Source organism: Acomys russatus, chromosome 31, assembly GCF_903995435.1.
Source record: "Acomys russatus chromosome 31, mAcoRus1.1, whole genome shotgun sequence".
NCBI lineage: Eukaryota > Metazoa > Chordata > Mammalia > Rodentia > Muridae > Acomys > Acomys russatus.
This window is the reverse complement of record NC_067167.1, coordinates 35,751,884-35,896,062: the sequence shown is the minus strand read 5'-3', so window position 1 is coordinate 35,896,062 and position 144,179 is coordinate 35,751,884. Positions and strand designations below refer to the sequence as shown.

General features: G+C 42.4%; 1 protein-coding gene and 1 long non-coding RNA gene across 2 annotated transcripts; one reads left to right on the top strand and one right to left on the bottom strand.

Annotated features, from left to right (window-relative positions):
- Window positions 1–26,655: 26,655 nt before the first annotated feature.
- On the top strand, window positions 26,656–142,360 carry Lgr5 (leucine rich repeat containing G protein-coupled receptor 5). The gene is made up of 18 exons (XM_051172996.1): window positions 26,656–27,164; window positions 80,386–80,457; window positions 96,377–96,448; window positions 102,393–102,464; window positions 116,556–116,771; window positions 118,574–118,645; window positions 121,663–121,731; window positions 123,251–123,322; window positions 127,208–127,279; window positions 127,426–127,494; window positions 127,622–127,693; window positions 131,959–132,024; window positions 133,285–133,356; window positions 135,577–135,648; window positions 136,225–136,350; window positions 137,522–137,667; window positions 139,912–139,995; window positions 141,208–142,360. The coding sequence occupies exons 1-18, from the start codon at window positions 26,953–26,955 to the stop codon at window positions 142,278–142,280; spliced, it is 2,709 nt and encodes a 902-aa protein (XP_051028953.1). The 5' UTR covers window positions 26,656–26,952; the 3' UTR covers window positions 142,281–142,360.
- LOC127212814 (uncharacterized) lies at window positions 105,470–120,126 on the bottom strand. The gene is made up of 3 exons (XR_007833601.1): window positions 119,783–120,126; window positions 108,678–108,792; window positions 105,470–105,547 (listed from the first exon to the last, which is right to left on the bottom strand). It is a non-coding gene; the product is annotated as an uncharacterized LOC127212814 (long non-coding RNA).
- Window positions 142,361–144,179: the final 1,819 nt, after the last annotated feature.

Here is a 144,179-nt window from a genome sequence, read left to right as displayed (position 1 = left end):
GAGGCTTGGGAGGAAAATATTTGTAAACTGGACACTGGACAAGCGGTGTCCTAGTTTGGTCTCTGTTGCTGCGATATAAACTATGACCAGAAACCCGAGGTAGGACAGAGTTTATTTGGTGTACAAGTTACAGTCCATCACCAAAGAAAGCTAAAATAGGAATTGAAGGCTGGAAGCTAGAGACCGGAAATGAAGCCGACAGACTGATCTGGACGTGGGAGCCAAATAAACTCTTTCCTCTGTCAGGTTGCTTTGGGTCGTGACGTTTGTCACAGCAACAAAGTGAAACTAGAACGCATACTATCAAAAAGGTGGGGTTTTTTTTAATTGTTGAGAACATGGGAAAAAGGAAATCATCCATCATTATCAGGAGTGAGATTTTTTTTTTTTTTTTTTTGTAGACATTATGAAAAACACTACACAAAGGAAGCTGGGCATAGAAAAGCACACTTGATATAAAAGCAGAGGAGAGAACAACTAGGCGTGGAAAGGTTTAGACAGACATGGGGTAGGTAGATGGGGGAGGAATAGTAAGAGTGGGGGTAACCAAATCTAAGGATAGGAAAAGGCTACATGGAAACCTACAGCCTTACAGGCTGTACAAAATATAGCTTTTCTCAAAATGTAATTTTTAAACCATTTGGACAGGCGTAACTGCATAGTTCAGTGATGCTCTTCCCAGATGCCATATTTTTTTTTTTTAAACAAAAATTCCAGAGCCAAGGGTGAGCTCTCTCCCTGTGAGTTATTGCCCCGGGAGACTGACGAGGCTCCCAAAATAGCACAAGCTATTGCCGTTGCTCTCGGTTGACCACTAGAGCTACATGGTAAGGACCTGTTGATGAAAACAGGATACATTTTGTAAACAGGACACAGAGAAATCAAGCTGGGACTAAGCTAGAAGGTTCCTCTGTGCTGCTAGCTTTCATGGTGGCAGAAGGTGCTCTGTGGCTTGAGGGGATGGGGCGTAAACTGTCCTCTCAGGCTTCGGACACTGCACGCCACAATTCTGACCTTGTAAACCAGATGTGCTCATTGTTGTCATAGTGGCACGACTGGTTAGGAATAACCAGCTGCTTTCTGCTGGGACTTGAAACCAGCTTCCCAGGAAGGAGTACACGCCTGGTACTGTGAACTTGGTCGGAAGCCTATGGGGAAGGCCGATTCTGTTGTTTTACTGGATGTGCATTTAGCCAAATTGCCTTCTATGTCCATTCCCATAGCCTGGTGCTGTTCTCAGCCTTGGACAAGAGAGCATCTTCGCACAGTGGGTGGCAGATGAGGCATATATTGCATAACTCATCATGGTGCTGAGGATAAGTGACTGTTGTGTGCTCAGCCCTAAGTGCAACATTTACCACATCCGCTGCAAGGTGCAGGGAAACCAAGGAGAAGAAGGCAGAAAGATCACAGAAGCTGGAAGATTGAGGGAAGTGCTGTGAAACACAGTCTTCTAGACATGACAATCCTCTGTCATCACGATTATACCGCAGCTGTGACTACGTGCACAAGACCTGCTCCAAAAACAAAAAAGGAAAACAGGGGGGAAAATATGTATGAACGTAGGAGGGAGAGCAGATGAAAGGGTAGACAAGCAAGCAGGAGAAATTCAGGCATAAGAAGGGGGATACAGAGTTAAAATGATCACAATGCATCTGTGTATATATATGAAATGGTCAAAAATAAAAAGAAAGAAAGATTCTCCACTTAGTAACAAGTAAATAAATTAAATGAATGAATAAGTAAATGTCTCTTTTAAAACCAGGAAAGATCAGTAACTTTCAGGAGCTGGTGTCGGGAGAAAAATAAAAGATGACGGTGATGCTTCGCACTCTGCTAACACACTACGGACAAGACTGAACGCTCGAAGTGAGTGAACTTCATGGTGTGTTCATTGTATCTCAATCAAGTTGTTTAAAACACTGTAAAGTAGACCATATACTGGCCTCCCCTGAACCCAGAGGAGTTCAGGAATAAAAGGGGGAAAAAAAGCAGAAGAAATCCATCCTTATCAGCCCAGCCTCCTGAAAACACATCCTCTCCGACCAGCAGAGGGAGCTAAAATGATAGCTTTAGCCCCTGTCTGGCACTGAAAGGGCAGCGGAAGAATGTCACGTTTAGAGAGAACTGGGTTGGCTGAGCTTTACCCTTACTTATCTTATCAAAAGGGTTGAAAGTTGATATTCATCCTTTTTGGAACCCCACAGGGTTACACATTTCAGTTTCTTTTTTTTTTTTTTTTGTATCATTATTAAAAATAGATGAGCTTCCTTTCCCTGTGCTCTTCCGAGTTCCTCCCCATCTCCTAAGAAAACAGGCTTTGAAGGGATAATATTAAAACAAGATAAAAACAAAAACCTAACCTTCACCCTAACCCTAACTCCAACATATCAAAATAGGACAAAACAAACAGAAGGGACGGAGCCCAAGAATAGCACAAGAAACACACATAGAAACAGAGACCCACAACTTCACACACTCAGGAATCCCATTAAAAACACAAAACTGGAAGCTATAATATATAATATGTAAAGGACCTGTAAGGGGTAAGGAGGGAGATAGAGAATAAATAAAAATTTATAAATTAAAAGTTAAATTTAAAAAGAAAAAGAAAAGGCCTTGGCATGGCACTATGACACAAGGAACCTCCAAAAACATCACTGAGTTCGTTTTCTGTTGGCCAGCCACAGCTGAGCATGCAGTGTGCCCTTCAGAGTGGTTGTTTCCCAGTGAGACTCCCTTGGAGAAAACTAAATTTTCATTTGCAAGTGGCTATCAATTGGAGACTGCTTCTGGGGCAGGGATGGGGGCGGGCACCTACCTCTCGTTTCAGCTCTAAGACCCATCGTCTGCAGACCGGCGCAGGCCTTGTGCATGCCGCCAGGCTGTGTGAGTTCATATGTGGGCCAGCCTTCTGTTTAGCAGGCCTGGTTTCTCCTTGGTGTCCTCCATCCCCTCTGGCTCTTACATTCTTTCTACCTCCTCATCTGCAGAGGTCCCTGAGCCCCGAAGTGATGGCTTTGATGAAGGCATTCTGCTTAGGGTTGAATGTTGCAAGATTTCTCACTCTCTGCACATTGTCTGGCTCTGGGTCTTGGTATTTGTTCCACTCTTCTGCAAGTGGAAGTTTGTCTGATGATGGCTGAGCGAGGCGCTGATCCATAAAGTAGAGTGGTGTGACTTCTATGGAAGCCATGTCATTGCTACACTCCTTTAGCACAACTGTAGCATTTGGTTTTCCCCTAGGTCCATGGACTACCTAGTCTCAGGTTCTTCATCACCCAAGCAGCGGTATGTGTGTGTTCCGTCTCATGGAGTGGGCCTTAAGTCAAATCAGACAGTGGCTGGTTACTCCCACAAGCTTTGTGCCACCATTGCATTAGCGTATCTTTCAGGAAAGCAGTTGTGGATGAAAGAGTTTGTAGTTTGGCTGGTGTTTCCATTTCTCCTTTAGTAGCAGGCAGAGTACCTTCCTCTACCAAGAACACTAGCCCACAGGGGTGAAGGCTCCAGGTAAGCCCCAGCTCAGCTTCTCCGTGTGTAATGAGCTGCATAGGTGTGGCCTTCAGCAATAGGGCTTTGCCTTCAGGTTGTAGAAAGCAATCTGTAGCCAGCCTGTGCTGTTTGCCGATTCCTGTGGGACCCCTTTGGCCAACAGTTCGTTCCGATGTAACCTATTCCTGCTAGTAGAAGCTTCGTTTGATGACGAGAGATTCTGGCTGGGTCTCTGTCTCCATTGTTATTTGGTGATTTCATTTAGATCATCTTCATACATGTGTTTATTTGAGGAAACTTATACTGTATTGGGTTTCCATAGTACCCCTCAAATGGCCCTCTATTTTAGCTGTCCCTCCCCCCCCCCAATTCTTCACTTTGTCCTCTCTTCCTGCTGCTTAATTCTTGCATTCCAGCCTTCTTCTTCTTCCTCCTCCTCTTCTTCTTCCTCCTCCTCTTCTTCTTCTTCCTCCTCCTCCTCTTCCTCCTCCTCCTTTCTCCTCCTCTTCTTCTTCTTCATCCTCTTCTTCTTTGTCTTCTTCCTCCTCCTCCTCCTCTTCTTCTTCTTCCTCCTCCTCCTCTTCTTCTTCTTTTTCTTCTCCATTCATCACTGTCTTTTCTACTCCCCTTTCCTAGGGAGATCTGTCTACCCACTCTGTACCTAACCTTTATACTGCCTTTCTAGTTCAGGTGTACCTCATTCAGGATGACTTTTCCACCTCCCATTCCATTCATTTACCAATGAATTTCATGGTTTCATTTTTAACAGCTGAGTAATATTCTATTGTGTAAATGTATCACATTCTCTTTATCCACTCATTTGTTGATTGACATCTGAGTTGTTTCCAATTTTTGGCTATTATTAATAGCACAGTAGTGAACATAATAACACAGCAAGTGCCTTTGTGGTAGGATGACGCTTTGGTATATGCCCAAGAGTGATGTAGCTAGGTCTTGAGGTAGATCATTTCTCATTTTCCTGAGGAGCCACCACAGTGAATTCCATAGTGGCTGTGCAGGTTTGCACTCCCACTAGCAATGGATGAGGATTTCCCTTACTCCTTGCCAGCATAAGCTGTCACTTGTTTTATTGATCTTAGCTATTCTGACAAGTATAAGATGAAATCTCACTGAATGTGTTGGCACATGCCTTTAATCCCAGAACTCAGGAAGCAGAGGCAGGTGTACCACTGTGAGTTCAAGGCCAGCCTGGTCTACAAAGAGAATCCAGAGCAGCCAAGGCTACACAGGGAAACCCTGTCTTAAAAAGAGCCAAAAAAAAAAAAAAAAGATGAAACATCAAAATAGGTTTGACTTGCGTACCCCTGATGACTAAGGATGTTTAACATTTCCTTAAGTGTTTCTCAGACATTTGAGTCTACTTTATTTAGAATTCTCTGTTTAGATTTGTACCCCATTTTTAACTGGGTTACTTGTCTTGATATAGTTTCTTTATATATTTTTGTATTAACCCTTTATCAGTTGTGTAAAATATCTTTTCCCATCTACAGGCTGTCACCTTGTCAGAATAATAGTGTCCTTTGCCATGCAGCTTTTCAGTTTTACAAGGTCCCGTTTATTAATTGTTGATCTTAGTGTCTGTGTTAATGGTGGTTGTTTGGGGTTTTTTTTTTTTTCCCAGAAAGTCTTCTGTCCCCATGAGTTCAAGGCTATTTTCCACTTTCTTTTCTATCAAATTCATTGTGTTTTGTCTTAAGTTGAGTTTTTGTTCAGAGTCATAAGTGTAGATTTATTTGGACTTCTTCACTCAACCATCCAGTTTGATCAACACCATTTGTTGAAGATGCTAGTTTTTTTCCCCAATGTGTATTTCTGACTTCTTTATCAAAAAAACTCAGGCATCCATAGGTGTGTAGATTTATTACAGACCCTTCTATTAGATTCCATTGATCAATATGTCTGTTTTTGTGTCAGTGTCATGCTAATTTTTATTACTATTACTACATTCAGTTCCTAAATTTTTCATTTCCAGATTTCCCTTGGTTTGGGGTTTCTTTGTTGAGTTTGTTCCATCTTCAAGTCTGGAGCTGTTTTATTCATTTCCTTCCACTTGTTGTTTGTGTTTCCATAGGTTTCTTTAAGCAATTTCTTTATTTCCTCTTTAAGGATCTCTATCATAATTGTAACAGCTATTTTAAGGCTTTGACTATGTTCCATTTCTCAAAGCCTACTGTAGTAGGGTTGCGGGGCTCTAGTAGAGACATACTGCCTTGGCCCTTACTGACTGTTTTTGTGCTGGCATCTAGGCATCTGAGTTTGGGATAATTGTTAATTCTAGGTGCTGATATCTGGTCTTGTCCTTGTTGGATGGATGTTTTGTCAGTTGGTTTTTGTTGCCCTCTCTGGTTCTTAGGAAATGTGCATTAGCTCTTTGCTAGCTGTTAGAAAATTCTTCTGGGATTCTTTCAGGTATGACCACTGGGGATTCTGGGTAGAATGTGTTTCTGGTTATGGGGAGCTGATAGGGATGGGGATGGGCCACAAGGCTGAGGAGGCCCACAATAGAGAAGAAAACAGGGTGCTTCACAGCATCTGCTTAGTCCCCTAGTAATGGGGTCAGAGAATAAAGAGAGGCCATAGCAGACCCTGTGCTACACAGCTGAGGAAGAGACTAGCAGATTACATTTGAAGGAGAGCAAGCTGGGAGAGGTGAAGATCTTCAGTTAGCCTACCTGCTGCCCTGGCTGGCTTGGCGGGGATGCCTGCTGGAGTTGAGACTGGAATAAATGGATGAGTTGAGGGTGGTGGAGGAAGATTGGAGGAGCTCAGTATGATTCGCTGGATGGCAGGATGGGAATGGTAGGCCAGAACAGGTGGTCTGATACAGAGGAATATGGCGTTTAATCTACTCTTTCCCTGTAGATTAGCTGCCTTTAAGGTAGTCAGTGAACGAAAAGACCAGAGAGTTGGCATCCGTTCCTCAAACATCCTGATGTGCCCATGCTAAGTATGAACACCTACTCTCTGCCACGGAATGGTTTCTGACGTCATCATAGTGCTAATGCTGATGGCCCAAAGTAAATGTTGTTAGACAGTTTTGACATACCTCAAGCTGAGAACACAGTTTTCAAAAAGGCACTCACTTATTCTGGATGAATATATTAGCTATCAAAACTGAAATTGTACCAATGTGTCTTACATTTGTGCTGACTGACGTAGGTGATATAAAATAAGCCAATAAACAAAATGTAACTCTAATTTGTAATGAATACTTTTGAATAAAATGTGCACAATAATAGAGGAGTCGCCTTCAGACTGGATGGTCAGCGAAGGTCTCCGCAGAGGTAACACTTGCGCCAAGATACAGAAAAAAGTGTTCTAGAAAAGGAACTAGGATTGTGGAAGCAGAAGACTTTGAAGGACTTCAAGAAGCCATGGAGGTTGTAATGTCTTAACTGGGTTTCTATTGCTGTGAAGAGACACCATGACCATAGCAACTCCTATAAAGGAAAACATTTATTGGGGCTGGCTTCCAGTTCAAAGGTTTAGTACATTATCATCATGCCAGGAAGCATGGTGGCATGCAGGCAGGCATGGTGCTGAAGAGGTATCTGAGAGTTCTAGATCTGGATCAGCAGGCAGCAGGACAAGAGAGCAACACTGGGCCTAGCTTGAGCATTTGAAACCTCAAAGTCCGAACCCAGTGACATACTTCCTCTAACAAGGCCACACCTACTCCAACAAGACCACACCTCCTGACAGTGCCACTCCAGCCTGAGGGGCCAATTTCACTCAAACCACCACATAACAAAATGAAAAATGGTGCTGTTATATAGGCTCAATTTTTTTCTTTATGTATTTTACTTACTTACTCCTGGCATAGTGAGCAGGATTTCTTCTGCTGGAACCTGGAGCAACTGGAACCTGGAGCCTCAACTGGAGCCCAGAGCCCAGAGCTCCAAAGCCTTCCCTCAAACGGTTCTCTCTAGTAGAGCGATGAAGAGCCAAACAATCCCAAGTCTCCAAAGGCCCCGCCTCTTGTTTTTGACTCGCATTTATATCTCCTCTCAGAATCTGTTCAAAGATATTTTTCAGCTGGTAACAATAAAGCTCCCCCCACAAGGTGGTTTGACTTCTAAGGGGATAAACATCACCTGCTCTCTCACAAATCTGTTCCTCATCCCACACTTGGGATCTAAACAAAAACATGTTTACTGATGGCAGTAGGAAAGTGGGGAGGGAGCTAAGTCATTCTGAGTCCTCTAAATAGTGTTGCAGGATTGGCATTGTACTTTTCATGGACTGGCTGAGCTATTAGAGAATTTAGACTCCGGTGGGCAGTTGGTGGCACATGCCTTTAATCCCAGCATTCAGAAGGCAGAGGCAGGCAGATCTCCAAGTTCATACAAAGCCAGCCTGGTCTACAGAGTGAGTTGCAGGACAGCCAAGGCTACAGAAAGAAACCCTGTCTCAAAAAGCAAAAAAAGAATTTTAGACTCATAATTGTATTCTCTGGGTGTGTATGTGTGAGCATGTGCATGCGCGTGTTTGTGGGGGTGCAGGAGTATGTGCTGATGCAGATGTGCATGTCTGTGTGTACGTAAGCACATGGAAGCCAGGTGACATTCCTTGGCAGCCACTCTCCTTATTTTCCTTAAAACTAGAACTCACCAAGTAGGCTAAGTTAGCTGCACAGAGACCCCCTCAGGGATCCACCTGTCTCCACCCCACCCCCCAGTGCTAGGATTATAAATGTGTGTCATCACACCCAGCTTTTAAAAATTATTATCTGAGGATTTCTCATAATGTAGATCATATCCATGTCTGTCCTGAGCCCCTGTCAGGTCCTCCCCCACCGCCCTACCCTTCCCAAATTCATGTTCTACATCCCGCTGCCTGAGGACCAAACTCATGTCTGATGTTTGTGAGGCAAATGCTTTACAAATTGAACTTTCTCCCCAGCCTCTGTATTCGCATTTTGAATCTGCCATAAGGCTTGCCCTGAAGCAGAAGCAGCAAGTGCATACTAATATAAAGAAATCGACAAATGTGCTGTGTAAAGAATCTGAGTTCAAGGTGCAATTAAAAAAAATAAAAATAAATAAAACAAGGTCTTGCAAAGCAATGACTTATTCCTGAGCCCAACTCACCGCAAACTCCAAAATTCCGCATCCCAATCTGTGTTCACTCCATTTCTCCACCGACAGCGCCGCTCCCAGCCACGTCCCCCCAAGGAGCCGGCAACTGTGAAAAGCACAACTAAGCACACACCAAATCTGCTTTTTCTTCTGTTGTGTTATGTAAAAATTTTAATAGTGGAAAAAATCAAGTGATGTGCTTCACAGAGAAACCAAGTGTAATGGAAGCATGCATACGTGCTTCCTAAACTCACGGCCCCACGGCCCCAGCTGTCAGGGTTATTATGGTGCATCAAATAAGAGTAATCAATTTTACACAGATGAGTAAAGAGATAATATTTCAAGCTGAGCCTGGAAATTAACTAAATTTACATGCATGTTGTAGTGGAAAGAGCATGGAATGCAATTTCAGAGGACATGGGGTCAATTCTTAGAAGCTCTGTGACTTTAGGCAGTTTGTTCAACTTCTCTAAACCCAGCTGGAGCATCCCTATGCAAAATTTGGATAAAAAATAATATCTGCCTTACGGGACGTTATGGACATGGACATGTTGAAGCCAATGGCTTTTCAGTGTCATCACTCTAAGAATAGACTTCAAACGAACGTACATGAGTTTCTCCAAATGAACTCCTGTTGCAACCGGAAATGAGAGGCTGAGGAGGTGGCTCGCTTGTCAGAATACTTGCTGTGCAAACATAAGGACCTGAGTTTTCCAGCATGGGGCTGAGTGTTTGTGATTCCTGTACTGGGGAGGTGGGCACAGCCTGATCCCTGGCCTTCTTGACCTCCTGGTCTAGCTGAGTCAGCAAAGCCCAGGTCATCCAGAGATCCTGCCTCAAGAAACAAAGAGGCAGCGATGGCCAAGGTTGACCTCTGGCCTCCACATGCAATGCACCTGCATGTGCAAGCATGCACAAGTGTGTACGCATGGACTCCAAAAACAAAAATCATTCTAGAAAATTACTTTCTACTGAATAACAGTGTTTCCAAAAAAACAACTAATATAGCTTGGAAACAAAATGATTAGCCAGATTAGAAGTTTAGGAAATGCTCCCAACTCCTCATTTTTTTTAAAGCTGGTAAAATCTATACTCCTGAATTTTCTCATAGAAAATTGAGATCATATTGTACTAATTCATATGTATAGTGTGGAAAGTCAAATAAAATTATACACATAAAGTACTTTAACACATGTCTGACTCATAGGTGATGCTGTTTCTGTCTCAATATGCAAAATATTTTTTAGGTCTTTTGCTTAGAGAATATGTGGACTGTCTATCTCACACGTTTTCTTTTTTGTTGTTGTTTATTTGGTTTTGTTGTTTCATCAAGACAGAGTTTCTCTGTTTTGCAGCCCTAACTGTCCTGGAGTTCACTTTGTAGATCAGGCTGACCTCGATCTCACAGAGATCTGCCTGCCTCTGCCTCCCAATGCTGGAATTAAAGGTGTGTGCCACCTTGCCTAGCTTATCTCACACATTTTCAAACTGACTATCTGAGCCCAACCCTAGTACTCACATTTGAGATCACAAATGACCAGCCCAATGCTAGACTCCATAGTGAAATTATAAGAAAAATGTGTCATTGCTGATCATTCTTTTCCACTTAGAAAAGGTTTCTTCCCATGGAATCCAGACAAGGATTTCTCCCATCTTCCTCCTCCCTCATAGTCCACTGCCTCCCAGTTTCCTTCTCTGAGCCTCAGAGAACCATTCTAAACGTTGGTCTCTCTCACAGGCTAGCCTTCAGGTTTGCCAGGGTCTCTTCTTCCATCTCCTGTCTCTGCTTATTACTTGAATGACCTCAAAAACCCTTTGTTTTTAAAACCATCCTACATGTACTGCCTGGGTTTGTGTGTTAACGTGACACAAGCTAGAGTCATCAGAGAGGAAGGCCCCTCGGTTGAGGAAATGCCTCCATGAGATCCAGCTGTAAGGCATTTTCTCTGTTAGTGATCAGTGTGGGGAGGGCCAAGGCCACTGTGAGCGGTGCCATCCCTGGACTGGTGGCCCTGGGTTCTATAATGAAGCTGGCTGAGCAAGACAAGCTGTGGGGAGCAAGTAAGCAGTAAGCCCCACCCCTTTATGGCCTCTGCCTCCTGCCTCCAGGATCTTTCCCTGTCTGCGTTCCTTCAATAACAAACAGAAACATGGAAGTGTAAGCTGAGTAAACCCTTGCCTCCCTAATTTGCTTTTGGGTCCTGGTTTTTCATTGCAGAAGTAGAAATCCTAACTAAGACATTATATTCGACCTTTATCAAATCTTCATTTTCAGCCCAGGGTTCTCAGAAGGCAAGCTGCCTATACCCAAGGACGTATCTGGTGTTTCCAATTGGAAATATAATACGCTTTCAAAATCAACACGTCTAGTTTCAACCTTGTTTTCTCCCAAACCCCTTTCTTTCTTCCCACGGCCGGCTGCATCTCAGTTCAAGTCAATGTTATCCTTCCAGTTGCTCAGGTTAAAACCCTCTAATTCTTCTTTCTTGATTCCTCTCTTCCTCTCAAAAGCCCACATATAATCCATCATCAGAATCCGCCAGCTCCGTTTTCAGAATATCCAGAATTTAATCCCTACTACAGCCACTTGCCGCTTCCGCTGAGAATGCCTCAGCACAAGCTGTGGTCTCATCGTAAGAACTTTGCTTTTCTCCTGCCTCCCATCACTCACTGGCTCCTCCCTAGTCGACAATGTCATCCACCTATGCGTAATTCAGACAAGGCACTCCCATTCAGACCCTCTCCTGGTTCCCCAACTGACTGAAAGTAAAACTTGGTGCCATCTTGGAGCCTTTTTCCTCTTGTCTGCACACTCCTGTCACTTGCCCTTCTCTCTTCTTCAGACAGTGCACCCGCCTGCCTTGGGGCTTGTGTTCACTGTTGCTTCTTCCTGGGAATTGCCTCCTCTTGAAGGCTGTAAAGCCCTGTATTGGTCAATTTTACCATTGCTGTGGGAAAACACCTGACAAAATGAATTTTAAACAGGAAAGGTTGGGCAAAATGTCCTCATGTCTACCACAGACAGAATTCTGCCTTAAAAAGGGCAAGCTTGAATGCAGGCAGAGTTGGCGGCCAAACTCTGCCAAGACAGGGTAAGCAAGTCCTCAATAGCTCCTGACTCACAAATACGTCTGTCAGAGATATTGGGCCAGAAGGCTGAAGATGATGCTCCAATGTTATAGGGAGTTTTGGGTGACTGATCAGGCAACAAACTGCCTCTGTCATCTTCTCATTTGGGAAGCTGCTAACCTGCACTCCCTGCATACTCAGGGAGTTAATTTTATTTCTTCTCAAGTCTCTGATGAGACTGAAGACCAGATAGTTTGGTTTTACAGATAAGCTTGGTTGTTTAGGGGTTAAGATGTTTTTAGGTCTAGATGTGTGTTTTATGTGGATAATGATGAAATATGATAGACTCTGATTTACATTCAGAATTTTAGACTCACCAAGATAGTAAAGATGTTTTCTTTAAGATGGCCAAATACAAATAACCAAAACACTATGAATGTAACATATATATATAATTCCTTGTTGTTTCATGGTTCTTCTTGCTATAGGTAGTTTATTGTATATATGTGTAATAATATAAATGCATATGTAAAAAATATTTAATAAGAAACATTTTTAAAGGAAGGAAGGGGTTGTTTTGGGTCCAGGCTGTGCTGTTGCTTATGGAGTGAAGGCATGGTGGCAGAAGATTAGGAGACCTGGTCACATTGCATCCCCAGTCTGGAAGCAGAGGGAAATGAATTGCTGGGATATGCTCAGCTCACTTTCTCCTCTTCATTCAGTCTAGACCCGGCCCAAGGAAATGCTTCCCACATTGAGGATGAGCATTTAGACCTCAACGAATCTAACGTACATAATCCCTCTCACACACGGCCAGATGCTTGCCTCTCCCCTGAGTCTCTGTTCCCGTCAACTTGACTATCCCTATTTGACAACATTTGCCCCTCTCCTGTGTCCCTCAGGGAATTCTTTACTCTGGTGTCACCTACACCACTTCTTGAGCTTTGCCCGGCCGTTCCACTTAAAGCTGCAGCCCACCCTCCCTACCTGGGTCTGTTCACTTGTTTGTTTTAGTTGATTGCCATCTACTTTGTATAGTTTAGTTATCTACGTTGGTTTTTTTTTTGTTTTGTTTTGTTTTTTGTTTTTGTTTTTTTAGTTATCAGCCTCTAGAATAGACTGTAAAGATCACAGAGTCTTTGCCTGTTGCATTTGGTTGCTAGGGCTCCAGGACCAAGAGGACAATCCCACCACCACAGTAGGCACCCAATAAATATTTGTCAAGTAAGTGGAAATGATGAAAGAATAGTTTTCCTATGCTTTGAATAGATGTTAACTGGCTTCCTAACCACAAGGAAAGCAGTGAGAATTGTGGTAAGTGGCGGGCGTGGTGGCGCACACCTTTAATCCCAGCACTCGCGAGGCAGAGGCAGGCGATCGATGTGAGTTCGAGGCCAGCCTGGTCTACAAAGCGAGTCCAGGACAGCCAAGGCCACACAGAGGAAAAAAAGAAAAAGACAGAATTATATCAAAAGGAAAGTAAATCTGAACTTGAAATATGTGCTTATGAAACAAGATCTCTTAAAATATATGCAATGGCTAGTCCTTTAATATACACTATTCTGTATGCATGGACATGTACACACAAGCACACATAACCCACCGGCAAATGCATCTGTTCTTGTAACACCTCATTAGCTTTCATCACATGAACTTAAGTTCCAGCAACATCCCTTCCCATTCTACATACACTGACTGCCTGAGGAACTGTTCACTTTTGGTACTCTGTCACTATATTATTATTATTATTATTATTATTATTATTATTATTATTATTATTATTATTATTATTATTATTATCTTATTATTTTCCTCAATCAAGGTACCAACCAGGCCTGGCCCTACTTTACTTCTGAAGTCAGAATATTATTATTACCATTTTTTTTTTTTTTTGTCTTGTTCATATCATGTAAAATAAACTTTTTACCTCTTAAGTAGCTTTAGCTGACTATCTCTTTAATTTCTAAGGATTGATACCAATTTCAGTTGTTGTGTTATGTGTATTTTCCATTTATACCTGAGAGTGAACTAAGTTCTTGCCCTTTCTTTCTAAAATGGTATCTTTCTTAGGGTTCTTTTCTTTCCTCCATATCCAAAAATTTTACAATTGACATTTTCTTTTCTTATCACTCAGACACCTGTTTGTTCCTCCTTAAGGAGTCTGGCTCCATGTTCAGTGCTGACCCGCAAGCACAGCTCTCAGTGTGAACACTGAAAGTATTTGCATTTTGGAAATAAAATAAAAACCACATTGTCAAACATTTTGATTTTCATGGAAAAAATACAATCTCTTCAAACATTTCATATATAAGTAAATCAGCAGTAACAAGTCAATGTTAGTTTATTATTAACAAATGTCCACAGTGGCCTAGTGGGTTCTGGTTTTGTTTGGTTTGAATTTTTTGTTTGTTTGTTTGTTTGATTACTAGTCAGTAGAAGACACTGATATAGTTCTTAAAAGATTATAACAGTATCTAAAAATTAAATCAGATATCTGCTATGCACTGCTTTTCTCTGCAGGAACAACCCACACCTGAAGTACTCAAAGCTGTGCTAAAACTGCAGTGCTAAAACTCTGTGTGGTGGTTTGGATGGGAATGGTCCCCAGAGGCTTATATATTTGAACGCTTGTTTCCCAAGTGGGTGAACTGTTTGGGAAGGATTAGAAGGTGTGGCCTTGCTGGAGGAGGTGTGGCCTTGCTGGAGGAGGTGTGTCACTGAGGATGAGCACTGAGGTTTCAAAGACCTTCTCTCTCTCTCTCTCTCTCCCTCTCTCTCTCTCTCTCTCTCTCTCTCTCTCTCTCTCTCTCTCTCTCTCTCTCTCTCTCTCTCTCTGTCCTCTGCCTCTGATGTTCAGATAAGATATGAGCTTTCAGCTTCTGTTCTAGCACCATGCCTGCCTATCTGATGCCATGCTTCCTGCCATGATGGTCATAGGCTCTAACTCTGAAACTGTACGCAAGCCTCTGATAAACTCTTCCTTCTATCATTTGTCTTGGTCAAGGTGTTTTATCACAGCAACAGAAAAATAGCTACAACATGTTGTTTTGGGCAGCTGTCATTTACTAAAAGACCCCTGGATTCCTTTCTTTTATCTGTTTATCACTAGAATGAATCTATACCTAGCAAGCTACCCCCACAGTCAGAGAGACTCACACACAAAGGAAAGTCATAGAAATCCCTAAAGAAAAGAAAAGTAAAACCGCATCTCACTAACTGGCAAGGATAACTGTCTGGACTATTGCTTCATCTTCTCTGAAATGAGGGATGACTGGACAAACTGATCTGATGCCAGCCCTCTTAAGAAATGTAGCACACTCTCACATCTCATGTCATGTTATTTCCTGACTGGTAAGAGTTAGAGGCCTGCAGTTTGTAACCGTGTATCTCTCACGTATGCACATGTGTTCAATGCTCAGTGTGGTCGCTAGACCATGCACTTTAAGAAGTCCAGGGCCTATCATATCCTGGAGGAGGAGGTCCCCTTCTGTCACAGACCTAGGGGAAGGGAATAGAGTGAAAGATGGATGGAGGGAGGAACAGGAAGATACAAGTGAAGGGGTAACAGTTGAGATGTGATCTGAATAAATTACTTGAATAAAAATAATAATAATGAAAGAAAAAAAGAAGTCCACGGCCTTCTGTCTTATTATTCATTGGTGTGTTGTTAGTGAAAAATGCAGTGTGTAGCCCAAAATAAGAGCTCAAGAAACACCAGTGACATGGGGGTTACTAACAATGAGCAGCTGCTAGCGGTTTTCCAAGTTAGCTCCTGTGCGTATTCCTGGTCAACTCTGCAGAGATCTAATAAATGAGAAAGTATGCATGAATATACTTTAGGCATACAAAACTATTATTTAAATGTGTAAATAAGAAATGTCCAATGGATGAATAAATAATCACTATAGTCACTGAGTCTAGCATAATTCCTCTCAATATAGTAGTTGCTATCAAATCCTTCTTGAACTGTTTAAGGTGATGTGTTGAGGAAGATGGTTAGAAATTAACTATTTATTAAGCATACTATTAAAATAATAGTTAAAGTCATTTTAATTAGCCCTCCAAATATGACTAGCTTTAAACTGTTTTAATAAACACCTCATCCAAATAATAGTAATGTGCCTTTTATTTTAAAAAAATGACTATAGTTTTTTACCCTGAGGCTACCCATCCTTTTGTATCTTTCTAACTGTTCCTCTTGAGCCATACTAACTTCTCATCCGCCACCAAATTTTGATATTGCTATCATTTGTCTCTCAACCCTAGAAGCTGCATAAAGCTATGTGTGGTGTTTGAAGGTAGGGCTAACAGCAGGAGTATGAAATTAACCTGTTAACAGACAAATCCCAGAAGTAAAATATTCTGGGTATATGATGTTCGGTCTTAATTTCTTACTGTATACAATGTGTTATCTATAAACTGGGGACGATGGTAGGATTTACCTCACAGGGTCTTTTGTGAAGACTAAATAAATTGATGACTATGAATTTCCTTGGATAGTAACTAGGGTGTAATCGGTGCTCAAGAACTGGTACAGGGTGAGGGAGTTGACTTGGTGTGCAAAGGGACTGCCACACACACATGGGGAGATCATGTAAAAACTGGGCATGCTGATGTATGCCTGTAGCCCCAGAGTTGTAGAGTGAGGACTGGAGGATAGCTACTGTAGGTAAAACAGTAAGCTTGGGACGCAGTGAGAGAGTCCATCTTATTGTCATCACCATCCTCATCACCACCACCACCACCATGGTCATCATCATCATCACTATCACCATCATCATCATCATCACCACCACCATGGTCATCATCATCATCACTATCACCATCACCACCACCATGGTCATTATCATCATCATCACTATCACCATCATCATCACCATCACCACCACCATGGTCATCATCATCATCATCACTACCACCATCATCATCACCACTGCCACCATGATCATCATCACTACCACCATCATCATCATCACCATCACCACTACCACAACCATCACCACCACCATCACCATCATCATCTGGCCTCTACAAGCACTTACACATGCAAGTGTGTGTGCACATATACACACATAAGCACATAGGCATGCACATGTATCCAAAGGGAGAGTAAAAAGAAACATTAGATATCTATCTACAACCAATTCTGTGTATTCTCACACTACATTCATCACATCTGAATACCCATCCCAACGATGACCATTTCATCTGTCCTAATTAGCAAAGTCTTTCAAGTTCCCTGAGCCCCAAGGTCCTGGACTCTCCTTGGGGGGAATAAATGCTCATGAAGACAGAGATGTCCATGTTTAGGAAGATGTTTAATGACAGAGAAATTTGTTTCCCAATTTGAGTAGAGCATCATCACAGTTAGATAGAAATCTGTGACCAACAATGAGACTGAAAGGAAACAGATGAAATCTTACCCACAATTAATGCCCACTGGTAGAACAGCATATGATTCTTATTTTGCTCTACATTTGTTTATTTTTCCAGTGTTTCTATAATAAGCATGTACTCATTCATCAGGTTGCTGACTCACCAAACAAGCATTGGTAGCATGTCTTCAGAAACTAGACTGTGGTCTGATGACACAAAAAGATTAACACAAGGACAGTGCATAAAAAGGGGTTTTTTTTTTTGAAATCAGTGGGGTAATATGTGTCATTAGCAAACAGAAAGAAGACAGAAGGGGAAAGATGCTGCTGCCTTTGAAATGTACCAAACTTCAAGCCACGATGTGATGAGAAAGGCTTAGGTAGAACAAGGAAACTTAAAACTCACCTGCTTCTGGGTACATGGCACATGCCTGTAATCCCAGCACTTGGGGAAGCAGAGGCAGGTGGATCTCTGTAAATTCTAGGACAGCCTGGTCTACAAAGCAAGTCCAGGACAGCCAAGTGTACCCAGAGAAACCATGTTGAAAAACAAAAACAAAGAAACAAAACAAAACAAAAAATCACCTGCCAAGAATATTTGCCATAAAAGTGGTTAGGACCATAGGATACCATAGATACCAGACACCAGATTTTGTAGCCATATATCATGTTGAATACAAGTGAGCAGCGCAGGTTTTAATGACACTGCAGCAAGTCCATGAACAGGAATCTGTGTTTGGCTCAAACGGAGTAATCTGCTTCGAAAGATGTTTGAAGATGCAGAGGTTATTGTCAGCACCATTTTGGAAATTTTTCTGGTGTGTGAGTTTGACATGCTGAAAGCTATGTTTATTGCCTTTTTTCCTTCCAATCCTGTACCCCTTCCAGGACTTAAAAGTTGGGCATTAGGATGAGTTAGACAGCAAATTAATGTAGATTACATCATCTGTTGATAGAATGCCTTTGGAAAGTTGCTTAATAACTGAGCCTTATTATTTCTTATTTCTAAAATAAAAGCTATAATTTTTCCTTGAGTGTTCTGGAGAAGAAGAAAAAATGAAAAAAGAACGTGTGTAATGCATTTACAATAGCACCCAGCATAAATAGAGACACACGTCAAAATGGTACTGGCCACAGTGGGTAGTAACTGTGTGCTCAATCTCCCAGGCTAGGGCAACAGAGATCTTATGTCCACCCTGCCCCATAGATACCTCAGTCAGCAAGGTCAGGATTCTGATCCTGAAGTATCGTAAGACCCTAACACGCGCCTTCTCCACATGGCTTCTGCTCCAGACCCTCACTGCTTGCAGGTCTCAGGAACACTCCCTGCCCCTCCTACCTCTCCCAGCCATCTCCAGCATCTCCACCAATTCAGGATTTTCTCCTCAAGGAGATAAAATACAGCTATGCTACTGCCTTGCTTAGAGATCCAGTGGCTTCCTGCACCCAGGACAAAATAATGTCTTAACAAAGGTTAGGGCATCCTTTTAGAAATCTCTCTTTCCTGCTTTACATTAGGCCAGTCTACCGAACTGCACCACTGTTCCCCTATTCCAAAGCCTACATAATGTCGAAGGATGACAATTTGTTTCCATCCAGCTCACTCTATTCCTCCTCTTCGTGTAGCAAATTCTACTTGAGATTTTAGGAACCTGCTCCAAACACGTCTTTTCCTATGAAGCTGTTGGATTTCTCTTCCTTTTTTATGCCAACAGAAGGCTTTTCAGCCCTTGACATCATGCTGTGTTTTAATTTTCTGTTTTCCATGTTTCTTCTCAACTCAGTGGCAAAGTACTTGAAAGGGAGCTCTGTTTATATTGGTCCCCACACCCCAGTACCTGGCATCTAGTAGATGGACAGCTTTTCATTCCTAGAGTCTCCTGTTGCAGGTGAAGAAATCACTCATGGCTGCTGAGGTCACCCACACAAGACCCAGGTTAGGCCAGTTAAAGATACCAATCCCGTCCCTACTTGAGGAGCTGTTGGCAGCTTATGGCTGAGCAGAGACAGAGCATAACCACTCAGGCTCTCCATTTCCCAGTAGATGATCACATGCATATCTGTGTGTGGGAAGCACTAATTGGACTCAAGGAGATAAGTAAATGATAAAATAACCCTGAAAATTAACCAACGGGACCATGTGAAACTGAAAAGGTTTCTACACAACAAAAGAAACCTACCAGTAGAGCGAACAATTACAGACAATTAGCCTAACATTAGAGTGGACAATTGGCCAACCATATTTAAGATATAGGGTAATAGCTAAAACATCTTGTAATTGTAAACATTAAACACACACACAACTACAACTACAACAGATGAATTAGTGCAACGAACACAAAGTTCTCATAAAAAGAAATACAAATGGCTGCTTAATGTTGTAGTGTTCAACACTGTTAGCCATTTGAAAGAAAAATGTAAATTAAAACCGCTTTGAGATACCACCTCTCCCCAATCAGAAAATAAACAACAACAAATGATGGAGAGGCCTGGGGAAAGAAGAGGAGCCCTTGTTCACTAACCTAGAAACATAAATGCAGTCGCTACGGATATCAGTCTGGAGGTTTCACAAAGTTAAACCTAGAAATGCCATGTGACCCCGATGTACCACTTCCTGGTGTACATAGACTAAGGCCTCTATGTCCTACCACAACAATACTCACACATCTGTGGTTATTCCTACATCATTTGCAATGGCAAGGAAATGCAATAGTATAGATGTCCGTAAGCTGATGAGTGGTGGAAAATGCATATATATACAATGGGCTCCATTCGGCTCTAAAGAAAAATGAAAATGTAAGAATTTCAGGAATATGAGTGGATCTGGAAAGTATTGTAGTAGGTAAAGTGAGTCAGACTAAGATGAAAGTCGCATGTTCTCTCTCATGCCTAGACTAGCTTCCTGTTATGTATATGTTTATAGGTGGGGTGAGTTTAGAAACTAGGAATGACATCACAAAAGTTGGGGGAAAGGTTTTTGATGAAGGGAGAATGGCAACAGCCACATGAATATAAAAGTAGAAAGGAGACTGTAAGGGCACCATGGGAGAGGGATGGGGGGAGGGGGGCAGGGTGGAGACTCCACAAAACCAAATTTCTTTTTAAAGAGGACAGTAAGATCTAACACTGTGTGTGCTTATTGAAAATTTCAGATTAACAAATGCAATCCTTTAATTTGGGTCTCCAAAGGACTGTTTCAATTCACACAGCCTGTCTATGACTAACCAGAGTTCTGGCCTCTGGTCCTTGGGCAGTTGTACTGGGTTCTTACGATGGCGAGTTCTCATTATCATTAGTGACTGAGCCAGTGACCCTCTGGCCACATACATACCCATGCTCAGTACGCCTGGTAGAAAGGCTGGGATAAACAAAGATGGCGGACAAAAGGAAGGAAGGAAAGTTAAGGAAACAGGGGCGGGGCGGGCAGGGACATCTTAAAATATGAATTAAGAAGGTTTTTGAGATGTCAATGAGATTTCTTTCGGCAAAACCCCAATCTAAAAATCTACGCAGAAAAAATAATAATAATCAAGGAAACTTAAAAAGCAAACTGTTGTCTCTCGTTAAAGACCAATGAAAACAAACAGGCTGGTTTTATTAATCCACAAACCTAATAACACTCAACAAAAAGTTTCTGTAAATTTTAATAGCTGTAATCTGGACAATGTTTCACGCTGACTCACAGACTTGAGCTACGATGTTTGTGCAATATGTTTTGCCAAGATTCATGAGATTGTAGTCGCAGCAAAAAAAAAAAAAAAATGCTACTATGCATGCTCAATTGAAGTGCACAGGGCTCATCAAAATATGGCACTTGGAGAAACAGGGCTCTCAGTGCTGTTTGGTTTACTTTATGAATTGTGCACATCCAAGGTATCAAATCTCCAGGCAGACACTTTCACAATCTCAGACCCATAGCTGTCTTTGCCTTGGTGTGAGTCCATTTGCTAACTAATATTTATTTTTCTAGTGTTCAAGATAGCTGAGTCCTAACATACAGAACGTGTCTGCCACCTTTTCATATAGACTTGTCAAGAACCTGGGTCCCAGGGGAAATTCCAGTGCATTCTCTGTAAAGAAGACCTTGGCCATCAATGGCCATACATCACCTAACCCAACCACCTGTCTCTTTTCCCTGTTCTCCAGGGTGTGTGTGTGTGTGTGTGTGTGTGTGTGTGTGTACATGTACATTTGTCTATGTCCATGTGTGTGGAGGCATGAAGTTGATCCCTGGTATTTTCCTCTGTCACTCTCCTACCTTACCGCTTTTGAGACAGAGTCACTCACAACTTTTGGTTGGCTGATTGACCACTGAGGTTCCCCGGCCCGGAAGTTACAGGAGTGTGCCTAAGTGGGTGTCGGGGAGCCAATCGGGTCCTCCTGTATAAGCAGCTATCTCCCCAGCTCCCAGCTTTGATCTCGAGTAGATCTCCCACTCTTTCCTCATCCGAAAAAATATTTTTTCCTGCCTTGATCTTTTTCTTCTGAAAAAAAGGTATTCTTTGGTGTGCTGATGTTGATATGTTCACAATCTTTTATCAAAAAAAAAAAAAAAAAAAGTCAAAATCATAGATGTTGCAGAAGGCAGAAGGCAGAATTTTGGAGATTTTTTAAAAATACAATTCATTTAGAATGCTGTGTCTTTATACTTTACAAAATCCTCAGTGAGACCTAGGGAGGACTACATTGTATGCAGTCAGCCATATCTGTCTTCCTGCAGAAGTTCAATGTTTATACGGGCTTTCAAAGGCTACAAGGAGACTTACTGTAGCTCAGTTCACAATTTGCTATTACATGTTTCTCACAAAAGCTTTCTCCACCTGGTGTGGAGATTTGCTATTTTCAGGTTTGCAGGTGAAGGACTAGGACACAGCATAGACTGGAGCTCCGGTCATGTCAGGGAAGCAGAGGACATGTCCAGGGAAGCTTAGTGCATCGTCATTTTTGGAGCATGGACTGCTTTGCCCAAGTCCTGCCATTTCAGAACAAGCATGTGAACTGGGACATAGGAAAAGTTTGTCTGGATACTCGGACACTACATGGAAGAATTAAATAAATCACATCAATGGGCAGGAAGATCCTTTCAAACATTTGCTATTTTTTTCTCTCTCATTAGTGTTATTCTAAGTTTGAAAAAAAAAGTCTCTCTCTCTGGTTTCCATGTGAGTTTGATTGGACACATACTCTCAGGAAGCGGGCAGCATGGCAGGAGCGGTGCATTCTTCATCAGACACAAGCTCTACAAGAGGGTCCAAATGAGGTAGAGAACTGATGGCATCGCACTCCATTGTCCTGTGCTCTAGAGCATATGGATCCAGTTAAAGGTCGCCTTTATGTTTGATACAATCAAAGACAGATCCGATTGATTTTACATAATGGGCTATTTCAAAGTAATGAATTAGCTGAACTAATGCTTTCTCACAAAATAAATAATCCCCAAAGAAAATACATCTTTATTCTTAAATCTTCCCCCTCCCTTCTCAATTAATTAGACGTTGTTGGTGAAAGGAAGTTAAGAAATTCAGCATTAGCCTGATTATATCATGAATGTGAAATGAGGTGGGCAAATAATGGACTCTATGCTTTCTCAGACAAGTTAAATAAGTCCATAATAGCCCACCAGTTGTGTAAACACTATTTCACTATTCTTGTAAAAGAAATATTGACTTACCTGCTAGCTAAAATTATCCCAGCATGCTTCAACTAAGCTTGTTAGTAATTCTCGTGAAGCACATGAATGTTTTGAGTTGTGGACTTCCACTAAAGATTAAAGAAGTGGGGAAACTTTTTTTTTTTTTTTTTTTTTTTTTTTTTTTTAGCAAAACCCATGTTCCAGACTACAGCTCATTGGCATCAAGGAACTTGAAGCAAAGGATCTAGAGGGTAGAATGACTTGCATTCCAGCACGAGATATTCCATTACTTGGTAGTTCATTAATACTAACAGGTTTTCCAAAATCATAAAGAAAAACACTAAAGAATATTAAGAGTGTAGCTGCACTCTGTTCACATTATTATCACATGAAAGGGGGAGGTGCCTTTCTCTGACTGCAATATGTATTTCTGGCTTCAATGTGTAAATAGTTGTAGAGAGGAACTAGGAAAACATATATGAAAATAAATAGTGATATACCAGGTTCTCTCCAGGTCCTAAAGTTACAAGGAAAAGGGTACAGGACAGAGACTCAGGTTAAACTTTTGGCTCTAAACTTCAACATACTGGCCACCACTGGGGAAAACACTGACATTTCCCATCCTTAAATGTCAGCTGAAAATCACAACATCTCTGAGTCCCACAGCTAGTAAGTGACTGTCACTATTAGGGTTGAGTTAATGTTGCTGCTCATTATCAGCCAATTTGAAAACCTTATAAGTTATATGGTATTATTTAGAAAAATAGAAATCACAAGTCCTTTTGATATTTTCTTTTTGGGTGCAAGCTATTTGGTTTGCTATATTTTTATCTTTCTTGGTAACGCTTAAGCAATTAATGTACATCTATTCCAGAAGCAAATTCCCCATCAGCTGTAGCATTCTTATTGTCAGGTCACATGACCCTCTCTTACAGGGTCTTCGAGAGCTTGAAGAACCATCAGACCCTCTGTGGTCCCTGGGCTTTCAAGGTTTTTACTGAACTGCATTGTAAATTGGTCCTGGATGAATTCTCACTTGCTGGGTTAAGTGCTTGGGAGCACATGGATGTAGATTCAAGTGTCTAGGTGACCTTGGGAACTTACTTTCCCCTTGTTCACCCTAAGGACCTGTTTATTCCCAATGAGACTTCCCCACAATGGAGAGGCAGCACTCTCCCTGAACTCAGTTTGTTTGTTTGGTTGGTTGGTTTTGTTTTGGTTTTTGTCTTAGAGATTATGAAGTCCAAGTCCAGGATCTGTAACATCCTCCAAACAAACCCAGATCATTCTCCTGGGCTCACATTCCCACCCCAGGACAGGAAGGTGGAGCCATAAGACTGAGCAACTCAAGGTTTGGGGGGGGGGGCGTGACAGCTCACAAAGGAGAATTATGGAGTAGTCTTACCAAAGGGGGGGGTGGTAAATGTTGATTATGCAAAAGGGAGGGAGGGAAGAGGGAAGAAGAGGAAAAGAAAGATAAAAGGAAGGTGTCATTAATTTTTATTCCTCCTGGCTTCATTTGATATATTTGTCTCACCCCCATTTCATCAAATCATAAACCTTCCTGTCCCACGTGCATGTGTTAATGAGCTTCAACACACACACACACACACACACACACACACACACACACACACCTCGCAACAAAAAGAAAAGGAAAATCACCGACAGCTTGAAAGTTTGGTGTGGGCCAAGTTCCACACGCTAGGAACCAGCAAGACAAGCAGGACTTCCCCAGCATTACTGGGAGGGAGCTCAGAGTTGTCTCATTTTGGTTCTGTGTGATCAAGCAACTCGAAACTGGAAGAATCTAGATTCGCCAGCAGCTCTGCCCGAGTCGTTCCACAGCAATGCTCCGCTCCTCTGGGTTAACACCAACATCAAAGGGACTTGTTTTTAAATGGAGAGCAGCCATAGCAGCCACAACCATTTCTGCATGCCTGTGTCGATGAATCAGTAGCCCCTTCCTTCGGGGTGATCAAACCAAAGTTGATTAAACAAAACATCTGTTTGTTCCGGATAACCCCAAGGGAAACTATGCTGACCATCACTCATAGATCCACCTTACGTGCACGGTCCCTGAGCAGAGGTAACTTAGCTTTGGGACACTGCCGACATTCCAGTTGTGTCCCTCTCGATATCTGTAGAAGCTCACAGAGAGAATGAGTCTCCAGTTCCATTTGTGAAAAACTCAAGGCATAAAGTTTGTTGGGTTTGTTGGGGCAATGAGTAGGTGTTCTCTAAGTTTGAGAGGAATGACTAAGAGACAGAAAAGAGAAGCAAGAGGCAGGAGTGATAGATATATTGGGGGCTGAGGACTGGGGAAGGGGGTGAGGGAAAACAACAAAACAAGACGCTGCACTGAAATTTTCAGGAACCAAAACTAACTCATGGCATGGCTCTCAGTGGTCCTACTAGCTCTATCTAAATCCTGGGCCATGATTTCTTTATTTGATAAATGAGAAATATGAAAAAGAACATGCCTTGTTCTCGTGTTCTCTCTCTCTCTCTCTCTCTCTCTCTCTCTCTCTCTCTCTCTCTCTCTCTCTCTCCTTGCCTGAGACCCCTCCCCCCCATTCCTATCAAGGAGAAACACAAATTTACCAATGACTAAACTCACCCAAGAAATGTCCGTGCTCAGGCTACAGGTTCAAATAAAATAATGCATATGCATCAATATGCATATATTAATATATGTGCATACATATACATATATAAATATACATATATTTTTATATATGTATTCATCAGGTGAGTGAATAGGCAAGTTTAGGGATCACTGTAGACTAAACCATGGTAAACATAACACACCGAGGAAAGTCTTCCTGCTTATAAAATTCAGTTTGTAAGATGAATCCCACTGGACAGGCTAAGAAGCAAATTTAGGTGGACTTGAAAGCCACAAGGGTTCCCCGCCTTGCTGTGGTCCGGAGTGAAAAAACGGCATTGTTGAGTGTTGGCGTGGTAGGGTTGGCCTAACATCTACAGCTGTTCACCCAGGTGTGAGAGAGGTCAAATTTTACCTCACTGGGGTCTAGTTTCGAAAAGGGAGGGGGAGGAAGGGAGGGAGGTGGGGAGGGAAGAAAGGAGGGAAAGAAAGACGGAGAATCTTCCTGTCCTTCTCCTCACCCTTTTCTCTGCAGATACCCTGCTTGATGTGTGAGAACTTCCCTTCTTTCATTAGCGTCCTTCCGAGGTGCCTGTAGGAGGCCTGTGAGGCTCAACCCGCGTGGGGTCGCTCTGGGTTCCGAGAAGCCCTCCACAGTGTGAACAGCGGGGGGTCTGTTCAGCACCCCTCACTAGAGGCCATTGCCATGAGGGTATCACCCCACTCCCAGGCTTTTTAGAAGTCACTTTGCCTTCCTAGTCCGGGATGAATTGGGGAAAACCCTGGAGTGCCTGTTGACTAGTTTTATTTGTTTAGCGATTTCTTCAAGGCTTTGATATACGAGCAACAGGGAGACAAACAGGGCCCTGACGGGAGGATCAAAAAGGCCACCCATCGTCCTGGAGGACTCCTGCTCTCCGTTCCTTGATTCCTATCTTTCCGATTAGATTTAGGTCCCTTTTAAAAGCACTGCTTGCATTGCCTGGGTTATCTGACATGGACTTGGAAGCCAGCGTTATCTATCTTTCGGTCCCTAAGTGTCTGCTTATGTTGTTCTGAAGCAGGTCCCCCACCCCACCCCCGCTCAGATCTCACATCTCAGTCGCGGGCACCCAGGAACTGCAAAGGGTGGGTGCAGGTGGAGATCCCCTGGCCTGCCTATGACTCTGAGGGCTAGAACCCATCCCTCGGAGGCGCCCAACACTCGCCAAGCCCTCAGGCCGCCAGCCTCCGCGCAGCCGGGTCCGCGGAAAGGAGACGGGTGGTGGGAGGGAGGAGGGAAAGCGAGGCCGGGCTCGGGGGTGCCTGGAAAGCAAGGCTGCGCTGACGTCACTGGGCGCGCAATTTGGCTGGAGCGCTTTAAAAAAGGAGCGAGCCAGAGGAGATGCTGCTGCACACAGCTCAGACCGCCTGCAGCAGCAGCAACGCTCACCGCCACTGCGGCGACTGCAGCGAGGGGAGGCTCCAGGGACCGGCGTGGCCACAATTCCCTGAGCGGTCCCCACGGAGCAACGACCCGGCAGACGCCCGCCTGGCTGCAAACGCCCTCTGGGATTGCAGGCTCCCGGTGAGCTGCAGAAGCCGGTGGAGAAGAACCCGGAGCGCGTCGGTCTGCACCAGCCCGGGCACTGCCCTCTACAGGCTTCCGGCTCGCAGCTCCCAACCTCGGGCACCATGGACACCTCCCGCGTATGCATGCTCCTGTCCTTGCCCGCGCTACTGCAGCTGGTAGCGGCCGGCAGCCCGCGGAGACCGGACACGATGCCGCTGGGCTGCCCGTCACACTGTCAGTGTGAGCTGGATGGCAGGATGCTGCTCAGGGTGGACTGCTCTGACCTGGGGCTCTCGGAGCTGCCCTCCAACCTCAGCGTCTTCACCTCCTACCTGTAAGTGAGACACCTCCGCCTCCCTGCGGGCAAAGGACTAAAGATGGGCGCGGGGAGGGGGGAGAGAAACTGGTGGGAGCCAAGGCTGGGGCTCCGGAGCTCACGCCTGCTCTGGAGGGGGCAAGCGAGTTTGCCAAGGGCATCCTGACCAAACCTGTTTCGGCCTCCAGAGAAAGGCACGTGTCTCTGACAGAGCCGCGCCTGGTTTTCTGGACCCTAGGAGAAGCGGCTTGAAGCGCACCCTGGCAAAGAGCTGGTGAGCAAGCAGCTTCGCAGTGCAGCACCTGGCAGGTCGCAGGACCAGTCCCTCCTAATGTGGGCATGTGTGTGCAGAGGGGGGTTTTGTGCTTAGGAACCTGGAACCCAAGGACAGGGCGCCAGTAGCCGCGACCTCTGCGTTGGGACTGTAAAACTTTCCCTGCAAAAGAAGCCTAACTTCTCCAAGCCAATCACCCCCGCCCCCGGGGCGGGGGGTCGGGGGAGGCGGTGTTCTGCATCTCCAGCACCGGAGTGTGATGAAATCTTTTTCTTTTCTTCTTCTTCTTTTTTCTTTTCTTTCTTTCTTTCTTTCTTTCTTTCTTTTTTTTTTAAACAAAGTGATTAAAATGTGGCAACCACAAACCCCGATTAGAGCTGCCAGAACGTTATCTTTACCTTTGGCTGGCCGAACCGCCCTTTGAAGTGCCGGCGGCCACATTGTAATCTTTAACCATCTCCTCCCCCGCAGCAGCAAAGGGAAGTGGGCTGAAGGCAGCCGGGCGGGTAAACAGGGGCGCCACAGACATCCAAAAGGGGACCTGGCGCTTTCGATCAGCCCTTGGGGATCCTCTCAGCTTTTCTGGCCCTGCTACCGCGTCCAAATCCCCGACGGTGCAAACAAGGCTGCGGCTCCTTGATACTGTGGTCTCTGAGCAGCCCAGGCGGGAGGGTAACAGGTGGTGGGGTAGATGGCTGAGAAGCAACCCCACTCTGTGGGACCAAGATAAGTACTCCTCCCAGCTCTCCGGTCCTCATCTGCAGCTAGGTTCCTTGGGGCCCAGAGACCAGGGTCGAGGCCACCTTGGGGTAACCTGATCTCCGAACTACAAGGCGAAATTTGTGGTCTTGTAAATTTTTAAATCAAGACATTTCGTTGAGCCGGTCTCAAACCCCGTATTCCCAGTTTCGGCTTTCTCTGATGTACCTTGGCCAGGGCTGCCTGAAATGTTTGTGAGTTCGGTTCCCCCCCCCCCCCCCCCCGCGCATTAGTTTTGAGGAAAGAAACACAAGGCTTGCACAATGTTCCCTCGCTAGGCAGTGAGTGCTTTCTGGAGACAATGAGCAACAACAACAAGAAAATATATCGTTCAACCTATTTTGATACTGCGTCTCAAGAAAGACACCAACCTCCTAGGCTTCTGTGTTGGTGGATAGCAGGCACCTCCGTGTCCCGTCGAACTGTTCAGGTCACTTTTCTTTACCTGGGTAGAATATAAAATGTTTTTCTCATCAGGTGCCTCACCAATTGAACTCATTGCATGTGGAGATAATATTTTGGGGGGTGTTGTGGGACTCTGCTCTGGGAAACTATCATTCCCTCAGAATGCACATTTCCTTCCTTCCGAACAGCTGTCTTTGCCACAGAGGTCGCAGGCTTCCCTGCCCCCAGCCTCCCTAGTTTAACCGCTAACCTAGGATTGCAGGATACCGTGTCTCCAGTTTGTTTCTGAGATCAGCCTGACGATTTCCCTTCGAGAGACTACACTATTCTTTCCCCCAACCCTACTGAAATTTGACTAAAGACAAGTGCGATGAACACCCCTTCATACACGTTGCACATATATAATATAACGTTATAAATTATGCAAACAAGTTGAATGTCAGGTTTGCTTTTTTCTCCCACGGGAAGGAATGAACATTTGTTGGGCTTATGTTACTAAAAGCTTCACGGTGGCGGGTTTTTTTTTTTTTTTTTAATGCTATTTCTCATATACCTCAAATGTATTTAATCACATCCCTTCCTTCACATCTCAGAAGTTACTGCCACCTACTGCCGCTGCTGTCTTTCACTATAGACAGCCCCTGGAGGTGAAGACGCAGTTAGGAAGGGCACTGTCATTGTAGTCTCATGCTATTGGATGGCGTTCTGTACACCCTGTTCACTGTGTCTTAGGAAAAGCGTTCTCTGTGCCTTTGCCAAACACTAAACCCAGAACGTCTGTAAAGTGCGGTGGACTTGTCTCACAGCTCACGTTTCCGGAGAGGAGAATGCCGAATATAGCAAGCCATCCTAACTGAAGAACCTGCCTGTCCTTCATAACATGTGATTTCCTGTTTTGTTTGGTTTTTTCCTTCTGAGCACGAAATGCCAGCAGCTTTGGGTTTTCTGCTTGAGAACTCAAGGGGCTTCTCCGTACTGACTTAGGAGGAAATGATGCCCTCTTTTGGTCCCCCTTAGAATTACCTGAGCATTGCTGCCTTGGCTGTCAAGTCCTAATCCAGTGGTTCTCAGCCTTCCTAACGCTGTGGTCCTTGAATACAGTTCCACACGTTGTGGTGACTACCCAGCCATAAATTTTTTCGTTGCTGCTTCGTAACTGTGATTTTTCCACTGTTGTGAATGATAATGCTAATTCTCTTGGAGATAGGGGTTTGCCGACAGGTTGAAAACCATGGTAAAAGGGAAATTTTTATTTACTCATATTCCTGTTAATAAGCATGTGATTCTTTTATTCTTCTTGTTTTAAGAACTAAATTTTTTTGAAACATTTGAAAGGAGCATTAAAGTTATGATCTCACTGCTGTGGCGCACAGTAGTAATTAAGTACGCCGAGATGTGTAGGTGAGTGGCCTAGGAGGCAGTCTTCTACTGTTTACAGTAGGGACTCACCATTCATTTAGTCAAAACGTTATCTTCTGATCCCTCTAAAGTAAAAGAACAAGTGTTTTGTTTCCTTTAAACAGATTGGATAGCGAGTTCCAGCTGTAAACACTTGCCAGATAGGTTAGCCCCAATCTGATAGCTGGCTAATCAGCATTAAGGTACAGCTTTCCTATCCCTCTTCATACAAGGCACAAACCATTTATGCACCATCTTATAGCCTCCGTTCCCTGAGAATGTAAATCCAAAGGCAGCCTCTACAGTCACATTAAATCTGCATTCTTCCCCAGTAACCTGTAGCTGGGCTACTGAACACCACTGGAAACTGACATTTTCTCTTTCGGTTCTTTTCCCTCTCTCCCTCCTCCTCTATCACCTATTCGCCTCTCATCCACTCCCGCTGCTTCAGGGCCAATAAGGTTTTGCTCTGCAGAAAATAAGGCACACAGAGAAGTTAAGACATAAAGTAGACAGTCACTGCGTACAATGTTTAATTCATCTCATCCGTGATCGGTCTGGGGCAAAGTGGGGTTGGCGTCTCGTCTTCTTATGCTGACTTATTTTAGTGCCTCAAATGTGGCGGGTCCTCCCCCACACACACACACACACAACGGGGTCATGAAAGTAAACGTCCCTGTGCTGTTTTATGTGTCCTTCATGCAGATAGCATGGCACCTGGGTAGAAAACCAAAGCTTGGTAAGCAGCCTAATATAGTTAGTTGCTTTTCCTTACCACGGCCATACTAGCCCCTTTTAAATGAAAACTAAGCTTTTCCTTGCTGAAGGCTAATAGCATAAACATTTCATCCACTAGCAACTGCATGCTGTAGGATGACCAAAGTGAATCAGAAAAACCTTTATATTTTATGTAATTTGGTTGTCTCTGTATTTGGTATTTTGAAACAAAATTTAATTCTATATATGATTAATAAAACTGTTGTTACTAGGAACTAATTAGAATACCTCATATATGGGTCTAGACTTTTATATGTTCTAAACACTTAAGATGAAGTTTCAGAATTAAATTTTAAAAGTTTTAGAATCTTCTCCAATACTTGGACATTTCTGGTTCTCTTCAGACAAAAACAGGCATTTTAAGGGAAAAAAAAAGTTTGTCCTTTAAAAAAAAAAATGGTCCCAAAAGACTTAATGGGTATGTCTTACAACTTAGACCTATTGCAAAGTGTGTACTGTTTGTTTTGGCACCTGTATTCTTTATATTCTGTTTAAAGTAGAATATCTATAACCTTTCTGCATTGCAATGAAGTCCTGCCTGCCCCAGGATTGGGAGATGGGAATAAAGATTCCATTATGGGAGCAACCATTGATGCTAATTGGCTAAATTAGTCTAAATAATTTTTAAATGTTGAGTTATTAGTCAGACAATTTGCTAGCATAAGTTTGGGACAAATATGTTACAGATTGTGGCCAATATGTATGTGATAGAGTTTGTGCAGTTTCAATGATCTTTGGGTCCTTTTCTCTCTCCTGTCTCCATCTTCTTCTAAGGAAAGGGGTACTAAAGATGTAGCCATCATAAACGTTAGGAGATGTGAATGAACAAATAAGATCTCACTGGTAACATTCACCCTTGACTATGCCTAACGAAGTTCGGAAGCACAGAATTTGTCTATGACTTCTTATAACTCCATTTTTAATTTGAGATAAATGATTCCTTTTTAATTTCCAAAACATAGAACTGGCAAGGGCATAAAAATAGCAGTTGAGTAAGCAATCCCATGAAACCATCGAAGTTCAGTATGCTGCAGGGTATTAATAGTTTTCAAGCTGATACCTAATTTTGATTTACCTTAATAAAATACTTCACATTCTATCAAAGTGAAGTACTTAAGTAATTTTAACAATAAATTTAAATATGCCTCCAGCCACCCTAAGTCAAATGCCACAGGCCACAAACAAAAAGTTATAGTACACTCTACCTCTAGCAATTCTGTTGAGTTTTATTTTGTTGATGTACTTGCACAAATTTAGAGTGGCACTAAATGTCTCATTCCCATGTAAATGTCTTCTCTCCCCTCTAATTGATATTTCTGATAAACTGAAGTCTTCACAAGGAGGCAGATTATCTCCAGCATTCAATTTCCTCACGCCCACTGCAATGTTTCCCCTGGAGAGTCTTATTTTGTAGTGGGGAGACAAGTACTAAAGCCACGCTGATGAATTTCAGAGGGCATGAGACAAGCTGCTGATCTCATACTGTTGTTTGGTAAAAATCAGTGGGGTTTCATTGGTTACATTTGCCTAGGAGTTTTACACACACACACACACACACACACACACACACACACACACATACCTCTTTCATTCCCAGGTCTGTCCATGTCAGTTCAGTCTTTGGCTTAACGTTATTTGCCCTAACTGGATGCCCCATTTCACCTGTGAAGCTCAGTAGCCATGGCACAAGGAGTCCACAAGTTATAACGGAGAGCATGGCACTACATTTTCACAATTCAATATTAATTTTGTTATCCATAAGTTATGTGGCAGGAACCAAGTCCTTTCTTAAGATGTCTTTTCTCCCATCTCTCCAAGTTAACTTTTCTGTTACAGTGGTTGAGTCTACTGCTAGATGCCTTATTCAAAAGTAGAAGAAAGAACGTGAGTTGTTTGATTTCTGAAATGGAATAACGTTACCTAGTGAGCACACTAAAAGACTCAACGGTGTTAATATTAGTGGGGGGGGGGGTGTTTAAAATATGCTCCCCTGCAGGAAAACAGTATACCCTGTCTGTTCTGTCCTCAATGTGTATACCTTGAATGGAAGACACTGAAATGTACTCTGACTGTACACAAGGGAACCAACCCATGATGGCGAAAACATATCCCATAAGATACGGGGAATTCTCCAGAATGCAATTGCGTGACTTTTTCCCTTCAGTATACACTCCTTATTTGGCTGCAAGCTCTTGAAGGGGAAGAAATGTTCTACTTCAGATTCAAGGCTCACATCAGTGCTTGGCTTTTAATCAGTGTTCAACAAATATTTGCAACATTGAACTTAACATAATTGGCTGGATTAACTGCTGGAATCCCAGTGGTGAAAACGGATCAGGAGAAGACAGAGAGCAGTATACAAGTATGTGTGACGATTTCCCAGTCCTATTTGAAATACAATTAAATTAGAGTCCGCTTACATGATGCAACAAATTATTTATTTTAACACACAGGAGAATTAAAATATCCAAATTACTATATTGCTTTAATAAAAATAATTGCAATTTACCCCACATTTCCTGTGTGTTAGACACGGTGGTACATACCTGACTTACATATACCATAACAGATTTAATGTAGGCACTGCTCATGACATGGAGGTCTGTAAGGTTATTCCAAGGATATGGAAATTATCATTAAGGTCATTTTCTCAGCAATACAAGAAGACCAGCTTTTAATTTCTGGTTATGTCTCAAGATGACCATGCACTTTCCTTTCCAGAAAGACAATTAACGACACCCTCAAATCAGAGGTGTCCCTTCAAGGCCTCCCAGAGCAGTGTGCAGTTTTTTGTTTCCCCTGAAATGAGCATTCTGGTGCATAATTTAGGGCCACTGTTACAAATTTAGTAGGTATACGTCCATTTCTGTACTGCTTCAGAAGAATTTTTCTTGTCTCCTAGTCAGAGGAAGCTGCAGTAGCTTAAGACTGTGGTAAGGATGGACAGACTGACTGGTGAGTGAGTAGGCTTCCAGGCAAGGTCCGCCTGTCTGTCTGTTTTTGTGGCTGGATTCATGTGTTGCATAAAGTAGCCGCATTCTTTGAGGCTGTTTCTCAGGCAAGCATTAGGAACCTTCTTAACAGGTGAATTTTTTTTTAATCCTCAAAATAAACAAGATGAATGGGTGTGACGTCAGTGCCATGGTGAATTTACATGATTCAGAAGAGAGAGCTGTTTCTCTAACACAGATTGCAAATGTGTAATTTACCCAGTTAACAAGAAGATCAGTGTGAGGTGGTCTTGTGAACCAGGTAGCATCCTGTTAGATCAGAGAAAAACATCTCCTCCTTAAGACTAGAGCCTTTCCTGAAGTGCGGGTTTAGCTTCCTTAGACTTTACGCAGTCCCTTTGCTATTGTAAGCCTGACAAACATTAATAATTCGTGATTATAGCATCAACATGAAAAACCAATGAATGAAAAGGTCACTATAAATTATATTCAGTATAAAAGCCCCTCCTCCAATCAAATACACACTTCTGTTAAGGATCTTAGGATATATTTGCCAGTCTCTAGGGTCTCTTAGAATGCTTCTCCTGTGCCCTAAATCTGTAACTAACATTAATATTGATTATTTAACATTACATAGCAATTACTAATTTCCAAGCATGTCCCTTCTCATTTGCTCACGCCTGCCTTATCCCTCTGGCCTTCAGAGGACATTTTGCTCCATGTGCAGACAAGGACTGCGACCGCAGGGGAGGCAACTGATCCCACGCACATACCACACAGCCCCTGACACACCAATACGCTTGAAGCGTTTCCCTTTGTGGCGCTCGCTTGGCGGAAGTGATACATACGGACATTGACAGGCCACAGCCATGAAGGGACAACCCTGTTAGAGGAGAGACGGAGGTGCTGGCTGTCTGACGACACCTGCAGTTCAGTTCAGAAGCTGAAATGCGGGAGACAGTTGTCCTGGCAAAAGGAGCCTAACTCCAGCTGAGAAGGCATGCTCCGAGCTGACCTCCCCGTCAGCCTGCCAGGCAAGATTAAGCTTTTCTCAAGTGGATCCTTGTTAGCCAGGCCTTTCCTCACTGTTGCTCATCTTTCACAACTGGGAGCCAAGTGTTGCAAACTATTACTCAGTTGTGCAGCCAAATTCCTTTGCCTCGCCTCCCTCCCTCATTTCACCCCTTCCTCCCAACACACACACACACACACACACACACACACACACACACTCACACACACACTGCACACTTGTGGTGAGTAACATTATGAACACATCTTTCTTAAGTCTACACTGAAGAGATGCTAAGAATTTTTACATTTAAAAAATATGTATATACATTTATTTCTCCCCTCCCCCAACCCCTCCCATCCCCAAAAATCTTGGTTAAATAGGGCAAGGGTGTCTACTTTGCTTTTATCAAAAAGCCACAAAAGTGTATTTCTTAGGAAAGTAGAAAACCACTCATGATCTCAAGTGGAAAAAAATATAAAGAATTTGCTGAATTCTTAATCTTAGAACATAACAAAGTTATTATTTTAAAGTTGGTTGGTTAGTATGGGCACTGTTAGGACTTCCATTGTGTTGTGTTTGGGTTTACTCAATGTTATTTCAATGAGTTTATTGGTTTGACACACAAAACACTACATGGTGCTTGACATTTTGGGGCAATAAATTTTCTTATGGGGCATTTGCTTGAAGGAATTCTGTTATATAATCGACTGATCTTTAACTCTGTGGACACAGAAATAACTGTCCTGTTTCTATATACAGAGGTAGTAAAGAATATTTTACTATGAGAGCCAAATAAGAGTTTCTTTGGAAAGAACTGCTTTCCCTGGTCATCTTTTATGTATAGGAATCACACTAAACACATACTTCACGATGTTTTGTTAATTTTTAGAATAAACTTAGTGTCCTCTAGGTGACAAGAAACCTTCCTTTTCTCTTCCTTCCATAGGGGGTCCCTGAGCCAATGTGGCTGGAATTGGCAACAACTGTTCTCTACAGTTGGTGTAATGTCATGTGCCCCACGAGTGAAAGATGGCCAAAGAGAAAGGGCTAGCTAAGGACATAGGCTGTGAAAGCTGACAGAACCGAGAGACTCTGTGTGAGTGAACTTTACCAGACAACTGCCCTTGGACCATTACACCCCTTTACCCTTCTCCATCCCTTGCATTTACCCTCCATCCCTGGCCTCGGACTGTAAGAGGAGAGAGAAAAATCCTTAGGATTAAAATATCAGCTCCGAGTGCACCAAAACCGGCCTCTACGGTTCTACCTTGGTAAAGCTCTATCTATTACTCTCCCTGAAGTGACCTCATATCTTCCACATGCCCTGTGCAAGCAGCTGTTATTCTCTGAGACCCTGTGCAACAGAACACTGGAAAAAGTTCACGTTCTTTCTTCAGTCCTCAAGCTCAGATAGCAGAAGGAAATCCCAGTTAAGCCCGATTCTCACAGGATGTAAGCATATCTCATTTGGAGAACTCAAAAGTTTTAGCAATATGATTAACCAAGAGCAAGTGCCCCCCTTCTGTCTTACAGCTGCTGGCCTTCTAGCAAAACATCCACTTCCCCAGGGTCTTACCACTGTGAGAAGTGCTAGGTGGGGACTGTCTGGTCCCAAGTGACTATTACATAGTAATTTGAAGCTCTGTTTGCATTTATCTGTAGAATTTTCCCAGGACAAAAATATTGAGAAGGAACAGCTCACATTGGTAGATTTATGTTGATTTTTTTAAAAATGCAGAGTTGGAAGTGACAGCTAACTATACTTATGAAAAATTCTATAAAGAACTAGAAAGAGGGTGGCTATATGGCTTGGCCAGTGAAGCTGCTTGCCGTGAAAACTGAGCCCTGAGCTTCATCCCTAGAGCCCATATAGAAGAAAAAGAGAACTGGTCCCACAGACATCCTACATAGCCCCTCCCCCAAGACATACAGAAATAAATACAAGTATGAAATTTAAAATTTTCCAATTAAAAAAATTAAAACTTTAAACTTGAACATTTAAAGTACCAAAGAAAATATTTTATTCACCAATTCCCAGAATGACAAAGCTGTGACCCAAGGTCAAGTCATATGGTGCAGAGAGTGAGATGTGGTCTTGACTGTTAGGACATTACCCTCTGTATTCATGTGGGCTGAATTTAAATCACAGTGACAGGTTGTAGAGGTTTTTGATGGAGTTTAGAATAGGAAGGATGTGTGTGTATGTGTGTGTGTGTGTGTGTGTGTGTGTGTGTGTGTGTGTGTCAAGAGAGAAAGAGAGGGAGAGATAAGATAGAGAGATAAGAGAGAAAAATATATATATATATATATACATATATAGAGGGGGGGAGGGAGAGAGAAAGCCAGAGAATCCAACAATGTCATTTCACAAACGACAAAGTCTGTGTTCAGAAGAAGCAAATCATGTTCTCCAAAATCTACAGCTGACAAAGTTAGAGCTGGAACCCAGGTCTTCTGGAGACCTCACGCCAGCATTCCCCCTCTTGGCCTCTTTGCTGCAGTTTTCAGATGAAAGCTGCACTCCCAGGTGAGGCTAAGTATCATGCTGCCTGCATCCTATGACATGTGTTTGTATCTAAGCAGGTGCCTGGATTTTAACATCATCTTATCTTGGTTGATGGTAGAAGCAACCAAAATATCTCTACATGATGTTTTTTTAGAAAAACCTGTGCCTGTAATCTCAGCATGGAGAGAGGCAGAGGCAGGCAGATCTCTGAGAGTTCAAGGCTGGCCTGGTCTACACAGTGAGTCTAGGCAGGACAGCCAGGGCTGTTCACACAGAAAAACCCTGTATCAGAAAACCAAAGAGAAAACACACACACACACACACACACACACACACACACACACACACACACACACAATCTGTAGAGCAGAACAAAATAAACAAACAAAAAAAATCACTCAGACTTAGTCTAAAGAACACACACACACACACACACATATATATATCCAAACTTTGTGTTCACAATAGTTAATATATTTGTTGTGATTCACGGTGTACCTTGTCACCTTAACTTGACCAATTCGCATCTCTGTCAGGTCTTCTCTTTTTTTTTTTTTTTTCCCCAGAGCTCACCAACACTACTGAAGCTCATCCGTGCTGACCCATTTCCCCTCACCTTGTCAATGGGAACCAAATAAACGCACTCACGGCCCTTCCTTCTTTGTTGTTTACTCTGACTTTTGCCAACCTTGATGCTGGCCTGGGCGGCCATGCATAGGCTGTGGTGCTCACTCCTCGTGGGTACTGTGTTTCCAGCTCCAAGTGCCCCCTCTTCTGTGGGTCGCAGCATACCTGTATAATACAGAAACTACATTGGAAAAAACACCCCTTCCTTGCTCAAGCTTGCCTGTGCCTGGCCTCCTTCAAAGAGGACACAACTTGGGCACACCAAGAAGAAAGGGAAGGGCTCTCTAACGGGAAGCCAGGCCCCGTTCCTCTAAACTGATGGTCCTCAACCTTCCCAATGCTGCTGCACCCTAATAAGGCTGTGGTGATTCCTCCACCATAAGATTATTTTCATTGCTACTTCATAACTGTAGTTTTGCCACTGTCATGAACTGTAATGTAAGTATTTGTGTTTTCTGATGGTCGTAGAGGATCCCTGTGAAAGGGTCGTTTGACCTCAGAGGGGTCGCGACCCACAGGTTGAGAAGCATTGCCCCAAATTCCCTACAAAACTTATCCTTTGTCCATGCTTATAGTATAAGGTGCCTTTTTCACCACAATATAAATGTAGAACAAAGGCTGGACTTGATGATACAGCGTCTGATGCAACTTCATGCTGGCCTGACAAAAGGGGTTCTTTCCTCTAAAATTGGTAAACTCCAAAAACGGAGGAAAAGACACTCAAAAGCCCTTGCTCACACACTCATTCCCAGCTTCTCAGTTGACTTCCAAACAATAGTAAAGTAATTATTATTATTATTCCTGCCTCAGAGATAAGAAGATTTCTTGAGGATGACCACAGGATTATGTAAAGTGACTTTGGCAAGTCACTTATAGAGTTGTCATGGAGATTAGCAAAGTAATTCCCACGAAGCATTTTGTGCAGCGCCTCACACTGAAGTGTCCTTCAGAGCAGTGGTTCTCCCCCCCCCCCCACGGGGGCTTCATATCACATATCATCCTGTATATGTTTACATTACAATTCATAACAGTAGGGAAATTGCATTATGAAGTAATGATGAAATAATTTTAGAGCTGGGGGTCAGCACAACAGGAGAAGCTGTGTCAAAGGGTTGCAGCGTTAGAAAAGGTGAAGCCCACTGCTCTAGATACTAGATGCTATGTTGTTCTTGTGGCTGATGCTACAGTGCGCATTCCACAGTGCCTCTTCTTTTTATTTTAATTCGACTTCTTTTTATACAAATGTAACTTTCATTAAATAAAAATTTATAATGTTAAAAAGAAGAGAGTCCCTGGTAGGTAAGGAAGACCAAGGAAGAGAGGTAAGGAAAGGCAAGCTCAAATGAATTGGGTATCACCAGCATCTGTTAAAAAAGAAAAATATCCTTTCATCTCTTATCCTTTGTATCGAGCAAATAAAAGGCTCTGTGTTTTGAGTGACATTTTATATTTGCTAGAGTACGGGTGTATGAGTGTTGCCAAAAGTCTCCAGGATAGTTGACAGTCCGTGAGCGGTTTACCTCCGAGGGTGAGCTCAGGGCCCCCTCCTCAGGGGAGTTAATGAATTCTGCATTCTCCATAGAATCCCAGGCCCTTCTGCAAAACAGATGATCCTGTTTGTCCAAGACAGCAAATCCCAGCCAGCAGGTCTAAGGTGAAGACGGGAGATCTTCTATCTTCCTACATATAAAAAGAGAGCTTAACTCCCAAGTAACTAAGGAAGTCATACACCAGGAGGCTCTCTGTTTCACTATTTCAAAGCCAAGCCAAAAGAACTTCCAGCTACACCTCCATTGCTTGTTAACCACAAGCACTAATTAGAGCAGGGGATTCTGTCGGCCTACTTAAAACAGTCTAAGGAGTCACCAGAGCAAAGAGCAGCAGATAGCAAAACCCAAACAATTCCAAGTGAAGAGCAGGAAGGACAGCCACTAGACTAAAGAAAAGTCCCCAGGTGAAGAAGGGTGAGAAGAGAGTGACAGCCAGAGGTAGTGGTGACAGGTTGAAAGAGTGAAAAGAATTCCAAGCTGTGGTAAAGTTCAGGAAACGGAATCTTTGTATGGAGATGGGCAGCTGGACTGAGACAGGCACCTCCCTCCTCTACAGGACTTTGTCACTCACGGGGTGTCAGTCCTTCTTGGGATGGCTAGGCATCACTCAAACTCTCTGTGTCTCTCTCTCCATCTCTACCTCTCTCTGTCTACCTCTTTGTGTTTCTCTACCTCTCTTTGTGAGTGTGTGTGTGTGTGTGTGTGTATGTATGTATGTGAGTGTGTGTGTGTGTAAGTGTGTGGGTGTGTATGTGTGTGTGAGAGAGAGAGAGACAGGGGGAGGAGAGAGACAGAGACAGAGACACAAACAAAGACTCATTATCTGCACATGGAACAAAGAAACAGAGAAATGTGCATTTAGGGGGAAAAACCCTCAGAATCTCAAAATAAATGAAGTTATTCTGTTTATAGGATGCTAAAGCAACCAGTGTGCTCCAAGTAGATAGAAAATAACACCATGGAGCATCAAACAGCAAACAAGTGTGGAGAACAGTATTATTAAGTGTTCTGGTCTAAAGTTCTCAGCTTATTAGCTCCACCTAGGAGCTAATAAGACAATCTCGAAGCCCACACTACACAATAAACTGATAATCCAGAATCTTTTTTTATTTTCTAATTTTTAATTAATTCTCCTTTTTAACATATACATTTATATTATTGCACACATATATACTAAACCACATACAGCAAGAAGAACCACAAAACAATCAGGAATTATATAAATGTTACATTCATAGTTTAGATTTATGATAAGCCAGAATCTTGAGGTGTTGGCTTTTAGGTTGGTTGTTGTTGTTTTGAAACAGGGTTTCTCTGTCTGGTCTTGGCTGTCCTGGAACTCGCTCTGTAAACCAGCACAGAGATCTACCTGCCACTGCCTCCTGAGTGCTAGGAGCAAATGTGTGCGCCAGCATCACCCAGCTTAGTCAGTCAGTGGATCTTTGAAAAGGTATTTTTCTTGGGAATCCCAATATATGAAGACAATCTTTGTTTTATAGAAACAGGGCCAGAAGTATAAAAGGAAGGAACCAGGGCTCCAGGTCTATCCAGCCACACAGGGTCTCACCATCTCTGCCTTTGCTTCTGTGCAGGAAAAGATGCCAGAGCTGCTCTGAAGCTCCGGTTCTAGGAGTCTGTCAGCCTGAGATCTGTGGGGATGGCAGCAAGGCAGGTGGAGCCAAATTATAGAAAACAGCCAGGCAGTTTCCCCAGCTAAGCCAGGAGCATGGTCTCCTCTCCCCTGCAATGAGCACTACTTAAAATGACTTTATTTGTTTTACAGTTTAGAGGGCCCCCCTAGGTAGCCTCAGGAGCCCCTTCATTTCATTATCATTAAATCAACAAGCTAGCCTTCTTTCTCCTTCACTCTAGCAGGATTAATGGATTTGGGCATGATTTGTGCATCTAGAGGCTAAACCTCTTGCTGAGAAAGCTAGCAGGCTTGACTAATTCCCAGAAGTGCTAACTTCATAAACTCTCACTAGAAGCTTTTAACTTTGACTGAAGATTAAGGATAATGACTTCACACTGCTCTGCCTGGCTGCATGATATTTGTGATGCATCAGAAATTACATAAAACTGACAAAACTACTTGATAAAATAACATTGTAGGCTGTATATAGTTTTTATGCTTGGGGAAAGACTCTGTTCTGTGCATGTTAAAAGGGACCCTCCTAAACACCGAAAGGGAATTATATCTATAACTATATCTATTAAAGAATGCTGACAGTTATGTACATATATTTTAAGAAGAGAGAAAAAAAACCTTTATGATTAGATTACCATAAATATGCTAATAGGAGGTACAGTGGTGTGAAGCTATGACTTGATGGAATGCTGAATGTAGGTTTTTTTCCCCCTAAGAAGCAAATCTATCTACTATATAAGACCAGATACTATCTATAAAGAATCTCCTACATGACTGTTCATACTTTTTAAACTCCAGGCAGCCGTAAATTAAATTCAAAGGACTCTGAATATAAAGGAGAAAAGGGGGGAAAAAATACAATATTTCCAGACCATCTGACAAGACTACATGAAAAGCTTTTGATCAAAGGGTCTTAAGTACACTTTACTGGTGTGACAAACAACATTTTTATCCCTTTATTAGATTTATTTTTTCTTCTGAAAACTGCAGTGACCAGGGTATGGTCTATGAAAGAAAGCTGGCAGGGTTGTGCTCTTTGATTCCTAATTAACACCTTCTCAAAAGAGAACCAACAGAAATACCATAAAATGTTGCAGCTGCATTGTGATTCCGCTTGGTTGGTTTGTTAAAAGTCGGCCCGGGCCTTGGCAGCTGCAGCAAAGGGAGACACTCAATGGATGTTTTGTATTGTACCCACTGAAGTGGAAGAAGGCAACCATTTTATTTTTCAAATGGGCAGCTGCGGAGGGAGGTTTAAATGGAGCTAAGTGCAAGATTTACTGTTAATTTATAGTAAATAAATAATGAAGATTAAGATAACTTTGCAGCCCTTACTGCCACATAGCAGAAAGGCTGGAAAGAAAAATTTTAAGGGCGAGAATTTTGCAACGCCTTAGCAACTGATTTGGGGACTACATCAACAAGGAACAGCATTCGGTTTAAAAGAAAAAAAAAAAATCAAAATAGGCTTTTAGAAGGAGGCAGGCAAGCCAACATGCTTTAGAAACTGGCCATTCCACTTTAAAAGGTAAAGACCTATCTTTCCTGTCATTGGTAATACAACTCCTTCGCCCCACTTTGCTGAACCCCTAAAATGTGTTCAGTGGGAACTGAATGAGATCCCGTACACCCCCGCCTCACTTACTTTAGAGAGCATGGAGTTGAATTTTGCCTTCGGCAGCGGAATAAAGGAAGCATTTAACTCTGGTCAGATAAATCTCACTCACATTCAAAAATGCAATTAAGGAAATATGTAAATCTAGATGTTTCATCAAATGCTAGCTAAGGAGTTACTAGTTCTTTCTGAACACAATGACTGGACTAAAGGACTTCAGTGTCTGTGTAAGGACCATTGTCCAAGCCACAGACCCTGCTGGAAACAGAGTCTGGCCTGGCCGTGGGAAATACCTCCATATTTGACACAGGCCCTATTTCTGAAAGAAACGGGATGGGAGAGAAAGTATAGAGATTTTACTGTTACATCCTAATCAACCATGATCTGCCTAATTTGCTTTGATCAAGAAGATAAACTAATTTTTCTATGGGTTGGGTAAAAAATACTTAGTGAGGTACAGCTTTTATGTTGTTTCAAAGTGCATCAGAAATTGTAATGGTGGGGTCTGCAAACATCTTTGCAGCTCATCGGGGAGCACTGTTCATTCAAAATCGGAAAGATAGCACAGAACAGGAACCCCAGAGACCCAGGGATCATACAGAAATACCAAGGGCTATTTATACTTGGCACCTGTGACGTGTAGTCCTATTCTTTCTTGGGGACACCTTTACCTTTGTGAGAAAACGTTCAATTCGTTGCTAGTCCTTAAACTGCGTGGCTTGTTTCCTGCAGTTCGGTCTGCTACCCATGAAGTGGTTAGCTGTGTTGATTTGAACCCTAAGGCATTGATTGTCCGAACACAACAGCTGTAGCCAATTTAAGATCCAGCCATTGTGGGTACACTAGCGTAGGGTCTAAGATCAAACCGTGGAGCTAAGCGGGGCTCCACAGATGCTCCGGTGGTTTCACAGCCTGCCTGGCCCGTGTCTGTGCCAGCGTTCACCCTCTGCCACCCTGCTTCCTCTGCCCCTGCTCCTCCGAACCCCAAACGCGAGTAGTTGTTAGGTAAGAACGCTAGATTGTGGAGTACGGGGCTCTACTCATTCTCTTTCTGAGAGATCTACTATTTAGTGTTACTTCTTTTTTCTTGTTGATATGACCTTTGTGTTACTTCCTTAAACAAACTGTTGTACTAGATATGGTATCTGTAACCCTGCTGTAAATTTAATTGCTTTTTTTTTCTTTTTTGGCTGCTCTGCTAGGGTTCTTAAAAACCAAAGAGTACATTTTAGGTTGGGGTATAATATGTCTAATAAAACAAGTGGCTCTTTTTTTTTTTTAAGTTCACTAAGTTGCACTGCTATGTTTTGTTTCCCTAAAAATAAATAAATAAATAAAAAGACATCTACAGAAACCACCACTTCAGAATAGTTCCAAAGGAAGCTATAAGACTCAAGGAAGCAGGTTCAAGGCCACTATCACATTCTGGTTTTTGGTTTTCTTTTGTAAATTATTTCAATTTGGTTAACATTTACTTGTGTACCTTTCCCTTTTTAAGAAGAAACTGTAGCCAACAAGTATTCTAACCCATTTATCATTGTTTTAAAAGTTCTTGGCAGTGTTTAAAATGCAGTAAGACTGTTCTAACTTCTGGCCAACATTTTCAGGTCTGAAAATGATGGCAACCAGTATGAACAAAAAGTGAACACAGGGTGCTGGAGGAGAAACAGCTCAGCGATTAAGAGCACTAGTTGCTCTTGCAGAGGTCGTGAGTTCAATTCCTGGCAACGACATGGTGGCTCCTGACCATCTATGCTGGGATCTGATGCCCTCTCCAGGCATGCAGGTGTACATGCAGACAGAGCACACATATACATAAAAGAAATAAATGTATTTGTTTGTTTTTTTAAGTCAACCCAGGGCTGTGGAAGAGACTCTAGTGTTGTTGACCCCATGTTCCTGCATCTTCACTCGCTCATTCATTCACTCCCAAAATGATAATTTGTTAATGCCTCCTGGGTGCCAGATGCTAAGAGCATCACAGTATACAACATGAACTCAGTCTGTAAGGAGGACCAACACTGAGCAACATCCTTAAAATTTTAGAACTGTGAGAGGGTTCTTTCTAATGGTGAACTGGAGGACAATCAAAGAGAACTTGGCCTGGTCCTGGTGGCCAGAGAAGATGTCCCTTAGAAAGTGATGTTTAATCTAGGAGCACGCAGCAGAAATGGGAGAAAAAACTGAAAGAATTCTGAGCTGAGGTTCCTAATGGAGTCATCCCAACCCAATTCTCTCTCTCTCTCTCTCTCTCTCTCTCTCTCTCTCTCTCTCTCTCTCTCTCTCTCTCTCTCTCTCTCTCTCTCTCTCTCTCTCTCTCTCTCTCTCTCTCTCTCTCACTCTAGCTCTCTCTCTCTCTCTCCCCCTCCCAGGCTTCCTTTGTAGACCAGGCTGACCTGGAACTCACAGAGATCCACCTGCCTCAGATCATTTCTCATGCATACATTCTGTAACTACAATAGACACTATGAAAGGAAGGACCAGCAAACGCCCTGTACTAGGGAGGTCTTAAACTCCGCTAACCCTCAGGGGCAGCATCCTCCTGTAAGACCTGACCTGTTATTACTGTGGTCCCTGTCCCACAAATATCTTAGAATGAGTTTTGTAGCAAAGGCCTTCGTGGTTATGTTCTGGTCTTATAAACGTGCCCTCTGCCTTACTATACTGTGGCTTTACTGAGCACATCTCATTTTTTTCAGTACTTCTGAAACATAATTATGAATTCATTTCTTTGTACCTATAGTCTGAAAAGGAAGGATGATCACGCTGTCTGAGCCTGTTGACAATTTGCTACCTGAAGACACAAAACATAGAAAAATAAACCCTTATTACCCAGTGTGAGTTTGTGGTAAGATTTTACCTCTGTCTCCCCAGTAACTCAAAGTCAAATTCTTTCCATTTCTGTTTGAGGAGGAGAAAGAAACCCTAGTCAAACCTAAGAGTGCATGGTTATCTATTGGTTCAATTATTCAACTACTATGCATGTATCACCAACTATCAGATGGATTGTAGACTAGGAACCAAAAACAACAATGTGTAATGAAAAGACCCTCATCTCTAGAGTTCAGTTGTTAACTGGGTAAGAGAGACAAGAAGACAAAAGTGGGTCATAGTGGTTAAAGAATGGGTTTGTGGTTTTCCAGGACCCTCTGGATCCTTCTATTTACTCATTCTCCCAGGCTTCTCACACCTAAAGTCTCAATAGGATGTCCTCCCCTCTGACCCACTTTCCTGGTAGGTAAAGTTTTTCATGGGGACGTACCCCTTGGACTAGTGTCTCAATATAAGTGAGTATATACCATTTAACTCTTTTTGATTCTGGGTGAACTCACTCATTATGATAATTTCTAGTTCAATCCATTTGTCCACAAATTTTGGAAATTCCTTGTTTTTAATAGCTGAGCAGTATTCCATAGTGTAAATGTACCACAGGCGGGTCTATAGACAACCTAAAAGGGGGAAAGATGGACTGGACCCACACCTGAGACGATGTAGTTCAAGCCAGCTGGCTCCATCGTTTCTGGACCATTGTTAGGCAGGACCTGGTGGTGGAAAGGCACAGTGGCCAAGGGTTTCTTGTCTTGTGGCAGTTGGGAGGAAGAGAAGAAGGGATCAGAAGCAAGGCATGTCTCTCTAATACGTGTCCCAGTGACCTGCTTAGTCCAGTCAGACTCCATCTCCTGGCTCCCACCGCCTCCCAGCAGTGCCATCAGTTTAAGAATTCATCAAAGGATTAATCCATTGATTCCATTTGAATCTTCAGTCTCCTGGATCTTCCTAGAAGTCACTTACCTGTCAATCGATCCTGTGAGAAACATTTTATATTCAAATCACAATACCCTGCTACTTAAGGATAGCACACAGAGGGCCATGTCTTCCAGAAGGCCGGAGCCACATCATCAGAGACGTAGGAAGGATATTTCTCTGTGAGGAGATATTTTTCAGATTTTCTGAGTGAATAAAGAAAAAATGACTTGAGATGAAGCATGCCGTTGGCCCCAGCCCCCAACACACACACCTCCTGAGAAGAAAGACACTGTGAGTTTAGAGGATAATTTGGCTAACCTTAAGAATGCTTAGTACCAGTCACACCTTCTGCCTGCTAAAGAGAGTTTCTAGAGCCTTATTTAACTTTTTCTTCAAATCATGGGGTTCTCCATAGCTCTCCAAGACTCTAAAGCTATACACTTCTATATTCAGGAGCCTAAGAGGTACCATTTGCCCTTTCAGATATGTCATCTGCAGATGAGGAAATGTATCCAATGTCCATTTTAGTGTAAACACTGACCTGGGTTAACTAATGAGGAGATGTAACCTGTGCATGGATGCCCAACCACACTCTACACTAAGATGCTGCATGCCCCTGAACCATTGGCAACGGGGGAAAGACCTCCTTCCATTCCCTACTATAAAGGAGAGTTGATTTCGTGAGCAGCACACTGGAGTCTGTAGACTGCTTTGTCTAGAGCAGTGGCTCTCAAAATTCTTAATTTTGCAACCCTTTAATACCACTCCTCATGTTATGGTGACCTCCAAACCATAAAATTATTTCATTGATTTCTTCATAACTGTAATTTTGCTACTGTTATGAATCATAACGTAAATGTCTGATATGCAGGATATCTGATAATGTGACAACCCCCGCCCCAAAGTGGATTGAGACCCACAGGTTAAGAACCACTGATCTAGACCTCCGGGCTTCCACTGACCTCTGAACCCACCTTCTGCTTTCTGTCATGTCTCAGAAGTGACATGGCCTGCCTCTTTCCAAGTCTTATCCTACATGTGTCATTCTATTCCCCCTTTCAGCTTCTGGGAGCCACAGCTTACTCCCTGTGCATCCTGAGTGTGTGCCATACAAGGCACCATGGGAGGACACAAAGGAAGAGAGTATCCCGCAATCCTGCCCTAGAGGTTAGAAATGTTCCAGCAGTAGTAAGCTCCGTTGCTGGCCGTGCCACCATCAGGGACAATATTGCTGTGCTCTTCCAGTGCCTTGTTGACACCAATTCGCTATCATGCCTTAGTGCCTGACACACTCAGATGTCACATAAACAGCCGTAAAATCAAATGGCAGATTCCTCAGTTCAAAAAAAAAACCAAACGCTGTGCACTTCGCTCTGCAATTTCCTCAAACTGTTTCCCCCTTGTTTTTTTCTCCTTCCTCGCTCTCTGCCAACATTTCTGAAAGGGAGGCAGCATTCAATGCCACTGTTTCATTACCACCCACTCACTCTTTCACTCCTTTTGAAGCCAGCCTGCCACCAGCCCCCACCACCACCACCACCACCCCTGCCCAGCCATTCAAATGAAGTCACCCTCCTTAAAGGCCACCGGTGATTTCCCATTGCCAAATCCAGACGGTCTTTTCTCAGCCCTACATCTTCCATGCTGGCTGGGAAAAGGCAGACCCCGCTGCCCAGCCCTTCCTCTCAACTCTGAGCGTAGGGAGTCGGGAGGTTCCAGCTTTGGACAGTCCACATTCGGGAATGCGTCAAGTCTAGGTGTGGCCACAGTCCAAATTTCAGTTTCCTTATCTGTGAAATGGGGTTAATAAAGTATGCCGTCTGTGTCTGGCACACGACTGGGTTGCCTTCTGACTCCTCTCTTTGACTCCCCCTCATTTCACACACACTCTGATGCCAAGCTGATCTTTCTAAGAGTTGATGGAGGTTACGTCACTCACATGGGGGACTAGAAACAACCAAGTCAGAGCCCGGCTTTCGAGACCTCTGCAGTCAGCTTGGCGCAGCCCAACAGGGACCTCGGAACCTGAGAGTCCAACAGCTCCTGTGTCCTTCCGTTCCTAGCTGGCTGGCATTCATTAAGTGTATATAGTCACTTTAGTATATAGTCATTTAGCATACAGTCACTAAGACTATATATCTTCATTATAAGAATAAAATGTTGGCATCATCTACAGCTAACGCACTCAGCCCTAAATTGGCACTACAGATTATTTCCTTTAGAAGCCCATTTTTCTACATTTTTCCATCCACGTTTCCAACGTTGTTCATGCCGACTGGACGGGGCCCACTTCCATTCCACTGTCAGCCCCCCTCCTCCTTGTCCTTGGCCTGAAATGGCTCCCTTCCCACCTCTGTGTAGGAAACTGTGCCAGACTCCCCTCAAGTGTCGGCTCCTCCTCTGTAGCTGGGGACATCGTCGCGTCTCTGATGTTGCATATTCCCTTTGGGACCACTAACATTTTCTCCTCGCTCTTCCCTGCCCCAGCAGTTTAACCTTAACACATTGGCCAGCTTTGCCTTCCTCTGGCTAGCCTTGGCATGCTGTGCTTTATTAAAGATACCCCGTGCCTTAACACGGTTCTCTTCAGTAGGCCAGCGTCTTTATTCTGAGCTTCACAGCACTTCATCAAAAATTTCCGGGTAGTGGTAGATCTCCCCTCTGCCAACCAGTCTGCAGGACTAATTCTTACCAAAGTAGCTGAGCCTGTATGAGCTTTGAACTCTTTAAATACTAATTGTATCATTAACTAGATTAATTTATACATTAACCTTAAATGAGCAAAAAAAAAATTTTTAAACCTCAACTGTTAAACATACTAACAGCACAATAGTCACGTAACAGTAGATGAAGCAGCTTTCCATACATATTTCAATATATTTGCTTATTTCACTCCAGTCCAGCGGTTCATAATGGCAGCAAAGGGGGGGAAGGACCACTGGGGTATGTTCAGAGTCCCTCTCCTGGGTACCACCTGCAGTGACATCAGCTTAGTAGCTCAAGAAATGACCTGAGCACCTGTTCGTGGATGGTGACACACGTGCCCAGGGTTGCTGACTGCACAATTTGTTGTTGTTGCTGCTGCTGCTGCTGTGGAGCACCACATAAATTGTTAGGCTTTTTAAATGTATTTAATGCATTTTCTTCACTCTTTAATCTCCCTCCTCTGTCTTCTCCCCCTCCTCCTACTAGCTGAGAACATAGCTGCTCCCGCCTCAGACTCATGGCCTTCAGCTTTGCCGCACTACTCGTTAAGTTTAACCAGGGCCATCTGTGTGACCGTTGGATCAGGATTGCCCATTGGAGCCTACCGGGGTCACCAGTGGGTACACTAACTGTGTGCCCGTTTTGCTGAATCTACCATCAAAAGTAGTTCAGCAGTGAGGGGTAGTGACCCCCTGATCCTCCATCTCTGCTTGGCTGTGGATGGCCCGTTTGCACGAGACTTTGATCTGTGCACAGTGCAACTAGACATCCAGATTCTGATGGGGCTTTTCTTACCTAGCTTCCGTGTCAGAAGCATTTGGGTCGGAGCGCATCAGGCTGACCCAGAGAAGGACTGAAAGAGAAAAGTCACCCTGGGTTAAGGAAATCAGAATTATACCATATGTGCCATATATACATGCCAATCACGAGTCTAGAGTAGGCAGAAGCAAGATGAGTCTCGAGTCCATATTAAAGTGAAGTCTAACAGGCCGGGAAGACAATTGTGTTGTTTGTAAAAGTATATCCAACGTCATGATTGATTGATTTAAGCAAGATTATTTGATCTAAGAATTCTGTGGGTTTCACTTTTAATTTTCACTTGATTTTTAACATTTGAATTATGAAAGTTGGGCGGTGTAGCTCAGCTGGTGGCATGCTTGTTTAGCATGGACAAAGCCCTGAGCCCCACCCTGGAACCACATAGGAGGAGGAGGAGGAAGAGGAGGAGGCAGATTGGAACTTCTGGCAATCCTACAGGACAAAAGCCTGGAATTCACATGAGATCCAGTCTCTTTGGGGGCTGGAGAGGTGGCTCAGAGGTTAAGAACACTGGCTGCTCTTCCAGAGGTCCTGAGTTCAATTCCCAGCAACCACAGGGTGGCTCACAACCATCTAGAATGAGAGCTGGTGTCTTCTTCAGGTGTGCAGGTGTACATGCAGGTGCAACACTGTATACATAACAAATAAATATATATTTTTTTAATTTTAAGTAAAACATGAGCGTAGGTTAGAAAGGAAACCTTTCCTGGAAATGGGTTTAGATTTGGAGATTTGAGAACAGAAAAGTTCTCATCTGTAGGAAGATTAGAGCGGTGGCAAGATTGGGTCAGAGGCGCCATTGGACTGGCATGAGGTCACATGCGATCCCACAGGGAATGCTGAGGTTGGGGTGGCCTCCATAGCCTCACATTGACTGTGAGTCTCTCTCTCACCTTCTCAGAGTAGGACCTTGAGCAAGGAGATTGCGGCAACCAAGGCAGTCTCTGGAAGGCCCAGCTGTGGAGCGAGAAATGCGGTCCTGGAAGGAGGCAGCTGGGCAGCGTAGCGTGACATCTCCTACCTCTGGTCCAGAAGCACTTGGTCTACAAGAGTGAGGGGGGCCAGGCAGCAGAGTTCACGCCTCACAGGGAGCTAGCGCTACTCTAGAAATGGTCTCCCACCGGGCGTGGTGGCACACACCTGTAATCCCAGCACGTAATTGGGAGACAGAGGCAGGCGTATGGCTGTGAGCTCGAGGCCAGCCTGGTCTACAAAGCGAGTCCAGGACAGTTACGATAATATAGGGAAACCCTGTCTCAAAAAAAAACAAAAAAACAAAACAAGAAAAAACAAAAACAAAAGGTATCCCATCAGTAAGATCCTGCCACTGGTTCATGTTTTAATCCTCCTCGTCCTCCACTGTCTACTTCCTAGGCTCCTTACACGCCGTAGCCAGCACCCCTCCATCCCCCTCACAGGTATACATTTGGCACCCCTCCATCCTCCTCACAGGTATACATTTGTGCATCTTTCTTCTCACAAAGGATGAGGATTCCCTTGGCTCTCTTCCTCTACGTTAACACAAAACACTGCTGCACCCCAGAGCTCCTCACTAGGCCGCAGTACATAGCCTGAGACTGCTACCACAGGAGCTCACTCCCATCTCCCGTTCAGCTGTGCAAACTTCCTCTCTTTTTGCATTTATGTTTCCTTTGTCCACCAGGTAGGCCCCTGTGATTTAACACCTGGAAAAGCATGCTTCTTAATTCCTCTGTTAGGAACTTACTCAGAACACCCTCTTCGGGTAACATAAACTGATTAACTGGAAACGGGAAAACAAACAGTCCCTGGTAATCCGCAGTGAAGAAGTTATCAAATGGCCACTTCCTAATGACTTGGGACAGTCTAAATAAGAGTGTTTCGGCGAGCCAGGGTCAGCAGGGATGTTTTGTTGGTCTTCAGCTCTGAAGTCTTCCAAGGCAGAAGTTGCACCTGTCCTGTACTCCTTTCCATTGCGCAATGTCTAGTGCGCGATTAGAACTCAATAGAATGAGATAATTTTTTAACCAGCACACTGCACCTGGAAAGCCTGGCAGGCTGCCACCAACTAGAAGGCTGGTGTTCCTCGGTGATTTCTGTGCCTTTTTGTAGAAGTAGAAAGTCATGAATTACGGCATCCAGACAGACTGCTAAGGGTATTAGCCATTGAATAGAACAGTTTTTCCTGTTTGAATTTTTTTTTTAATGAGGATAAAATATACCAGTATAATCCTACTTTATGATTCAACAAGGGAGTGGAGGAAGGAAGGGGGAGGTCGGTGAAACTATGCTACTTCTGTAACGCCAACCCAGAGAAGGCTTAACAGTCCTTCGTCTCACTTTAGCAAAGATTTTCTTTCATGAGATGGAGTTCAAAAACATTTTACTAAACTTGCAGGCACTTCTGAGGGCGCAGCCCTAAGGATGTCTTTGCATAGTAAAGTCACCTTGTGTTGACGCTTTTAAATCAGATAGGGGCAAGATGAGATGGAGAAACAGGGCAGCGCACGTGGCACACTAAACTTAAAAACCATCAACCTGTTTGGAGATTAAGAAGGTAATAGAAAAAGATGTTCTGCAACCATGAATCTTCATGAGCACACTATTTTAAAGTTGGGGCTCTGTACAAACCAGGAGAAGAGATTCTGCATTTGATTTATAATTTCTCGTCGGTCATGGTTTTGGTTGTTGTTGTTTTGGTTTTTTGTTTGTTTGTTTGTTTGTTTTTTGCGAGTTGTGTCTAAGAGAGAGATCTGGCAAATTATAAAGAATGGAAACATTGAGATGCTTTTCCTTGGTTTCTAAGGTCTGGCTGTCATGCTTAGGTATTCCAACCTTAAAGAAATGCAGAGTTAGGAACAGAACTTTGGCTCTCCCGGGAGCTATTTATTTAGTGAAACTGGTACCATTCCATCCTTGGAAGGAAGAAGACTGCAGCCGGCTTTAAAGTTGATCTTGAGTGATAATGAGGGTTACCAAGATATTTATTTGAGGTAGGGTCTGAATACTTGGAGAATGATGAAGGCCAGAAGGAAAATAATGTGTATCTATCTTTGAAAAAATGAAAATAGCCACCATTCATCATACGCCAGATTTCACATATGTTAACTTATTTATTCCTGACATCAAACCAATGGGGTTTGCTTCTAGTCCATAAATAACGAAATCAGAGAGTTGAGGAATTTTCCAGGGTTTCAAACATAATGAATAGTGAAGAAGTAACTGAGCAGAGAGCAGCCTAGTTCTAAAGCCAATGGCATCCCAAGATTCCATGAAGACTTTCCAAATGTCAGCTTGGCCTTCATGTTAGCTGTGATGGCCACTTTAGCTGTCTTTTGGAAATGTTGGAGTTAGGTTAAATGCAGTGAGGACAGCTGTACATTTGAGAAAACTGTGTTCAACAGAACCCATTTCTAAAGATATGGACTTCCTTGCTATTGTTTGTCCATGTATACCTGCACGCGCGCATATGTGTGCATGTGTGTGTGTCTGTGTGTGTGTTCATGTATGTGTGTATGTGTGTGTGCACGTGCACATCTATGTATGTATGTGTGTGCCTGTGAATGTGTGTCTGTGTATGTGCCCATGTTTGTGTGTGTGTGCCCATGTGTGTTTCATGCATCTCTGTGTATGAATGTGTGCACCCATGTGTGTGAGTTTGTGCGTGCTTGTGTGTGTGTATATGCTAGTGTGTGTGTGCCCATGTGTGTGTTCATGAATGTGTATTCATGTTGAAGAGGAAGCCAGTCCACAACATTGAGAGTCACTCCTCGGGCACCATTCTCCTTGTATTTAGAGAAAAGGTCTCTCAATGGTTTGAAAAATCACCAAGTAGCGGAGTTGAGCCAACCAGTGAACCCCAGGGATTCCCCTTTCTATGCCTTGCCAGCATAGCCATTACAACCACAAGGCACCACGTTAGGCTTTCTACATGGGTTCTGGTGATAAAACCCAGGACCCTATGCTTTACCCAAGGGCTTTACCAACTGAACCACCTTGCGGCTCTTTGAGATCATGTTTAACACAGCAGCATAGATGGTTGGTTGTCATCTCATCTGTGTCTCTGGTTATCAATTTAGATACAAAGTGGAAGTCAAAGCAATCTGGTCTGACTGCCCAGTGCTATTTATTAACTGCACACAATCTCAGGGATAATTAGTAACTTCCAAAAATATCTTATAATGATATTTTTATGATATGATAAAGCTGGTATTGATGACAGTTTAGCAGGTCACATGTCAATGCCATGGTCAATAACTTCACTTGCCACAAACCTACATGTTATGACTGGAAACTATTTCTGTGTCTTGCCCACTAGTGAAATCCCTAAATAGGTATACTTTAACTTCCTGAGGCTCCAAAGCTTTGTGTTGTCAACCCACAATTCATGCCAAAGATTTCACAGAGCTTAACCTGAATTCTTATTAATTCTCATAGGATTTCCGTTAAAGTGAGACAGATTCCTCTAAGCATGTTACCGATAACAGAGGACATTGAGTAATATTAACATATGATAGGCTATACCACAGAGGAAAGATTAAAGATGACCAGCAAATGTTTTTAATATTTTTATCTTTATCTATATTAATTAGTTTCTGTTTTGATTGACAGAAAATGTGTTATAAATAAAAAACTTGTAAACAAAACTAGTAAATAAGATGATACCCAGACAGGCATATGTATTTGAGCAAAATAACTGAAGTACTTAGAAAAATAAAATGAGACATATGCCTTAAATGGTAACAGTTGCACAATCGTCCATCCAAGGCTTCACGGTGAAGTAGTTCCTTTAATATAGCTCTATGGAGACAGTACTTTGTGCTATGACTTGTCAGTTAGGATTACATAAACTCCTACCAGACCATTGTAGACAAACAGATTTTTGTCCAGTATCTTGTCCTGTTGTGGTTGGAATAGCCTCCCTAATATTGCAACTATGATGTAAACTTGTCCAAATAAGGACAGGGTTTCTCTGTGTAGCCCTTGGGTGTCCTGGACTCACTTTGTAGACCAGGCTGGCCTGGAACTCACAAAGATCTGCCTGCCTCTGCCTTTCTGGGCCCTGAGATTGTAGCTGTGCACCTGGGTGAATCAATGCTTTTCAAAGGCATAATTTTTCAGCATTGATATTTTTCTCTGGTGTTAATTTTGGTTTAGTTCTAGTATATAGATTCATTTTGGTTTCTATAATACCATTAGCAATGTATATGTATTATTAACCATATCTTTGTTTGGCTGAAATTTTTGTTAGCTCCCTTAGTTTGCTTGCTGTGGTGCCATCTAGGAATTGAAGCAAGGCTCATTCCCAGGGGAGCCACGTTCTCTACCACGGACCTACATCCCCACCCTATGAGGCAGGGTTCTTTTCCTTTCCACTTTTGTTGCTCTGTGCATTTTGTCTTTGGGTTTTGGTATGTGTTGGGGGGGGGGGGGTTGCTCAGTCTAAAAAGTAACGAGTTCCCAGAGATCATAACAAACTGTGTCTTCCCAGAGGAAAAGTCTGAACGCAGTTCCCAAACATCATCCAGTTGTCACGTGGGTTGAAATTACTCCCTCTTCACCCTTCGTCATCGCCTTGCGCTCACCACTGAAATCTGGAGGTGATTTCTTAAGCAGGATCCCTGCGCCTCCTTCCCTATCCCAGGGACCTAAGATGAGTCACTTTGTGCCTGGCGGGCCTGTTGTTCCCCCATTGCCCTGTCACTGCCACAGACCCTATGGGAACTGTGTGGTTCTAGAGCTCTGGCCTTGGTTGCCCATCTGCTGACCGTGATCGGACAGGAAGCGACGCTGGCACAAAGAAACCGAGAGAGGCAAGAAGTGGGAGTGAGGCTGGAGCAAAGAAGCTGAGAAAGATCCAGTGAAGCAGAAGCCGAAAGGTTAACCGCAGGCATGAAGGCTTAGAGCAGCTCCTCAGCTCTGTCAGCCACGCCTCCCCCAAACCCTGGAAGAAAGGCTTCCTCTTGGCTGCCTTGGAAACAGTTAAAGACCCAGTGCCACACAGGAAGACAGGGGTTTTTTCAAGGCACTACAAGTCCTGGCGCATCAGCCCATTCCTGACCCTCCTTTCTCACCCGGATTATTGGCAAGGCTCCCCGTGGGTGGCCTGTCCTCCAGGCCCTGAAATTTGAAATATCACCTTACAGTACAGTTCCAACTCCCTTTCAGCCCCTTCTGGCTTCATCAGTGAGAAAGTCTCCATGAGGTAAACGGGACCTCCAACACTTCTGTTAGACCCACCAGCATCTCTTATCACAGGGAGTAACAGCTTCAGGCTTAGCTTGACTTGGCTTATCTAATTAGAAACCTGCGAAGAACTTAATTACATTGGTCTCTACCATAGATATTGTTTCCCTCCGTTTATGAGAGATTATGCTGGTTTGTCATTTATAGGTAATAATAGAAGTTTCTCATCTTATTCAACCTCTCTAGGTGCCTTGAATTTACATACATATGTAAATATATGTAGCAATGTGCTCTTCAGATTTTGTCGCAGTGACGGGACAGCTTAAGAGATGAAAGATTTGTTTTGTCTCACGATTCAGAGGTTTCCACCCACGGTTAGATTTCTATGCTGACAAAACGAACTCATACCACTTGGCAGTGGTGGCGCACGCCTTTAGTCCCAGCACTCGGGAGGCAGAGGCAGGCGGATCGCTGTGAGTTTGAAGCCAGCCTGGTCTACAAAGTCTAGGACAGGGAAGGATACACAGAGAAAAACCAAAAACAAAAAACCAAAAACAACTCATACCTATGAAAAATTAATGACTTCTATACCTTAAATGGGTCTGTACATGAGTTCTCAGTAAAATCTTTTTCTGGTAAAGACTAGAAGCTCTAAGCAATACTGCTTGGTTTCGAATCCTCTTTAACTTACTAGTTAGTGACCATGTGTAAGATAATTAATTTCCAGTTGTGGTACATGCCTTTAATTCTAGCACTTGGGAGGCAGAGGCAGGTGAATCACTGTGAATTTGAGGTCTGCCTGGTCTACAATGTGAGTCCAGGACAGCCAAGGATACACAGAGAAACCCTGTCACGGAAAACAAAAACAAAAACAAAAATTTAAAGATAATTAATTTCATTGTGACTAGGTTTGCCTCTTATTAAAAAAAAGAGAGATGATGCTAGTCCCAACATAAAGGGAATATTATGAAAATGGACTGTGACCAGTACATGGCTGGTAAAAAATAGTAACATTTAAGAAATATGAGCTATCACTGGTGATAAAAGATAATGTTGCATATTCTGTATCATAATGGGAAGACATGCAATCCCTAATCTATTTGTAATATTGTGTCAGAGTCCTTCCAAGAATGGTAGCGTGCTAAGCCTTCTGGCACGCACCTGGAATCTCACTGCCCAAGAAGCTGAGACAAAGACGATTATGTTTAAAGTCATCCTGATCTGCAGATCAAGATGCTGTGAATGAAAATAGGAATCCACCTGTAGCCTATATAACATGCTTAGCTATAAGCTATTCTGTGCATACTATACATAACACATAGTAATATACACACACACACACACATACATTGTACACACAGCTAGCACGATGCCATTAATCCTCGGCATCAACTTTAGAGCTGGTTATATTAACTCTTTCTCACCACAGTCATCTGGGGCAACTAGTGATAGCAGTCCTTTATAGAAAATAACTTGCTCAATTTCCATGTTCAGTGCATGGCACAACCGATTCCCCAGGTCAGCTCCCTCTTCTGTTTACCGGGCTGTCTCTGGGCAAGTGTGCCCACAAACACATGTTCAACAAATACAGCGACACATACCCTCAAAGAACTGCCTGAGCCTGAGGCTATGAAGGGCTCCACAGTGCTTCCCTTATTAAAACACATCTCCCCTATCTGTGGGCCCTCCTGTCTTGTCTGAGATTTTTACAACAAGAAAATATTCTTTTGAAATGGATAATAGGCAGAGCCTTTGTCTGGGGAATGCTATTAAACAAACACAACGAAGAAAGGATCGTCCTGGGAGGTCTGTGCCACAAGGTGTGATCCTTGTCTCTCAACACTGGTGTTATAACATTGTTGTTTTTTTTTTTTTTTAAATATTGGCTACAGAAGAACATGCAGCTTCTGACTTCATTCATTTCAGTCAGTAGGAAAGAAAAATACGGTGCACACAGCACATGCATGCCTCAGCACGGGCTCATTACGTGAAGCACATCTTATGATCAAAAAGGACAATGCAAAAGTGGTCCTCAGTGCGCAGCTGAGTTCATGTGCAGCAACCGGGTATAAACTCTACAGCTCCCTGTGGGAGTCTCTCATGAGGACCTCCTGACTTGTAGCCCACACCCAATGCATCATAATAGGTCATCAGTAGGTACAATCATAGCTTAGTGTTTAATCCTCACTAGACCTCCCCTCTCAAAGAGATTATAATCTAGTTTCAAGGATTTTTAACACTAACATGTTCTTGTCTCTTGTTTTCCCATTATTTATCATGAGTCTGACATATGAAAATGTCTCAATAAATCTTGGTTAAGCAAACAAGTAAATGGGTGAGTGAGATAACTCTGACGTCACACAACATGTTTATACACTTTCCAACACCGTAAAAATGTTCATTGTTAATTAATCTGAGTTTTCAGAAAGAGTCTGAAAAATGAATAGGTTTTTTTTTTTCATTAATTTCCACTCTCCTTTCTAATTAATTCATTTTCAGTGTGTTGTTAAGATTTAGTTAAGAAAAAAATGGCCATGCTTGACGAGATGCATCAGTAGGTAAGGGCACCTGCTGACACCCTGACCAGCTATGACACCCTGACCAGCTATGTCACCCTGACCAGCTGTGACAGCCTGACCAGCTATGACAGCCTGACCAGCTATGACAGCCTAACCAGCTGTGACAGCCTGACCAGCTGTGACAGCCTGACCAGCTATGTCACCCTGACCAGCTATGTCACCCTGACCAGCTATGTCACCCTGACCAGCTGTGACAGCCTGACCAGCTGTGACAGCCTGACCAGCTATGTCACCCTGACCAGCTGTGACAGCCTGACCAGCTGTGACAGCCTGACCAGCTATGACACCCTGACCAGCTATGACACCCTGACCAGCTATGACAGCCTGACCAGCTATGACAGCCTGACCAGCTATGACAGCCTGACCAGCTATGACACCCTGACCAGCTATGACAGCCTGACCAGCTATGACACCCTGACCAGCTATGACACCCTGACCAGCTATGACAGCCTGACCAGCTGTGACAGCCTGACTGACAAGCTATGACACCCTGACCAGCTATGACACCCTGACCAGCTGTGACAGCCTGACCAGCTATGACAGCCTGACCAGCTATGACACCCTGACCAGCTACGACACCCTGACCAGCTATGACAGCCTGACCAGCTGTGACAGCCTGACCAGCTATGACAGCCTGACTGACCAGCTATGACAGCCTGACTGACCAGCTATGACACCCTGACCAGCTATGACACCCTGACCAGCTATGACAGCCTGACCAGCTATGACAGCCTGACCAGCTAAATTTGATCTCCAGGGTCTTCATGGGGAGAAGAAGAGAACCAACTCCTGCAAGTTGTTTTATGACCGTCACCTGAAACTGTGGCATGTGTGTGTGTGCATGTGTGTGTGTGTGTATATACATGCACATATGCACATATACACTCACACATGCACAATCTATGTAATTTTCTAAAAGGACAAACTTGGAGTAATACCTAAAATCATGCTTCATTACACAGTATGATTATTATGCTTACCAGATTATTTGTCTTATTGTTATATATGGAACAGATGAATTATAAAACAGTTGCCTATATATCGTTAGACCCTGAAGTACTACGTTCTATCTTCTTCTGCGATCATCAAAAAGTGACAGTAAGTAGCTGCAAGACTTGTCAAGTGAAAGTATAGCAGTGACATCAGAGAAAGAATGTGAACTAACCATTGAACGCGTCACACAAAGCGACCTCAGTGTGTGAACAAAGACCCTGCAGCTATCCCTGAGTCATTTGGAATGGTGCAGAGCAAGCACTAAAGTCTATGTCCTGATGATTGCAATGACTGCAAAAGAATTTCTAATGCTTTTTAGAATACAATAAATACTAGAATAAACTTTAAATGTATTTCAATATGAAATTTTAACATTGGAAATATTTATAAAAATTTGAAAGGAAAGCATCAATTCAGGTGGGAAACTTACACCTACAGATGGACATCTGTCTAAAGCCGTGAATGAATTACAGAATTATTTGCCATTAATTAGGAAACAATACAAAGAAGCATGTTGATATACTCTAGAGTAGGCCTTCCTGTGCACAACTTCACATGACAAAATAAGAAAAATTCGATTTCCTTAACTTTAAGTTAGAAGATTTTTTAAAAACAGAGAATGTTAAAAATAATAATAAGCAGCTTGACAGCTGATCGTCTACAGCAGTGGTCCCCAGCCTTCCTAACGCTGTGGCCTTTAATACAGTTCCCCATGCTGCGCTGACCCCCAACCATACAATTTCATTGCTACTTTGTCACTGTAATTTTGTTACTGTTATTAGCCATAATGTACATATCTGATATGTAAAATACCCAGTGATATGTGACCTCTGTGAGAGAGTCGTTTGACCTTCCAAAGGGGTCGTGTCCCACAAATTGAGAACCACTGATCTACCAGAACTGGGCTGTTAAAAAGTGAATTGTGTAATGCTTTTCTTGGAAAGTGAGGAAAAATTTATCCCAGCACAGAGTTGCTTTAAACCTTGAACACTGGCTAGAAAAGACTGAATTATCTTTGGGGTGTTTGGATTCAGAAGGCCCTGCTGATGTCTCCAAGCAAAGAGAGGCAGCATTCAGGAAGATGGCGTTGGGCCTCTGTTATAATTTCTCTGCATAGAATTTCTGATCTCCAACTAATTGAACTTGCGAGAACGGTTCAAGAAGTTTTTTACAACTAGCTGAGGATACATAGTTAAGTCTCCTAATAATGCATCTAGAAAGATTGCTCAACCACAGAAAGAAAAGACTTGTGAAGAATTATTTTCTCTGATGCCTGTCAGTGTGTCTAATTCAAAGCTAATGTCTAATGTGTACAAAAATAACCCAGAATTCCACAATGTTCATTATCAAGAAAGAGAATCACCCAAATATATACACACAATCTCCAAAATCAAAACATCATTCCTTTTATTAAAAAAGGAAAAGAAAAGCTACTATAGTATTTCCTAAACCCAAAGATGATGTCATTTCCCTACTTAATATCCCAGAAAGGCTCCAAGACCCTCCAGGAGGGCCGGAGCACAACACCATGCCAAGGAAGGCCGGCTTGGGCGAGCTCTGACCCTGGAGGTTTGGAGGCCTCACGGTGGGTCATGTTACAACAAAAGCACTTCCTCAAGACTGTGCCAACTGATCTGCAGTTCCTGTGATGCAGCCTGCTCTCGTGTGCTTCAGCGCCCTCGCGCATGCTGTTCTAACATTTCCATTTTGCGCTCCCTCTTATCCCAGCTAACACATCTCATCAAGACTAATCTCGAGTGTTAGTGCCTCTCAGAACACTAGCGGTAGGAAAGTGGAGATTGATTGTTTAATACAAGTGGAAAGAAAGTTGTTAGCAGGTTTGATGGAAGAAGCAATTAATTCCCAACCAGCTGAGACCTGTGACAGATTTTATGAGATGTTTTATAGGCTAATAGACACTGCAGGACTAAGGGATTTTCAGCAGTGTAATCTGACTTAGAAAATGAAGGCCTTAGCCAAGCATGATGGTGGATGGTGCACACCTTTAATCCTAGCAATTGGAGGAAGAGGCAGGTGGATCTCTGTGAGTTCGAAGTCAGTCTAGTCTACAAAGACCGTCCATGACACCCAAGGCTACAAGAAACACTATGTCTGGGGGGAGGGTGAAAGAGGGAGAGAAGGGGTGGGGGGAGGGAAGAGGAAGAAGAAGGAGAAGAGGAAGAAGAAGAAGAAGAAGAAGAAGAAGAAGAAGAAGAAGAAGAAGAAGAAGAAGAAGAAGAAGAAGAAAAAGAAGGAAGGAAGGAAGGAAGAAAAAAAAGAAAAGAAAATGAAGACCTTTATGCTGTACCTCTCATTTCCTCCTGGAACATTTTACTCCCCTAAATGTTCAGCCTCTGGGAGCTGGTGTGCACATTCTAATATGACAGAAAATTTGCCATGGTGTTAAAAAATGATATCCAGGGTTTCTCTGATTAGGAAAGTTTTTTATTTTATTGTTATTATATATGTTTGTGTGTGATGTGGTGGGCACGTATAGCATGGCACTCACACAAAGGTCAGAAGACAACTTTATTCTCCCTGTTAAGCTACTAAAATGCCATCTCTTCCAAGACCCCCTCCCCAACTAATAGCAATGTGCTGACAGTTTATTGACCGGAATTAAAGGCATGTTCTTTGGGATCATAGAAATGTGTGAGAGCATTCTGGGTAAATTCCTTAACTTTTCCACCAAGTTCCACCTACAATGTAATTCAAGTCTGACCTAAGAGGAGTCCATCTACCTAGAGCAGTGTTTTTCAACCTGTAGGTCGTGACCCCTTTGGGGGCTGAATGACCCTTTCACAGAGGTCGCCACAGAGATTTGCTCTATGATTCATAACAGCATCAAAATTACAGTTATGAAGTAGCAATGGACAAAATTTTATGGTTGGTGGTCACTGGGACATGAGGAACTGTATCAAAGGGTCACAGCATTGGGAAGGTTGAGAACCACCGACACAGAAGTACCCTGCGGTCTCCTGAGTAGTTCCTGAGAGCAGTCTTAACTGAAGAAGCTATGGTTGCGAGCAGTAGCACTAGCACTGGCCATTGACCATGGGGACAGCAATAGAGCCCTGGGTTCTTCATGGCCTCAAGCAAAAGGAGCCTGAGCTAAGTGCCTAGAACGGTTGACTGGCTGATGGATTGTCAATAGCATCTTAGTTCATTATCACAACAAGTCAGGACAGGAAAGGAAATACAGAACAGACAGCAGTGTAGTCAAAGGAACTGGTTCTTGACACACAGCTGAGTCCTCCCAGCCAAGGCTGGAGCTTGCAGAGTGATTTGGGAAAGGAATTCTGCTGGAAATTGAAGTTTCAAAGTATAAATAGGGCAAAGTCACGGAATAAATATACTGTGGCTATTTTTAATCAAGCTGGCATGGGTTGAGAAAATAAAACATTATACCTAAAGCAAGGAGATATTTGAGTGACTGGCATGTGGTTGCAGAAGTCTATCAAAAAAAAAAAAAAAGCAGATGGGTCTCAAGTGGGAGAAAAAAAACCTAAAAGCATAATCCAACAAAAACAAAGAGGATGGGAAAGAAAATTAGAAGGGGCAGGATGTGTTAACAAATTAGTAAAATGGCTTTGTAGAGAAAATGGCATAGAGTAAGTCAAAAAACAGTCCAGTGCCTGCCGTGAAACCCTAGAAAGGGTCCTTTCTAGGGCCAGGGTACCACTGAAATCAGGAAGACCAATGAGAGGGAGCAGATGAACCTACCCTTTGGCTCACACAACCAGGCAACCGTCTCCTCAGTAGCCACATGCCCCACACAAGCAACAGCCCTGGTGGGAGACTGGGAACTTAGACACTGAGAAGATTGACCCCCGTAGAGACTCAGGCTAAGAGGTAAAAATGGATGGCCGCCTCTTCACACTGAGGACCAAAGGACAAGGGATGAGACTGAAGCATTACTTTTCAGTTTCAATTTTCTTTTATTATAAGACTTAAAATTATCTTCGTTGATATGTTTATCAGTAATGTACACATGTCACATGTACTGTAATACATACCATTTTATATGGCTAGTGATATAATAATATGCATACATTTGTACCACTTTGAGCTAAAATAAAATTTTAATTTAAAGAAATAAAAGGGGGGGTTGATGAGATGGCTCAGTGGGTAAAGGAGCTTGGTATATAGGTTTGAGGACCTGGGTTCAATACCGTGACCCCACGAGATAGCAGGGAAGATGTGACTCCCCGAGAGAGTTGCCTTCTGTCTTCTGGCCTCCACAAGTACATCATGGCATCTGTGTACATATGTGCAAACACACACACACACACACACACACACACACACACACACACACACACATAATTTTAAAAACAAGAAATAGCAGAAGTTTCTGTCATTAGACCACACATTTAAAATTAGAGACTGATGTATTAATGCATAATAACCTTACTGTTCTTGATAATATGCTCCACTAACTGCCCTGGGACGACCACAGACAGCCCCACAGCTGTGCACACTCCAGCTGTAGGGCAATTGGAGTTGACAGGTAGCCAGTCGTTAACGGTGCATCCTCGTGCGTTGACACTGCCTCTTGGTTCTCACCTTTTCACCTGTAATAAGCGACGTGAGCCCGACTTCTCATAGCGCATCCAACTCGCTGTCTTTCCGGGTGTTTCGGCTTAATCATGACCATGTGTTATTGACTCACCACCCGTCGCTCCCTTTAGTTAAACTTACTGTAAAGATGTGAGTGTTCCCTTCTTCCCCCGCCTCCGTCTTGTCTCAGCTAACGATTAATTACACCGCTGGTGTCGTTCACATTGGCATTCTTAAGTTCTGATTATATAGCAAGTCAGACTTTTCCTAAAAAAGAGTTTAAATATTGTAATTTACATTGTCTTAAGCCTGGTAATTTATTGAATGGGTAACAATACATAATGCCTTTGGATTTTTTTTGGGGGGGGGGTTAGATACATATGTGTTTTCCTAGCTCTTGAGGCAACTGTCAGTATAAAAATGAGCATTTCGCAGCAGGTGTTAAGGAAAGGAAGGTGATTATTTTCACGACAGCAAGGCCCTGGAAAGTGCGAGTAAACCAGGTTATTGGTAGCTAACATGAAATCCCATATCCTCTCCAGTGAACTATTGGTTTGATCTTTTCACTGAATATCTGAGTTTTAGAATTCTCTCTCCTCTGGTCGTTGGTTCTGCTCCCTCTACTGGAATCTCAGTTAAAACAATCAGAGAAAGAGCTTTCTGGAGCCAAAAACCAGAATTGGTGAGATTGAAATGTGGACAAGCATTAAGCTTGGCATTTATTCCCACGGCACTGCTGACAAGTGCCACTGTGGCAGCAGAAAGCTTTGTCTCTCTTCTTTCTAGTTAATAGCAGTATCCATGGGTTGGTTATTCCAGCTCAAAGGAGAGAAGGGTTTAACTCTGGTGCTTGGGTCCTTGAATATAACTCAAGGCTCATCTTGCAGCGTTTTGTTCTCGTGGGGAACTACATTTCTGAGTTACTACTTGAATTCCTTGAAGCATTGCAGAAATATTCCCATTAAGTATGCTCTGGACACTTCAAAAGAGCCCAGACTATGCATTATAAATATTGCATTCACGTCCCTCATACCATTGAGGCAAGAATCTTTATGATTCTCTCATTTGTTAGAAAAAGATTACCTCGTTTCTTTGCCTGTTGAGAGGAAAAGTGTCAACAAACGGCACAATCCTGCAGATAATGGCAAAGTAACTCAGAAATCTGAAGATCCCCCCAGGTCCTCGTTCGGAGCAAACCACATGGACTACTCCACTCGCTAGTTCACTCCTTATAAACACGGAACTGTCAGGTGAAAGAGAAAACAAGCTGCCTTCCTTAAGCTACGGTGTTTGGGGATATTTTTGCCACAAAAAAACTTAACCTAATGTGCACTCTTTCTAAATGTGTATGCAATGACTCTTTTCAGGGTTGTGCACTAAATCAAGACACTAGCACTTGCCAGTGAGGAAGTCCACTCTTTGTAATAATGGTCAATAAGAGTCTTCGCATGTGTCCCAGAGTGTCAGATGGATCATAAAAAGACTTCATCCCACTGGCCCAGAAGGGCCCCATTCTCATATCTTAATGGCCTATGAGGTATTGCAGCACCTTGATTGTTCAGGCTATGAAATTCAGTGAGAATTTCTGTCTGGATGAAATAAAAATAGGTCTTCCAATGAACACTGAACATTTTTGGAAGATTTTTCTTCAAAGCGTTACTAGGAAGGTCTTTTCCGTTCCAGTATTATAGTCATCAGGCATAACCACAAGTCCAGAATCACCTGACAGAGACTCAGTGGCACAGCCCCAGAGTCACTCCCGACATAATGTATGTATATCTCATATCTTTATAGCCTTATCTATATCTTTATGGCCTTTTGTACTGCTTTTTATTTTATATTTTCGTTATCTAATTATAGAGTGATGAGTTATCTCCCAAAATGATTTTATAGTGTAAAAAAGAAATAGACAAGGCCCTCTGTATCCCTCTCTTTAGAAGAAGACACTTTCTGGAAACTTGCTTTTTTTGTCCTGCAAAAGGCAAAATTAATAGCTCCCCATGTGTGTTTTGTGTCTGCTAGTTCAGCGATTCTCAGCCAATGCTGACTTGGCCCCTGGAGACGCTCACTTGGCAATGTCTATCTGCTGTTTCTCCAGGGCTGCTGCAACAAAGCGACGCAGGCTGGGTAATTTATGAAACAGGTTGATTGCGTCACACCTCTGGACGCTGAATGTTCAACACCCAGTGTCCACAGAGTTGCTTTCTTCTGAAGGCCTGTTCTTCCATTGTTAACACAATCCACTTCTGCACAGTCTAGGCCAAGTTTTCCCATCTATGGCAAATAACATTTATAATGAGCTAGAGCCCAGTAACTTCATTTTATCCAAACTGTGTTTTTAAGATCCTCACTCCAATTGCAGTCACGTTCTGAGTTACTCAGAGCTAGAATTTCAACATGAAAATGTTAAATAGACACAACTGGCCACAAACGTCGGGGAAAAAAACGCTGGTTTTTCACAACTGAAAAGAGTGTCACAGTTATCCACAGCCAGCAATGTTGCTTTACTTTACAGTGAAAAAGGTACGCAGCACTCAACAAAGAAACTCTGAATTTAAAATGTCAATAATGCCAATGGTAGCGTAAAGGCTGAAAATCCTTTCCTAGTTCCAAAATCAGTTATTTGATCATTTTTCTAAGCAGAGAGAAAAAACATATTACACCTAAAGTGCGCATTAGAGTAGTGAATTACAGTACAATCTTTGTCAGGACTCAGATATCCATTTTCCAGTACCACACAGACAAGCTATCTTTCACAGTAAGTTTCAAAAACAACCCTTGAGAATATAATACCACCTATGCCTTGACATTCCTTCACCTCTAAAGTGAAATTTGCAATAATTCATAAACATCATACAAGTACATAATATGCCTTAAATTTCTAGACAAATAAATTATAAGAAAAAGGAGCAGAGCACGTAATATTAGTTCACTTAGCCTCCAGAGGAGGAAAAAATTAAACTAAGTTCACGTAGACCAGAACGAGGGAAAGAATGACAGTAGACATGTGATGTGAGCCTTTGCATTTTGCTTTGCAACTCAGACAAGGTTTCTAACTACAGTTCCAGAATACAGAGCTGACATGGGCCAGGGGTTGCAAATTGTGTTCAAGAAGAACCAAGGCCACCAATGATGGTATACACCTGTAATTGAAGCACCCAGGAGGCTGAGGTAGGACAATTGTAACCAACCAAGATTATATAATAACTTTGAAGCTGGCCTGGCTATATACAGAACCCTATCACAATAAAACAAAAGGTGGGGAGGAGACAAAGAATGGTGTCCCAAGGCTAAGTAGATGGTCCAGGGTAGGGATCAAACTAAGGGTGCTGGCAAAGAAGTCACATCATCCAAAGATGCCACAAGTTATAAACTGATTCAGAAAAAATTAGAGAGAAACTTTTCCTGATACAGTTCTGCACATCTACAGAAGTTCTTAGAGTGAAAACACTCAAGCAAATATGAGGATCTAAATTTGAGTTATGGCAAGAAGAAATGGAAACTACATCATGAGTTCCAGCGTATGGGCTAACAGCAAAAGGCCAGTTAACTTAGGAAAGCTACTTACATTTGTACATGATCTATTTCTTCACCTGTGAAAAGTTTCCTTGCTTAGAAATTAATTATGTGTATGTGTGTTATTATTCTGGAAACATGGCAGAGATATAATCAATAGAGATGGTGACCATTTAAATGAGAGTGGAGGCGATGCAAAAAAACCTGAGCCTCAGCCTTCTAGATTGGTTGATTGAGAAAATAAGGATACATTAGTTGTGAAAAGAAAGAAACTGCTTTGAACAAAAAAGAAAATATCAAGTTCTACTTCAAATTGTTGAATTTTGGTAACAGGTTTTTAGCCACACAGAGAAGTTCAAAAAAGCTATTAGAAGAAAGATCTGTACTTCAGGCAACAGGCCAAGGCTAATGATTTCTCCCACAGCTAACTCCCTGTAGCTAGATGTGGTGGTTTGAGGAAGAGTGGACCCCACAGGATCATATATTTGAATGTTTAATCCCAGGGAGTGAAGCTGCTTGAAAGGGTTAGAAGGATTGGCAGGTGTGGCCTTGTTGGAGCAAAGAGTGTCAGTGTGGTGGGCCTTGAGATTTGTTAACTCCATGGAATTTTATTCCACCAACTACTTGGTGTGTGTCATACTTCAACAAGAATATTTCAGAATGCATCGGTTTGGTTTGTTTGTTTGTTTGTTTGTTTGTTTTGACGCCTCATTTTGTAGTTAAAAACAATACTGTAACAAAAGTACCCAGAACTGTCATTACTTGGGCAGCTACAAAATGCTACTAAAGCCTACACCTTGATTTGGAATTTCACTGGACAGCTTGTCTCTGGAAGCTTATCTGAAAAATAATCCACTAAAAAACACTGCATCAACCCCAGACCGGAGTCCTTGGAAAAGGTATCTGGCAGAGAGCTAAATGCTGCTAAACCTACAAAGACAAAAATTAAAGTCATCGTAAGCCAAGGTCATGGAATTCATACTGCACTCCTCGGGGAGAAGGTCCCTTCTGTCATCGATACCATTGTTGTTTTATTGATTTGTTTCACAGTAGCACTGTTAAGATGGAACTAAAGTTATCGATCAATGTCATCTTGAGAGGTGAAATAGAAAAAAATATTCAGGGTTGGTAAAGGATTGGGACTGCCTCACATGGCGCGCTCATATGCAACACTAAGAAATGCAGGTGTCATTTGTAAAGTCTGAGAAGAATCTACGGAGAATTTTAAGTGGAGTGATAACTTGGGTGATCCTGTGCTCACAGACCTTTCCAGCTGCCACTTGGAAGAGACGGACAGCCGTCAGTGACATTCCTGGCAAGCTGTTTGAATCCTGAGGGCCAGCAACAGGCTATCTAAATAGAGAGGAAAGGGGGGAGGATAGCTTTATTTGGGGATTCTTGACAGGAAGATAATAAGGACCTGAGTTTAGGTCTCCAGAATCCACTGGAAAACTGGGTTTAGAAGCACTGACAAGCCAAGATAAGGGTTTCACTGGTGCTTGTTGGCCAGCCAATACAGCTGTTATCAGTGAGTTTTTGAACCCAGTGAGAGAGCTTCTCTCAAAAAAAAATGCAGAAAACACCTGATCTCAACCCCTGACTTCTGCGTGCATGTGCATACACATACACGCACATGCCCGTACACATTTCACCAACCACAGAATGAGAGAGACAGAGACAGAGACACAGACACACACACACACACACAGAGAGAGAGAGAGAGAGAGAGAGAGAGAGAGAGAGAGAGAGATTATCATGAGTAAAGTGTTCACTAAGGTTAAGAACTCCAGAGACTATCAACGTTTGTGCAAGTAGAAGATTCCACAAACGAGTCCACAGGCAAGTTGTGAAAATACCAAGAGAATGGCGACTTCAAAACCAATAGAGTTTTCCATAAAGGGCACGTGTAGTGCAAGAGATCCAATGAGTCATGTGCCCATGAGATTTGGCATGGAGGTGGCCAATCCTTGGCAAGAACAGCTTCGGTCACTATGTGGGAGGGATGGGTGCCTGCATGCTGCGGGCTGAAGATCGAATGAGACCTGCCTATGCTCAGATATGGAAAGGGAAGATGTTGCCAACACAGAAAACAGAAGCGTTCGTGGCAGGGGTGGGGAGGGGTGTCTTAGTTCTAGCTTCTGTACCAGTTTAGGGTAAAATAGATGGATCAATCAACAGATGATATTTTCCCAACTCTAGAGGATAGAAAAATCCATGATCCAGGTACCAGAGGATCCAGGACTGTGTGAGTCACATTTCCTCAGTTCTCGGATGGCCATTGTGTCCTCACGGGACCAACAGCAGAGACCCCTCCCTCAGGGAAGTTCTTATCAGGACATCAACCCCATACTGAGGACATCATCCGCATGCTCTGATTAGCGTCAAAATGTTCCATCTATAAGTCCTATTGAAAATTCGGAGTTCGGCAGATTGGGGGTGGGGTACAAACACTTCCTTTATAACCTACAGTAACGTGCTCCTCACTGTAGCCGGCACAGGAGCCCTGAGCGAGGGAGGAACTGCGCCTATAGTAAACAGGAGACAGAGGAGAATTAGAATTTGGCCTATTTCATCTTTGGTGGTCCAAAGAATTCCAGTTATTTCCATGAAGTAAGAGAGAAGGCATCCTCAGGGCGCAACGAGAGTGGTTGTTTGATTAAGAGGTGTGCGGCAACTCGTAAAGTGGGAAACAGTTCCCAGAGGAGAGAGTTGGGCAATAACAAAAAAACAGGATTGTGTAGCACGGTTGGAAACCCACAAAGACCAGGAATTTATAGACACTGCTCTGTGCATTTTCTCTGTGCATCCTAGTAGCACTCAGTACCCTGGAACGGTCACAGGGAAAACTAATTCTGATGGTGTTTTCAGAGCTAGGCCTTTGCCAGGAGACTGAAACAGAGGATGAGGGCTATGGAGCATCCATTAGACAGTGACACAGGTGATGTGAGCCAACGTGTTCAGCGGGCGCACGGGTTTCACATCCCAGAGGTTCAAGGACTGGGTGAAAAATATAGAATTAAATTGGAAAGGCAGAGTTGTGTCAGACACATAGGGGTCTGTTCAGTGGTGTCTTAAATTGGACAATATGGCCAGGGGGGCGGAAATGGAGACAGGGCCTGTGTTAAATTGGGTCTAAAGAGTCTGGGGAGTTTAAACAGTGTTTTTCTCGTGGAGTTCAGGATCCATCAGAAGCTCTGAGACAGGGGAATCAGAGCCATCCCACACATCCCATTTCCTGTTGATACAGGCTCAGTCCTGCAAAGACTACTGCTCCTCAGGCCCTCAACTCTGGGCCAACCCGCACTTGCCAAGGCATTGATCCTTCCCCACAACTGCTACAGGGGAAGATCTCTGTTTTTAAAGTTAGCACACAAAGAAAAACATTCATTCCTGCACTTTCTTACACGGATGCCAGTCTGTGTTGTTCCTACTGATCCTTCTGCCTCCGCCCACCCCGCCCACCCCGCCCCCACCTCTCGCCTCCGCCATTCTCTGTAACCTCCTCTTGCTGACCACCTGCCTACCCTTATCTGCTTTTATGTCCCGTGTGTTCCACTATCCCCATATAGCTTACTTAAGATCTCTTCCTCCCCTCTCATCATGGCCTCTTCCTGTGTATACACACACACACACACACACACACACACACACACACACACACACACAAATTCATACTTGTAAACTTAAATCCAGGTCACATATTAGAGAAAACTTGTGGGTGGTTTTTTTTTTTCCCCCTAAGTGGCTTATTTTGCTGAGTGTAATGATCTCAGGTTGTGATTTGCAGGAAAAGTACTTTCCTGCGAGTGTCCTGATTTCACTTTTCTCTGTGGCTAAGTAAAATTCTATTGAATATATGTACCGCGTTTTCTTTACTCATTCATCTGATGTGCGTCTAAGATAATTCTGGTTTTTACTGCCAGTAAATAACTCAGCCAGTCTTCAAGACTCTCAGTGGCTGGTTGATCTGCAGTCCTCTGGGTGGGCACTTGGGGGTGTTAGTGCTGGTTGGGCCTTATGGTAAAGAAGTCATGAAGAACTTCTGTGCTAACTTCCATAGAGTCCGCACCAATTTACACTGCTACCCACAATCCACGAGGGTCCCCACTCTTCACAGCAACATTTGTGTTCTTGATGCCCGTTTTGACTAGAGTGAGGTAGAATCTTAAATCAGCTTTCTGAGTAGACAGGCTTTGACTCACTCTTTAGCAGTATCATGTGTGTAGACACTGCATCTTGGTTAAACCCACCCTCACCTCCCTGCTCCCACTCTCCCAGGGGCCTTCTTCATGTTTCGTGTCTTCTCCATTTTTTTTCCTTTTTAAATGACTCACTGAGTTCAGCCAGTGCTGCCTGTTGAGATGTTGCTGATTGTGTTGGCTTGATCTTGTGTGGGTCTGGTGCCAGTTAGCATAGCCACAGTGGCCATGTCGTGTCCAGAAGGCCCACTTCACAGCCCTCCTCCTCACCTCTTACTTTTCCATCTTCTCTTCTGAATTAACTCAGTTTTAATTTGCTTTTCCTTGGTAACAAGGATACTGAACACTTCTTCAAATACTCATTTCTTATTTGCTTTTCTTCTTTTAGGGACTGTCTTTTCAGCTCATTTACCTACCCACTGGCTAACTCAAATAGTGATGTTTTAAATTTCACAGTTCTTTGTATACTTTCAGTATTAACATGCATGTCGCAGTTCTTTGTATATTTTAGGCATTGATGTGCATGCACACGCACACATAACTCTGGTGATTGTTTCCTTCATTGAACAAAAGCTTTTTTATTTAATGTAATCCCATTGTCAGTTTTTGGTGTTAATTCTTGAGCTATTGGAGTTTTTGTTTTTGTTTTTCAGAAAGTTGTTTTCTATGCCAGTGTTTTGAAGTGTTTTCTCTGTTTTCCTTTGTCAATTTCAAAGGCTCGGGTCCTACATTCAAACCTTTGAACTAGTCTGAGTTTACTTTTATACAGAGTAAGAGATGGAGATCTGATTTCATTCTTTTACCAGGGAGGATCTAGTTTTCCCAGCACTGTTTGTTGATAAGACTGTCTCTTTTTCCTCCTAATTTATATATTTTAATGTTAGTCAAAAAGTAGAAGGTTCTCACTGACTGAATTTCTTTCTGTGGGTTCTTTGTGTTTGTTGTTTGTTTGTTTGTTGTGTGATGTCACTATAAGTATAATTCTTTTCTTTTCTTGTTTTTGATAACTTCACTAGTGGCATGTAAAAAGGCTGCTGATCTTTGTATATTGGTTTTGTAACTAGCTACGTTGTTTAAAATGTTAATAAGATGTATGATTTCCAGTGGAGTCCTTAAGGACTTTTAAGAACAAGATTATATTATCTGTAAATTAGGATCCTTTGACTTCTTCCTTTCCTGCCTCTAATGCTTTTCTTTCTCTTGTTTGATTGTTCTAGACAAGACTTCAAACACTGTTGAATATGATCCGTGATTATGGGACCCTTGTTTCCAGGTGTGACTTTGGAGAAATATTTTCAGTTTATTCCCACTTAATATAACATCTGCTTTGGGTACATAGACTTAAATGTACATAGACTTTATGACACTCCACTATGTTCTCTCTTCCTAGTTTCTTGAAGGCTTATCAGGAAGAGATGTTGAGCTTTGTTAAAAATCTTTTATCCTGTGAAATGATCATATGATTTCAGTCCTCAAACTGTGTGCTGAATTAACTTACTGGCGGGAATGAAACCAGTTTCACCATACTGTCGGATCTTATTGTGTTCTTGAAAACAGTTTGCAAGGATTTTATTGCTATGCTTTATATCAATATCCATCAGAGAACTTGATCTACAGTTTTATTTTGTTGTCTCTTTATCTGGTTTGGTGTCAGAGCACCAGTGGCTGCCTAGAGTGAGTTTTCCTGCCCTTCCTACTCCGTGGAACAACTGGAGAAGTCTTTGATCATCTTCAACAGTGAGCACATCTGCTCCTGGAGTTTTCTTTGTGACGACAGTTTTTATTACTGCCTGTTTCATTAATTGTTATTGATCTATTTAAATTATTTATAGTTTTATGATTTAATAAGTCATATGTGTCTAGGAATTTGTCCTCTTTTTGTATGTTTTTCAGCTCTTTGGAATATGTTTTCAAAGTATTCTCTAGCGGTCCTGTAGATTTTACTGGAATTTTTTAATACCTACTCTAATTGTGTTAATGTATTTCTTCTCTGTTTTTCTTTTTTTCTTTTTTCTCCAAGACAGGGTTTCTCTGTGGTTTTCTTTTAGTTACTTTAGCTAAAAGTTTTTCATTCTGATTTTCTTCCCAAAGACCCAACACTTGGTTGGAATTTTCACTCCAATTTTTACTGTTTCTTGCTACTTATATGTTTAGTTTTAACTTGTTCTTATTTTTCTAAAAATCTAGAATTACACCATTAGGTTATTTATCTGAATGCTTTCTCTATGTCTCTGATTTTTATATAAACACTCAAAAATGAATTAATAAGATATAACAGTTAAGCCGGGTATGGTACGCACACCTTTGATCACAGTGATATCAATATATATATATATTGAGCTTTGTTAAAACTGTGGGCTGAATTAACTATATATTGTTTCTTGCTTTCCTGGTTTTTAGGGTTGTTGATTAAAGCTCCTATTTTATTCTAGCATGTTTGCCTTAAATGTGAGCAAGCAATTTACCCTTGCAGCTTGGAATATTATTTATCTGCTGTGTGTTGTTGACATCTTGACTATATGTAATATAGATACTCTTCTCCAGTAATGTCTAATGCTTCTTAAATTTGGCTGTTCATGTATTTCTTTAAATTTGAAAATTTTTTCTGAAGTAATTTTAGTTTTTGTGACCTAGATATAAAGAGTGCTGTGCCTGTGGTTGTTTGAATGAGAACAGTCCATACAGGCTCATATATTTAAATACTTAGTTTCCAGTTGGTGGAAGTGTTTGGGAAGGATTAAGAGGGGTGGCTTTGTTGAAACAGGTATGTCAGTGTGGTTTCAAAGGCCCACACTCTTCCCAGTTAGCTCTCTCTGCCTACTGCTTATAGATGAAGCTATAAACTCCCAGCTGCTCGTCCAGCACCATAGCTGTCTGCCTGTTACCATGCTCTCCACTACCGGCATCACAGCCTTTAACCATCAGGAACTATAAACCCCAGATCAAACACATATAAATTGCCTTGGTAGTGGTGTTTTGTCACAGCATTAGAAGAGTGACTAGGACAATGCCTTTAGTCTTTATCTCAGCCCCTTCTAGCCTATAGATTTTTATATTTTGTCTCTGGATTGTGTTCCAGGGTTTTGGGATATTTGATTTTTTTTTTTTCTTTCACTGATGTTTTAGTGCAGTATTCCCTCAACCTTGTCCCCATCCCATCTCTCTTCTGTCATGTCTAGTCTATTGGTAATATTTCCTTTTGTGTGATTTATTTGGCCCAGTTGTTTGTTTGTTTGTTTGTTTAGATTTTCAACATTGGTGCTTTGTGCTTAAAATTTTGTCCAAAAATAAATTTCTGTGATAATTTTTTCCATGTTGGTAACTTCTTTTTTGTTTTGCTGATTTTCCTCATACACCTTTATGGCTTTTAAAAAAAAAAAATCTATATTGGCCTACGTGTCCCTCAGTAGAAGAATGGATAAAGAAACTGTGGTACATTTACACTATGGAATACTACTCAGCTATTAAAAACAAGGAATTTCTGAAGTTTGTGGACAAATGGATTGAACTAGAAATTATCATAATGAGTGAGTTCACCCAGAATCAAAAAGAGTTAAATGGTATATACTCACTTATATCGAGACACTAGTCCAAGGGGTACGTCCCCATGAAAAACTTTACCTACCAGGAAAGTGGGTCAGAGGGGAGGACATCCTATTGAGACTTTAGGTGTGAGAAGCCTGGGAGAATGAGGAAATAGAAGGATCCAGAGGGTCCTGGAAAACTACAGGCGGGCCTAGCCCCTGGGGTCCTCCTCAAACTATGGCACCAGCCAAGAAAAATATAGGCAGTAAACTTCAAACCCTACCCAGACTAGCCGATGGACAGGACATTCTTCACCGTTAAGTGGAGAAGGAGATCTGACTTTCACACAAACTCTGGTGCCCCATATTTGACCATGTCCCTTGGATGGGGACGCCTGGTGGCACTCAGAGGAAGGATAATAGGTCACCAAGAAGAGACTCGATACCCTATGAGCATATACAGAGGGAGGAGGTCCCCCTCAGTCACAGACATAGGGGAGGGGAATAGGGGGGAAGCGGGAGGGAGGGAGGAATGGGAGGATACAAGGGATGGGCTAACAACTGAGATGTAATTTGAATAAATTAATAATAAAAAAAGGAAAAAAGATTAGATGATAAAAATAGGTCACAATAAGAATAGCATTAGGCTGCTTTGAAATCCTGGATTACATGGTGAGTAGAGAAGAATAAAGTTATTAAATGGTTTTAGTTTGGGCTTACAAACTGTCCACTTATAATAACCTGTGTAAATTTCAATTTGTCCAGAAAAAAAGCAGGAATTGTATGTGAGGTCTAATACTTTGTATCAAGCAGAAAACCAAGACACCAATTCAAAGAGGTAGAAATGTCAATGAATTATTTTCACCATCCATGTAAATGTAGTTTTTATGTGAGTATGTAGATATGTGTTTATATGTGTGGAGATGCTCATATGTGTGTGTATGTGGGTACCAGAGGACATTCTTCAGGGTCATCTTCAAGATATGTCCATCTCCTCTGAGATAATGTCTCTCATTGGCCTGCAGCTCCCCAAATAGGCTACAGTGCATGGTCAGTGAGTTCCAGAGGTCCTTTCATCTCTACTTCACCAGTTCCTTGAAGCTAGTTAAAATAAACAAGATTTCTGGGGGAAAAAAATCTATGTTGTTGACTTTACTCTAAAGATCATGAATTGAATGTATCTGCTTGTTTGTCCTCTCTGAAGTCACTGGTCATTTTTACTAGTAAATTTTTAAAGTCTTCGGCTAGCATTTTGTTCTTATAGTATCTTTTGGGGAGAGTCATGGATAACGGACTGTATTAATTGTCAACTTGAGAAAATCTAAACATGACCCAGGACATAGGCCTCTGGTCACATTTGTGAGGTATTTTCTTCGTTGGGTTAACTGGTTTGGAAAAGCCCACACGTCACAAGGGAAACTGAGTGGTATCATTTTATAGGATGGACTGAGTGAAGAGCAAAGAGGCAGCTGAGAGACACGTAGACATCCATCTGTCGCTCTCCGCCACTTCACTGTGGGTTGAGTCTGTCTCAAGTCCCCGCCATTGACACCTCTGGTGTAATGATACACTAAAGCCTCAAACCATGAGTTAACATAAACGCTTTCCTGCTTTTTTCTAGGTGGCTCTTCTGTTGCTGTGATGAACACAATGACCAAAAGCCACCTAGGAGATAAAAAGCTCACCATTTTAGGTCACAGTCTGTCCTTCAGGGAAGTCAGGGCTGGAACCGAAACAGAAACCGTGGAGAACTGTCTTGCTCTCTCACTGGCTCGTGGTCAACCAGCTTCATTGTGCAGCCCTGACACACCAGCCTAGGGGATGTGCTACCCACACAAGGCTGCGGCCTTACATACTAACAATCTAGAAAGTGCTCCCCAGACATGCCCACAGGCAGATCACTCTGGTAGAGGGAAACTCTTAAGTTGAAATTCCGTTTACCCAGGTGATGCTAGGTTGTGTTAAGGTGGAAAACAAAACACTAACCAACACAGCCCTCAAGTCATTTTCTTGTCAGAGTATTTCGTCACAGCAACAGGAAAACAAACTAAGATATCCTGCTTTTTCACGTGTCTTGTGTTTCTGTGATTCAGGTTGTGCATCTATTGCTTTGAACATCTAATTTTGTGTGGGGAACTTCTTATTACACAGTCTATTTTTGAGGTCTTAGTCCATAGTAACACTTTTGCAGATTCTTCTGTCCACTTACCCCATCAGGGAACTAAACAGCCAAAACTGTGTTCAGCTTGGATGTTTCCCCCGTTGTCTATCATGGTTTTCTCTGAACATTTTACGTGTCCTATCACATTTGTGAGTTTCCCTTTTTGAGACCGGACTCCACTTTTTCTTCTTCTATTTATCATCACTAGGTCACACAAAGGTAATTCCCTCTCTTCCATTACCTGGAAATCCAGAAAAATGTCTTTCTATAATTCTTCTCTCCACATCAGGGTGAGTGTCACTTTTCTAAGTCATCGCCCTGAGAGAAGGGATTTTGCTGGCTAGCAGTGGCTCTGCGTGGAGTGGTGATCCAGCGGACTGCTGAGACCATAGTATGGAGGATGGCCTAGAATGGGGAGGCATGAGTGCAGACAGAAAGACACTAGTCAGTGTGAGGAGGAGCTGACCTGACCCACAGCAGCCAAGAACAAGGAGAGCCAGGTGTAGACGTGAGCTTTGGAGAGCCAGCTGTAGACGTGAGCTTTGGAGAGCCAGGTGTAGATGTGAGCTTTGGAGCAAAAGGAACACTGGATGCATCTTAGAAGCAGAAATAATGGGACAGGGAGAGCTGATATCAATTTGGTTTATTTCTCAATGTATTCTTAGAATAAATCCTCCCCAGTGTTGATGGCCAATTGTCATTTGTCAATTGAAAAACAAAAAACAGAGATATATGATACAAATGAATTTTCAAGCCCAATATATAGAAGCCATAAAAGCTCTTAGGAAAAAAGTGTCTATTACTTTAGTGTTTTAGTTACTTATCTTGTTGCCATGAGAAAAGAACACATAAAAGTGATTTAAGGAAGGAAGAAATTATTTTGGTTCACGGCTTGAAGGCAGAGTCCGTGATGGCAGGAGCAACGGCATAAAGCAGCTGATTTTAAACATTTTTTAAACCTATGACTGTGTGTAGGATTGTCAAGTATTTTCAGAGATTTCACAGTCACTATGAGATACTTTAAAAAACTACACTGATCTGTTTAACACATTGCTATTTCAAACACACAAACACACTGAAACTGTCATTAATTTTGACTATCTAGACCATCTCAGGAAAATACAAATTTTTAAAAGTACAAACATATTTTAGTCTATATTTTTGTCTTTTAGTTTTAAGGTGAGAATATAGCATGTATTTGCTATATTTTTATAAGCTAGTAGATGTCAAAATTAACCGTAGTTCTAAGGTTACCATACTCAAATATTTAGCAAAACATTTTGTCTCCTTTGAACAATTGTGTTACTTTTTTTTTTTTTGCATGTAGGGGTGTGTGTACTGTGCATGCATGCATGTATGTATATTTACATGTGGAAGGAATATGTATGTGCACAAGTTAGGTGTCTACACATGTGCACATGTGTGCTCATCCATATGGAAGCGTGGGGAATGGCATCAGGTACCTTCCTCAGTCACTCTCACTCTCCTGAGGCAGGATCTATTGGTCAACACTTAGTTCATTGATTCCAACTCATCTAGCCAGCCTGCCCCAGGTATCCATTGTCCCAGAACACTGGCATTAGAAGAAGTGGCTGCCATACAAGCCTGGATTCTACATGGGTTCTGGGGATCTGAACCCTGGTCCTCGTGTTTGCACAACAAAGGCTTTAACCACTGAGGTACCTTCCCAGCCTCAGGTTGACTCATTTAAAATTAGCTCTTTGCTTCAGAGCACCACTGAGTTAACGTTCACATTTGACAAAACAATCGCATGGTCAGTATCTGCTCAGCTGAGTGCTTGCAGTGGGTGTGCACACTTTAACAACAGGAATATGCTTGTGAAGAAGCTCTGAGCCTAAGGGTGAGGTCAGATCTGATGTTACAGTGGCAGCCGTTCTCAGGATAAGGGAGCAGGTCACTTCCTCCCCAAGCCTGCAGCCACCATATGATGTCAGGTCCACCCAGCTCTCAGTCTCTGGGCTTCTGAGACCCAGAGAGGGAAGACCAGGGATGCTGTGCAGCCTGCGAGAGACAGTAAAGAAATCAAGGAATAAAAGCACAGAGTACAATCGAATTACACGGACTTCCACTGAAAACAAAAATTGATTGAGTTCTGCCCAAAGTGACTTGCTGGTTCCTGTGCCAGGAACTACTGTGCAGGCCCAGCAGGAAGTGTGCTACAGACCAGGATCGCCTTACACCCTAGTTTTATGGTTCATTTCACTTATTTAATGCAACCCGAGAAGCGGCAAAAGGAGCAAGTTTGAAGAGGGAATAGGCTTTTTTATTTTTTATTTTTTTGTCTTGCTTTGTTTTAAGTTTCTTTGAATCAAAACATTTGTTTTTATAAGGTGCTTAAAATCCCAGAGAACCTGGAGTCCTAGGGTTGCAAGGTGAAGACATCTCTCTCTGTCAAAGAGGTGAAAGCAAGACACAAAGTTGAGTAACGTCTGCTTCCTCTTCTGCCCTACTCAACATCATTTTAAACGCGAAGAATTACAACCGTGCCCATGAAGGGTCTAAGCGGTCTTGAATCCCATGCAAGCTCCTCATAGAGAGGGTTTAGTTCGAGAAAGAGCCCCTGACGCTGGCGGGTCATATATTTAAGATGGGGAATCACCATTCATTTGCCAGGCAGAGGAATGAGTTCGTTTTACTGCCTCGCTTGGAAATGTGTGAAGCTAATAGCTGCCTTCCTCGCGGTGGCATTCCTGCTCCTCACGTGCTGTCTGTCTTCCCCTCCAGGGACCTCAGTATGAACAACATCAGTCAGCTGCCCCCAAGTCTCCTACACAACCTCCGCTTCCTCGAAGAGCTGTAAGTATTGCTGCTGTCTGGATGTATCCAGGCAGTGCTAAACGCATTCCTGTGTTTGTCTCTCATACATGCTGTGGGAACCAGATAAAACAAGTCAGGGAAGCTGTCAGCACCAACAACATGAGGAAACACTTAGGAACGGGGGGGGGAGGTTAGGATTGCTATGATTCTGGAAATCAACTTATAAAGGAGTTTACCATGAGGCTACAACTTTCTAAGGTGAGGCTGAGCCAAACAAATTAAAATTTTTAAAGCAAAGACTGTTTAAAAGAGCTGGATGGCTCTCTGGAAACAGTTAAACAGCAGGGTATTAAAAGTTTGAATACTGGGTTCATGTTTATTAAAATAGCAAGTAAAGCTATAATGAAAACCAAAAACTGCCGCTTGGTTCAGCTTGTGACTGGGAGAATTGAGTCCACATTGCATAGCACCAAAACTCCTTGTCCTAATCACTTTTAATTACTATTTCCCTACTTTTAAATTTAGCATCCCTCAAGGCTTCAACAGAGAAAACATGAAATCCAAAGGACTTAAAAATGGGTTCTTCTAAACTCACTATTTTAAAAAAAAATTTTTTTTAGAGGAGAAAGATGAAATTAGTTAATGATACACAGAGGAACGCTGATTAAGTCTAGTGATCACTTTCCAGAAGATGAAAAAGAACTGCAGAAAGCGAAAATCTGCATTTACAAACGTATTTGATCCTCTTGCCCCGTTGAGTGATGGGAGTTGTGCACCAGCGTGGTCCCTGTGAAGGATGCTTGGCACCATCAGTTGGGTAAATCCTCTGACTGTTGATTAAAGGAATTGTTTCGGCAGTGACCTCTTTTGAAAATGCGTCCTTTCTAAACCCTAAAGTCGGGGTCCAATTTGAGGAGTAATTTAAATCGTTGGTGCACCACATGATCCACCATGGGAGGCGGAATGTTCCGTCATGACCAAATTGCATGACATTGATCATTTCTTCAAGAGGGAGCACTACTCCCATGACGTCCACGCTGGAGTTTTATCTGTCTCTTTTTGATGGTGTTGTATTTTACAGAACACTGTTGCTCTTACTCCTCGAAAGAGTTGAATATAACCAACTGGTCATCAAGTGCTGTGGCGGGGAGTCGGAACAATCACTTATGTGGGAAACAAGGCTTTTATCATTTGGAGAATATACTCGGTCTCTATCTAGTCTTCTCTCTCTTCCTCTCTACTTCCATGGCTACAACTTAGCCTCCAAAAAACGTGCTGGGAGCATGTCTGTCTTAGTCACAGCCTGTATATAGTAAATAATACAATTCTGAAAAATAATGACGTGAGACACTTAAGAGGAGCTGGATATACATAATAACACACACGCGCGCGCACACACACACACACACACACACACGTATTGGTTACTTTGAGTAAATTTCAAACATTAGAAATCTTTGCTTAACCACAACTCTCTTGCCCTCCCTCCTTTGCCCAAGTTCAGTTTTCTGTTCCATTGTATTTCTAAGATAAGAGTTATGTGCGATTTCTGATTTTATTTTAAATGTCTCAAGGCACAATGCTTCCTTCATTCCCCCAACACATACCTCAAATTTAGACCACAGACTGAATCAATAAATAATTCAATTCCCCAAGGGCTTTTAATAGAAAGTACCCCCTCTTTCCCCCATCCCCCTCTCTCTCACCCATCACCCACCCCATCCTGGTGACTTAGCCCATTCAAAATAACTCCTCTTTCTTCTTGGGGTAAATGTTAATTCTGTTTCAAGAGCAGTATGTCAGAAGATGATTGAGGGGGGAAAGACAGAATAGCAGGAGAGAAAACTGCCGTTCTAAAATGCTGCTTTTCTGGATAAAATATCATATTTATCCCTCCAGAATCTCCATCAAATACCTTGGATATAGAACCACAGAGTTCCAGAATTAAAGGCGACTCTTTAAAAAAACAAAACAAAAAAACTACCCCACTCTCTTTGTGTGTTCTGGAATTATAAATGCAGAACTGACTGAATCGCAGAATTGAAATTAAGGCTGAGACCCAGGAGATGGCTCAGCGGGAAAAATGCATTTTCCACCGATCTATTCCCCAGACTCCAAATGGTGGAAGAAGAGAACTATCTACCTCAAACTTTCCTTTCACATTCCCCCACACACGCACATGAGCACACACACGCACACACACACACACACACACACACACACACGGGCATGCACACACACGCACACACATGTGCATGCACACACACACGCACACAAACACACACGTGCATGCACACACACACGCACACAAACACACACACGTGCATGCACACACACACGCACACACACACACACGTGCATGCACACACACGCGCACACACACACGTGCATGCACACACACACACACACACACACGTGCTTGCACACACATGCACACAAACACACGCACACACACGCGCGCGCACACACGCACGCACACACACGTGCATGCACACACATGCACACAAACACACACGCGCACACACGCACACACACGCGCACACACGCACACACACACACTCACGTGCATGCACACACACAAGCACACAAACACACACGTGCATGCACACGCACACACACACACGTGCATGCACACACATGCACACAAACACACATGCACACGCACACACACACACACACGCACACACACACAGAAGGTGGAGTAGACAAAGATGGGTGGGTCGAGAGGAAGGAACTGAAAGGAGTTGGGGGAGGGTAAAACATGATCAACATATATTGTATGAAACAAGTTTCATTAAAATTTTTAAATTAAAAAATAAAAGAAGCAACAGAAGCTGGAAAGATACCTCAGAGATTTTGCAGGGGACCCAACTTTGGCTCCCAACACCCACACCAGTACCCACCTGTAAGTCCAGCTCCAGGGCACATGTTGCCTTCCTCGGCCTCCATAGACACCTGCACTCGCATGCATACACCTCCCTCACACAGACACATGATTAAAGTACAACAAAACATTTTTAATAATAAGAGAGAAAGAACATAACAAGGAAAGCTGGTGGGGTTGTATCAGAGGGAACTGGTCCAGTCTCTGTCAAAATCAATATGGAGATTTCTCAAAAAGCTCAACTAGATATGCCATGTAACCCAGCTATCTATCACTGGGGCATTTACCCACAGGCCCTAAGTCAACATAACACAGAGATAGTCACACATCAGGGGGGGTTTTGCAGCATTTCTCACAACTACCATGTAACAGAACCAATGCAACTGAGCAATGCACCCAGCAACTGAGAGAGATGGACAAGGAAGATGTGGCATATGGAATATTTTTCAGCTGCCAAGAGAAATGAAGCTATGGCATTTGCAAGAAAACGGATATAACTAGAGATAACCATAAAAAGCCAATTAAGGCAGTCACAGAGAGAGACAAATATGTCATCTCATTTTGGGGTCCTAGATTTTATATAGTCACATAAAACCATATATATATATATATATATATATATATATATATATATATATATATATATTTGTATGTATACATAAAACAACAGCAGAGGTGAAATTGCCCACAGGAACAAAGGAGACAAACAGGAGTGGGGAGGGATCAGCAAAGAAATGGGTGAAGGAATCAAGAATATACTCAACAGAAAATGGACAAAAACAAAATAATAAATTATATTAAATTCACAAATAATAGTCTTAAAGCAAAAAAAAAAAAAAAAAAAAAAGCTTGTTTCCTACTGGTCAATGTGCTTGCTATAAAGTATCCTAATTCATCACCTTACATAAACATGGAAAGTATCAACACTGGTAGGCAGGAAAATTGAGGCTGGGAGAAAACAGAGACCCAAGACAAAGAAACTGGCCAGCGTCCAAGCTAAGAGCTTGGCTCGGGTCACAGCTAAAACTGAGAGTGACTTCGAGCTATGTTTGAAAGGCAGAGGGAGAGCCAGGAGCTAAGCGTGGCTCGCCAGCGCTTTTCTCATCACCTGAAGTACCAAGTGCTGACATTTCACAGTACAGCACTTGTAATGCAGTAAAGGAAACTGAGGCTTCTGATGATTGGTACACATCCCCGTGTCCTTGCCTATCTGTGTCTGTCTGTGTGGGACAACGAAAAAGAATGAGGGGAGAAGGCAAGAGCTGTAGATCCAGGGAAGGACCGTACATCCGGGGAAAGACCGTACATCCGGGGAAGGACCGTACATCCGGGGAAGGACCGTGCATTCAGATATTAATCCCATAGGCTTTGCCCCTGAGAGGGGCATCATCACAATCTGTAAACTCTGGGATTGTTCAACGGGCCCAAAACTTTTGCTAATAATATTTTGTATGACAAATACATACTTATATCACTCTGGGAGGTGGAGGCAGGCAGACCGCTGTGAGTTTGAGGCCAGCCTGGTTTGCAAAATAAGTCCAGGACAGCCAAGGCTACACAGAGAAACCCTGTCTGTTTAAAGAAGTATGATTTTTAAGTATATATTAGTCAAATGTATTCAATTAATATATATTAATATTGAGTCTTTAAAACAAGTAAATAAGCAAACATACTTAGCACCATGTTTTATGAAGTATTTTCCTTGAGGAAATAAATTGCCATCCATGCAGGCTGAAAGGGGTGTTCGGACACCTGTTATGTGTGTAACTTTTCAACATTGATGGTATCATTGACAAGGTAGTAGTCTTCCACTGGGCTTACTCAGCTGACTGTCAGCTCTAGCCAAATAGATTGCTGTACATAGTACCAACAATAAAAGGCCATCACAGAGTCACCCAAGGCACCCTCCTTCCCCTTTGCTTTAAGTACCCAATGCCCCACTTCCCTACTTTACCTCAAAGTTATTGATGTAGACTGCCGTGGTTCACCTCTTATCCATAAGTAAAGCTTAACAAAGGTACCATAGTAAAATATATATATATACACACACACACACATATATATATAGTAAGGACACATAACTGTAGAGATTCTCGTGAAGTTAATTTTTTAAAGTGTACTTCGAGAGAGTGTCTAGAAGTATCTCTCTAGAGAGAAAATAGCTCAGAAAAATAAATGCTACCATGGGAAAATGACCTCCTTCTCCATTGCATTTGGCATCCAAGGATATTGATAATGTTCAATTTTTGGCACATTCAGCTCTTCATTTGCTAATTTTGACCTGTCATGAAGTGCAAAACCCCTCCTAAGGTCTCCCTGTCTTGTTCAGTAACCCTGATTTTGCCGGGACCTGGGACCTGTGGAAGGAAAGCTGTCTCTGCTTTAGTGGATATAGGTGGTGATGGCATATAGCTCTTTACCAAATCTTAACAGCCTGAACAATCACTGCACTCAGCACCAACATTTCCCCCTCCAGCTCTGCTCTCATTATTCTGTTAAGGACTTTGTGTTCTTCCTTTGTGGACAAAAAAAAGATTCTGCGTTTGGCCCTCAAGTGTGGCTCAGACCTCAGAAGCTAATGGCAGGTGATGTCTGTTGCTGGCATCTACAAGTTAGAGTAAACTTAGATTGGAACTCTGATTAGGTCGGCCAGTTGTTTCCATTTTAAATATTCTTAAGCTAAGTCTTTATTTCCAACTTGCATCTTAAAAATCTCCCCCAGATTTTAGTGCTATTGGAATCAAATAGTCGACTCACAGCGAAACCCGAGATGCTCTAGGGAGGCCCGCTTTTCAGCTGCCATTGCTCCCTGGAACAGTTTGCTCGTATTATGGTTGGCTTTGAAGAACCTCTACATAAATAGCAGATATCGATCATTACAGATGAAATTTGGATCGAGAGATACAACCAAACATTCTGAAGTGTAAGCCACGCTTGCTATTTTTACCCCCTTGCCACATTACTGAAAATGGTGAGAACTGTCCCGTTTGTCTTTGGAGAAATTTTTTAAGGAAGAACTGTAGTAAAAAAAAAAAAAAACAAAAAACAAAACAAAACAAAAAACAAAAACAAAAAAAACCCAACTAGGAGCCACATTAAGTTCTGCTTGTCAAGTGAAAATACCATCATGCCTATGAACCATCTTCACGGTATCACAGTCTCTTACATGCACAGAGCTGACAGATGTTTTCCAGTTCTACCGCCTAGAACTGCTCGTGCTGTTTCATGGCAATGGTCTTGGCTCTCTTCCAGATAAAAACTCACCTATCTAGAGATACACACTTAGATACTTATATTGCGAGTGTCTTGTTGGCAATTAGAACGCTTTTAAAAAGAATTTTTCCTCTGCCTCTTCTTCATTCCTGTAACATTTCTTTATTCCCCCATCCCCAACTCCTATAAAACATAGATGTCTACCCGAATTTCTCCACCTAGTTTTATCATTTCTTTTCTTAGTACTTTTTTACGTCCACCACTCAACATGTGGAGAGGACTTGCTGTGGTTGCCGGCAACCACACGGAGGGTCACTTCCATGTGTAACTCCAGTCCCTGGTGATCTGGCACCATCTCCTCGCCTCCACGGGCTCTGCATACACATGGTACACTTACAAGCACGCAGGCGAAGCATTCGTACACAAAAAAATGAAAGTACATGGAAAGAAAAAGAAAATCGCATAGGGCCCCGCCTCTAGGAAAAGCTCTATAAGCAACTAAACAATGTTAAGAGTAGGAGAACCAACCGGAGTGTGCCCCTTAATTTTCATCCAATACTAGGTAGTTAACCCCTTAGGTGATAACACATATGAGCAACACTGAATGGACTCAAAAGGGTGTTTATACATCTCTGTGGGTATATACATAATAATAACAAAGAAAAAGAAGCCATGAATTTGAAAGGGAGATGGGGATATATGTGAGGAACCAGAAAGAGGGAAGGAAATGGCCAAACAATGCAATTAAAATTTAATTTAAAAAAATAAATGCATAAATCTAAAAAGAAAAAGGTGACATCTAAACTAAGATCGGGAGCTGGGGAGAAGTTGGTCCTACAGCTGAGACAGAGCACTTCAGAGTGAGGAGCCATGAAAGCACAGACCCTGAGATAGCAGGGTGTGGTGTGTTTTGGAAAGCAGGGCAGCGAGCATCAGAGAGGAGTGAGCTAACGAGCAAAGGCCGCTTCCTGGAGAGTCGGTCAGGCCAGGTGTAGATTCGGTAAGAGTGGTGGGAAACGTGCAGCTAGCGAAACAACACGGCTTTTTATTTTAAAAGATACATCTGCCTTCTGTTTGGAAAATGGACTAAAGAATTATGGGAGCAGAGAGACACAATAGGGAACCAATGAGGTTGGGGGAGCGGGGCAATCCAAGAATATTTCTTACGTATAGATGGCACCCGGTACTTGGCCAGGTATTTTGGTTTTGCTTTTGATCGACAGATTCTCGCCATGGCTCACGGGATGTGCTACCTGGACAGTGGCGTCGGAACCGTCTCAGTGCTCACTCCTCACCTAAGTTTGCTGTGTGTGCTCTGGGAAAGGCAAACTCATGTGCCCTCCCCAAGTAGTACGGCAGAAACTCTGGAGGCTAAGCTCAGGAAATTGCCTTTAACGTGCTCTGTGGGTTATTCTGGCGCCCAGCAAGGTTGAAGACCACTGCTGTAAGCCCATGTTTCTAGTGGCATCAGAATTACCTGGAGCTCTCCACACATTTCTGGGCACCATCACAGAAGCTCTTCAGGCAGATAGAGAACGGAAGGAGGCATCTGCTTGGCTTAAGCTACACTGTGATAACCCCCAACTGGTACATTCTTAAATGCCACCTCCACTTACTGTCCTCTCAGTACCTTAAAATATCCCAGCACTCAGGAGGCAGAGGCAGGCGGATCGCTGTGAGTTTGAGGCCAGCCTGGTTTACAAAGGGAGTCCAGGACAGCCAAGGCTACACAGAGAAACCCTGTCTTGAAAAACCAAATCAAAAAAACAAAAAAACAGAACTCAAATACTCCAGAACCCCATCTCCGTAAGCGCTCTCTTCTCTGCCTTATCTGCTTTTGACCAGCACTGGCATTATCTAAACTTCTCTTAGGCCCACTTTGCCATCTGAAAAAGAAGAAAAATGGTGTCTTTTTGTCTAATTATAATAATTAAATAGCTCCAAAAATGCCTAGCATTTATGAATTGCTTAGTAAAAAAAAACAAACAAACAAACAAAACACAGTAGCTATTATTTACATGCCCACATCGCATTGTACACAGCTTACGGGAAGGACTCAAAATTCTTTAATTTCAATGTATTTGTAATACAACAGATTGTTTCTAATCTGGCTCGTAATAGCTAACTCTTTGGAATCACTGTGCCAGACATGAGGTAACTATAGCCAGTTATATTTAGAAACAAGATCAACTATCTTGATTGACGGATAATAAATATCTGAGTTCCCAGTTCTGTGCAGGCAAGATGACCTTAAGTGTCAGTCACGGAATCAGATAGCCTGCACATCAGAGGGTAGACAGTGGAGCTCCCCAGGCGGCACTGAGTAGGTCTATGAATTGATGTGATTACAGCAAATTTCACAGAGGCGCTGAAACCAAACCCCATTAGTCCATGCTCTGGAAACCACCTAACCTGGTGTGGTGGCACTCACCTTTAATCTCAGCACTCAAGGAGGCAGAGACAGGTGGATGGATGTCTGTGAGTTTGAGGTCAGCCTGGTCTACAAAGCAAGTCCAGGAGAATTAGAGCTGTTACACAGAGAAACCTTGTCTTGAAAAAAAAAATGAAAAAAACAGAAACCACCGGTCTTTAAAACTCCTTAGAGATCTAGTTGTCCTGAAAAAAAAAAAAAAAAAAAAAAAAAACTCATTTATTCGCTCAGAGGCTTTAGCCTTCAACAATTCTTAGTCCTTGAGCCCTGAAACCTGGATGTTCTTCATCCTACCGAATACTGAAAGTAAACTCACAGTTCACGAATCCGTGGTCCTTAGACCTTTTCGGCTGGTTTTGACCAAACAAGTGCATTTAGCTAATTGAGCTGAAGGAAGTGATGGAGTGGCTATCACAGCTTTTGAGTGATGTGCTAAGATATACTTGGAAAGGCATTTTATTTCTTTAATGGTAATAAAATCAGTTGGGAGAGTGTTGTCATCCGCATGAACGTTACCAAAGATGGACTCAGAAGAGTCTGCATAAACTTCACACTTAAATAATATTTTGACAGTGACTATTCAGGCAGCAGATAGCCTAAAAGAATACAAATAAAACCAGAAGTGGTAAATAGCCTCCTGGAGAGGGAAAAATCACAAGGAAGGAAGTGGTACCACAGAACTGGAGATGGCTGCCTGTCACCCAGACCTTCGGGATGAGAAAACCTCTTTAACCCAAAAATTCCCCGAGCAAAGCAGGATTTCTTTTTAAGCTTCTGTGCCTGCCAGGTCTCCAGTGCTATTAAAAGTTGGGAAATTAATTTCTGTGACCCAGCAAAACTTATTCATGTTCACGCTACTTCTTCTCTGAGTGTTTGAGTCGCCCTGCTGGTGAACAGCTTCATGTTCCACAGACAACAGCAGAGTATAATATGTGTCAGTGAAACTGAGAGAGAGAGAGAGAGAGAGAGAGAGAGAGAGAGAGAGAGAGAGAGAGAGAGAGAGAGAGAGAGAGAAACAGTGTCTTTCCACTTTATATAAAACCTTTCTGGGTTTTATTTTACTGTAGTTCTTGCTTACATGGATTAAAGTATAAGAAAGTGATTTTTTAATGTTAAACAGTGACAAGTTGTCATTAAGATACCTTACAAGAAGCAAGAAGGAGAGAGAAATTAATTAGAACAGACAAGAAATGCACTTACAACATAAAACAAATCTATGGTAGAAAAAGGCACTGATTTCCAGGTGTGGTGGCACACACGCAATAACTACTCCGGGGAGGCAGAGGCAGGAAGATCTTAGCAAGTCAGCTTGGTTTACATTGAAAGTTGCAGGCCAGGCAGGACTACCATGGGAGAGCCTTGCTTAAAAAGACCCTTATGGGAGAATACTATTTTCTTTTTCTTTTTCCCTACCTTAATAATGGAAGCAAAGCCAAAGAAGTACAGTAATTTTCAAAGAGGCATGCTTTCACAGCAAGTTAATGAGAAGAAAAACACGACGTTCATGTAAGAGCCAGCCAGCCATTTTCCTTGCTTGGCTCTCAAAACACTGCATGTGGTTCCGAGGGGCCCATCCCTAGCAGCGGTTCCTAGCACAGACATTTTCAGAGGGACCCAAGCAGAGAACAGAGTCTAATGCCTGGTACCCCCTCAGAACTCAGGCCACGGGATATTCAGAATATTCTTTCTAGGCTAAATTATAGCAGGAAAAAAAGGCCAAACCACCATTTTATAAAATGAGGGCCCCGCCTCTCCCCCAAAACAGATCCATATTACTTTAAAATTTCAAGTTAATTTAGAGACTCAATGATATTTATACATCCTCAAAGGTGTTTTAGATTGTTATTACAATAGCAAATCATCTTTATTTGGGAGAGATTGTCACAAAATAGTGATTTCGGAAGCAGAATGCTAAAGAACACCTTGCAGCCAAATGTCACGTGGGTCTGTCACGAGGATTGGAATCTTAGTTTAAATCATCATGGGGAATAAAGAGTTGGATGTGACTCCCACTGCTTATGCACTGTGAGCACATATAAAAGTCTAAGGAGGGTCCCCCTATACTTTAGAGGTATTTAGGTTTTAAAGTTACTTAAATTACCCCTACGTGATAAATTTAAAAAATAAGTATTTCCTTAAATTGTTACTTTGGTCAATAGGCCAGACCTGCTACCGAGCTAGTCCAGAAAACAGCTAATGGCACAAGATAAATTGCTTTGTTTGTGCACAGCCTGCCCTGGTAACACAGGTCAGTGGTGTACAGACTCGTTCCAAAAACAGACTCTGAGGCATCTGAAGTCTCTATACAGAGAAGACGGGAAATAAAAGAAAAATCTGAAGTAAGTTTCAGGAAATACAACCCAAAGATATTTACCATGATAAGTTAAGCTGACTAGAATACAACTTTTGAAAAAAATTTTAATACAGTATAACTTGATCATGGTTTCCCTACCTCATCTCCTCCCAGATCTCAAACCTCTCCCTCAGGACTCAGGGAACTACAAGGAAGAAGAGGAAGTGGAAAAAGTGTGAGAACCAGAGGGACTACCACCCCACCATCCAATCTCTCTCTCTCTCTCTCTCTCTCTCTCTCTCTCTCTCTCTCTCTCTCTCTCTCTCCTCTCTCTCTCTCTCTCTCTCTCTCCAGAAAGCAGGCAAAAAAAAAAAAAACCAAACAAACAAAAAACCAGAATGAAATAAAGCAAACAGAAAAAAAAAAATCAAAGCACTAAGAAACAGACACATACATCCACACAAGACAGAAAGAGAGAGAGAGAGAGAGACAGAGAGACAGAGAGACAGAGACAGAGAGGCAGAGACAGAAACAGAGACAGGCAGAGACAAACAGACAGAGACAAAGAGAACCCATTAAAAACATAAAATTGGAAATCATAACAGATAAGCAAAAAACAAGTAAGGTTTTAAAAAAAACGCCCAAACAAAACATTATGAGAGAAAGCATTTCCAAAACACCTTTGAGTTTAGTTTGTGTTGGCCATCTAAGCTAGGCATAGGTCTCCCTAAGTGTGGATTACATACCCACTGAGATTCCATGGGAGAAGATTAATTTTTCCTTTGCAAGCGGCTGTCAATTGGAGATAGCTCCTGGTTTTGGCATGGGAATCCATGCTCAGTTCACCTGTCCGTTCTGGGACCCCTTCTGGCTTGGACCTGGGAAGGTCCTGTGCATGCTGCCTCCGTCTCTGTGGGATCATGTGTAGGCCAGTTCTGCCGTGTTTAGAAGAGCCTGTTCCTTTGGCATCTTCCATCCCCTCTGGCTCTTACAATCTTTTCACTCCTCTTCCTCATAGTTCCCTGAACCCTGAGAGGAGAGATTTGATGAAGATGTCCCACTGAGGACTGAATGGTCCAGATCTCTCCCTCTACACCTTGTCCAGTCGTCGGTCAATATATTACAATGTGTTAGTGCCCATCTGCTGTAGGAGGGAGCTTCTCTGATGCTGGTTGAGTGAGACACTGATCTATGGGTACAGTAAAATGTCATTAGAAGTTATTCTATTCTTGTGTTCCTTTAGCAGAATAATAGTATTTGGTTTTCTCCTAGGTCCACGGGCTATCTTGTACTAGGTCCTTGGCAACCTGGGCGTTGTCAGGCATGAGTTTTATCTCATAGAGTGGACCTTAAACACAACCAGATAGTGGTTGGCTACTCCCACAACGTTTGTGCCATGGTTGCATAAACATATCATGCAGGCAGGCCACCACAAAGGATTTGTAGCTGGGTCACAATACAATTTTCTTAAAGTCTTTTCTCTTTTCATTTCCAAAAAAAAAAGTCCTCCATATGCCTATCTAACAATAATATAGTAGCAAAATCAGTAAGCACAAAACTGAAAACTATATTCTAAAGCCACAACTGAACTGAAGACAAGACTGCAACTAGACAGAGGAGGGTTCTGGCTGAAGTGACTGACAGTTGCTGATTTAGTGTGGTCACTGAAGCCATCTGCTGTGGCCAGCTCTGAGCATCTTGAGTCAGTAAGTAGCTCTTTGGTGTCATATACAGCTCCTTCCATAAAGTATGCATACTCTTGTTCAGAAATATATATCGTACTTGGGATCGGATCACTATCAAGGTCATGCATTTCTTCCCAACCCTGGATGACTGCTAGGAGCACAGAAGGCGGCACCCCTGGGATAGCTCAGGTGTTCCAACTGCAAGTTAACAGTGCAAAGATGAAAGGGAGCAAAGGCAAAGACAACGAGTGTTGATGATTGGGACAGCTTTGTAAACATGATTCCTCGAGGCCAGCCTTCAGGCAGGTGTGACACTTCCTTGCCAGCTAAATAAGCCTTCAATTGTCCACTTGTTTGCCGAAGGTAACCTGGACCCATGCTGATCCAGTTATTCATCCAAGAGAGACCGCAAGGCTGTGGGACAGTTTGGATCCACAGCTCCACAACGGTATCTGGGGACCCAGGTCACTTTGCGCCTCTTGGGGAGAAGGTGCCTTTGTGTGTGCGAGTGTAGGCGCGTGTACGCACCACTGCCTGCATGTGGAAGTCAGGGAACAATCTCAGCTGTCAACTTGTTTAAGGCAGGGTCTATTTATTATTTAGTGTTTCATCAAGCATCAGGGATGCCCTTGTCTCTGTCTCCTAAGTTCTGTTGGAACACTGGCATTACAGATGTGCACTTCTGCATGTGGCTTTAAGTGGCTCCTGGGGATTAAACGTAGGTGCTCACACTTGTGTGTTGAGCACTTTACCTACTGAGCCATCTCTGCCGCCCACTTCTGTGCTTTGCGTTCTTCCCCTTTCAGCTTCCGTGGAATGTTCTCAGCTTCGGAATCAGAGATGCTGTTTCACCGGTTGCCTCTGCAGGGAAGGGGAAATTAGAGGAATTTGAGAACAAGCAGCCTCCGTTTGGGAGGTGATGGAGAAGCTGCACGTCGCATTTTTATGATTTCTGACTTAGTCATGAAAACACACATACACACACACACACACACACACACACACACACACACACACTGCAAAAAGAGACCCTCAATGGGTGGGGATGTCACCACAACATGAGGAGCTGTATTAAAGGGTCACACCTTGAGGGAGGTTGAGAAACACTGTGCTAGATGAAGCAAATGGATACACATGATGCCTAGCCCTAGGGTCTAGTTCAGCTTCGTCTGTGGAAGAAGCTGGGGCCTTATTTCTTCCAGGTATGAAACTGACAATAGGTTCTTAATGGGTCGTGAATACCGCCAGAGCTGACCACCAGTGAGCACAGAGTGCCTGGGAGCAGGAGGGAATGAGCTGGGGATGGGGTGGGGACGCAGAGGAAGATCACAAGGCGTCTTATAAACAGTTTTACAGGAAAATGATAAACCCTCCGGAATTGCCTTGGTCAAATATTAAGCTGAATCTCATATGATTAACACACATTTTCTGAATGGCTGCCTTGGTTACTTTAGTAGATCTCTCTCTCTCTCTCTCTCTCTCTCTCTCTCTCTCTCTCTCCTCCCACCTCTCTCCTCTCTCTCTTCTCTCCTCTCCTCTCTCTCTCTCTCTCTCTGTGTGTGTGTGTGTGTGTGTCTATCTGTCTGTCTGTCTCTCTGTCTCTGTGTGTGTGTCTCTGTCTCTGTCTCTCTCTCTCTCTCTCTCTGTCTCTCTCTCTCTCTCTGTATATATTTACAAAGAAACATTTCTTCCCCTAACCCCTTTTCACAAATATATTTGGAAACAAAAATGTACAAAACATTTAACTAAACCATTCTCTTTTTCATTCTGAATTTTCCACATTACATAAGTGCCAGGTGTGTGAGGGGGTGTGTGTGTTTGCCACATTACACAGGTGCCAGGTGTGTGAGGGTATGTGTGTGTGTGTGTGTGTGTTTGCCATATTACACATGTGCCGTGTGTGTGTGTGTGTGTGTGTGTGTGTGTGTGTGTCTGTGTCTGTGTTCCACATTACACATGTGCCAGGTGGGTGGGTGGATGTGTTTTCCACATTACACATGTGCTAGGTGTGTATGTGTGTGTGTGATCCACATTACACATGTGCCAGGTGTGTGTGTGTGTGTGTGTGTGTGTGTGTGTGTGTGTGTTTGCCACATTATACAGGTGCCAGAATAGACCAAAAGAGGGTGCCAGGTCTCCTGCAGCTAGAAGTATAGGTGAGCCATTCCTTGTTGGAGCTGGGTACTGAATCAGGTACCCCAGAAGAACAAGTGCCTTAACCACTGAGCAATCAATTTCTCCAACTGCTCCCAAATATCTTTAATACAAATACTATTTAGTTCTATTCATAAGATAATTGCATGATTTGTTTAAATATTCATGTATGGTCTAGTGTCTGTGGTATGGATTAGCAAGTGGATAAATGTTTAAAGTTGTCCAATGATTGGCCTATTTCAGTCAAGCCACTAGTTCCCCATGACTGAGTTGTCTCTTTGGATATAATATCAAGAGGATGTATTTGAGGCCATCAGGAAAATAGTTCTAGTCAAATGGACCGGCTCTCCCCTTACCCTAGCGTACATCTTCATCCCTGAAAGACAGGGCTGTCTTGGCTGGCAGGTGTTCTGGCCTTAGGAAGGGATGGGGTCCTCAGAAGATCTGTGCTCATGTGACTCACATTATTCTAGGTTTTTCCGCTTAATAACACCACCAAACATCTCGGGCCCCGGCGTCAGTGTGGCTGCTAAGTCAGCACAGAACATAGTTCCCTGACCGTTTTGTACATTCCCTCATTAAAATATTGTAAAGATAACATTTCAAATGGTACTGGGAAAAGATGTCAAAACTTACCATTAAGTCATCTACATTAGCATATTCCACCCGAAGCTCTCTATGTTTCCAATTTAAGTATTATTCAATTAAGGCATGTTAAACTAAGCGTCTCTAGCTTTACTTGTGGGGTTTTTTTTTTGGGGGGTGGGGTGACTGTGATAATACATATTCTTATTTTACAATTAAGAATATGAATAAATCCTGGTCTAATTACAGTGAAAATATTCTTGTTTGATTATTTTATGTTATAAATGATGGTTGTAAAGCTTACATAAGTCACATTTTGACACAAATTCGTTTCAAATTATTATGCAATGTTAGTTTTGTTTAAAATATTATAGGCAGGAATAGATACATATATAGTGTAAGCTGTTAAATGATTCATTGTAAAACAACTTGTTTCAAAAAATAATAAATAAATAAATAAAACAACTTGTTTCATTTTTTTTCTTAGGTACCTCTTCTGCCAACACTCTTTTTTTTTTTTTTTTTTTTTTAATTTAAAGAAAGTGTTTACAAAATATACGAAAACAAACAAGGTTCTTTACAATTGCTTATGTGGTTTGAAAAGAGTTGTGTTGCAATTTTTAACAGTGAAATGGTTTCCACTTGAAGAAAACTGTGCTCACTCTGTCTCTCTCTCTCTCTCTCTTCTCTCCCCTCTACACGGAAACCCACAGGCGCCTTGCTGGAAATGCTTTGACACACATTCCCAAGGGAGCATTCACAGGCCTTCACAGTCTTAAAGTTCTGTAAGTAAACCAAGGGTTGTTGTAGAGGGTTCTGATTTTCATGTCTCATGACTACTAATTAGTGTGAAAATACGGGGTGCACTTTGGGTCTTTGAGGTGACTCATTCAGGTCCCTCTCTGCCTTCACTGGTGTCATCAACCATGTTGTAGTTGGCTTTAACTTGTGTGTGACACTTGCTATCGATTAGGCAGTGAGTGCAAAGGGAGGGGGGTGGAAGGGGGAAGGTTGTCTCCAAAACAGCTCTTTCAGTAAGATTGCTCTTCCAGTGGTACAGCTCTTTTTATTGGGGTCAGGGGAATAAAGGCTATATAGCCTTGGGGAAGTGCGTAGAGATTTCTGGGTGAGTCAACATCATTGGCTGGGACTGATGATGCCAGTGATGCTTCATTTGCATGGAGAGGAAATCCAGGTGCTAGGCTACAGTGATTACTTCCATAATTGCAAAGGTGGGCTAAGACTGCGAGCACTGGGGCATGCAAGCACAGAACAGAAAGGGAGTGATCCTTACTCCTGCTGGTCTCAAGGCTGAGATTTTCGGGGTTTGGACACATCTTGACCTCCCTCCAGCTCCAGGATGGTTTCCCCGCCGCCCCCTTACATGGTCCATGTGCCCCACAACCCAGGACCACCAACCCAGGGATGGCATAAAACACAATAAGCTAGGCCCCTCCCACATCAGTCACTAATTGAGAAAATTACCTAAAGGCTTACAGGCTTGTCCACAGCCTGATCTTGTGGTTTGGGCTTGGGTTTTGGGGGTTTGGGGGGTTTTGTGTTTTGGGGGGTTGTTTTGGGTTTGTTGTTGTTGTTGTTTGGTTGGCTGTTTGTTTCTGTTTTTGTTTTTGTTTGTTGTGGTTTTCAGATTTTGGTTTTTCGAGACAAGGTTTCTTTGTGTATGTAACCTTGGCTATCCTGGAACTATTGGCCTCGAACTCAGAGATCCACCTGTCTCTGCCTCCCAAGTGCTGGAATTAAAATTGTGAGCAGCCGCCGCCACCACCTGGCAAAAATCCCTAAATTTTTTTATTAAGTTTGAAGTTCTCAAGTTTTATACATGATTTTTTCCATCACAGCATTTTTTGTATTTTCTAATGTTGCCATTGTATAATTCTGATTGCACCATCTTTCCATTGAGGGTTCTCATAATACACTACGTGTCCAGTACACTATAAGACAGTGTGGGTCTTGATCATTGATATGTCCCAGCTCTCTGGAAAGTACCTGAATCACAGTATACAAACAATTGTGGGATGAATGATTCTTAGTCAGGTTGCAGAGAAAACACAGATGCTCTAGACATCAACATTTTCTTAATTTCATATAATGTGAACCCAGATTTTCAAAGTTTATTTATAGAACATCTATTGGATACTCAGCAAGAGTGGTGTCTGTTTCTGGTACAATCTTTTACCTGCAGGTAGGTTCCGTGTGCCCAGAAGGTTCTGCACACTCTTGCTGCTTCTTGTGTTGAGTTTTGCCCAAACACTCTAGACAACATTGGCCTAAACTCGCTTTTAGAATGAGTCTTAGAAGGTATAGTTTGAGTATGGTTTAATTTTGTCCCCCAGACATTTGTGTGCTAGCAGTTTGGTCCTGATGGGGTAACACTGAGATGGTGGAACCATTAAGAGGTGTGGCCTAGCCCAGGGGTCCCGCTCAAACTAAGGCACCAGCCAAGGACAATACAGGCGGTAAACTTTAAGCCCCTACCCAGATCTAGCCAACGGTCAGAACATTCTCCACAGTTGAGTGGAGAGTGGGATGTGACTTTCCCACGTACTCTGGTGCCTCACATTTGACCATGTCCCCTGGAGGAGGAGACCTGGTGGCACTCAGAGGAAGGACAGCAGGTTACCAAGAAGAGACTTGATACCCTATGAGCATATACAGGGGAAGGTAATCCCCCTCAGGAACAGTCATAGGGGAAGGGAATAATGGGAAAATGGGGGAGGAGGGAAGAATGGGAGGATACAAGGGATGGGATAAACATTGAGATGTAACAAGAATAAATTAATTTTTAAAATCTTTAAAAAAAAAGAGGTGTGGCCTAGTTGGAGGTCACTATGTCATTAGAAGAGCCATTTGCAGAAGGATTGATACAGTTCTCACCAGGATTCTGGTTAATTCCCCAGAGTAAAAATTGTTATAGAAAGAACAAGATTGGTCCCTGTGTCCCTTATGCCTCCTGTAATCCCATATGATTGCTTTCATACCTATTTCTTCCACTGTGATGTCACCTTGGCCCCTGCGTCCCTTCTGCCTCCTGTCATCTCATATGATAGCTTTCGTACCTTTTTCTTCCACTGTGACGTCACCATCCCTGATGCTGCATAAACTTGGACTTTTAGCCCCTAAAACTGCAAACTAGGTAAATAAAACTAGTTGCTTCATAAAATTCTCAGGTTTCCTTGTTATATTATAACCAGAAATGAGCTGACATGATGAACTATCTCTGAGAATCACTGTTTAAATGTACTTGTTCCACCAGGAAGAAAAAAAAAGAATGAATGAATGAGGGATTTGGGGGTTTTGTTCTGTTTTGTTTTGTTTTTCATTTAAAAGTCTCCTTTTACCCATTCCTAACTAGCCAATGTTTCCTGTCTTCTAAGTCAGGGACTCAGCAAAGCTTGGTGATTGCGAGTCCCAAATGTCATCAAACAAATTATCACTAGAAATTACTACTAGGGCAACAACTATGCTCAAGATTTTGAAGACTTTATAATTATGGGATCAAGACTGACAAGCAGATCACCTCTGTTTCTTGGGCGAAGTTTCTGTGTCTTGGGGCTGTGATTAACTGTACAACTATAAACTGTGGATCACTCAGTCAAGTCTGGGATTCGCCTCTGGCTTCCTAAAAGAGAGATTTTCCTACGGGGGGAGGGAGGGACCAGAATCTGAATCTAGAAGCAAAGTTGAAATTAACCCTCCAAGTAAAATGGTAGGTGACTTACAGAACAAAGTGCTCAGAGGCACACAGGTGACAAAAACCTAGGCTTGATATTCCAGCAGTTAACAGAGTTTTGGAGAAAAGTCTAAAGACCCCCATTTAAGGCAGCTCATGTGTCATGTGAAAACAATGTGGATTTTTTTTCCCTAAGCATAATGAGGAGTTGAACGAAAGATGTCAGGAAATTAGTTAGATCCCTACCAAATGATGAAGGTTCGAGAGCAGCAAGGTCCTGCAGGAATTGTGTTCTTTGCTGTTATTGCTGACTCTGATACTAGCATTCCACAAAGACTCAAATTGTTAAATAAACTGGCTTGGCATTACAGCAGTGGGCTCATCATGGAGGCTCTATGGCAGTGGCGTTTTTTAAAGAGTTTGTGGGGACATCTTTCTCCAGATGTGGTCCATAAGGATCACAATGTGAGGTGTAACACAGCGTACAAGCCTTTATTGCCCATACTGTTTGACATATGACTGTGCCTTGCCACCAAGTGCAGATCACTACTACTTTAATGTGTAACCCTACTGAAAGGTTTTATAAGACATTCTACATGGTGTCATCTTTTGTATAGGAAAATTGAGGTGGATTACATACATCCTGTCAAAACCATTGAATGATGAATTAAATTTGTATGCTTTTTATTCCTGGTATTATGGGCTTTCTAATATTCTATTTAAGTCAAAGTAGTTTTTATTCAATAGAATCATTCCAAATGCTACAGAATAAAATACAGATATACATATAGATATAGATATGAAGGTAAACCCTCTTTGAAATCACTGTTAAATTAGCAGAAAGGTAAGAAGCAAAAAGAAAGGGTCACATTGGATTTAGTTAACAATGTTTGCTTTTTAAAAGTTTCATACTACTTCCTTTTAACTAACTGAGGCTCAACCATACACACACAGTTCATGTTGTAGCTATTCTTCACTGGTTTATTATTTGGGGATGGCCTTTTAAAATCTTCTTCTTCTGCAGCCTACCAAGTCTCCTGCCCACCCTTTGAAGAAGGCAGCTCTGTGACTGCTCCACCCTCCCAGTCAATCTTTGGGTACCCATTTGCTATGGAGGGGTGTGACCTCCAGGGCCTTTCAAAGTACTGGAAAAGGAGTGCTGGCCTCAGCCTGTTCGTGGAGGATCAGTGTTCTTAGGGTATATGAAGACTGTCCTGTCTGAGGCAGAGAGTTTAACCATCCCAAGGCTACCCGTGCAAGTGTGAACTTCGTACCTCTTCGCCTGAACTCCACTTACTGTTTTGTTTGGGGGTCTGTTATTTTTCTTTTAACCAAGGTTATTTCCCCTTTTTCTTTAAAATACACAATAATGTTCTGTCCTTACACGTCTCCACTAGTTTCCTATTCCAGCTTCCATCTAGATTCCTGTCTGGGTTTCTATTCTTGTATGAAATGGCTTCTGATGACGTTATTTTTTTTCTCACACGCTTTATTATTAAAAGTTGGTGAAGTGGCTTCCTAATATCCACAAAGTCCTGGACTCTATCCGAAGCACCTCGTACACGAGGCGCCACAGTGCATGCCTGTAATGCCAGAGCCAGGGAGGCAGAGGCAGAGTGGCCAGAAGTTCAAGGCTTCCCTTGGGTAGTGAGTCCGGAACAAGCTTGAGCTACCTGAGATCTTGTGTCAGGTGTATCTGGAGACTTGTGAAGTATAAATGACTTTCCTGTAAATAACTCTTTCACAGTTCACCTTTGTTATACCGTTAGGTAAGCATTGATCCTATGAGATTGAAACTCACAACACAAGTGCCAAAATTCTGAACAGAATGGGCCTGTCACTATCGTCACAGAATCTCTCAAATGTTTTATAAAGTTCGAAAGTGACTGCGAAGAAAATATAAAGGTCATGTTTATGTGCAGCCATGATTTGTGTAAGGTGGATGAGAGAAACAAGAGACAGGAAGTCCACTAAGATGAAGAGCAGAGATGACAGCAGCCTTTGCTGGCTAGTGCTGTTTTTACATATGGAATCTTATGGGGATCTTTTACATCTACGATTTTAGATAATGGTCCCTGAACACACTGACCCTCGGATAAATAAGCTGTTTGGTTCTGTACTGCAAAACACTTAACCCAATGAAGTGTCAGGTGAGGCCATCCTCAAAAAATAGTTCATTTTGTGGTATAAACCCCTCAGTCAGGGGAAGGGCCCATCCTCCTACCTCCCACCACCAAACCAAAGCCATAAGGTGATGGGCAAAGGTAACCGTAGGAAAGTCACAGAAGCCATAATGTCCTCATCTCATGTTGACCTATAGTCCAGTCTTGGTAGGCAACGTGATGTCTATGCGTAGGACATTTAAACAGAAAGGACATCTAAGAATTGGGTCATCAATTGTCGCCAGTCTCCATTCAACACGATGACAAGTTGTTGTCGCTCACATGCCCAACTTCAGCTCATCTGTCCTCGTTTAGGCTTCCTGGTCAAAAATTCGAAGAGAAAGAAAAAGTGAGTATAAGCCAAGAAGCCTGATGGTGCTGTACAAAACATGAGTGCCTTCAATACGGTCAGGAACACAAAGCCACACCCTGTTCCTAACAAAGGCAGTTCATACTTTTGCACACTTACACATTCAGTCAGGAGAGTTTGTGAAAGAAATCATCAGCCATGCAAGAGTTTTTTCTTTTTTAACTGCACTCTGTGGTACTATAAACCCTTTAACTGTTTTGTCTCCCACTGAAACATCTCAAACAAAAACTGAATTTTCTAATTAACTCTCTGGGGGCATAAGATAACCTGCACTTGTTCTGTCATTTGGAGGTAACTAAACGAGAGGTCTGGGCTTAATTGATAATTTGAGTTTTATAGGGTTTATTTATTTGTTATTTGCACTCCCTTGGGGGTTTGACCTCCGCCAGCCTTTGCATACATGGTGCTCCAGCTGTTTAAGGTGCCTTGAGCAGTGTGTGATGTTGCTGTGTTAGGGTCAACACTTGTTAATTTTCTTTAACGTCTTTGTTTGTTGTCATGGGCAGTATGCTGCAGAATAACCAGCTGAGACAGATTCCTTCGGAAGCGCTGCAGAACTTGCGAAGCCTTCAATCCCTGTAAGTACAGTTCTAACCATAAAATACCCATCTCGCTTTGAGAAGGAACATTGAAATGTCCTGTTTTATCCAAGAGTTGATGGTTTGTACGGTCTTGAGCTCCTAGGCCTAGAGTTTGGCAGTTCTAGACAGATGTTAAATTACATCGGTAGCCAATGTTGCCTCCTCTATGTTGGTGTCTCAGAAGGACCAAGCATCTACTTCTGTAATCTCGTCCTGTGTTCCCATTAACGCTCTTGTTTCTAAATTCAAATGAAAAAAAAAAAATGATGCTTACCTTTTACCTAGAAAATTGGATGGCTTCTTTAATTTGTTTTATCTTTATACTGTCTGAGCTACTTTGTAATCCAACTTTACGTAGCAAAATAAATACAAGTGTTTTTAAACTCTGCCTATCTGTCAAGGACCCTCAAATTAGGAAACCAAAATCTACCATGCATTCTGAAACATGGCTACTGCACAAACCACAAGCTGCCCGTCACTGGACACATATGGATAGCCACAAGCTGTCCCACAGGGCCCATACACACAGACATAGACCACACACAGACGCACACTGCAATGACACTGATGCTCTTTGCTCTGAACATACCTTTCCATCAGGAGTCTCCCCCACCCAACCCCGCAGCACCCACATAAACAAAGAAGTATTTCCTCACATGAAGAACATTCGTACCGGCTAGATGTTTGGGAACTTGGGTTGGAAGTAATTGTCCTCAATCACTACTTGGCAAGTCTGTTTCGTTAGTGCCCCGTCTTCTCATCAGAACGTTTGAGTGATTACCATGCATGATTTCTGATATACGTGTGTTGTCGTGTATTCCTAATTAGACTTAGACTGCAGGTCCTCATCTGTCAAACAAAGCACTGCTTTCTGGTCCTGACTGATGAGGGAGATAAATGCACGAACAAAGCAAGAGAATACTGCAGGCTCGAGCCGAAAGTCTTCGTAAGGAATCCATCAGTTAATAATTACATACAGTTTGCTTAATGCCTTTTACTGCGGTGACATGAGAGAATGGGCTGGGAGATCTGAAGATGAGACCTTTATTCTTTGATCTTTCTTTTTAAATGAAAGGAAAAAACTGCGCTTGAGATCGTTTCAAGCTTTTTATTCTCCTCAAAGTGACTTCCTAGGTTTTCAGGAGCGTGCAGATACACAAGCCCACAAGGGCCCCTTTGTGGCTGGGGATGGGGCCCCCCGTTGCTTTTCCAGCCACTCCTTAATGACAGGAGCCCGTCACTCTGCTTTTGTCGCGCTAGCTTTACCTGAAGGAAACAAGCAGGGCGAAGCCAACTGCCTCCAGTCGGGGCACCAGTCTAGTGGCTAAAGTGAAATTGAGATCATGGCAGTGCTCAATAGGAACTTTAAACAGCTGCAAGGCAGGCCGTAGATACAAGGATAAGAGTTTGTAACCAAACTCCCCATTGGCTGAAAGATCACAAACAGAAGTGAACTTTTTGAGAAAGAGGAAACCATGGATCTTTTGTTCATTTGAACTGGGTGGCGACTCTCTGATAAAAGTGTTCAGATTTAGTTTCTGACCGGCTAGATATTTACTGTTCACCAGGTGTCTCCTGGTTTCTGGTTCACAAAGGAATTGCTTTCCGAACCCTTATAAAATATATAAATACACGTCCCCTGTGGAAACTTCAAGGGTTAATTTTCCAGCATGACATCACATCCGCAGTGAAGTGTCTAGAAAGGTTCTCAGCCTCTGCCTCACGCAGCATTGTGTCGGCTGAACGGCTAGTTACAAGGTCCCCTTGCCCAGAGCATATCAGTGTGAGATATGGGGCAAGCACAGCATGCACTGGCGTGCTCCTTTCACTAGCTGATGCTATTTGTGCTGCTGTGGTGCAACAAATAGGATTTGTTCACGAGAGATTCATAAGCTTAACCACCGTCTCTACAGACCATGCTACACGCGCTGAAGGTGCCGCCTGCCCTGCTTTAGAGGCCTGGGCAACAGAAAACTCCATTCACGTTGTATCGTTGTCTGGTACTTAAAGTGGTAAATTGTCCTTCTCGTGCTTCTAGTAAACAGCTCGGCACAAGTGAGACTAGTGATCGTCCCGTGCCTTGGCTGTTTCCATGCAGCTCTGCCAGCCCGTCCACCTGAATGCAAGGGCATTAGCTTGGTGCTGCTTCAGCAGCAATAAGAGCGAAAAAGTCGAGGGGCGGAGGGGAGTAAGACTCCTTCCGCCCCACTGTGCCAAGACCAGGAAGTCTCGCTACCAAGTCGCAGCCTCTTCAGCTTGAGTCAACACCTAGATTGCCACTTAGCCCCTTAGTTAATATATGGTGGTCCTTTATTCTACTCTCTTAAATTAACCCTCATTTCCCCCACCCCAACATACACACACACACACACATGCATGTGGGGGGAAAAAAAGATATTTCCTTCGTATTTTACAACGTTAACCTTCTAAGAGGCATTGCATTGTACATGTCGCCCCATCAGTGAGGCTTTTCAGTGTTGGTGATAACCATCCAGAGAGTTCCAGCACGTAGGCCACACTCCCACAACAATGCAAACCAGAAGCTGAGTGTCGCTGTGGACGAATGCCTGACAAGAAGCAACTTAGGGAGGAGTATTTATCTTGTCTTCCAGCTTGAGGGAATCCAGACACAGTCCATAGTGGCAGGGAGGGTGACATGAATGGGAGACATCTGGTCACATTGCATTCATGGTGAGGAAATAAAGAGAAAACAGAAATCAGGACCAAGCTATAAAACTCAGTCCCCACCCCACCCCGAGTAACCCACTTCTCCCAGGAAAACTCCACCTCCTACAGGTCCCACAAGCTTCCCAAACAGTGCCATCACCTAAGGACCCAGTGTTCAAACACAAGAGCCTGTGACTGGCATCTCCCTCCCCCAGCCCCACCCCCCACCCCAGACCCCACCCCCAACTCAAACCACAGCCCTGAGGATGGAATCCATGCACAGGTGTTTTCTAATAGCTTTCTTGTATATGTAAGCATTTCTTAAAAGTAACAACCTGGAAAGCGCATGCTCTGCAGGGGCGGGCAGTTAGTCCCTCAGGTGACATGAAAGCTATTCTGAATTCTTTTCAAGCCTGAAAAAAAAATTTTTTTTTAAATCCATACTTTGCAGTCCAATGTGAGGTAGAATATAAAAGCAAAGCAATGTCTTGTGTTTAATTGAAAACAGTTCACCTCTCTGCCTGTGAATTCTCCTGACTACCGTGGGCAGATAAAGTTAAAAGGCCACGTGCCATACTGCCCAGGTAACTAAAATGTGATGCCTGCACCAGCCACATCAGCGCCACCTTAACTGCACAGAACTCTGGAGCCCAGCTCAGCGTTACATAATGAACATCGTTATTTTACCAAAACTCTAGATGATCTGTATACAAAACATGCTTGAAGAATTTAAATGTCCGGTGTTCTATTACTCTACCAAGCGGTCAGCACACCCAAAAAACCGTTGAGAAGCAGCGAGGTGCTCCACCCATCTACACTTGGGGGAAGCTTAAGGAACTTGCTCTATTGCAACTGGCAACACTGCTGAGGGGACGAGACAGATTGTTCTCAAGTTTCAAGGCTCTAAATCTCCACTTGTTCCCCATAAACAAAAGCTGGTTTGTTCCTAATGGTTTGACATAGGTCCATTTGTGTTCTTTTACCTGTCTCCTGACACTTACAAACTGTTCAGCTGAACTGAAGGGGCCAGTGGCCAGCAGCACAGAGCATCCTCCTGTGCAATGTGTGCATTTGACTTCTGGCATGGCAACAACTGCCCAGACACTGAATGGATTTTTGGCAATGTAATCATATGTAACTTAGTTTTCTTTCTGTGTGTGTATTTTTGGAAGGGGATAGAAATGTAATCAGAACTCACAGTGAGTTGTACTTCACTCTGAAACTGTTGGCACTGTGACGTGTGGGGGCTGGGGTGGATGGCAAGTATCCGATGACTGACAGCTCCATGGCTAGCTCTCCCATACTTCTCACTTGTATGAATAGTTCACAAACAGCCTCATTTGTGACGGCCGGTAGTGGATTTCAAATATCTCAAAGCTGTATATGAAGTGCAAGCTGACCAAGGAAATGTATACATCCGTATTTGTCCAAATGGTCAAGGGATTATTTGAAACATTGGTTTGCATCCCAAATTCTCATCAGCAAAGCTAATTGTGCAAAATGTGCATCTCAGAAATGATGAGTTGCTAAACAGAAAATGAGAGAAGAGCCAAGCATACATTTATTGTCATCTCTATTTTCCAATTAGGAAATACAGAGTGCAAGTGCAGGCTGCAGGAGTAGCATACTTAAGACCCAAGCTGAATGGGTAATTCCTTCCAGAAGTGCATCTTGCCTACACACGTATAATTTCTAGGGCTACAAATTCTACTCCAGGACTGTGTGAAATATCTGTCTGTGACTTCATCCAGACACTTTGTAAATTGTTTCTACTTGTAGTTGTTTTAAAAAGAAAGAAAGAAAGAAAGAAAGAAAGAAAGAAAGAAAGAAAGAAAGAAGGAAGGAAGGAAGGAAAGACAGTAACCTAGAAGAGCCAGAAGGGAGGAACAGAGTTCCGGCAAGCCCGGGACAGCATCGTTTTCTCCTTTTGGCATTCATGAGCCTATTGGGTTTCAGACCCTGGATGGAGAATGGGAAGGAAGTAACAAAAGACAAGGAAGTGTGAGCAAACAAAAAGAAAAGGAGATAAAGAGACCTAGAGTTTAATCTTATAGACTCAAGGGAGCTAAAAATAGCGTGGCTTTAGTATTGGTGACATTATTCCTCCCACTAAAATAGTTAAAGAAGTAACACACTCACGCAATGACAGAAATGCGCTGTTGTGCCCCCTATCAAAGATGCCCTCGTGGTGGTAGGCATGGGAGCTCTAGAGGCCAGAGACTTTGTCTGTCAGACTAAAGGTTCATTTCATGGAAGCATATGCGTATCAGAATCCAGTGAATTCTTACAAGAAAGAAAATGGTCCCGTTCCCCCCCCCCCCCCCCCCGCCGCTTCCTCAAGTTTAAACATGATGGGGAAGCAGTTTTCAGAGGAAAGGCTCTTCCTACAAAATATTTACAAGAAGAAAAGCTAAAATGGGACCATGTTCTTCAGGTATGGGAAATAGCGTGTGAACTGTTTATTTTCAAAAGGTCCCACATGAAAGACTCTTAGGCCAGCTCATCTGCAGTGCTGTGGTAAGTACATTCCTGGCAATCCCACCAGACGGGTAAGGCGGACGTGTGTATTAGGAAATTACAAGTCCAGCAAATGTTTTAAAGCCGAGCAGGCCCTTTGGAAACGCTAACCAGGTGGTAACTTTGGGAAGGCAACCAGGAAGTGGAGCAAAACCACTTCAGGATAGATGGGATCTGTGGTGGGTGCAGAGGCGCACACAGGAGAGCAGGAGAGGATGGGCATAGAGGAAAAACAAAAGCTAGACCACGGACAGAGCTGCCCACCACAGTGATGAGAGAAGGCAACATCTGTTATGCACCTATGTCCCCGTCCTACCTCATCACCCTGGCCCCAGGTTCTAACCTACGTGCACCCTGCTCAGGATTCCCTGCTTCCCTGTAACCTGCGTTAACCCGTTATGTGGCTTCAGGCTCTAGTCTATGTATGGCTTTTTCCACATGTCTTACCAGGACTAAACTGAACTGAATGGTTTCTGCAGAGAGACTGCAGTTTATCTGTTTACTAGAATTAGTTTTCCCACCCTTAGTTGCAGACGCCACACGTCAAGAGCAGAGGTGTGGGGAGAGCCGACTGATTGGAAGAATAATAAAATCTGGACAGGCACAGAGATGCTTCTAAACACAAGAGACAGTCATGAACACAAAGCCTAGAATTACTGTGGGAAAGAGATAGGAAAAAAAACTAGACTAAAAAAAAAAAAAAAAAAAAAAACTAGACTAGATCAGAGAAATAAGAGGAAGGTTTGAAGGGAGATGGAAGAGGGCCTTGAATGTCAGAATAGTGGGTGTTAGATCTGAAAGAAACGGTAATTTGGGAAAATCGTAGATTCCTACCAAGGGAATGGCACAGAGGATAATTTCAGAGAGATTAATCTGGCAGCAGCCTGCAGGATTAATTGAAGAGATAAGAGATCAAAGGCAAAGCTCCCCCCACCCCAGAAGCTGTGGCTGCAAAGCGGGTATGAAGAGATAAGAGACTTAGCCAGGCAGCCATCTCAGAGATGAAGACAAATTGAGAGAACTTACTGAATAATTGGCTGGAAAGCGATGGGAGATCCAAAAGGAGACTCTAGGTTTCAAATCCTGGAGGTTGGTACCTGGGAGACTAATGTGTCTCCGGCACAAGGAGAGTCTTTGTTTTCTGTAGAGAAAAAAATGAGACTGAAAAAGTTACTGCCCTCGTTATTTTTTGCTTTAGCCATCTCCTTGTGACAAAATTCACAGCCATGGGGATCTTCTAAAAATTAATCAGTGTAATGACCCTTGACCTATTCTTCACTGGGCTTGGGGCACAGCTCAGTTACGGAGTTCCCCCCTCCCCACCTGTCAGCATGTGGGAAGTTTAAGCTCCATCTTCAGCAATGCTGGGAACAATGCCAGAGAGGTAGAGGCTTTAGCTTTTTGGGCTACAGTTGACAAGACTCTAAATTCCGGCATTTCTGTGAACCTTTTAGGCTCTCTTTGCCAAGAGAGGTGAAAAAAGAATCGTTACCGTTTCAGACATACGTCTAAAGCAACAGTTCTCTTCCTGGGGGCCCCATCAGTGTTACAAGTGGATTGGGAAGAGAAGGGAAAACGGGAGCAGAGACTGCCCAAGTAAACAATCATAGCCTTGATGTGAACCCGCACCCTTGCCTTCATAAGACATAAGAAAAAGCTCATCCTTATGGGAAATGTATTAAAAGATGGAATTCCCCCCATGTTATGGTCACACCACAAATATTTCAAAATAAGAACAGCAATAGCAAAATTGTTTATAATAATATGAGGAATTCACTTAAATCCATATTGATCTATTATTACATAGCTAAAACTTCTTTATCTTGGTGGCCCTAGTATAAGGATCTTGTGCCAAATTCAATGCCAATCGTCTACTAATTCCAGGACAAAAGGTTCAAAACAGTAAAAATTTTAACATAACAGAGAATTAATGCATTTTGTGGGGTTATATCTTAAAGTGGATTTAGAGTCAAATGGCTTTCATTTTATTAGAAAAGTGGTAATTGAGAATGCTTTTATTTCTCAGAGCTTACCAGTGGACCAGACTGAACACCATTGTTCCCTAACTACCCATGCCTCCTTCAAAATGTTCTCATAAAATGCAAAAGTGTATCTACTATACAAGAGTGGCGGGTCATATCTTTAAAATTTATGAGGAAAATTGCTATTCTGTGTAAAGCCGGTCATGAAACTGCTACGCTCCGTATCTCTGTTTATTATTGAGTCCCTGTAAGCTGCATAGTCCAGCTGCAACTGTCTTCACACTTGGGCCCTCTTTCCTCACAGCCATCATGTTAATAATTGACACTATTATGGTCATCTCCGTATGGAATCAGCCAAGATCAATGGCTTATCTTTTGACTGGCGCTTTCTTCCTGGTAGTTAATGGCTCATCAAAGACATTCTCAAACAAAGATACAAGCTTATATGATATGTTGGCAAGGTGTCATATAGAAGACAGATAAAGAACCATTTTCAGGAATAACAACAGCAGCAGTGATCTCATAGAGGCTCTAATCCCTACAATAATGCTATTTATAAATCAAGGGTTCCTTTCAAGAGAATAGAGAGATCCAGAAAATGTTTCTCTGAGAGGAAATTTGAGCAGTTAATGCCCTATGCACAAAGGCGTTAAGATTAAAACTTCACACAGAAAGAAAAAGAGCGCTCTTGCAATTGCTGATGAGAAAAGCCAACCATTCTGCTTGCCACCTTGTATGGGCTATTGCAAAATGGCGCTCGAGTGAACATGTAGCTCTAGTTTGTTTTTATTTTACATAAAATAGATGGGCATTCGTCCCTGCTCTCACATGATCTCTGTCAACCCAGCTGTCCAGAACAGAAGCTGAGTCGCCATAGCTTTCTGGCTGCACAGATAGATGAGTCACCAAGCTCCTTAGTTAAGACCCGAGATCAAGCCCTGCCTCTTCCTTTCCAAACTTCTAGGCATGCGTCTTTCTCAAAAGAGTGCCTATAATTATCAGTCCCACCCCACCCCCGTTCCTCCTACACATTGCTGAATGTCCTACAGTCCTTCCCTATCCATGGATGTCTGATCAGTCTAGAGAAAGGTTTTTTTTTTTTTTTTTTTTTTTTTAATATGACCTGTAAGATTTCTTAGAGAAGATGGGGCATTTCTCATAGGCAGGTAGTCCAGAAGTCTTCTGAAAGTTAAGCTAATCAGGCTCAAGGCTCTTGAAACCTGCCAGGGTGAACTGGATAGTCTTGACTGCATGGGAGTAAAGAAAGGCAACACAAATCCACAAGTGACAGTCTTTCTGGCTGCCCAGCATGAGCAACACAATCTTTTTGGCAACTGTGGACCTTCCCAACCTCAATTCCTTCCTTCAGGAACTGGGTTATTTCCACATATGATGCCTAAATGTCATGACAAGGCTATTTATCTTCATCCTAAGTGACTTTGCAAGACTCATACTTTAAAAAAAATTCTGGGACCAGACATGGTGGCCCATGCCTTTAATCCCAGCACTTGGGAGGCAGAGGCAAGCAGATTGAGGTGAATTTGAAGCCAGCTTGGTCTACAAAGTGAGTCCAGGACAGCCAAGGCTGCACAGAGAAACCCTGTCACTTTCCTTAGTTGCCCCTTTGTGTTGCCTGCTCTCTTTGGTGGAAGTCCTATTGTAGCAGGCAATAAAGTGTGTAGCATAGTTGCCAAAGGCTCATACTAAGGGGTGAGTGATGAGAAAGAGAATCTCCAGTTCTGTTCATTCATAGGACCAAAACATTGGGTTCACCCACAGAGAGGTGTGAAATTACAGTAGATTAAGGAATTGCAAGAAAAATAGATTTCTATGGATGGGGGCCAGAGAATGACACTACTTACAAATCTAAAGACTACCCATAAACATTAAAGGCTTTTAAAACATTTCCACTTAATTCTCACAGTACTTCTACGGCATATTGTGATTCTGCTTTATAGATGTGAAAGCTGGTCCCAAGAGATATTAATCAATATGCACCAAAATTCCAGAATTGATAAGGCATAGGATCTTGACTTAAATTTGTTGGTTGCTTGATTGTTGATTAGTTGATTGCTTTCTGGTTAGTTGGTTGGTTGTTTGATAGGCTGGCTGGTTGGATTTGGTGATGTTAGCACTGGAACTCAGGACCATGTGCAGACAAGGCAAGCTCCCAACAACTGAACTACATCCTGGCCCTTAGCTTTGGTTGCTCTTCTTATTCAATATGCTTTCTAATTTTCCATATGGTCGTTATATATATATATATAAAACTGTCGATGATAAAAGAAGTGGGAGTTAAATAAACTGGGGAGATGAATCAGCAGACAAGAGCATTTGATCCTTCCAGTAGTCATGAGTTCAGTTACAATCATCCACATCAGGCAGCTTGTAACTGCCTGTAGCTTCAGCTTCACGGACCCTGATGCCCCTTTCTGGCCACCTTTTGTATTCACACATATGATGCATTCTCTCTCTTCTCTCTCTCTCTCTCTCTCTCTCTCTCTCTCTCTCTCTCTCTCTCACACACACACACACACACACACACACACACACACACACACATTTTAATTTTTCTTTAAATAAGCAGAGTAAAAATTACAACGTCATCAGAGACAATAAGATTCATAAGGGGCATAAAGTAGATGCCACTTCCCATGTGAGCTCCTTTCAAATTGTATTTCAAGATCATAATGAAGAAGCTTTGAACTGAATGCAAGGACATTCCTGCTGTGTGTTAGATATTTCACTTTGCTGTGCATAGCCACATGGAGGTTCTATGCCACCTCTGTCACATTTTGATGGATGCGCCATTGCCGAGGTCCTTGCTAGGACGTTCTCCGAGGGTGTGCCATCTACTACTCATCGCCACTTGTCCTGTTCCTCTGCAGTGAAGATGTTCCAGTCCGTGATATAGTAAAAGCAAAACATGACCTTATTATGTGCCTGCATGTACACTCACGTATACATAAACAAATGCATGTACATGGGCAGAACAATACAACTAAAGCCTGAAAAGAGGGGCCGGCGAGATGGCTCAGAGGGAACAGGTGCTTGCTGCCAAGCCTGATGATGACCTGAGTTTGATCGCCAGAACCCACAGGATAAAAAGAGAGAACTGACTCCTCCAATTTGTCCACTGATCTCGACACATGTAAGGAAGCACATGCTGCACACACACACAAATAAATAAATAAAGAAGTAAATAAATAAATGAATGAATACTACAGAATACTGAAAGGTAAGGAAGACTTCTACCAAGCATAATTGCATACCTGTTATTTACTTCTGAAATGAGGCATGAAAAGCAGCCCGTGCTTCTCAGAACTGAAATTCCCTGATAATCTCGGTACTCACTTGGCTGACTTTTGCCTAAACAGAATCTGAGTTTGCCCCTTTTTACCTTTTAATGTCTTATTGGTCAAAAGACAGATGCACACTATGCCTGCTCAGATAAAGCAGAATGATTGCACTCTATCAAGAGGCTTTATATTTGCAAAGCCCTGGTGTGCTGTGTCCAGTCTTATCAAGCAACCCTGTGAGAAAAGTTATTCCTCACTTGAAAGATGAAGTCTGTTGACTTATCCCTGGTCCCACAGTTCTAACCTTGGTTTGAATCTCAGCACTAATTCTTAGACTGTAAGGTGCTTAGACACCTCCCACACTGGGACTTACGTGAAATTAAAAAAAAACCACGAGGCACTCTGAAAGTGGGGATATGCAATGTAGCTGTTTTTGTGGCACCAAATAACAAATATATAATGAGGCTGTACTCCATACATATGGGTTGTATAAGATGTGTGTGTGTGTGTGTGTGTGTGTGTGTGTGTGTGTGTGTGTGTGTGTGGTGTGTACATGTCTGCAAGTGGGCATACCTCTGTACATGGGGGGCAGGGCACAGAAGGGGCCTTCGGATACCTTGGAGCTGGTGTTACAAGCCAGGTCTTTTCAGAGTGATCACATTATTAGGTGGGTTCTAGGGTCTGAACTCTGGTCCTCAAGATCTCACAGCACGAGTCTGTGACCTGTCTCACCAGCCCCGATGTGTGGACTTTCTTTCTTGTACTGTTCAGCGCTATTTTCTCTATACTTCTCAGCTCAAATGTTGTGTTTTCCACGCCTAAAAAAAAAAATTTTTTTCACTTGCCTGAAAAGACTAGGCTGGCACAATATGACCCCACTGCTGCCTCACTGAGTAGACACAACTTATGCCCTGCCAGTTCTCAACCTGCTTCCATCAGGACCACTTGTGAAGCAGGTAAATAATTAATTCCATACTCCGGTTTAGCCGTGGGATAGTTTAAAATTAAATCAGATACCAAAGAAGAGAGCAAAATGATGGTTGTCAGGGGCCTGGGGGCTGATGGCAGGAATGGGGCAGGAAGGGCAGAGCCTTCGAGTGAATAGGCGATGGTGACTGGTTGTACCGCATGGTGAAGACGAGGAATAATAATGTGTACTTGAGATGTGGCAAGTGATTGCATCCTAAATGTGTTCACCACAAAAAAAAAAAAAAGGACATATGGAAAGAAACAAATGTCAATAAGTTTTATTTAATCACTTTAAAGACTTGTAATAAAGTGTTACAATACACCCTGTAAATATATATAATTGTTATTTGTTGATAGTACTTTAATAAAGTAGGAAAGGGGAGACTGGACCAAACAATGCCCCCGAGTATAAACAAAACACTCCTGTCTGTGTGAAGCCGGAACTTCTTGAGGCGAGACAGATGTTGATTCTGAAACGTTTAGGACCATGGTTTGAGGGAGCTTCCTTTTTCATATGTTTTGTTGGTGTATATTAATTTTTAAAAATAATGGTGTTTATTATGACATTTTTATACATGCATAGAAAGTACCTCAACTGTCTGTACTTTTATAGGGGGTTTCTTAAATGATGAAACTGTATCATAATTTTAATGCTGTACACAGGATACCTAGCGTCTGTATTAAAGATGGAAGGGACTTAGGAGTGTTCATTAGTATTGAGAATGTGAGAACAGTGAGTAATTATTCGGACGTACTCATTTCAGACAGAAAGTTGTTTAATACTGTGGCCAGATTTTAATCTTTCTTTTAGAAGGAGAAAAAAATTATTTCTAGATGACCCCTCCCTCAATGAATGTCTGTAGTCCCATAGGGGGACTGATAGCAAATCACTCTTTGCTGGTCACAGCTTAAAATATCAAAGAAGAAAAGCCCATGATTCCTTTTCTATGGTTCCCCAACACTGCACTGAACTGTGAGGTTTATCATTTTCAAGGCTTTTAGGAGGTACTTGGAGCGTTGATGCCTAAGCAACTAGGATGGAAAGATGATGTGCCCACCAAAACACAGAGGCCCATGCTGGGTGATGGGGTACAATCACGACAGTAGTCACACCCAGTTTAAGTATGGACTCTACTTCTAGCCAAATAAAGCCAATCACCTCCTCACCCCTGGTGAGACTCTATAGTGCTCTAGCTCTAGCGCGGGCAGATTGCTGATGAAAGGGAGACAAGCCGTGATGAATTTTTCCTCAAGCATCTCCAGTCCATTTGTTGACGGAACCCTGCTGTGTTGGGAGACCATGTTTCAGCTACAATCATGGCAGGTCTACTGGAAGAGTGAGTGAGTATTGGCAAAGACAGCCAACTCATAACATTTATTCCAAGTGACCTTACCTCAGTTATTACTGAGGCTGGGCTCGGGGCCCATCAGGGGTCACTTGGTCCCGTTCATGGATGAGAAGTAGGCGGTGGGAGGACTACCAGAATGATGTGTGTGGCCAAAAGTGAGGATGCTCCTTTCCAGGGAGATTAGCTTTCTACCACAGAGGGCTTTCTCTATTTCTAAACTATTTAAATTTGGTTCACAGCAGATGATTTTGTGATGCTCGTGTGCTTCCTGCATCTGTTTAGCCTTAAATGTTTCCAAAACATTTTTTTGAAATCCTCTCACGATTTTCTAATCCTTCCTAATACATGGGCTGCATAAAATGCCACTCTGTTTGTTGTTTGTTTGTTTTAATTCTAGTTTTTAAAAATGCAAGCAAATGTAAGACTTTAAAAAAAAAATAAGTGGTGAATGCCGTTGGAAACATAAACTGATTGATAATGGTTAAATTGTTCACGTACCTTAGCTTTGCCATTTCCATGGGAAATATTAGGTCACTTTAATTACAGCCACTATTTACCCTGAATTATGACAAAGTAAATGTACTGCCCTCCCTCTGCTGCCTCAGAGGCAACAGCAGCTTATTAACCAGACCTATTTTTAGAAGTGTTTCCCCATTTAAAAACAAAACAAAGGGAAAAAAAGAAAGAAAAGAAACAGAAAGTGGAAAAAGGAAGCAAGAGTTACAACTAAGCTGCTAATTTTATTATTCATTTAAAACGTCAGAAAAGCAAACATCTGCCCAAAGCAAATGGTTAGGTGAAGGCAGGCAGCTGGCAGTTTTGAAGCTCTTCCCAGAAGCATACCTTTCAAAACTACAGCTTCTTTTCAAATATTGAAGCAATCTTTTCCTAGCGCTTAGGAACAACACAGTAAATTGCTGTTTAGTGTGTTCCAAGCAGTCTGAGAGCACAGTGTCATTGATTTGGCTCGGGGTGGAAATGAGGCGAGAGCGTGTCTGCCTTGTAGTGTCTGAACCGGATGCAATTTTACACCTCAGAGAGGACACTTCCATGCATGAAAGCATGTTACCCGCAAGCCTGGATGAGACTAAGAGCTCCTTAATGGGGAAGGGGGGGTGTCTTAAGGATCTAACCATGAGTGAAAAAGGCTGATCAGAAGAGAAAAAACGTTCCGGTTGGCCCGAGGTCTGGAGCTAGCTCCCCAGACTGTTTGGCTGTTGCTAATGAGCACACGCAACATCTTTGGGCAGAGTCCGCAGCCTGCCTGAGCTTCGCTATTTCCCATTCTGGCTTGCTTTCTTCTAGACGTTTGGATGCCAACCACATCAGCTACGTGCCACCCAGCTGTTTCAGTGGCCTGCACTCCCTGAGGCACCTGTGGCTAGATGACAATGCTCTGACAGAAGTCCCTGTCCAGGCTTTCAGAAGTTTATCAGCCCTGCAAGCCATGACCTTAGCCCTGAACAAAATACACCACATAGCCGACTATGCCTTTGGAAACCTCTCCAGCCTCGTGGTTCTGTAAGTTATACTGATTTTTGCCTCTCTTTAAGCAGTTTCTAAATCCCCTCTGAGAGCTTAGCCTTAAAGTCTTGGACCTCAAAACTTGAATGGAGGCATTTTAAAGGGAAGAAGAAGAAAAAAACAAAACAAAACAAAACTCTAGGACCCCCTTTAAAATGATTATGTGAATGGTTTAAACACCACGTATAAAACACCTGACTGGTGATAAACATTGTTGGGCATATAGTAGCACCTCTTACCATAAAGGAATCTATTCTGCACTTTAAAAGAAATCATTACAAATCTAATGAAAAAAATTATTAAAAGATAATTTGATTATTAATAACCCATATTACTAATAAGACTTTCTTTGCACCTCTAGGGATTAAAAAACATGCATTGCAAATGCTAGCTAAAAAAAGGGGGAGAGAGAAGGAGGAATAGGTTAGCTACTTAAAGTGAAGAAAGGTGCCTTGGATTTTCAGTGATTTCCGCCCAGGGCTATCACTTTCGTTGCTTTGGACTTGTGGTAAAGCAGAGCATGGTGCTGGGTAGTACATGGTAGACCAAGGTTGCTCACCTCATAGCAACTAGGAAGCACAAAGAGAGACAGGAAGGGCTGGGGTCCAATAGCTCTTTCAAGGGCAAGGCTCAGTGACCCCGCCTCCTTCCACAAGATCCCACCTCTCAAAGGTCCCACCATGGTCTGATATGACACCACAGGCTCGTGCCAATCCTTAAGCTTATGGGTCTTGGGCACTCATTTATGACACATACTTTCCAGGGGAGTGGAGAACGGCTTCTTTTGTTCCCTCCCTGTCCACTAAATCTCTCCTGCCTTCACCCAGCTCACTGCATCACTGCAGCTGATGACCCATCTCTTTTGTAGAATGCACTCCTATGAGGGCGCTCACCCATCTCTTTTGTTTCTTTCTTTCTTTCTCCCCATCCCCTCTCTCATCCTTTCCATATAAAAGACCCCAAAGAGATGTCACATAGATCTCACCTAAAACCACAATCTACTTATTAAAGCAAAGATCTTAGTCTGGAAAGAAAATAAATTTAAGGGGACATTACCAAATTCCTACCCTGACTTCTTCACGTGAATATGGTGTCGCTGACCCTGAAGAAGTCAGCTAGGGCCTTTGGGTTTGGTTATTTTGTTTTGTTTTCCTCCACTATTTTTTTTTTTAAACCTTGTCTCCCTTAAACCTACTTTCCCCAAAAGCCTCTTTGGGAGCTAGTCTACTTTTCAGGTGTATACACAGCTGTCCTCACTGACTCAGACACTCTTGGCTCATCAGTTGAGCCTAAGATGATAATTGCACACATTAGTAGTGTGTCAAGATTCTAATCTTGGGCAGCAGGAAAAGTCTGACCACTATTCCCTCTAGCTAAAATCCTTTCTTGATGGCCTCTGGCCCAATCCAGGGAATGGAGTCATCACAAAACATACTTAGTCCACGTGTGACCACCCCACCCCACCCCCATCAGTGATGCTCGGGGTCGCTATTGGGCACTCTTAAGTCTCCAAGTCACAGTGAGCAAACCACAATGGAAAATGCAAAGAGAAACGGTGAGTCATCCATATTATCTCGCTCACAACAGTAGTTACCATAAATTCTGTGCTATAGAATTGTTTACAGTATAAGCGAAGGTAGCTTACAGGGTTTCTGTTTTGTTTTAATGTTCATTTCTTATTGTTAGTGCACTCTTTATATTTCTTTGGATTTAAACATCCAAAAATGCTGTTCCTAGTTTTTCTCCGAGCAGTTATGCCCTCCTGACGGTTCACGAAGGCTGGTACTGTTCTCTTCCAGGCATCTCCATAACAATAGAATCCACTCCCTGGGAAAGAAGTGCTTTGATGGGCTCCACAGCCTGGAGACGTTGTGAGTTGACCTTTTATTTGTTTCCTTTCTCCAGTGTTTTCATGAATATTCTGAAGGAATCAAAACAGCTTTAAAGCCAAACTTGATGTTTGGTTTGGTTAATTGCCTGAGCTTTAAACTGGTATTTACGGAGGTTTTATCACACACACACACACACACACACACACACACACACACACACACACACACACACACACCACAGAGCTAAACAATAAAACGGGTGATTCTATTTTAATCTCTTGAGAGTGGCAAATTAGTGAGGGATAATTGAAGTGAAAGGAGATGTTCCCAGTAAGCAGTGACTGTTTGCCTAGGAATGTGGATTCTCCACCGAAGGAGCAAGCCCTCTCCTCAGGAGACCTAGGACCCCATGAGTTGGGTGTGAGGTAGGTACTCCTCAGAAGGGAAGCTGAAGACCCTGAGATCTAGGCCCCTCATAAGGAACAAGATTTATACTGAAGCAATCCAAGGGACTAACTAGATCACTTACAGAGTATGTGCATGATCACTGATAGACACTGTTGGAATAATTTTTACAAACACCCCACTGAGCAACTATTTATATCCTGTCTTAGATGACTGAGTTACCTTACCCGGGGTACATATTTAGTCTGTAGTATAATTGGGGGTTGCCTTTTTTCCCCTCCCTCCCTCTGATCTGATTCTGAAATCCATGTTCATCTCTAGATACTGCTTTCCAAGAATAGGTCAAAAATTCCACTGGACACAGTGCATGTGCCGGTAGTCTCAAGCTGCTCGCAAGGCTGAGGCAGAGTGTCGCTTAAGCCCAGGAGTCTGAGATTCGCCTGGGTCAACATAGCAACACCTCTATCTCAACAAACAAACAACAACAAAAGTAGCTCAGGTTTTTGATGGTACTTTTGATAAAAATGAGTCCAGTCAGCTAGCTGACCATATCCTAGATTCCAGAGCTGGACCGGAAGATGCTCTTCAATGCCCTATTGAACAAGGGAGGGCAATAAGATGGGTAGCAGGCGGCAAAAGTTCTGAGTGTGCTAGGAGAGGAAGGTAGTTGCAGAGATAGCCTCAAGCCTCCCCCTCTGCCCCCCATTTTAATACTGAAATACAATAAATGACACAAGGCCTTGTGATGACCACAAACCTGCCTTCTGTGACCTTAGGGAACATTGCTCGGTTGCATGCAGACTTAACAACGTATCCACGGTCAATTTAGCTTCTAGACGCTTCCGGATCAGCCAGCTTCTCCAGAGACCCTGTATCCTGGGCCTTCTCCTAACAGATGAACAAACACCCACGACTCTCCCGAGCAACCTGTCACGCCACTGCTCCGGGTGTGTGAAAGAGGAACCCACGCGGTTTCCATCAGCTGCTAGGGAAAAGTTAGAAACGCTCTCTTCCTAAGTAACACTTTTTCATCCCTTTTAGCAGAATTGAAGCAAACAAACAATGAACAACAAAAGCAACTTCAGCTTTACTCTGTGTTGCCATAAATGCTTTTCCTGCCCTAGCCCTGGGTAGGAGGAACCAGACTTAGAGGGAAAAAAAAAAAAATGCGTATAAATACCACAAAGCAAAACTTATCAGGACAAAGATCTGTGAATCTTCTTGTCTGGCTCTGCTTTGCCCAGGGCTACAGAGGATCAGTAAATTGGTTATTCCCAACCTCTTCCTTCTCCCTGACTAGAAAGCCAAGTAATTTACAAGGGTCCAGTCCTCGTTTAATCAAAACAGAGCATCTGGAGAGATTTACAAACAGGAAGAAAATTTATGTCCACAAAAGACACGAGTTTCCTGCCTGCAGAACAGCTTAAGGAAGGCCTGTGCCAGACAAGTAGGAATCTTGATTCATGGCTGAGTCAGTCAAATTATCTTTCTCTTAAAACAAAATAGCAATTCTTTTCTACTGAGGAGGACCTTACCAAAAGGATTTTCTCTGCCATTTGGGAAATCTGCCATTCTTAGGGACCAGACAGCAATTCCTTTTTCATATGAAGATGGATGGATAAGGTGGGGTAAGCCTATAAAACGTGTGTGAGTGATGGGATTGAAAAGCCATTTGTGTCTTTTTTTTTTTTTTTTTTTTTTTAACGTCTTTTCAAGACAAAGTTTTTCTGTGTAGACTTGACTGTCCTGGACTCACTTTGTAGACCAGGCTGGTCTCGAACTCACAGATTCGCCTGCCTCTGCCTCCTGAGTGCTGGTGTTACAGGTGTGCGTCACTGTGCCCGGCTTATGTTATTACAGATAGAGAAATTATTTGAGGTCATCCTTTGTGACTCTGGGGAAACTGTACACTTCACATCCTTGCTGAGAGACCCAAGTATCACATAAACCTTTCCGGACACACATCTTGTTCTGGACTTCAGGCTGAGTGAGCCGTGGGCACTCCATAGCAGCCAGGAGCAAGGCAATTCTCAGTCCTGCTTCCTCAGTGGGAAAAGGGGAACAAGAAAAGGGATGCCCTAGGCCTGAGGAGTGCAAACACCCTCTGGCTACTCAGTGAACCAGGCCCCCATGAAGAGCTCCATCAGAAAATGAGCAGACACAAGCAAGCATCCCTGCTCCTTTAGAAGTTAAAGCTGCTGCAGGTCGCTTCTGTTCATTGGTGTCATGACTATTGAAAGGCGAATGTTTCCAGACCATCCAGGGCCCTAGAGATGGCTGAGCGGGTGAAAACACCTGCTACTCAACTTGAGGCATTGGGTTCCATCCCTGGAGCCCACAGTGGAAGGAGAAACCAGCTTCCAAAAATTGTCTTCATATTTTCACAAGCAAGCTTGATTCAACACACACACAGAGACACACACAGACGCAGACACACACATACACGAATGCACACACTCACACACACTAACTATAATAAATTGTTCTTAAAGAATTAGCAGGCAGCAAACCCCAGTAAACCCTCCCCTGAAAGAGAAAGAAAAAGGGCTTCCATGAATGATACAGGACCATTGGAATAGCATACTTCCTAACTTACCTTGTAAGTAGAAGTTTTAAATGAAATACTTAAAATAACATGTACTCATTTCCAGAGACTTAAACTATAATAACCTTGATGAATTCCCCACTGCAATCAAGACACTCTCCAACCTTAAAGAACTGTAAGTGTTAAGACAAGCTTGATGAATGAGCTTTTACTCTCTGTAAATTTATTTTAAAAGTGGTGTGATTATTATGTATAATGGCTGAATTTTTTTTAAGTTGAAGTAAATGATTATTAAGTGCACTTGAAATATATTTTAAGTGATTTCCAAAACCAAAACCATCAGAATTTTTAAATGTGTAGGTGGCCTCCCATATTTGTATGTAAAAACATATATTCTATATTCATATAACCTATACTCTTATTTTTCCTAAGTGACAGGTAGTCTAGTACCATTTACACTCTGTGTATATTTATAATTCTATAATAGAATTTAGTTATTTGTTAAATGTTTCTTTCTTTCTTTTATTTTATTTATTTATTTATTTATTTATTTATTTTTCCCGAGACAAGGCTTCTCTGTGTAGCTTTGGCTGTCCTGGACTCAATTTGTAGACCAGCGTGGCCTTGAACTCACAGAGATCCACCTGCCTCTGCCTATGCCTCCCAGAGTACAGGGAATTACAGGCATTAGCCACCACGCCTGGCTTTGTTAAACATTTCTATGAATCTAGAAATTTCTGAGTTGCATAAATATAGAATTGTATGAACAAAATTATGTGTTCCTTTTATAGAAATGTATGCCTTCACATATATTTTATTATATGCATTATTCCTCAAATGCTAGGTGAGCATTACTTAATCTTTTTAGCACAATTTCACTAAAGGTAAACTACCTTTTGCAATTGACTGTATATATTGTGTTTATAAGTAGCTTTTCCTTTTATCTAAAAAGATGACTGGCTTCTGTAAGTACTGTCCTAGCACTTGAAAAAACAAAACAAAACGAAAACTGGGACCTTATTTCCACAAAGGAGATGGATAGAGTAGGCTGTTGATAACGAAAAGGACATTGTGGGTTCCAGCTCAGAGAATCACACATGTATAGGCTGAGAAGCTATTGACAGGGAGCTGCAACCTACTGACGTGCCATAGAAAACCCAACATCCTTGACTCCACCTCTGCCATTTAGGCTGCTTTGTTGTTGCCTGTGGCGCACTAAGCATCTTACTCTCAAGGAAGTTCCTTAAATCTCTCCTTCACTGCAGTTTAAGTCAATTGTCCCTTATCCCAGCTTTAAACAGGGAGCGGATCTTGATCCTCTCTCCAAAGACAGCTCCCACTCAAGCTGTTACGCAACAGTCCTCTGCTGGATATCAACAAAGGGATTTCCCTTTTATAATGCTACAGCCTGTTTTCATACAGTACGGGCAGGATTTGCGCAGCCTCTCTTCCTCCTTCAAGATGAGAGCATGGGATTTCCTTTGTTCCTCTGCGGTCAGTGAGGACACACATACAGTTCATGATGCCGGGAGGAGTTACCTGTACCCTGGTTACTAAAGATGCTCCTTATGGTTACAAAGTAGGGCGGCACACACACACATACACACACACTCACACATATACTCACACTCACAGTCACACACACACACACACACACACACATGACTTTCTTTAACATTTTTCTCTCTTTCTAGAGGATTCCACAGCAACAACATCAGGTCAATACCTGAGAAAGCTTTCGTAGGCAACCCTTCTCTTATCACCATGTAAGTGGCCATTGTGCTCTTTTTACTTGTCCTTCCTTGGCATGTAACAGTTTTTAAATGTATTGCACATTTAAGTATGATATCACTAGTGCTATGCGTTTGCCTGAGGTTTTTGCCACTGTCCATGCAATAATATGTACAGAAGTGTACACACTGATATATGTCATCGGGTTTTAACGAAACACTGAAACGATACTAAAGATCGGTATTTCCAGATCTTGGTGTCCTTTGCCTTACAGCGGCCGTCTCCAGGTGTCTGGTCATCCTCCACAGCTACTCTTACAAGTGCTTTTGGTTACCTGTATTTTGCTGGGAATAAAACTGATTTTGGAACATCCAATGTTAGATCACTTAGTCATTCAGGAATTCAACCCAAGTGCTCTAGAAAAATTAATTATTATATACAAAAAGGAGGTCTTTGCAAACGATTTACTTAAACTGCTGTGCGTGAGCTTTGTTTGGAAGGAATATCATCTTATGCTATTCATTTTCCATCTATTCATTCACAAGCCCAGGCTTCAGTCACACTTAGACAAAACTGGTAATTCTAGAAAGCTGCATATGTTTTAGAAAGGGGAATGTAAGGGCTTATATATTATAAAAATAAGATAGATTTATAATCAGAAAGTATCTATAATTTCGTTTCACACTTACTAAAGATAGAACATTTATTACGTACCAACATTAAGAAAATGAAAATATGTAACTAATTAGGTTGGCTTTTAGATAAAAGATGCACGTAGGTAGGTTTAGAAATCCATACTGGCCTTAGTAAGCGGTCTCGGATCTGTGATAGAGAACATTAGAGTAAAGTCAACCATTGAACCTGGCTCTAAGGATGCAGTTTGTCATCTTGTGCTGACTTAGTAGAGAGGCTTTCCGAAACCATGTGGCATTTGTCACAAATGAGCAGGAACCACACTTGTAGCCTTGACAATGCGGGGGGGGGGGGAGGGTTTGGAGGGGGAAGGGGGTGTTGACAGCTAACCATCCATCACCTCTGCAACGCCCTGGCAATATTTTGGCAAACCAAGGCCTTTGAATTCTTTTGCGAATAAACATTCGTCGTCATTAGAGAGCATTTACATATTAAACGATTACTGAATTGCCTTGGCTCTGCTGCCCCTTCCTTTTCAGCCCCGAGGCCTGGTGTTTAATCAGTCTTTTGGCATGCTAATGCATCGTGAGTAACTGCTCTTTGGAGGCCTCTCTTTCCGTGGTGCTGCCCACTTTCTCCTCACCCTCCTGCTTCCCTCACACGTGACTTCCCATCTCTTGTCACCGCCAGCCTTTTGGCACAGCCGCCTCTTGCTCCAAGCCCCTTGTCAGCTGGTGACCTAGCCCTCGTTTTTTACCTCTGCAATCTCCAACCTATTTTCACCCCCCACTTCACTAACTCCTTGGTTAGCGCATTGCTTCTTCTTGGTACTTCCTAGTGTAGATGAGGTAGATGGTCTCCAGTCACCAGCGATGCTTGAAACAGGAACCTGCTTGGCACACTGTTGCTATGTAACAGACATCCAGGATCCACCTATTTAGATTAAATGCAAACTCCTTACCAGGGCATTCACAGATAACCTTCCTAACCTGCTTCCCCAAACCGCTCCCCCCCCCAACCCCCCAAGATTGCCTTAACCCGGCTAGGCTAAGTAAGCTGTGTTTGTACAACACAAAGATTCCATTCCTGCATTTAAATGATTGGGATTCTGTCATTCCTATGGCATTTCATGAATATTTTTACCCTCCCCGCTAACAAATGAGGGCGCTGTCTCCAGAGAACTCCAGAACTTTTCATGTGTAATGGTGATTCTTCTGCTGTGCGCACACAGGCACGGACAGTCCTACCTTCCCGACCTACACATATTTGCACATGTGTATGAGTGTAACTGTATGCATGTGAGGATACAGTATGGTCAAGGAAGGTGTGCTACGAGGAAAACTCCATTTTAAAGCCCATATTCCAGTTGTCACTCTTTCTTAAGCCTTTTGGTTATTCTTTGAAAAGTCCATGCACGGGCTGGAGAGGTGGCTCAGCGGTTAAGAGCACTGGCTGCTCTTCCAGAGGTCCCGAGTTCAATTCCCAGAAACCACATGGTGGCTCACGACCATCTATACTGGGATCTGATGCTCTCTTCTGGCCTGCAGGTGTACATGCAGATGCAGTGCTCATATACATAAAATAAATAAATAATTTTTTAAAAAATAAAAAGAAAGAAAAGTCCAGACGTATTGGTGCTCTATCTTGATCACATCAAGCCCATTCCCCTACCTTCCTCCCACTCCCATTGCAGGAGTCTTTGTTTTGTTTCCTTTTAACTGTCTAATTGCAAGAGAAAGGAAGCGATAGATGGTAGAATCAGAAAGCACTTAGGTGTGCTAGGTAACAAACACGCCAGGTACTATGTGAGACACTGCACTTGCTTTAGCGTTTTCCAGTTGTTACACAAAGCCTATGACCAAGCGCATTATTATCTTGGCTTAAATGGAGGATCTGGGAGACAGTGAGCTTTCCTGGGTGTCTGAGTATCTGCACACCGTAGATCAAAGTTCTTGACAGCCCAGCTGCTTTGTCAGACAGAAGGTAAGGAGCTGTTATTCATTTGCTCCCAACTGATTCCAAGCTCTTTTAGGCAGGAATATTTTATCATTCCTCTTCAACCTCCAGCATTTAGAATAAGTTCCAATGACAGCCTCTTCAATGAACAAATTTTTACATCTCTGCAATGCCTACTTCATAGTTTAAGCATAATAGACACTAATTAAGGATTTATTATATTTAATTAAACTACCCCAATGCCTCAGCTAAGAAATCATTGTGGGCCTCCACTAACAAAGCAGTTCAAATATATTTTGATTACATTAAAATGTCTATAAAGCAAAATGTTCTTTATGTTTTAATAATGTCTCCCGTTTTAGAGTCATAATTCATTCAAGAAATGTCTTACATTAGGTAAACGCAAGGTATATCACTTCTTTTCAATAATCTACAGTCCTTTGTATGTGTTATGATAATTATATTCAACCACAATAGATCTTCATGTAGATTAGATAGATAAGTAGATAGATGATAGATAGATAGATAGATAGATAGATAGATAGATAGATAGATAGATGTATATATGTGTGTATACATATAAAGAGATAGATAGATGATAGATAGATCGATAGATAGATGATAGATAGATAGACTAAATTGCAACTTGAATTATGTTTTTGACTGAGTATTGAAAGTGTTGGAGGGAGGCACAGTCTTTAAGCACAGTTAGTCAATTCACGTGCTTCTTGCTTCTCTACTTAGTAACCACTGTTCATACAAGCTCTGCTGTGCAAGTGTTAATTTTTTTCTTTTTATTAATCTCGGAGGCTAGCATACAATGTATGGTTTTTGCCAATGGCATCTTGACTCATTGTCATCATACTTTGTTCTAAATCATCCTCCTCCCCTTTAAATTTTGTATCGTAAAGATTCCTTACACAAAATCTTAGAAAGCAAGCTAGCGCGATGGTTTCAGCAGGCTAAGGCCCTTGCCTCTAAGCCCTAACAACTTGAGTTTTGATGTTGGTGACCCATATCCACAACTTTATCCTCTTACCGCCACACAAAGAACTCACATCCACAAGCTGTCATCCTATCCCCACGTGTACAGTACGGCATGCAGTGCTGTGCATGCACACACAAATAAATAAATAAATAAATTTTTTAAAAAACCTCAAAATGTAAGTGAAAACACCTTTGACGTTCACTTGAAACTTAGTAATAGAGATGTGACATGACCAACAAATACAGTCAATAAAAGCAACAAATGTGCTTTAGGATACTTGTTGATACATATATTCTCTTGGCCATCTGCTTTATTATAACACATTGGTGCTTGGATTTTTCAGACATTTCTATGACAACCCCATCCAATTTGTTGGAATATCTGCTTTTCAACATTTACCTGAACTAAGAACACTGTAAGTGTCTATTATTCTTAAATGCTGTCACCTCCCAACCTGTAATATTATTGCTGCAGCTTAAAGTACTTTGGGGGGAAAAAATGGTAGTAAAAATGGCCCCTTTCTACAGCCTTCTCCAAATAACACTTACTTATTTCTCCCAGGACTTTGAATGGTGCCTCACAAATTACTGAATTTCCTGATTTAACTGGAACTGCCAACCTGGAAAGTCTGTGAGTAGAACCCTTCGCTTCTCCCAGAACAGGCATTAACTTTGGAGCTGATCAACATCCATGAATCAAAACATGTCAGCGTGTGATGTGGGAATGAAAGAACTATGTCTGGCTTGTGTTTTAACAGGACTTTAACTGGAGCAAAGATCTCATCTCTTCCCCAGACCGTCTGTGATCAGTTACCTAATCTGCAAGTGCTGTGCGTATCAGTAAGGCAAGAATGTTGTATAAACAGGCAACTTCCACTTAGGGGCAAAATGGCAGGCAGGCTTTCAGCAGTCCTGGAAATGAAAAGAAAGTTCTTTCCTCGAAGGTCTCCCGAAGGTCATAGTCCCTCCTTTGCCTCCTTTAGGCCAGGCTCCCAGCCATAACCCTGGTAGCCATGATAGCATATCTTTGTTTTCAAGTGCAAACAGCTGCCCATTAGGGTTGTAGTTGGCATGCATTTCCCTTCAGAAAAATGAATATGAGCAAGCCAAAAAAAAAAAAAAAAAGAAAGAAAGAAAGAAAGAAAAAAACTCCTGCATTTCCTCTTCTAAAGATTTTGCAGAATAGAACAAAACAGCATAATTGATTAACACCCAAATTAATGTCAAAAGTAAAGTTATCAAACGGGCACTAACCTTGATCTAGACACTAAACATTGTTTGATTCAGTTATGGAAAGTGTGTCCTAATGTTCCACCTGATAGTCAATCAGTTTCAATGTTATTTCTATTGCCTCAAATCTCATGTGGCCCCTGCCTTTCCCATGTATCATAAAAAGTAGTTTATAGGCATTTCAGTAGCCTTGTTTTGGCATTCTGCTTTGGTGGTTGGTTGGTTGGTTGGGTTGGTTTGGTTTGGTTTGGTTTATCTGGTAAATCCACTCAACCCTATTGCCCTCTCAAGCATTGTTGGGACTTATTAAAAGGATCTTTACTAGCTTTTAAAATGGTTCTTCTCTTGTGGAATTCACATTTATCACAGTTAGCCAGCAGTTATTTCAGCATAGACTTCTCTTATTAGCTGAACCAGCCTAGTGCAGGTGCTCTGTAGGATGGGACTGTCCACTGCCTGATTGATCCTGCCCTTTGTCATGGTCCCCAGTCTACCCTGTCGCTGCAGATGCTTAGTGATATGGTGTTCAGGAGCAGCACACAGTAGGCTTTGCCAGTCACATATGTCTGAAAGAAAGCATATACAGCAAGCCTTGTTCCTATAGCCCACATTTCCCCATTTCCCAATAAGGAGTTGGCTACAGACAAAGGAGCTAAGAATCCTGGGTACATTTATCAAAGTCTTGTGTCAAGAAAGCAACGGAATTTTTGTTTTATCTATTTTTATCTCATATGCTCATGTTCATATGCATGTGTTGGTACACTAATGTCCTAGCACGCATGTTGGGGTCACATGACAACCTCAGGTATCGGGCCTCACCAAGAGCAGCCAGTACTCTTAACCACTAAATCATCTCTCCAGTTCAGTATTTCCATTTATTAATGAACCTAGTAGAGAGTAGGCAAAAACCATCTATATTCTCCTGCTTACTGGTTTTCATGGCTAGCATAGATCAGTGCCATAAGAAGGGTTTCATACACTGTAGCTGGAGTCAGGGTTGGAATCATGTCTGTCTCCTCTTTGCTACCTAGGGAACAAACAGTAAACAGGCAGATCCAGGACTACATAAATAAGTGAAGGTTATTTGGTACACCAGCTAGGAATGAGGGCCTCAGAGTATGGTCTCCTGGCTCGACTTCAAGTTCCCTAGAAAGTAGCTAGTACATTATCTTTAGCAGGTTCTTTTTCCCTCTGGGGTTCAGTTTCCCCGTCTATAAAATGAAAGAGCCACTTAGTTCAGAAGGTCATCATAAGGAGTAAACAACACATGTCAAGTCCTTAAGGCAGAATTCAGGGCATGGTAGGTGTTCGGTCAGTGTTGAGTCTTTAATACTTTTCATATGTCATTACTCTTTCTGAAAAATAGTGCTTCCTTTTCTGCTTCTTCTTCCTCTCCTCCTCCTTCTTCTTCTGGGTGGGTGGTGTTTGAATGTGTACATGTGTGTCCATACATGTGCACATGCATATGGATGCTAGAGGTCCACACCAGGTGTACCCCTCAACCACTCTCCACCATATTTTTTAATGTTTTGCATTTATGTACTTGTGTAGGTGTGTGCACACATGTGTGCCACCGAGTATGTGCATATAGAGAGCAAAGGGCAGCTTGAGAAAGCTAGTTCTCTCTAACGCACATTCCAGGGGCCAACCACCTTTGCCTCCTGAGCCATCTCACCAACCCCTCCATCTTAGTTTTTTTTTTTTTTTTTTTTGGAACAAGGTCTCCCCACTGAACACAGTCATTGGCTAGCAACCCCCAGGATTCTCCTACCTTGGCTTTGTCACAGTCACTTTACTAACTGAGCCATCCTTCCAGTCCAAAGACAGTATTTTTTTTTTAAGCCAGCTGTGGTAGCACAAGCTTATAGTCTTAGCGGTAAGTCATGAAGAAAGACTGCAAATTGGAGGCCAGTTTGGGCCACAGGGAAACTCCAGAACAATCTGGATGACATAGTAAGTCTGTCTCAAGTAAGTAAACAAGCAGAAAAGATACTATTTCTTCTTGTTGGAGCTTGAAATATGCGTATGTACGTACTGATACGTTAATGATAATGTCTTGCCATTTTCAAAGTCCCTTCCACAATATGTATTCGTTCTTTATGACATCCCTGAAAAATACCTAATGCAGGTAACTTTTTTTTTTAAGGAAAAAAAAAAAAAACAACAACAAAAAACAAAATCAATACATGCTCAGGCCAGCATATTTGCCAAGAGAAGCCTACTGGTTTTTGAGACTAGAACACAGGACCTTTACTATAGGGTCTTATGGAAGCATTGGTCTGAGAGCTACACTCCTGTGTGGTTGGGTTGCTGTTGTTCATTAACATATGAGATTTCCTTGTTTTTATTGTCCCCATCTTGATTTACCTTCCTAGAAATCCCACAGTCCTCTATTGTGGGCTACATGTGTGTTTTCACTTACCAGCTGACAGTCTTACACAAGTCACCCCATTCTGTAGGAGGACACCCACGGCGTCGCTGTCATAAGGCGATCACAGAATTCAATTTAAGTAAAGCTATAAATATGGTGCCTCTGTTTGAGAAATGCTTGGTCCACATTAACCCTGAAATCACTATGTCTTTGTGTACAAGGTTTTATATACTCTATACTAAGACATATGTGAGAATGAGAAAGCAGCCTGATGGTTCAGCCTGTAATCCTAGTCTCTGGGGAGCCTAAGGCAGGAAGATCCCAAGTTCAACACCTGCCTGAGCTACACAATATGAACATAAGAAACACTGGGCTCCCTGAGCATCCTGAAGAAATGAATGAATTGAATCATTATCATGTTTTGCAATATGTGTTCATTTTCATATAGTCATTACTTTTCAAAACAACATGGCATATGGTTAGATATGTATATTTTGTGTGACATACGAGTTTTTCATTTGTTTGCTTTGGTGAGTTTATTTTTTATTTAGAGGAAAGGGTGTAATCTTTTAAACTTCTAATATTTATATACAAATTTGTAGTTTATATACAAATTTATACTTACAGACATCTTCATTTGGATTACTTATGTGTAATAATTGAAATCTTCCTACATAAAACCCATTTATTCAATAAATGTAGGACTAGTTGATCAATTATATGGATAGAATCATTGAAAAGCCTCTTAGAAAATATTATTGATTTTTTTCAGTTGTTTTGGTGGTTTTAAGAATTAGAATCTAGCATGAAAATCATTAGCTGATCAGCTGATAACTTCTAAAACCTGAGACAAGATTTTTTTTTCCCTCCATGTTACTTATCTACCAGTTTTCTTTCTTTCTTTCTTTCTTTTTTCTTAACTTTCTGCAAATTACCATGGCTTGTTTTAGATTAGCTATATTACAATATAAATATGTCCAGATGTTTTTGTTATTCTGTAATTTGTTGAGTTTTGGCTGAAGCCTCTTAGATTTCCCCCCTCATGGTGATTGATTTCAAAGTGAGTGCTATGTTTTGAATGGTTGGGTTTTGTTTTTAAGTTGATTAAGAAAGAACCAGCAGTGACTTGTGTGAGCTGGAGAGGAATAGCAGCTTCCAGAGACGAGGTCCCAGTTACTTAATTTAATCTATACTCGTTTCAGTAAGATAATAGCTAGAACATTGCAGATCATCACTAACAAAATAAATAAATTCATTAAGTAAATTACTTAAATCAATTAAAGAAGTATAGCAGTTACATTTCAGTAAATATTTGAGCCTGTTGCCTAATCCAATAACACTTGTGTCTACCTGCTGCATGTCAGGGCTGTGGGTTGCTCTGAGCCTGCCTTTGAGGAGCATAACATCTTGAGGGCTTTGAAAAGAAGAGGAAGATGTGTTTCCTTAAGATTAATGTGTAACAGATTTTTCTCTTTTGCACCTTTTGCTTTTCAGAGATCTGTCATACAACCTGCTCGCAGGCCTACCCAGTTTGTCAGGATGCCAAAAACTTCAGAAAATGTATGTCTGTGGAAGTCTCTAAGTAACTCAGGGGGAAAAAAAAAATCCAAAGCCCAAACTCACTTTTTTCAGGGTCATTGGTTACTCTATCCTGTGGCTTGGTAACAACACATTGGCATTTAACCCTTCTACACACATGAGGTGTGAGAGCAGAGAGTGCCTAGACAGTTGGGGCATGGTGCCTTTCTCACTCATGTACTGTGGTATCAATGTTCTCCTTTGTTTTTTGTTTTTTGTTTTTTTCAATTCACCATCATAGGGAATTGAGTGGGTCTGGAATTGGGAACTTTCCCTTTTTTATGCAGACAAGGTCTCCTGTAACCCAGGCTGGCCAAAAGCTTACTATGTAGGTGAAGCAGGCCTTGATCTCCTCTGCTCTCAACCACTTGTAACTCCAGCGTGAGGGGTCCAACTCCTTGGGCCTCTACAGTAGCAGCACTCCTACGCACAGAGCCACACACAGACACATAATTAAAAATTAATTTGACACTTCTGAAGACCTTCAATGAATACAATAAGAGTTTAGGAAATGGGGGGACAGGGAGGGGAGAAATGTCCTCAAATATGTCTTTGTATTATTGTTGTTGATGGGGGGGGTATGTATGTGTGTGTGTGTGTGTCTGTCTGTCTGTGTCTGTGTATGAGATGGGTGTGTGTGTGTGTACAAGACCACACTTGTAGAAATCAAAAAACAACTTTGTGAAGTGAGTTCTCTCCTTCCAGCCAGAGATTAGCGGGGAATCCAAGTCAAGTCGACAGGCTTGTGTGGCAAGCACGTTTACAGATGAAATCTTCCCAGGGGTCCCGGTTGTTTTGTTTTGTCTTTTGAGAAAGAGTCTCATATATCCCAGGCTAGCCTCATAGCCAAGGCTGACCTTGATCTTAGGATCCCCCTTTTCCACTTCCAGAGAACTGGAATTACAGACACACGCTATCACACTTGGTTTATCCAGTGCTGGGGACAGAACCTGGACTTTCATGCATGCTAAGCCACTGTTCTTCCCGCTGCACGATGGCAGCATGTGTAGGCTTTGTTTTGTACTCTCTGGAAGCAACCAGCTTCTTTGAATGTAAAAATTGCCTTGTTTTTATTAAACAAAAGCCCATCTCTTGATTGAGAGACAGTCACACTTCCTGTGAGACAGTCACACTTCCTCTGCCTCTTTGATTAGTGACATACAATCCCTAGTGTAGAAAGTTCTCTGAAGTCTGTTGGAAACATTAACTCTGACATCTGTCTTCGGAATTCCTTCTTTTCAGTGACCTGCGCCATAATGAAATCTATGAAATTAAAGGTGGCACTTTTCAGCAGCTGTTTAACCTCCGATCTCTGTGAGTACCAGCTCCTGCACCCCCACAGTGCTAACTATTTCTTTCGGCTGGACCGCCATGATTTTTTCACTATGTGCTTTTACTGTTGTACTACCATACATGTTTTTTCTGTTATTGAAAAAAAAAAAAGACATATTTTGATCCTCAAAGTGTCCAGGGGGAAAATATTTAAAGTAGTGAATTAGTATTCAGATACAGTTTGTACAGTTTTAGTCAAAGTACACATAAGATAGAAACAAGTAGATCTCTGTGAGTTTGAGACCAATCTGGTCTGTACAGAAGGTTCCAGACTAGCCTGGGCTATGTAGTAAAACCCTGTCTCAAAAAAAAAAAAAAAAAAAAAAAAAAAAAAATCAAAATAGGAGTAGTAAACTTGTAATTATGCTGTTAACCAATCCTCTAAAATGCACTTTTGATATTAAAAAAAGGAAAGGAGGCCAACCTACTGAAAGGCCTGGAGAACAGAGCCTGGCAATCTGTGTTTTGGCAAACCTACTATGTGTTCAGTACAACTGTACTAGAAAACCCTTATGTTTCTCAGGCAATCAATATGTAAGTATTTAATTTTGTTTTAAGAGTTAAAATGTTAGAAGTAGTTCAGTCTATGCAAGCATGAAGACCCAAGTTCAAGTCCTGGATGCACAGGAAAAGCCTGGAGCGGTTGCACCCACTTATCATCCCGGCGCTGGCAGGGCAGGGATGGACAGGTGGGGCCCTGAGGAGCCAGCTTACCAGCGGCTAGCCTAGCCCAATGAAGCAAGCTCAAGATCAGTGAGGACCCTGTCTCAAAACACATGGTGGATGACATTTGTAGAGGACACCTGAGATAGTATTCTGGCCTCGACATTCATGTGAAAGGAGGAAATTCCCTTTAAAAAACAAAACAAGGGCTGGAGAGATGGCTTAGCCATTAAAGGCTAGGCTCACAACCATAAAAAACAAAACTTTCACATGGCAGTGTGACTGTTCTATGAATAGCCTTACTTCAATTCACTTGGCGGGAGTCAGGCCCAATGTCATACACTTATCTGAACCTAAAAAACACTGCCTCTGATCACCTCCAATGTTCTCAGCTGCCCGATTACTTTCCTTAATGTCTTAGACGTTCAAAAATTAAAATCTCAGTAGAAGAGGCCTTTCTAGCATTTACAAGACTTTGGAGGCTTTGATCTCCAACACCAAGGAAGAGAGAGAGGAAGTGAAGAGGAAAGGTTTTTTGTTTGTTTGTTTGTTTTCTGAGACAGGGTTTCTCTGTGTAGCCTTGGCAGTCCTGGACTCACTTTGTAGATCAGGCTGGCCTCGAACTCACAGCGATCCACCTGTCTCTGCCTCCAGAGTGCTGGGATTAAAGGCGTGCGCCACCATGCCCGGCTGAAGGGGAAGTTTTAAATTCATAGTTTACTTTTAAAAATATGGAAGTTCTTGTCTCTGACAAGAATTATTTCCAAGTGTGGTGGCACACACCTTTTATTCCCAGCACTCAGGAGGGAGAGGCAGGCGGACCTCTGAGTTCGAGGCCAGCCTGGCCCACAAAGTGAGTCCAGGACAGACAGGGCTAACACAGACAGAGAAACCGTGTCTCGAAAAACAAAAAACAAAAACAAACAAAGAATTATCTGGAGTTTTTGTTACCAATTTATTCCTGCTAAATTACCTTCACTCTGTCATGTATATACAGCAGGTAGATTTCATTTCTCTGTCAAATATTTTTCCTTGCTTTGGAGGATTTTGTTTCTAGCACTCTTTCCTTACATCTTGCCTGGATATTTTACTGAGAATTTTCTTGGAAACATCTGTTTATTTGGGGCCCTGACATGTATAGGTGGTGGGCAAAGGTCATTGGTTGAGTTTCACTGTGTCCCCAGGATCATGTCATAATTCCAAATGTGCTTTCTTGTGAGAGGAAGTCTATCTGCACTCATCTTAGAAACGCCATAATAAGATTTTACATCCCTGCTAAAGTCAACCTTTTGTAGCAAGAAAAGAATAAGAAGCAAAGTATCTACTTGGTTACTTCCAAAGGGGCTGAGCCACAGCTGTGTCTTTAGTTATTTTGTGCCACCATGTCTTTATTTGAAGGAAAATATAATGAGCTGGCCAATCCTCATTTGGCTAGAAATTAAATCGCGTAGTAGATATCGGATACATATGATAAAATGCTGTGCGCTCCTTTGAACATAATCCTCTCATTTGCTTTTCTTCTTTAAAAAACAAAAACAGGAATTTAGCGTGGAATAAAATCGCCATTATTCACCCCAGTGCATTTTCTACACTGCCATCTCTCCTAAAGCTGTGAGTATTTCATTTCTTGTGTATGGGATATCTTTCAATAATTAGGGACCATGTAGTTAGTGAAAATGGGAGCTGTTTGAAGTCATTCCCAATGTACAGCCAGTGTGCGGTGTTCTCCCTGCTGCCTCCTGGCCAGGGAAGGTCCCCAGCTCCTCCAGGGCCACAGGAGCCCTTGTGCGTGCAACTGGGGCAGCTTGTTCAAGCGACAGCGTCCATGTTTGCTGAGCAACCAGGCAGAATGGAAGAGAGGAGGAGGGGAGCGCACTCCCAAGCCTTTCACTAGATCTTCCCATCACTTTTCAAATAGACGCTTATTTCCCCTTGATTTTAGATGCCCCCACTTGGCAAAATGAGGCCAAGTATAGACACGTCCGTCCCCGTTCCCCCCCCCCCCCCGTAGTTCTGATAGAAAAGCTGTCAGAAACTAAAGCCGAAACAGTTAGCTTTGCCATGAAAAGAAAGGAGCCTGCTTGGAAGCTTTTATTGAGCAGGTTACCGTCTTCGGGCTGCTTTTGTAAGCAGGAACGTTTCGTGCTGCTGTCGGCTACTAAAAGCCAATTGTTTGATGTTTTGCAGGGACTTATCATCCAACCTCCTGTCGTCTTTCCCTGTAACTGGGCTGCATGGTTTGACTCACTTAAAATTAACAGGGAACCATGCCTTACGGAGCCTGATACCATCAGCAAACTTCCCAGAGCTCAAGTGAGTTTGTCATTACAACTAACAAGGTACATTTGTGGTCATGTGAAAGACTAGACGTGCTAGAGCGGCTTCTACACTGATGAGGTCAGGAGACCCTTATGAATTGCATTTCATGCCGTCAGTCCCACTCCTGCAACACTGTTAGGACAAGCCTCAAGTGGGAAACTGTCTTCCTGACCACTTTTCCTTTCCCTCTCAAAGACGCTCCCTGGGGGGGGGGGGGCGGGGGGGGGGCTGGAGAGGTGGCTCAGAGGTTAAGAGCCTGACTGCTCTTCCAGAGGTTCTGAGTTCAATTCCCACTAACTACATGGTGGCTCACAACCATCAATAATGTGATCTAATGCCCTCTTCTGGCCTGCAGGCAGAGCCAAGCACTGTATACTTAATAAATTTAAAAAAAAAAAAAAATGCTTCCTGGGACCGTGGAGTTTAAAAAGCACTGATCCATGGGATACATACGGGGCCATGTCATTAAAACAACATCGTAAAAGAACTGCATTCTGTCTATAATTTTTCATTTACCTAGCATGTGTATGTTCTTATAAAATGGACTGAATTAATGCTTGTTTGAGGAAGCAGTACTCTTTAAAACTGCCATGCTTATCAACAAAAAAGGAACATCCTAAAGGTTCTGTATATTAAACCACAGTACTATCTGCATATTTTTTTAAACAGAGAAACTAATAAAGCCCCCAAAAAGTAGCACGGAAAAAAAGAAAAGTATATCCTAAAAATGCCACCTTACGCAGCATTTTTTATGTTGTTCATTTCTAGACTTTGCTTTACATAATTTGAGTTATTAAAATCTAAGTATGCATAGAAATTAATGGTATATTTTAGTTATTTAGCATAATTTTGCCATAACTCTCCAACTTTTTTTTTTTTTTGGTTTTTCGAGACAGGGCAACCATTCATTTTTTAAACCATTATGGAAAATTGTGATCATTTAAATCACACCACTCAACTTCCACAATTACAAACATTTCATGATGGTAAATTTTAATAACTATGGTTCTAATGAACACCTTTGTGCAAATAGCTTATTTCTTGGGTTATTGATTTAAGCTAAACTCCAAAAGTAGAATCACTGGGTGAAAAGATAAGCATTGTGTTTCATGATCCATCTTTTTTTAAGGTGTATATTTTTTTGTTTTGTCTCCTCTCTCTAAAGGATTATAGAAATGCCTTATGCATACCAGTGTTGTGCATTTGGGGTGTGTGAAAGTGTCTATAAAATTTCTAATCAATGGAATAAAGGTAACAACAGCAGTGTGGATGACCTTCATAAGAAAGATGCTGGGTTATTTCAAGTTCAAGGTAAGACGGGCTGTCAGGGTGAGGAAATTGTGGCCAGAAGGGTCTTGAAAAGTTATTAAACAGACTATCTAAAGTTCAGGAGTCCCTGTGTAATCACCCAGCAAGTGGAGAATCAACATTACTTCTTAAAGACTCACAAAGACACAAAGAATTGCCACCTATTCTATGGGTGAATTCTTGGCATTTTTTTATAATTAGATCCTCCTTCGCATACACAGTGCTTCCTATCTCAATAGTGATTACCCTATCAGTATTTCCATCCTTTTTTTTTTCCCCCCCAGATATCCTTCTGTACTGCTTTTTCTTAAAAGAGAAAAATCTATGCTTATTTTTCTGGTCTGGAGAAAGGGAGTGGGTGGGCACACATTTTTTTTTATTTCCTCCGTATTTCAGCAAAAGGGCCTAAGAATTCAGTTTCCCAACCAACTAATTCTAACTTGTGTTCTTCTAGTCCCCCACAGGGGTATCTGTCAGGAAGGTGAAATGAGATCATGTCTGTAAAAACCCTTGGCTTTCCTTGCAGTAAGACGTTACTTAAACAGAAAGCAATGTATCTCCACCACACCTGTGGGGAGGAAGAGGCGCCTTGGGCAACACCCCCTCCACTCCCTGCCAACCTTGCGAGTTTGCACAAGGTCTCACAGAATAGCTTCTCATTCTTAGGGCCTTAGTGATTTGTTGATTCCAAAGTGTAATTCAGCCTGTCTGCAAGTTTCCTTAACCTTTCCACATGCCTATTAGCTGAAGAAGCTAATAGCCATGTATGTTTGTTGGTTTGATTTAGGTCACACAGCATATATCTTGCTCTTCCATTAGTTTTGCCTCTTCCTGCCCCGTCAACTATAATCTCTTCTATGTTTATTCATTAAAAAATTAAAAATACAGAGGCTATTACATTCCAGACACTACATCAGCCCTGGGGGCCACATCATGGCACTAATGTCCTGCATGGAGTCTATTTTCAAGACCAGTGATTCTCAACTATGAGCCCCATGTTAGGATAACACCAAAGGTTTTGAAAAATTGGTGATGCCAGAGATGGAGAGGTGGCTGAGGGAGTAAAGAGCCCAGGTCAGACCTCCAGCACTTGCATTTAAAAAAAAAAAAAAAGACAAAAGAAGACGTGGGCTATGGCGGCCACCCTCTGTAATCTTAGTGTTGTGAGACCCAGACAGGAAATAACCAGAGGATCAGCTGAGTAGGTGAGCTTCAGGTACAGGGAGACACTGTCTCAGAAGAGAAAGGGAAAAAAGAAAAAAAAAAAAAAGAAGAAGAAGAAGAGAAAGGGAAGTGATTGAGCATGCTGACACCTACCTATGACATCTATGTGATGCTCGTGTGCATAGAGAGGCAGAAACAGAGACAAAGAGAGACAGACAGAGACAAAGAGAGAGAGAGAGAGACTGAGAGACAGAGACAAAGACAGAGAAAGAATTGATGCCTAAATCTTACACAAAACCAAGAAAATGTGCATTAGGAAAAGTGTATCAAATTAGTTCTTTATTTTTTCCTTAATTTTATTTATTTATGTATTTTTTATTTATTTGGATAATTTTCTTAACCAAGCACTTCATCATTAATTTGTCTCTTGTGATGCCTCCAAAACTGATTTTCCATCTTGTGGTCAGAGAAAGTAGCCTAGAACATCTGTACTGTGGGAGATTAGGTCACTCCTCAGTTCGTTTTAAGGAACATTTCTCTGAAGGGGTGCTGGAGATCACATGTAGGGCTTTAAGCATGCTAATTTATTCTATCACTAAGCTATATCTGAGGTTCCCTAGAAAACTGGGTAAAATGTGGTCCCTGCACTAGATTTAGGTCTATGGAATTTTATTAGCACACACTCCAGGGAACAGCAGAATCAGTGGGCTTGGGTATTTTAACGTCAAGTACAGGCTTGTTGCTCCTCACCCTCAGTTGTGCTGAAGCACTGCCAGAGTAGACTGAGTAGAACATCAAGGAACCTTGAGATAGGTTTCTCTCTGTAGCCCTTGCTGTCCTGGAACTCACTCTGTAGACCTGGCTGGCCTCAAACTCAAGAGATCTGCCTGCCTTTGCTGGGATTAAAGGCATGCGCCACCCCCGAGCGGCTAACAAGGAGCTTCCTAACTGACCTGCAACAAAGTCTTGCCTTCATTTCTCTTTGTGATAACTCATGTCTTGAAAACATCCTGGGACTCCTCTCACGAGGTTCCTTGAGTAGAAAGACAGAACTAACCATTCCCCGATTTCTCACTCCTTCAGATGAGCGGGACCTTGAAGACTTCCTGCTTGACTTTGAGGAAGACCTGAAAGCCGCCCCTTCAGCACAGTGCTCACCTTCTCCAGGTGAGAGGCCCATCAAAACTGCCCTGGTGCCAAGGACCCACTTGAACTCTGAGGCTTTTGACTGTTGTGGCTATACTTAGGAAGCAAAATCTCTGCCACCTCATGGCTCACCACTGTCCCTGACCATCAGAACTTATAAAATACAAGCAAGCTTCAATTCCCTAGAGCAATCTCCATCCACGACTAGAACTTTTGTGGAGAACTGTTGATTCAGGATAATACAAACTTAAGAGTTATCATGCACTCAAAGGCATACATAATTTAAAGGCAATATTGCTACTTAGCATGGAGTAGTAACCCATAGCATTGTTTTGTATAATCAATAAATTTTCAATAACTTAGATCTTTATAAATTTAGATCTATAATGCCCATGTAAGGAATGGGCATTTAGCCCAAGAATAAATTGTTTAACATGCTCAAGAGTCTGGCCATGTGGAGTGTGGTGATGCATGCCTTTAGTTAGTCCCTACCGTACACTTGGCAGGCAGACGCAGGCAGAGCTCATTGAGCTCAAGGCCTTCCTGGTCCACATAAATCCAGAACAGCTAGAGCTATGTAGAAAGACTCTGTCTTTTAAAAAAAAAAACAACTGTGAAAACAAATAATACGCAGATGAGTTTTTTAAAATATTCAGTTCATTAAACTGTTATTCCTATTCTTAGAAGAAAATTAAAGGTGGGTAATTTAGTGGAGAAAAGACAATGATTAATAATTTATTTCCAATAAATGTGTTCCTTGCTCCCTGAGATTTCCATAAAATGCACACTCCTGCTACCTGTGTCTCATGTGGACTACTTCCCTAGGAGTCTTGGACGGGGGGAGCTGTGGAACCATAGAAGCCATGCTGAAAGTCTTAGTGAGAATTCAAGATGCTCTGGCTTTTCACACTGCCCACGTTGCTGTATCTTGGGATTGAAGTTTTCCATTTCTATTCTTCTGTGTATCCTCCGGGGATACAAGAGCCTGGGGCATCAATGGGTCAGTGCTATGGAATCTCCAAGGCGGTCCTCACATTTGTTTAAGAAAGAAGAATGGACTGGGGAGATGGCTCAGCTGTTAAAGGCTAGGCTCACAGCCAAAAGTATAAGAAAGAGGAACATACCATGTGGCCACTGTGGTTACAGTGCCTGTTACTGATCTCTGTCTCTTGACAAGTTTGCTACATCTGTCAACCCAACCTGACACAGCTTCTCTTTTCTTTCCACACTCAGGTCCCTTCAAGCCCTGTGAGCAACTATTTGGTAGCTGGCTGATCAGAATCGGAGTGTGGACCACAGCAGTGGTGGCACTTTTCTGCAATGCCTTGGTGACTTTGACAGTGTTCAGAGCCCCTCTGTACATCTCTTCTATAAAACTGTTAGTCGGGGCGATTGCAGCAGCGAACATGCTCATGGGGGTCTCCAGTGCTGTGCTGGCTGGTGTGGACACATTCACATTTGGTAGTTTTGCTCAACATGGTGCATGGTGGGAGGATGGCATCGGCTGCCAAATCGTTGGTTTCTTGTCTATTTTTGCTTCGGAATCGTCCGTCTTCCTGCTCACTCTGGCAGCACTGGAACGTGGGTTCTCGGTCAAGAGCCCTTCGAAGTTTGAAATGAAAGCTCCCCTTTCTAGCTTGAAAGTGATCGTTTTGCTGTGTATGCTGTTGGCCCTGACCATTGCCATGGTCCCTGTGCTGGGAGGCAGTGAGTACAATGGCTCCCCACTCTGCCTGCCCTTGCCCTTCGGGGAGCCCAGCACCACAGGCTACATGGTGGCTCTCGTGTTGCTCAACTCCCTCTGCTTCCTCATAATGACCATTGCCTACACCAAGCTCTATTGCAATCTGGAGAACCTTTGGGACTGCGCTATGGTGAAACACATTGCCCTGCTGCTCTTCACCAACTGTATCCTTTACTGCCCCGTGGCGTTCCTGTCCTTCTCCTCTTTGCTAAACCTCACGTTCATCAGTCCTGAAGTAATTAAATTTATACTTCTAGTGATTGTCCCACTCCCTGCATGTCTCAATCCCCTGTTCTACATTGTCTTCAACCCCCATTTTAAGGAGGATATGGGCAGCCTGGGAAAGCAAACTCATTTCTGGACCAGATCCAAACACCCAAGTCTGCTGTCCATTGACTCCGATGATGTTGAGAAGAGGTCCTGTGACTCAACCCAAGCCTTGGTAGCCTTTACCCATGCCAGCATAGCCTATGACTCCCCTTCCAATTCAGGGTCACCACCAGCTTACCCAATGACTGAAAGCTGTCACCTTTCTTCAGTAGCATTTGTTCCGTGTCTCTAGTTAATATTCTGGAAGAAAGTTTTTATAAGTTGGAAACCTGAAAAAATGATTTATGTCAGAGGAGTAGCTTAAAAAAAAAAAAAAAAAGCTGATCTGAAGCTGCCTTTAAAACACAAGTAGACAGCCGGGTATAGTGGCACATGCCTGTAATCTCAGCACTTGGGAGGCAGAGGCAGGAGGATCTCTGTGAGCTCAAGACCAGCCTTGTCTATAAAACAAGTCCAGGACAGCCAGGGCTACACAGAGAAACCCCATCTCAAGAAAACAAACCACACACACACACACACACACACACACACACACACTGATCCCTTGCTCATACTTGACAGCAATGATGATAAGTCTAAACACTGCTTGTATAATTTGTTCAGCTAAGAAGCAAATCCATCATGCTACTTAGCTGAACCCAATATAGAAAGGCAGATGGCAATGCTCTTCAGAAAAGAGACTCCTCTCCAGTTTTAATTGTATCCTCTTCAAACTTACCAGCATCGTCACTAGTAGCACGAGACTCGATGAGTATATCTAAGCCCACAAGTTCCTTTTTTAAAAAGGTAGAAGTTTTAAGGAAAAATAAGGATTTCTAATGGGCTCCATTGCCCACAGGATTTCATGCTAATGGCCACACAGAGATGCTTTTGTGTCCTTTGCCTTTTGTCTGAAAGTGTCCTTCCAAGACACCCAGTTTCTTGGATGGATAATATGAGACGTTTTTAACTCATACATAAATGTAAGATACCAGGTTTTATAAACAAGCACTCAATGCATCCTCCTTTGATGAAATAAAATGGTTACAGGTTTTTTGAAAGGAAAATTAACTTAAGTTGTTCCTAAAGCAATTATATCTAGGTGACATTTGGCTTATCTGATTAATTTTTAAAGTCCTGGGGTCTAAAGCACAGAAAGTCCATTGCCAGCAGTGGGCACACCAAGAAAGGCTGTGTGCAATCCTGGGGTTTGAATTTGCAAGCGGGAGCAGGCTTTTGGCAAGATGTTTTGTCATTGCTTCAAATGATTGTGCATGATCAGATGCTCAGATGCGGGGCACAAGTCCACTGTGTGACTTCACACAGCCTACACTAGTAGCTCTAGTGACAAAGTGACAATGCCTTGCAACACTGTAGACTCGACAGAAACTGGGCAAAGTATTATTCTTTCTATTTGGCTTGACTTTGGCTGTGTCCTTTTCGGATCAACTACTTGACATGAAGAACATTATTTCTCTGCTTATTCCATATTAACACGGGTGTTAGATGTTTTAAATAAAATTGTACATTTGAAAAGCGAAAGGGTTTATTCTTAATTTCCATGATCCCTCAGTAGCTTCATTGCACCCAAACCAAAAGGCTGTTATGTAGATTTATTTTTATATAAGCATGTTTTATTTTGATCAGATGTTTTAATGTGGAATTTTTTAAAAAATACATTTATGAGATGTTTTATAAGATGTGTACATATAGGATTGTATTTATTGCTACAGTAAAGATGAGTGACATTAACAAACACGATAATGAACCATGTACAGTGGCTTATTCTCCCAAATATATTGTCTCTCCACCCATTTTCTTTAAATGCATTAATTGTACATAATATATGTAAATACATAGTGCTTGTAAATAGATTCAAAATTTGCTTTTCTACTGGGCACAAAATAAGTTTGTAATAAAATGTGTGACTTTGAAAAGAAAAATCTTCAAGTCTATTGATTGATAATGCCGAGACATGCATGGTCTAATGTTTTCCTTTTTTGTTTTTTGTTTTTTGTTTTGGCTTTTGTTTTTCCAGACAAGATTTCTCTATATAGCCTTGGCTGTCCTGGACTCACTCTGTAGACCAGGCTAGCCTCTCGAACTCACAGCAATCCACCTGCCCCTGCTTCCCAAGTGCTGGGATTAAAGG

Coding starts and splice junctions, on each gene's coding strand:
- Lgr5 (XM_051172996.1), top strand. CDS start 26,953: ATGGACACCTCCCGCGTATGCATGCTCCTGTCCTTGCCCGCGCTACTG. Junction 102,465..116,555: donor TTGCGAAGCCTTCAATCCCT/GTAAGTACAGTT, acceptor GCTTTCTTCTAG/ACGTTTGGATGCCAACCACA. Junction 127,495..127,621: donor ACTGCCAACCTGGAAAGTCT/GTGAGTAGAACC, acceptor GTGTTTTAACAG/GACTTTAACTGGAGCAAAGA.